General features: G+C 35.7%; 4 protein-coding genes across 7 annotated transcripts; all 4 read right to left on the bottom strand.

The window, feature by feature from the left end:
- Positions 1–23,933: 23,933 nt before the first annotated feature.
- Positions 23,934–78,730, bottom strand: LOC142337532 (uncharacterized). Its single transcript, XM_075386826.1, has 12 exons — positions 77,969–78,730; positions 68,096–68,316; positions 67,348–67,615; positions 66,737–66,956; positions 64,464–64,722; positions 44,964–45,150; positions 44,487–44,607; positions 28,953–29,242; positions 25,940–26,049; positions 25,264–25,467; positions 24,666–24,822; positions 23,934–24,283 (listed from the first exon to the last, which is right to left on the bottom strand). Exons 1-12 carry the CDS (start codon positions 78,504–78,506, stop codon positions 24,063–24,065), a joined length of 2,796 nt encoding a protein of 931 aa, XP_075242941.1. The 5' UTR covers positions 78,507–78,730; the 3' UTR covers positions 23,934–24,062.
- A 188-nt stretch (positions 78,731–78,918) lies between these two features.
- LOC142337531 (sorting nexin-29-like) lies at positions 78,919–122,871 on the bottom strand. 2 transcript variants are annotated; one of them, XM_075386825.1, is made up of 12 exons: positions 122,220–122,870; positions 117,680–117,806; positions 116,855–117,099; positions 116,379–116,530; positions 110,007–110,173; positions 100,480–100,598; positions 99,196–99,427; positions 95,443–95,661; positions 94,692–95,024; positions 86,292–86,430; positions 85,754–85,891; positions 78,919–79,724 (listed from the first exon to the last, which is right to left on the bottom strand). In XM_075386825.1, the coding sequence occupies exons 1-12, from the start codon at positions 122,790–122,792 to the stop codon at positions 79,592–79,594; spliced, it is 2,577 nt and encodes an 858-aa protein (XP_075242940.1). In that variant the 5' UTR covers positions 122,793–122,870; the 3' UTR covers positions 78,919–79,591. The 2 variants fall into 2 exon arrangements, 1 of the variants encoding a protein (XP_075242940.1); XR_012758951.1 differs by lacking the exon at positions 86,292–86,430 and having other exon boundaries at positions 79,587–79,724; positions 122,220–122,871.
- Positions 122,872–123,109: 238 nt separating this feature from the next.
- On the bottom strand, positions 123,110–138,041 carry LOC142337529 (uncharacterized). Of its 3 annotated transcripts, none has more exons than XM_075386823.1 (5): positions 137,482–138,018; positions 131,731–131,902; positions 128,169–128,397; positions 124,747–124,930; positions 123,110–123,517 (listed from the first exon to the last, which is right to left on the bottom strand). In XM_075386823.1, the coding sequence occupies exons 1-5, from the start codon at positions 137,746–137,748 to the stop codon at positions 123,257–123,259; spliced, it is 1,113 nt and encodes a 370-aa protein (XP_075242938.1). In that variant the 5' UTR covers positions 137,749–138,018; the 3' UTR covers positions 123,110–123,256. The 3 variants fall into 3 exon arrangements, with proteins under 3 accessions (XP_075242938.1, XP_075242935.1, XP_075242936.1); XM_075386820.1 differs by lacking the exons at positions 123,110–123,517; positions 124,747–124,930; positions 137,482–138,018 and adding exons at positions 127,588–127,850; positions 132,525–132,711; positions 136,231–137,475; XM_075386821.1 differs by lacking the exons at positions 123,110–123,517; positions 124,747–124,930 and adding an exon at positions 127,588–127,850 and having other exon boundaries at positions 137,482–138,041.
- Positions 138,042–138,095: 54 nt separating this feature from the next.
- On the bottom strand, positions 138,096–140,312 carry LOC142337530 (oligoribonuclease-like). The gene is made up of 2 exons (XM_075386824.1): positions 139,869–140,312; positions 138,096–138,738 (listed from the first exon to the last, which is right to left on the bottom strand). The coding sequence occupies exons 1-2, from the start codon at positions 140,245–140,247 to the stop codon at positions 138,299–138,301; spliced, it is 819 nt and encodes a 272-aa protein (XP_075242939.1). The 5' UTR covers positions 140,248–140,312; the 3' UTR covers positions 138,096–138,298.
- Between the last annotated feature and the right edge of the window lie 3,867 nt (positions 140,313–144,179).

Genomic DNA, 144,179 nt, shown 5'->3' with positions numbered 1-144,179 from the left:
AGATTGAAAAGAAATGATACCAATTGACGTGTAATATACCAAAATCTATTCGTAAAGAGAAAACCCCAGTAAATGAAAGGGATATGACAAAGGTTAAAATCAAAAAATATTCGATAGAATATTCTGTAACAAAATTCTCAAATACAATTAGCAATTTCCCTTCTTTGGAGAAAAAGAAAAAAATATTTAAATCCTCTCCTAGCTCAGTTAACCACTCAATACTTGACAAAAATATTCAACAACTAAAAATGGAATAGAAACTAGAAATTTTTAGACGGAAAATCAACTTGTCCGGCTTTCAAATGTCTTCCCGAAAACTAACCGGCAAAAAATTAGTGTCCTCCTCTAGCTCAGTCGGTCACTCAATTCTCGGCAGAAAAATTCAACAGCAATTAAAAAACCAACAAAATACCTGAAGATTTTTGTTCCATTTAATTCAGTGAGAACTTCCATGACCAGCTTTTGATGTTTTACTTCATAGTAGCAGCACTTGTGAAAAAGATCTCAATGAAAAATCGATGGAAAAAACTACAGCGAGAGGCACAAAGTCAGAAGAATTAGGAAAACACAAAAACGGCAACAACTTGCCCGAATTCATTCAAATTTCTTCAACAAAACAACTCGAAGTTAAAATCAAAATGAAAGACCGCCAAAGACTACCTGTTTCAAATACAATCCAACAAAATTAACGATAAAAAACGCTCCGCCATTACACCTCTTCGAGTCGTAAAAAAGGGAAGCGCAAAATAATAGCCGTTGAGAGGCTGACGTCGGGTATTAATAAAACAGCCTAACAAAAAATACGAAACTAGCAAACAAACTGTAGAAAAATAGCCGCGAAATGCAAATTTTATTGAGTTCAAATTAGTGGATTTTAAGGCAACTTTTTCAGGCTGAAAGTTTTTGGTTCTCTCCTTTTCGTTTAATTTGATTAGAAAAAGGAAGTCCACATTCGATTTGAGCCCAAAAATCAAGGTAAGTATCAATAATTTTTGAAAGTGATATAAATTGTGTAAAAGAAAAATGCTAAGATGCTTATTCTCAAAACTTTGTAGAATAAGCTGAGATGGGAAAAAGCATAATTTTGAATCGAGCGCAAAGATAAGTGCTTAACAACTTTGATTACAAAAACCAACTAATGTCGTCGGACTGCTCTTTAAAGACTAGCCAGGATCTGCTTTGTAATAGTTGACTTAGCCCTAGAGATGGGCTGTTGGTGAAAAATTTGGAACGGTAAACAGCTGGCGGAGGATCTAAGTAACAAAAAATTGTAAGTAATATCTAAAAAAAATAAGTAAATCCAAGCAATAAGTAACAAAATCTCAGTAGCAAAAACGAACAAACCATTTGAAAAACCGATCCTCAAATTTGTAAAAAAAAAACTATTTTAAAAGCATAAAAACTGATCGCAAGCTTAGCCAAGAAATAGAAGAGCTTCATTAGAGGTTTAAATTACAAACTTCCAATCAGACTGTCTGCTTAAGAAAACGGTGACCATACCTAACATTCAATTTTTGGGTAGGCCAAGTCATGTGTTATAAAAATAACTTCCCTCTCGTGAAAAACCCGATGAACAACCCTAGCAAAATACAGAAGTCACTAATCAGCCTACAATTTATATAAACCAAAGGAAGGCCAAAAACAACACCACTCAATTATCGCAGCAATTAAAAAAACATAAACCGACTAACATCGGATTAATTGCTCTCAAACGACAGGCGGAAGGCAATTTATTTTTTAGGTGTAGCTTAAAATTTTATTGGTGAAAAAACTCGCACCTCATAGGGGTTAAAAACCGCAACCTCCGGGATAACAGTCAGACATCTTAACCACTAAGCTACAACCGCGTTCTAACTCAGCCGCCAACAATCACTTTTATTTTAGCAACACACATTTCAGAATGAGAGCAATGGAAATCACTCAAATGAAGTAAAGCTTGAAAGTCACTAGAAAAGTCACAGAATGTTCTAGAACAAAACCACAAATGTGTTCATGTATAAATTCTGCATAAAAAGGCCAAAACGTTTGCAATTGTCGCTTCGAACTTCGTTCGAGAGAAATTAATAAGTACGTAAGTTGTATCATTCGATTCCAAATCAATATTAATTATCGTTTATGTAGAATGCGACATGAAAAAAATGTTGCTATTCGGTTGTGAACGCAAACAGCTTGTCCGACTTCTTAATAGTCTACGTAACTTACTGTACAGTTCAAAGATTCTAAACGCAACAACATAGCCGGCAGATTGCCGGAAAATAGCCGCCGTTGACGGGCTAAACGCACATCGGGATTGAAACAGAAAAAGAAAAAAAGAAGATAAAGAAATTCGCAAATTTTTTCCTAACTTTCAAAAAAAGTTCTAAGTCAGTGTGCAGTTTCAGTTAGATTCTAAATCCATACATACTTCAGCTTCTCAACTGAAAGGTATTGAGCTTAATACTAACATCAGCTAGCAATCGCTCTAATTAACTTTATAACCTAATTCAAGAAGACTTAATGACCGGGTTTTATCGGTTTATCCCGTTTCTTTTGATTTTGCTCCCTTGACAATGACCGTATTCACTATATTACGTAATTCAATGCTTGAAAGAATTTAAAATCCATTCAATTGAAACAGTGACTGCAGCAAGTCAGAATTCAAACGTCAATATCGTGACTTATGTAAAAAGAAAAACGTGATCAAAAGGTAAAGCGAAGTAAAAAAACATAGCAGGACAAGTCCTGGCGTACAATTCAAAGAATTTTCATTGATTGACTTAACAAACAACTACACCTCAAACGGACAATGAGTGAATTGAAACATTTCTAAAAAAAATCAGATGAAAAAACAAAAAGCAGAAAATCAATGTCAAAATGCTGCTAGGGAGAACAAAAAACCACTAGTGAGATATGTAATTTTGGTTTTAACAAAAAAACTAGGTCCAGAGTGAGCTGTGAATGGATTGGGAAAACTATTTAGAAAAAAATCCGATCCAAAAAATCGAAAAAACAGTTAAAAAACAGAGTGAAATTGTCACGTGATCAAAAAACCACTACCGTGAAACCGAATTTTTGTTCAAACACCGTTTTCTCACTCTACTTTAAAATTAGAGCGAAAACAATTCACGCCGCAAAACCACTCGCTTTTTCGCTCCAATTCCTGTTTCGGCGTGACCAAAATCACCACTCCAATTTGACTTCAAAAATCATGAAAATATGTGAACAGATCTTAAAAAAAGACAGCGCCCCAATACAATTCAAATTCTTTGAATTGTAAAAACATAGCAGGACAAGTCCTGAAGTACAATTCAAAGAATTTTCATTGACTAAATAATAAATAGACCTAGAATGAACTATGAATGGACTGGCAAAACTGCTTAAAAAACCGATCCAAAAAATCGAAAAAAAGTGAAATTGCCGCATCTGAACAAAAACCACAAACGAGAAAGCGAATTTTTGTTCAAACTCCGTTATCTTACTCACTCTACTTTAAAATTAGAGCGAAATTTAACGTCACAAAACCAATCGCTTTTTTCGCTCCATTTCCTGTTTCGGCGTGACCAACATCACTACTCCAATTTGACTTCAAAAATCATGAAAATGTGTGAACAGATCTTAAAAAAGTCAGCGCCCCAATACAATTCAAGATCTTTGAATTGTAAAAAGGAGAGCGCCTAAATAATAGCCGTTTGAGAGGCTGACGGCGGCTATTAAAAACACAAAATTGGTGTAAACGCACTGAAGATTGAACTTCGGGTGGGGGATCTCGAAAAAGACTCGCAAAGAACGCACAAAGATTACTATTCCTAGAACGACGTGGAAACATAATCAGATCACAATAAATAGCATAACGAAAATAACCGAAAAGCAAGTCGAAGTATTTAGTATTTCGGATCACTGTTATGTATTCTACATTATAAACATAGCCAGAAAATAGCCGCCGATGAAGCCACGTACCGTCGTTGGGACTGATACAAGAAGAAAACGGAGACAAACTTAAGACAGTCCATTTTGTTCAATAAATCAGAAATTGAATTTGGTCCAGTCTCATTAGATTCGATAAATATGATGACTTCATCCTCTAAATTGAAGCACAATAAAATTAATACTAGCAACAATTAGCAATAATAAGGAGCTCTTCTAAGGAGCTTCGATAACTTAATGCACAAAGCCTTTAGACATCAAAGTCCCCGTGCCCGGTCATTTTTGTTTACAACGTTTTGTTATTTCTGATATGCGGCTTAAATTTGGCGAAAAAAATTTTATTTTATTCAGTCGAAACAATTATTAAAGTATATACACCGTTTTACTACTCCACTAAAATTAGAGCGAAAAATTTTCACCACTCGTTTTTTTTCGCTTGCACCTCGGCGTGCGGCGTTGACTAAAAATAATCATGAAAATGGGCGAACAGATCTTTAAAATAGACTGCACCCCAATAAAATTCAAATTCTTTAAATCGTAAAAAGGAGAGCTCCTAAGTAATAGCTGACGGCGAAGATGAGTAAATAAAAATTCCAAAAATAGACAGAATAGCAGCAACCAAAAGTGAAATGTAAACAACATAAGCCAACCAACGTCGGACAAATGGCTCTTGAACGACAGCCGGGGCAATTTAATTCAGGGGCTGTAGACTACATATATCATTCTTTATGGGTACAAAAATGTCTACAATCAAAGGGAGCTTGCGGGGCTACGGGTGGAATGAGCGTAGACGACGGGAGAGGTGGTGGTGTGTGTGTGATGGAGGTGGTGGGTGGAGGGGCTTGGGTGATGAGCGGATCTCGGGGATCTCAAGGGGTCGAGCTTGAGAGGTCACGGGTTGAAGGGTGGACAAGGGGAGTGGAGAGGATCATGCTCTACGAACGCCATCTCCAAGAACCAAAAATCAAGAAGTCAATCGATAACAAAAGTCACCGGTAAATCCTAGAAATAATTTAAATGTTTTTCTGATTGTGTTTTCAGGGCTCAAATATATCAGTCAACGTTGACTTCAGCTTTAATATATAGATATCGAAGGAAATAATATTATGTGTACCATCATTAAAAACGGTCTAAGACAGAGTTACTGAAACACAAATGCACGTCATGCAAATTCTTCTGCAAAACTTGTCTTCAGTTAGAAGAAAAGGTGTAGTAGAAAATATGTATTCACCTTTTGTATAATTTAAATATACAATTTTGAAAAAGTCAGCATAATATCATTACACATTATACGCTATTTTAGGCAAAGGGAGAACACGAATCGAAATGGAATCTAAATTAACATGTATTATCATTATCTCCAAGCACCTAATTGTGATTAAGTGACGCTAGAAAAGCAGTTGAATGAGAGAAAAAACACCTGAGGCCAAACAAAAACCGTCTGTTTCTCTTTGCAGCTGCCGATCTAGAACTCATAACATTACGAGTCCAAAAGAGGGCATAACAGTTGTTCTGGCATTTCCCTTCCACTATTTTAGCTCCTATTAGCCTTAAAACTAGTTCTTCAAATTCTTTGGGGGTTGGGGACATATCGGATCTATTTTGTTCCCAATGCCATTTATTGATCTTTTCTTTGTTGTACTTCCGATACAGTGTAGATCCTATGAACAACCTCCGGAAAAAGATCATCCATTTCGACCTAATTGATATGAAGGCAAAACAGTGCCGTTTATGTTTGATTATGAATTTATTGTAGAAACACATTTCATTTTTCAGTTTAGCCTCCAGGATCAGAAACTAAAATTCTCATTATTAGTGGCTTTAGTAGCTAGCAGAATCAACAAATAAGTTGATAGAGGGTTCGGTCCCCGTTATATACCTTGGCCCCACCAGGTTTGCGGGATACCGAGAAAAAAATCCTATAAATTTACAGCTGAAAAGGAAACAAACATAAACTTCCAATTATTCATTTTCACATTGAGCAAAGAATCAAACAAAACACATAATTTATCAATAACTAGCCTCTGTCTGACTCTTGGCAGCAAACATTAATAATTTTTCTAACAACTACTCGAGTTTTGTCGATATATATACTACTTCAACTAAAATATTCTGCAATAAAGTGAATTAAATCTTTGTTCAAAAACTGTTAGCACCACAATACCGTTCCTAAGCTCTAGCCTGGCCCGGATAATACTTTTCAGTTCCGGCTCGTCATTTAGCGCGTATGGAACAAGTTTCTGGTTGTTCAGGTTAGAAAGTCGAAGTATTATAAATAGGCCATATCTATTAATTTCCTGAGCAGAGCTTCTTCTGAACATATTCCCAACTCTACGTCATGTGAAATCATTTCAATTCTTGGATCGCAAAAGATCTACAAATATAGACAAACAGACAAAGCGGACCGATAAATTCCATTATTTATTAGGAGAAAGTGTCTGCTTTAAATTGCCATAATTGGAAGCTTTGGGTTCGAATGCAGCCCCATAATACTTAAAACGCGATGGGCTAAGTTACAATTTCCGCGCTCAAAAGCCTAAGTAGTAAGTAAATACTGTCTCAAGAGAGGGGGGGTTATCCTACGATACTTAAACATGGGATAATAGGGGGTTATCCTAGACGGAAAGGGATTAAGGGGATTAGGCGGCCTTGAAACTCATTTTTCCGCCATGAAAACCCTAGCGACGGTTGATTTGAAAGCTATTCACGAAATTTACAAGGAATTGAAAAAGGATTATTTTCAATACGGTGAAAGGTTTCTTTATTTCTTGGCAACATGTCAGTACTTGGATCCTGATCTTGATTTGGATATTGCGATGAAAATGAGACCCTATGGTGGACTGATTGGTATTGATAATTCGTCTCTGGACAAGTATTTCAAGTCTTACAAAATTTTGAGGTTGCATGCTATACTTCACGACGCTTCAGGTTTTGTCTTTGAATATAGTGAAAAAGGGCCAGGCTATTCGTATGTCCTACCGTGTCCAGTGACAAACGAGTATCTTCGTCACGTGACAGGAGTTGCCTTCTGTCTATATGTAAAGACTTTTAAAAGCAATTTATTCAGTTTGCTGGAATGTTGAAATCAAGACCAGTTGTTCTTGATTTTGAAGGCTTTCGACATAAAAAGTCTGGTTTTATTATCAAAGAACTAGCTGTTTCGACAGAAAATTATTGCGATACTGTGTCATTTTTACCCCCAACTTCATTCAACATACTGTCTTCGAGTGAGAGACGATCATACAGTTGGGTGTCAAAATATCTCCATGGTTTGAATTGGGAGAGTGGAGATTATCCATATTGTTATTTGCAACAGATTTTTGATAGCATAGCACATCGATTTCCCTTGGCAACTTTTTATGCGAAGGGAACAGAAAAAACAGAAACTATTCAAAAACTTCTCAAAAAGGACGTTATCAATTTAGAGATTTTATCATGTCCAAAAATTGAAAATTTGAATTTTTTTCACGAGACACGAATTTGTACTTTACATGTTTTAAGCTGTCCTAAGCGGCAAAGAAATCAACACTGTGCAAGAAAAAAAGCTACACTTTTTTACCTGTGGCTAACGAATGAATCGACGGTCCGAGAAAGCAGCATCGTCTCTACTTCAAGTGAACTTGTCCCCAAATTTAGTGGTTTACAGTTGTATAGCGGATGAAAATCAATTAACAGCTACATTTGTCAAAGAGGAAAAAGTTGACAGTCGTGGTCAAACTGTACTGAGGAAACAGCAAATTGTCTGTACTGGAGCTGAAATAGAAGCCTTCAAGAAATACCTTTCACTTTTGGAGTACTTCCAATTGTACCATGTCTTTGGAAGAGAAAATGCGAAAGCTGAAACTAACCCCTTTACCTATGTCAAAGCGTGCAGAACCAGTTCTGATGTCACTGAAGGATAAGAGCCTTCCAGCTGAAATAAGACGAAGAATTGAAAAGAACAACGTACAGTCAATTGTTTTCAGAGAAAAAACTGACAGAGTAAATGCGAACTACACCATTACTTTTATCAATGATAATCAAAACTCACAATTTGTATCTTATGAAATTTATATAATGAAATAACCAAATTTACCTCTTTTTTAAAAAAACTTATTTTGAAATGAGTAAAGCAGAGGATCAGTTAGATACAGGCGGGGCAATAACTGACTTAGTGTTTGATGATAATCACCATGAAAGACGATCATGGAGGTTTTGTAATTCAAGGATACCACGATCAGAAGTTGTTTATTTTACACAAGTTTTTATTATAATTTTTCTCATAATAGTCTCTGGTAAAACTTGTGTTTTTCCAGCTTGAATGTGAAGGGTCTACATTTTGGTTTTCTCTTTCTTGTACAGTTGGATACGCTCTTCCCAACCCAAAATTATGAATAAAATCATTTCAACAACTGACCGGTTGTTTATGGCTGTTTGCGGTCCGTCATGTTGTGGAAAAACAGAGCTTATTTTCAGAATGTTACTCGAAAACACTTTTTCTCCAAAGTTCCTCTCGATTTTTTATTTCTAACAACATGAACAACCCAAATTTAGGTCACTAGAGGCAAAACAAAACATACAGTTTACCAAATTTTCAAGCTTCTATTTGATATCGGAGCTCGAAAACTGTCTGTTGGTGTTTGACGATTCATGTGAAGAGATTTTTAATGACAAAGAGTTTTCAAAATTGGCTACAGCAGGACGTCACAAAAACATTAGTGTAATTTACGTAAAACACAATTTATTTCAACAAAGTAAATGGTCACGAACTATTGATCTTAATACAACACACATCATTTTATTTAAATCACCCCGTGACATTCAACAGATTGGCTTAATTGGTCGACAGCTTAATAACACGCAATTTTTGAAAGATAGCTACGAGCTAGCAACCAGACAACCCTTTGGTCATTTACTGATCGATCTGGATCCAAAAACATCGGACGTTTTACGTTACTGCTCCAATATTGTTCCACCAGGACCATCCGTTTTTTACCTTCCCCCAGCTAAAGCTGTTATAACCAATTTGAGTAATGAGAGAGAAAGAGCTTTGTATGCTGCGGCGAATGTTAGAGACATCGGACATAAAGTCAAAAGAACTAATCAAGTCGGCACCAAATAGTTTTATTAACTTTCTTTGCAAGTGTTTGCTTAATGTTGTCAACGGTAACGTTCCCGTCAAGAAAACATTAATACAAGGTCATGAAAAATCATTTAAAAAACTTTTATCTAAACAAACAAGTTTAAAAAATAAAAGGCAGATTTTTGCTAAAAACACGGTTCTTTTGAAAGGTATTGCTCTCTCGTGTTACCTTCATCTGAGGAAGTGATAATGTATACTGAAGAATTTATCTTAATTCCCAAAAGAAAGTTCATGTCAACACAACCGGCAAAAAGTGAAATTTTTGACAATCCTGTCTACAAACAGAAAGCCACGCAATTGTCTCTCATTCAAAGAAACATGTTACAAAATCCGGAAAAAGTGAAAAAGAGGATGGAGCAGTCCAGACAGAACCCAGCATAAATGTTGAAACAGATCATGAGGAAAAAGAGGAGCCGATGAGTGATGACAGTGAAATTGAACCTATTGTCAAAAAAAGTACAACTACAACGTTTCAGTCAATAATGAGAGATTTGGGAGTGATGGAGAAAAATAAAATCGGAAGAGCAGAAACCATTCTCAACAAGATATTAGAATCCCCGACAATATCCATTGAAGATCCAGGTGGTATCAATCAAATTGATAACCAACCACTTGGCTTAAAAGCGTCAACTTTTTTGTATAACACACAGCAGTCAACAAAGAAAATTGACATTCAAAAATATTCTCGAGCATTATTAGCTCTCGATCTTCCACCTCATTTAGTTTCGAATACCTATGCCAAACAGATCTTGGAAGCATCCGAAAGCGAAGAAGAAATTTTTGCAAGCCCACGAGGACAATCAGGAAGCGGTTATCAAGTTACCAACCAAAGAAAAACGGGCACAAGAAAAAAGACGGCAGAAGGAGAGACCAAACAGCAAAAATGGTCTTACTTCTTCTGAGAAAAAAACGTTGGATCAACTGTATTTGAAGGGACCTGCATCGTTTGGAAACCCAAAGCGATTAAAAACCCAAAGCAAATTATCATTTGGTAAAGTTAAGACATACTTGGAAACCAAGTCAACTTTTACAAAATATCGCCCAATTCGTTTACGATTTCCAAGACTTAAAGTAATAGTAAAAGACATAAATGAAATTTGGTCCGTTGACTTGGCTTTTGTGGATAAACTAGCAAAATACAACAGAAATGTTAAATATTTATTGGTTGCGGTCGACTGTCTTTCCAGATACCTTCGTGTGGAGCCCTTAAAAACAAAGTATGCAACGGAAACTGCCTCGGCATTTAAAAAAATGATAAAAAACAAGCAACCACAAAAAGTGTGGGTTGATGATGGTACAGAGTTTCTTGGAGCCTTCAAAACCTTATGCAACACGAAAAATTCATTTATACAGCACTTTTAGTGAAAAAAAGTCTGCATTCGCAGAGCGGAACATTCGGTCACTAAAAAACATTATCTACAAGTACCTTGAAGAAAAGTGGACATACTCCTACATAGATAAACTGGATCAATTTGTGAAAACAACTAATTCACGAGTCAACCGAGTAACCAAACTTGCTCCAAATAAAGTCACTAAAAAGGATGTTTCACGACTTGTCTCGTTGAGCGCTCAAACAATCAAGTTTCAGAGACCCAAATTTTACGTTGGAGATTTTGTTAGAATTGTCAAAAAAGACGAAGCCTTCAGGAAAGGGTATAAACAATCTTTCACCGACGAAGTTTTTGAAGCAGAAAGCTTAGCAACCTTCAATCCGCCAACGTATTCACTTATTGATGCAAACGGTGAAAAAATTGATGGTAAATTTTATCAACCAGAGTTACAGCTTGTTCGTGTAGAGAAAAATGAGTGAAAACCGTTTCACCGATGAATTCACTGTGCATGTTATTTCATCTGCTTCAGTGGAAATTTTTGACTCTAACACCCTCAGTTCATTTCGAAACTTTTTCAATGATGAAATTCAACTCGCTGGTGACTGGAGAGTAGCTCTCAGTGAGATCATTTTCCCCACAAAAATTGAGCATATTGTAAATGGAGACATGGTAGTATAAAGCTTAAAAGGGTACGAAGACAGCCAGAAAAGGGCTACCGAAGCCAATGTGATTTCTCGTCCGTATAACGGTGAAAAATTGTCTATCATGACAGGAACTTATAATTCAGTTGTTGACATACTAACTACTATCAAAAGAACTGTTGGACTACCAAACTTCTCATTCAGAGAGATCAAGAAAACTGGAAAGTTTGAAATTTTGATGGGTAAAAATGAAGGAATTACTTTTCCCAGTAAAGAAATTCCCAGCATTATTGGTTTTTCGGGCATTCCAGATGGGAGTGGAGTACACATCGGGTACAAAATGAAAAGCGCAACATCAAACAGACTAATGAAAAGTGATGAAACGGCAGCATACTATGGAGAATTTCCCGTTGATCTTTGCTCGGGAAAGCACTTATTTTTTATATATACGAATATTATTGAGTACCAGTACGTCGGTGATACAAAAGCCCCCTTGCTTCGAGTCATTGATTCAAAACAACGTCTGAAAAACGGTAGTGTCTGCGAGCTTGAACCAACTCATCGAACTGTTTTTTCCAATATAGATTACAAAAAACTCTTATCAAACACCATACAATCAATATCGATTGAGCTTCGCACAGAAACGGGAGAATTGGTTCCCTTTTCGGGATCCGGTAAAGTCATTTTAACTCTTCAGTTCAAAAAATTTTCCAATTAGCATGGACTCTTACTACGCTAACCAAGCAACATCCTTACCACATTTCTCTGGCCACTACCGGCAAAGAGGCAGTGGTTTTGGTGCATTAGCTGCGGGAATTGGGCGGGTCGCTTTGCCCCTAGCTCGACGTTTCATTCTTCCTACTGCAAAACGTATGGGAAAAGAACTTTTAAAGCAAAGTGTTCCAGAGCTGCTAGACGTTGTCAGCAGTAAAAAATCACCCAAACAAGCACTCAAAAACACAATAAGCAACACTGTTAAAAAACAAACAGGGGGAGCAAGATTTCGGCAACAAAGAAAAACGATTAGGAGTCGCTCAAAAAAATCACCAAGAAAAACATTAACCAAACAAAAGTTGGTCATTTCAAAACAAAAAGTTCCAAAAAGAAGTCGGTCTGATTTCTTAAACGAAGCAACCCATAGCTCTTTGGATCTGTTTGAGAAGCCGGCGCTCTTGGTGACTTTCGATGGAAGTTTTTGTCAAAAATTGGGACCTGTTTATAGTCCTGATGGACCCATGTTAGAGTTCGAGGTAACTGGTGACCGTAACAACTTTATTGATTTACAAAAAATTTTTTTGGAAGTCAAATGCAAAATTGTTCAGTCTTCGGGAGCTGATCTCAAATATGACGGGGCAGCTAATGCTGACACTGCTAAAACCGATGCTCCATAATACTTTTGCAATAATGTGCTACATTCACTTTTCTCTGACTGCACAGTGTCAGCCAACGGGTTGAAAATCTCTAACGCAAATGGAAATTACGCACACAAGAGTTTTATAGAAACTGAGTTCTCACATAACAAAGACGCAAAAAACACTTGGTTGGCATGTCAAGGCTATTCTTACGAAGAAGATCCATCTGCAATAAAAGCAGGTGAAATTGCTCGAAGAAAAAACTCAGTCAGAGAGTCAGAATGCACTTTTTATGGTAAAGTAGCGGTAGACTTTTTCACATGTGATAAACATCTGCTCAGTGGTGTAACTCTTCGTATTGCATTCAGAAGATCTATTGATGATTTTGTTATCATTTCGGATGATGCTGCAAAACATTACAAGGTGAAAATTGTTGAAGCTAATTTGTACGTTCGCAAGATGACATTGAATGACGAGGTCGTGTCTGCCATTGAAAAAACCTTGCTTACTAGCCCTGCTGCCTATCCCTACTTTGAAACTTTGACAAAGACGTTTTTGGCTTCAACTGGTCTGCATAGTTGGAAGCAAGAGGACATTTTTGCACGAGAGCCAATCCGAAGACTAGCAATTTGTCTCAATACGAACGAAGCTTTTTTGGGCAACAACATGCAAAATCCATTTCATTTTCAAAAACTTGACTTGGAACAGATATATATTTATCGCAACGGGTTACCAGTGGCTGATAGCCCAATATCTACAAATGATAACAAACGCCTTTATTTTAATACAATATCCGATTTAGCCTATATTGATAATGGGCATGGAATAAGTCTGTCAGACTATCCCAACCATTTTATAATGGTATTTGATCTGACTAGCACCCAACAAGCTTCTCATGATTTTATACACCCGGAGCTAACAAACTGTTCCATATCTATCGAATTGAAGTTTTCAGCAGCGTTACCGACCAACATTGAAATTTTTATTATTGGAGAAAAAGCTAGTACAATTTTTGTTGATACTGCGCGACGAGTGTCAAAAAATCATATTCTAACAAACTGATGATGGACGAAGATGATATTAATGGTTTAATTCAGAGATGTCAAAAACTAAAGCACAAATTTCGAGGTGTATTTGCAGCAGACAACTTTCCTTCAAAATTGAAATCAAACACTTTTTTAATAGTAAACGCGTCAAAATCTCAAAGTCCTGGCACGCACTGGCTCCTCATTTGTAAAAAGAACGACCATCTTCTGTCTGCTGATCCCCTTGGACGATCCTTGTCTTCTTACAAGAATATCTATCAACGACTTGCAAAAAAAATGTACAGTTTCACCAATTACTTGAAAACCAACCAATTCAAGGTCAAAACTCAGAATTGTGTGGACTCTTTTGTATTTTTATTGCTCATTTAATATTTGATGATAGACAAATTGTAAATAGTAGTGATTTTCAATTGATTCGCTTTGCTCTTCACATGATGCTCTAACAAAACTAATATTGTGAAATAAATTTTTTTTTAAAACTGAATTTTTTCTTCATATACAAGACGAACAAATAGTAAATCAGAATCAATGTTTAGTTTTCCAAAACCACTCATAAATATATCCATAATCTGACAAAAAGCACCAGAATGAGGACCACCCAAAATTGATTCCACTCTTTTTAAAGTTTCACTACTAAATTGATCAGTTTGAGTTTTCGAAGAAATTGTAGAACATACAAAATTGTGAATTGTTTTCTGTGGTACAATTGATGTAGATCTCGCCAATGTTTTTGAGATTCCGCTAGTGACCGCTGTAGATTTTGATAGTTTGGTTGCCGCTGTTGCCAAGGGTGGAAGTCGCTTGCGTACATTTGCTGTATCCATTTTCTCTCCAGATTTGTTATTAAAGTCAACGGCAAGCTGTAATTTTGAAAATGTATCTCCTTTAAATTCCAGACTCGTTGAGGTTGAAAATAAGTGTCTGAAGGTAGTGAAGAGACAGGGAACTGCTAAAATTTTGATTGGTTTCATGGTCTCAACATCGATATCACTCTCAATCAGAACGTGAAAATGGTTAGTTGGTAACTGACAAAATTCAGACTCAAAATGAGGACACACAGCATAGTTATTCGAAGCTGTTAAGTTTGGCTTTTCATCAGCAATTAAAAACTTGAACTGCTTTTGAAATTGTTTGAAATAGTTGGGAGAGCGCTCAAACATTGCTTCCACCATCTCTACTACACTCATCAAATTTCTGCTTCTTTGCTGGGGGTGGTTTTGAATCTTGCGTTGCAGCAGCTTCACGTATTTTTTCTGCTTTTTTGACTAAAATTCCAAACTCTTCTAGAGTTAGAGAAATTCTCTGTTCAAACTCGTAATCCTCGGCCGCTTTCTTGAACAACTTTAGAAACACATATGTTCCGGTTCTTTCGTAAGTTTTTAAAGTTGCCCTGACCAAACGCTTTTCAGTTTGGGAAATGTCGAAATAGCAATCTCCAAACTGTGTGTCTTTTGAGTAAGTAAAAGGCATGGTAGGCAACTTGTTTTATCACTTGCTCTTAATGTAAATAACTACGAAGTTAGGAGGCGCGGCAAGTTGGGATCAAACCAGTGTCGTCATATTTTTAATTAAATCCAAGTGATTGGTAAATACAATCTCAAGTACGCCTCACGGCGTACTTGAGACTGTTCATTTTAGACTTTTATACGTATGTGACCTTAGATAATAGTTAATTAAAACCATACCTTTATAAACCACCAGAACCTACTTGCGAACAGAGATAACAAGTACATGTGTTTTGTATATAAAGCAATAAATTTATCAACACAACCCCACACTTCTGTGTTGGAGAGAGTTAAACATTAATAGTGTAGGGACCCATGTATTTTACAAGTTGATTTAGAACAGATATGACCCTAGATAAAATAGTGTAGAGACCACACAAAATTTACATAAAACCAAAACAAAACAGATGTGACCCCAAATTCCTCTGTAAAGGAACCACCGTGCGGCTAACCACATGCTATAAACAAAGAGCTGTATTATGAAAGTAGGCGTGTCCATGCTCCAATCTTTTGTTTGGTCTTAGATAAGGCGAACCTTGTGAAACACATGTTGGGAAAGAATTTTGTACTTGTGTTCATTTTTAGATAATAGTTAATAAAGACCATACCTCCACCAGAACCTACTTGCGAACAAAGATAACAAGTACATGTGTTTTGTATATAAAGCAATAAATTTATCAGCACAACCCACACTTCTGTGTGGGAGATAGTTAACCATTAATAGTGTAGGCACCCATGTATTTTACATACAAGTTGATTTAGAACAGATGTGACCCTAGATAGTATAGTGCAGAGACCACACGCAATTTACATAAAACCAATACAAAACAGATGTGACCCCAAATTCCTCTGTAAAGGAACAACAGTGTGGCTAACCACATGTTATATACAATATATTAGGCAACTAGGTGTGATTATGCTCCAATCATTTGTTTGGTCTTAGATAAGGCGAACCTTGCGAAACACATGTTGGGAAAGAATTTTGTACTTGTGTTCATTTCTTTCTTTTGCTCTTACTTAACAGTTAACTATTGAATCGAACTTGAACTTGAAAACAATGTCCGTGAAAATTCTTTCGGAGTCTGCTATCTCTTTTGAGAGAACTCTTGTTCACCAAACCGTGTTTGAAAATTTTGTCGTTCTGATACAACAGAAAAGAAAAAACGATTTGTGGTACACATACCAGCATTGTTTGATACCGAAGCTATTTATTAACGCTATTGCTGCCCTACCGGAAAAAACGGAGCCGGCTGAATCCAGTATCATTACTTCTGGAGGACACTTACCACCAAAAACTATACCACAAATGCATTCGACTGAAGAAACTTTGCCGGAGGAAGTGAGACGTATCTTGTACAGATACGACTGCGATTGTGTGCCCTTATTCGAGAATCAACTTGGTACATATCAAGCCCACGAAAATTTGGGTAATATGTGGGGTGTCAAATCATCACCATCCTCACCGGACAGTCAGCCGCCGAAAGTTTCAGTCAGTGTTCCAACAACTCCTGCTGTGAATCCAAGCCCAACATTTACTCCAACCCCAAGTCCGTCACTCTTTGAGGATTTCCAGAGGAAGAACAAGATCTCTGACAATTTTGCAAGTCAGTTTGATGTCAACATTTTATCTGGTTCAAACTTTCAGACACCACAACCCCAAACAAATTCAGCCGGTGTCAAGACACCCAATTGCTCGGAAACTCCAGTAGTGTGCGCAGCACCAAAAAAACGAAAACAAGAAAACTCTCTAATGGACTTTTTTGACCTCTAACAACTTATTTAATATTGAATTGTTTTTCCTTTGCACTTTGGTGTGTTGTGTTACTATCTTTTGTGAATAGCTCGCTAATTGACACTCTTCTTTTAATGTTTTTACATAGCTAGCAGACTTTAGAATCAGAATTTTACAAAAATGGACATGTTCAAACATGTTCACAAAAACAGTACTGTTTAGTGAGACAAAGTTGGGAGAAAATTTCCAAAATGGACATGTTCAAACGTGTTCGAATATATAGCAGGAAGCAAACAAGCTTCTGATTGGTTGAGAGAAAATTTGTTGAGAAAGCTATTGAAATGTAAAATTAGGTTTGAACAAAAGCTTCAAAAAATGCATAAAGTCCTTATCAAACAAAAACTTCATTTAGCAAATCGTTCTTCGTATGCTGATATAATATCAGCGCTCCTGTTGGGTATACCTTCAGGTGTTAGTTAAACTAGTAAAACATCATTTTTTCAGCAAAAAGGAGGAAAAAAAGAAAGGATTTTTCTTTAAAATGAGATTTTTCCGGTTTTTTTGCTTAATAAATTTTTTTCGACGGAACGAAAACTCAAAACCCGAACGCCATTACCAACTGTTTTTTGTGGGCTACCGATATGAATAAAAAATTGACCACATTTCTTCTAAAAAAGTTGAAAAAAAACGAAAAAAAAATTTTTTTTTGTTTTTCATGGTGACCTTTGACCCCAAAAAAGTCGGCTCCAACAGATAGTTGGGATGAAACTGACTATTGGGTTGACACTATCAGACACTGTACTACAAAAAAGCTCATAACGCTCGTCAAAATAAACTCAATCCTTCATGAGATAATTAACCATTAATTAACAGCTAATTAGCAACTAATTAGTCTAATTAGTAAACATACCCGGCAGATTGCCGGAAAATAGCCGCCGTTGATTCCAATAAGCATGATTGGGATTGAAAGAATAGAAGATATTGAAAAAAAAACAGATTTTTGTACAAAAACATTTTTAAGTCCGATTTATTTTGATGGCATTTCGTAGTTGAACATAACGTATTTCTGTTTCTTAGAGAGAGGCTACAGGGGCTACGATCAATACCAATAAGCATTAGAGATGGTAACTAAGACTTATAGGAACGACGTTCAAATAGCGGTCATCTAAAATTGGGCTTTATGGGTTTATCCCGTTTCTACTTCTGACTTCAATTTTTTATACTGACTCTGTTCATTTTGAATTGCTTTGCTGAGCAACTGATGTTCAAAATCACTTTTAGCAGAATGAGAGAAGAGAGAAACTAGCCTAGAGAAGTCAAAAAGATATCACGCAAAATGTTGAAAAAGCGGCAAAATGAGGTGAAGCGAAAAATTTTTTTATTCGACGAAGTAAAAAAAAAATACGAGCGCTATAATAGCCGGCTGAGAAGATGAGGGCGGCTATTAATTAACAAAAAAAAATTCCCATTTTTTTTAAACGGATTTGTAATCAGTGGTACATGCTTGTCACTTTTGGTCATAAGGGTCAGGGTCGAAAAACGGCTCCTTCACCGATTTTCAAAACATCTGGACATTAACGTCTCATTAACATCTGGCATTAATTAGCAATTGAAGTACCCGAAATAATAATGATACACCAGGTTTTTTCCAAAAAACCGATTTTTTGGGGGCTGGAGACAAAATTATCTCATAACAGCTGTCATCGAAAAATGCTTGCAACAGGGGGCTTGTCATTGGCTGTCATGTGATGACATTGATTGATCATGATTGACAGAAAATCTAACTTTTTTCCGGATAAAGATGAGGGATTTTTTCTTGTCGGTTCCTACATTTTAGTGCCCAGGGAGCATTTTCGGGTATGATGACCAACATCGTCAGACGCACCCATCGGCATCTACAGTAAAAAAACTACAAAAATCGCTTTTTTTTGCAACATTAAGCGAAAACAATCGAACATTTCATTTGCTTTTAGTAGATTTTTTAGCTGTTCAAACACCGTGACAGTAATAAAACTGTGCATGATAACCGTCCAAAGCATCCCTTGTACTTAAAATTTAACAAAGTGTACAAAAAAGCGATGTTTTTGCAATATTATTAAAAAAATGTGGAAATCAAATCAAAACTTTCTTTTTATGTAGGCTACTGGAGTGTAATATTACATCTAACGGATTCAAACACAAATGTTTCCTCTACCCTTATGTCATTGGAGCATTTTATCTATGAAAATGAAGAAAAAAGATTAAAATATTTGATTGAAAGATCATTAAAAATTCATAAAAGTTTACTTTGACTAAACCTAAAAGTTAGCAAATCAAAAAATTGCAATTGATATGCTTTCTTACATCACATATAACTAATAACTAAAAGTAACTACCCCTGGTTTTAAAAAAATCTTTTTATATATTGTACTAATAATTCGAAAATAACAAACAAGTTTTATCATGTCAGTGTTGTTCAGTGAGAAACGTAAAGTCAAGCGCTACTTTACGTTAAACGCAACTTGATATGTTCATAGTAGTTGACTAAAGCGGGGACGCGCTCTTATTATCCAATGAAATTCGAAAATTTTGAAAGTTTGAATTGCGCGCGTCTTATATGAACCTCGTGTGGAATAGAAATAAATTCGCCATTTGAAGTTGAGTTACATGTTTACGAAAGTTGTCATTATCTCTGTTAACTTTTGAATCTTGAATTTTTCAACTATGGTTTTCAATTGCAAATATTGTTCGGCAACTTTTGCAAACAGAGGAAATCAATCTCGCCATGAGCATCGCTACCATCCCGACGAAGTAGGTTTACCAGTCTTTACCTGTTGTATTTGTACATTCACTTGTAGAAAACTTTCTGAACTGGAACAACACATGAGGACTTGTCATCAAAAATTTACAAATTGTTGTCGGTCCTGCTATATGGGCTTTAACGACACCAGATTATTTGCTCAGCATATGAGTTCATTGCATTCTTTACCTGTCTTTGGCGATCAATTCCAACCAACTCAAGCGCCGGCCGAAACTGCCTTTAATGGTACCCTTCAAAGCTACCATCTGCCGCCATCACCAACCCAAGCCAACACAGACCTTGCTCAATTCATGCTCCAGCATAAACCACAAATCGATTCGCTTATAGAACAAAAACTCTCACAAGGATCACAAAAAGTTCAATTTAGTGCTCATCTTCAACTCCGAAAGCCGAGTCAAAACAAAGATCAGGAAGATGAGCTTATTGAAATTTATGCCAATTCGCTCATGACACCGGTGTATAGTCAGGGACTTAGCAGTGAGACCTTCTGGACTATGGTCGAGAAGATGATGATAGTGCTAACGACATTTGCCTCTAATGGTAGTGGTTGGGTGCTTGAGAAAGTTATCAAAATAATTGTGAACTTTGCCCGTTACCGACCTATAACTGGCTCGTCTTACATTGCATTACCATCAAAGTTACAAAATTGCCGCGTTTTACTTAATATTCGTAACCATGAGGACGCAAATTGCTTCCTTTACTGCTATATTGCTGCATATCATATGCACAACAATATTAGCTTAGATCGACCAGGAAGGAACTACAACACAGACAAAACTTCACCCGAAACTTACAAGCAAGCCAACCTTCATCAACCAACTGGACACTTCGATATGCCCATGGGGCTAGAAGACATCAATCAGTTCGAAAAACTAAATGAAGTTCGAATCAACGTTTTTGGTTATGATGGTAGAGACTTATTTCCACTCAGAGTGTCAAAGTTTGTCGCAAACTTCGCAATGGATCTATTGCTTTTATACGAAGCAGACTGTTACCATTATGTGTTGATTACCAACTTGGTTAAGGTAGTCTGTCAACTCCGAAATACCAAATTTCGCTTTGCGTTTCATATTTGCCGGAATTGTTTCTGGTTGTGTGAAGAAGGCCTTGCAAAGCTTACCGCACATATTGAAACCTGCTGTGAAAAATGCGCCGGCTGTTGTTCGATTACCAGCTCCGGGAAAAAATTTATATACATTCAAAAACTTGGCCGCTACCTGGTTTGTTCCATTAGTCATTTACTTTGACTTCGAATCCTTCTTGTGTCCAGTAGCAGGATGCACGCCCCACGGTAACAACTCATACACCAGAGTTATTGAAAAACACGAGCCCTGTGGGTTTTCACTTGCGGTAATTGATCACTACTCAACAAAACCCATCTTCTTCCACGTGGACAGCTCTGAAGATTGCATTACTAAATATGTAAACATGTTACACACACTAGCCAAGGATATATACAAGCGCAAACGAGCTTTTCCTTTCTTCAGAGGTGACCGTAGCCAGTATCCGAAAAGTGCAGCTAGCGAATGTTGGATATGTAACGAAGCCTTTGACGATAATGATGAACAATCATCAATTGATCTGGATCACTGCCACTACAGCGGACAATTTCTTGGCTGGGCTCATGAAAAATGCAATCGAGCACGAAGGAACGTCAACTTTACCCCTGTGGTGAGTCATAATATACAAAATTATGACCTTCATCACATTTGTTTAGCCCTCCAATCTTGTGAGCCAACGACCACTGTAAGTGTAATTCCATCTACTGATGAAAAATACATTTCCATGAATTTTGGAGTACTCGTGGAGACCATAACCCTAGATGATGGAAAAGTGATCAAAAAGTATGAAAATCTGAGGTTCATTGATTCATTCAAAATGATGAATTCGTCTCTCGAAAAGTTGGTTGACATTTTACCAAGAGATCGTTTTGGAATACTTGCTTCTGTCTTTCCTAACCTATCCTCAACAGAATTGAAGCTCCTGCAGCAAAAAAGATATTACCCCTATTCATATGTTAGCGGTCGAGAAAAGTTCAGCCAAAAATCCTTACCGCCTCTTAATGAATGGCGTAACACTTTAGAAGGAAACGCAGTAACAATAACTCAAGAAAACTTGAACCACGCCAAGACGATGTGGAACACTCTGAATTGCCAAACTCTACAAGACTACCACGATGCATACCTGAAAATCGATTGCGCTCTCTCGCATGCGTTTGTGAATTCCACAGAGAGCTCAGTTTCTCCACCTACAAACTCGATTACATGCACTTTTACACACTGCCAAATATGGCTAAGGAAGCATCCTTGAGAATATGCAAGGCGGAGGTCGAATTGCTTACAGAACGCGAGCACCTCGATATGATAGAAGGAGCAGTACGTGGGGGAGTATGTTCAGTCTACGAGATGAGAAAGTTTACAGCAAATAATAAATATTTACCAGATTACGACTCTTCACAACCCTCGACATTTGGCTTCTGCGTGGACGCCAATAACCTATACGGTGGCGTCATGCAAAATGAAAAACTCCCTCAGTCAGATTTTACGCTTAACTCTGATATTACACTGGCTGAGATACTAAACTGTCCTGATGATAACCCTGTCGGTTACTTCGTGGAAGTCGACTTGCATTATCCAGCAAGTCTACACGATTACCATCAGGACTTCCCCCTCGCACCATCGAAAAATATTGTTGAGGATGACTGGCTCAGTGACTACCAAGTGAATTTGCGAGAGAGTCATAACTTACCCCCCTCAAAAGTTCCAAAACTGTTGCAGACTTTCTTCGACAAAGAACATTATGTGCTGCATTACAAGCTGTTGAAACTGTATGTTAACTTGGGATTAGTCGTGAGGAAAATGCATCGTGTGCTACAGTTTACTCAAAATAATTGGTTAACACCCTATATAACCCTGAACAGTGAGAAGAGACAAGCGGCTTCGAATAAATTTGAGGAGAGTTTCTATAAACTAATGAACAACGCCGTTTATGGGAAAAACTGCGAATCGAAACGTCGACGGATGAAAATCGAGCTTACGAGAGACGCAAGACGAACCCTAACCATAGTAAGCAAGTTTGAGTTTGAAAAATTCAAAGTGTTTGGCGAGAACATGGCAGCTCTCTCCTCCCGCCCAAGAAAGATCTATTGGGATACACCAACTATAGTAGGGGCCACAATACTTGATCTAGCGAAATACTACATGTATCAGTTTCACTATGGAACAATGCGATCTTCATTTGACTGTCGATTACTTTATAGTGATACTGATAGCTTGCTATACCGGATCAATTGTGAAGATCTCTACCGTGAACTGAAGGAGAGCAATGTTCTTGATCAATTCGACTTCTCAAATTACCCAGAAGATCACGAACTGTACAGCGAAGAAAATAAGCGCGTCGTCTTAAAACTCAAAGACGAATTTGCTGGGGATTATATAAAAGAGTTTATATGCCTGAAGCCAAAGCTGTACAGCATTACTTCCACTAGTGAGTATTTTACGTTTAAAGATTCGAGAAAAAACTAACAAAGTACCAACTAACCTTGTATGATTGTCATAATTTGACTGCTTTTTTCTGTTCATAGGTAACCAAAAAATGTCCGCCAAAGGAATAACAAGAGCAGCCCAAAATTTGCTTCGACATGCAGACTACAAAAATACACTTGTGACTGGTAGTACACTGAGCGCTGAAAAGACAAGGATTGTTTCGGAAAAGCATGTTTTACAAACGGTTTCAACGAATAAAATATGTCTCTCTGCTTTTGATAATAAACGCCACATTTTGAACGAGGGAATTAAAACACTACCATTCGGCCACTATAAAATTGATCATTGCCGAGTCGAAGATTTTTCTTGGGATAGCGATGAAGTAGAGTGGGACTACGAAAATGTAGAAAATTATGCTCACCTTCTCCTAGATTCGAGTCCAAACTGGGACCATAATAATAGTTTTGTTGTACCGGATACAACAATAAGTGAAAGCCCGGAAGAATGGGAAACACCTGACCCGGGATTTGCAATGACAAGTATTATTAACGAGGACGATATTGATAGCGATGATATCGTAGATTTCGATGCTACCACCAGCTCCAGCTCTTCCTCCCCTAACCCATTCATTAATTATGAAGCTAATGAGTGCAGTGAAAGTAGTAGTAGCGATTCTGAAGAAGAACCAGCATTTAAAGTTGCACGCAGACAATAAACTCATTGTACTTAACTACGTAAATTGCGCCTTTTGAATTCCTAACCGTGTAAATTTTGTGTTTATGAGTGCTAAAATACATTTCAATAAATTGTTCACTTGCAGCTCTTATCGGAACGAAATTTAGAACAAAGTTGGCTGTTTGACCGAAAACAAGTTTGCCGCCTTGGAAATAGTCACATCTGGTAAAGAATGAAAGTTAATCCCTTTCCGTCTAGGATAACCCCTTATTATCCCATGTTTAAGTATCGTAGGATAACCCCCCCCCCTCTTGAGACAGTATTTACTTACTACTAGCCTAACCTATTGGGATCCACTGTTCATTTCATATGATTTCATTACTGTTCAGTTTAAACGATTCGCTGTTCAGCCCATTTGATTTACTGTACATGAAAGTAAACACTGTCCTAAATAAATACATGATTCATAATCAAGAGGAAGCGGACGCGGCAGAGTGTTTTCCGACAGTGTTTGGGTTTGACTTGTTGACCTCTAAGAAGACGAAGTCCTCACAGGCACTGGTGGCATTACCGTCTTGGTCTAAATGGTGCACTCTCAGAATTTTCTCCTTCTTCTGTGGCTTATCCAGAGCTATAGTTTTCATCACTGCTTCGTAACTCGAGGAACTGATCACGAACATTGGGTATACACCTTGAACAGAGAAGAGTTTGAGGGACTATTTCTGAACAGGGTTGATATGTGCATCAGTTTTGCTTTTTGTGAGTTAATGCCAAGTTGTATCTTTCATAGATTATGATTAACACAATGAACAATGAACACCACTATCTGCGTTAGAAATCCCTGATAAATCCAGAATTCAAATTTCAATATACTTGCAAGATTTTGAGTCCTGAGACATTGTCATTATGGTTGACGCGGATTGCTTAAGGATCTCAAAATTCAGCTCTCTAGCTCCCACTAATTAGAAATTACGACATTATCTTCCTAGTAAATTCAAAATCTCGCATGGAGAGAGGGAACTCAAAAGCCAAAGGGGAATTTCATGTACAATCATTCTGCAATTCAAACTCACCTCTTTGCAGACTAGTTGGGGTCATTTGGAAGCAAAACTTCATGAACTCATTTCGGTTCCGACAGTAGAAACCCAGAGTGCAGCTAGGGTCCATTTTTTGCACGGCCATCTTGCGAGGGTACTCACATCGAAACGTGTCTGTCGGGAAATACTCACCCTGCAACCATTCAAACTGCAAAAGGGGACTAAGCTGCTCAAATCTGCTCATGCCGCATAAACATCGGTTTGTATTGCCTAAGTACCAGCAAGGCTGAATAGCCAACGCTTATTTACAAATGTTCTAATCAAATCATGAATCTCAGTTAAGAGAAAAACAGATCAGTTAAAAATTGCAGGAATGATTAGCAAAACTCTAATTAGCAATATTGATGATTCTTTTATTTGTAAAATTACCAATCAAAATTACCCTAAGAAAGAACATGGTTATCATAAATACATGTAACAAAAACTATCTAGTGCTGTTTACACGAAGCCGCTGAGAGAAGAGAAAAGAGTTGTTTAATTTTATATGTCTTACAACATGAAACTATGTTTGAGTTTTTTAAATTATCAGGTCAAACGAGATCATCGGAAACAACCAACGTTAAATAAATTCAACCTTAGTTGTGACAGTTTGCTGGCAGTAGTGCGGGTCCAAGTAGAGTAGCTTCTCCTTCTGGTATCCCACGAAGTAGAGCGAGTGTCTGGGTTTCCCTCCGATGATACCCAGACAGTTCTCCAAGTGGAATAGTTCCTGCACGAGTGCCGAGTAGGAGGTGTTGAAGTAGTCGCCCCCAAGTCGAACTGGCACCAAAATGATCACCTGTTCAACAGGAATTTTTACTCGACGATAATGGCAAATATCGAAATCAAAGATGCAGGAACGCAAACATAAACGATCAACGTCGAAAGAATTGCTCTCGAACCACTAGTAGAAGGTATAATCTATACGTCCTTAAGAGGTCATTATATACCACTATTAAGGTTTTAAAGTGAAAAACGACACCCATTTTGGCAGACTTTTCAGTTGACTTTTAGTAGTAAACTGCCGCCACTTGTGTTCAGCTGCTGAAACCAGTGAATGTGAGAGCAATTTAGATCACGCAAGACGGAAAAGTAAAGGGCGTAAAAGTCAAAACAGTCAAGAAAAAACCGTCGTTCGACAGCAATTAAAATTCACAATAAGTGGAAATAAAAATGGGACATGGTTCTGTACAAAGCGTCCGAGGAGTAAAAAGTTCATTCTTGCTTTTAAAGAATTCTACTCAACTATGTTATGGTGGCATAAAACTTACTGCTTTGTCCTCTTCACCAGACAGGCATTGATTGATGACATCATTCTTGTAAATCGTACAGTCCTGTGCCACGTAGATTGAGATCTTCGACAACTCTTTCTCCAAGGCAACTTAAAATATATATAACTTTCAATTTACGCAGAGACGACGTCCAAATTAATTGCTACGTGTTGCATTTAGGCTAATAGTATAGTCACATGAAGTGTGCATCAGCGGTTTCTGCCAAATTATCTTAGTTTTCTCTATCGAAGTTTTTATTAGAAAACCTAATATTTGGGTGCATTTCTACAGGGCCACTGGGCATTTGTAATATTCAACTGCAACGCAGTGACTTGTATACAAAGTTTCGTGACTCAACACAATTGACCGAAAAAGACGGGCTGGGATAACAGCATTTCTCAAACACTGAACTTTCGGTTCACTTTTCATTTTTTCTCTTATTTACATGGCAGACCTCACCTTGGTCTAAGCAAAACATTTCAAGCTGTGCTCGCGTTGAACTTCCTTTTAGTTCTTCCGGTTCATTCAAAAATTAAATGAGCATTCTACATCTAAGCATGAAGAACTCGTGTAGCTTTCATAACCTAATGCACTAAGTCATTAAAAGTCATGTGTCAGTACCCGGCCTATTAGTTTACCCCCACTTCTTTTGCTTTTCCACTTTGGCCTTGAAAGTTTTCGCGCAAACTTGAATGAATTTTAAATTCTATTCAGTTGAAACTGTGGGTGAGGTCAGTCAGCAATCAAATATCAAAGTCGTGACTCACGTAAAACGAAAAAAAAATTTTGAAAGTTTTAACGAATTTAACTGGGAGAGCGCCTCACTAATAGTCTTTGAGAGGCTGACGGCGGCTACTATAGACTTTAGATAACTGGAATTGGCATATTTAGAGGCAATCGTTACATTTAATAGAAAAAGAGTGAAACAGAAGTCAAATTGCACGTTAAGAAATTCTCTCGCAAAACGGAAAAACTTATCGACAAAAAAGCGTCAACAAAGAGCCGAATACTCGGGAACCGACTCGAAGTAAAACATACCATTGCAAAAAAGAAATAATCTCTTGAGTAAATTAAATAAGTCTAATTAAATTTAATAGTCAATTCGAACAAAAACATTTACATTCTTAGTTCTTAACGTGTGAACCGCCACACGTTACGACTTCAAATCAATTATTATCAATTGACCCTGCACAAACTGATTGATTCCCACCAAATAGTAGGTTATTATTTTTGACAAAACATCAAACCTTTATATGACAACAAACGAGAAAAGGAAAAAACTCGCAACCAAAACCAAAATCTAATTTCAATTTTGTTTTAAAAAACTTAGTACATTTTTGACATCCCGATATTTGTCTTCAGGAAGATTTGCGCTGCAGTCTGCGCACAATAAGAGGCAAACAAAATGTCTGAAGCAAGCTATCTAACAATAAACAAACAGAAAAAGCAAAAAAAAAAACTATAACAGCCAGCAGATTGCTGTAACAGATGCACAATAGACTTGCGTGAAGCAAAACACAGATAGAAACAGATAGAAATGAGTCGAAAAAATATTGGAGTTTCTTAAAAAACTATGTAATTAAAGTTGTTAAGTAAACATGGCATCAAAAACCATCTTTTTGAATGAGGCACGTCACGCATGATCAAAATCTATTAATGACAGGCGAGGAAAATTAATTCAGAGGCAGGGTATCCAAGGGATTTATTTTTGGTGCAAAAACTTTTTACTTTGAAAACGCGGTCTGCCGGGAAACAGTCCGAGGCCATAACCAATGAGCGATACTGCCTTCAAATGCTCCAATTTTAATTACGCAAAAATCAAGAAATCAAGCGTGGAAAATTACTCAAAAAGTCTAGCACAGGAATGTTCTAAAACAACTGTAAAACGAAAAATGACCACAAGACCACGAAACAAAAAACAGCCGATAGAGTACTGGAAATGGCTCTATCAGCGTCGGAACTTCACAATAAAAAGTGTTAATGCAACAAAAACTCCTAACTAACCTTACCTATTTGAGAAACATCAAAAACGAAATAGAAACAAAGCTATAAATAGTTAGAAACCACCAATTTCAGATGGGAATGTGGTTAAGCGTAGAGGGCGTATGTGGGTGTGGATTAGTAGCTTACTGGGGGTGATATGGTAGATACAGGGGTGTAGGTAGGTGCTAGATAGGTACCCAAGGCGTAGGGATGCGGCGGGTTATGTGGGTGTGGGTGTACGGGTGGACGGGGAAGGTTTTTTTGGGTGGGGGAGGGTGTTAGAGGGGCAGGTGGTAGGCAGGATGGTTGATGTGTAGCTGGTTAGTCTGCAGTTTAGATAGGTAGGATGGACTTACATGAGATCATTTCACCTTGAATATTACCAGAACTCCGTAAAAAGTAAACGTTACGGACTAAATTTCTTGTTAAAGTCCAACGCTCGAGAACAGAAGTCAACGTCCAAAAACAGAGGAAAAAAAGAAAGTCAAAATTCATGCCACGAACAAACTTGCTTCAGCTAACAAGAACCTAAGTAATACCAATACTCATCTTCGAGTCGTCATAACCAAGAGCAGCGAAACATAGTTACACTCAGCTTACAGCCTCGCAGCTATAAACAAAAAAAAACAAAAATACTTCATTAATTTGAAGTACCTTACTGTCAGGAATTATTCCTTTTAAACACCCTAACTTTCCCTTTTTCCTATAGCCTATAGAACTCAACATAAATGTCGAAGAAGCCGAGCAAGAAGATAAATTAAACCAATTTTTATCAACGAAAAAAAACAGCCTGAAGACTAAGGAATCGTCTCGAAGCAAAACATGACTTAAACCACAGGCAACTACCTACTCGTGCCAACTATTTACTCAATTGAAGTATTCAATCTGAAAGACGTTTTTGATTGCTCTGGCAGAAGGATAAAAATTGAATGAGACCTACAACAACGCCAATTTCCAAATCCAATTCGCTTTAAACAAGGCAGTTCAAAAACGTATGTTGTTAAAATCAACACAACATAGACCAACCAACCTGACAACGGAATTCCACTGGTCACATCTTTCATAAACAGTCCATCACTGAAGCCTCCATTAGCACCACTTGCAGCATCAGCATTTGAAGCAGCTGGCGAACTTGCAGAATTAACTCTGGTTTTGACTCTTTCAAGTGCATCTCTCAACACATAGGCCACAGAAGATGGTCCATACCAATCCCCCACACTCTTCCCACTTTCCCTTCCGATGTTAACCAGAGTATGAAGAGAGAAGGGAGCTTCCAGACCAGCAGCATCGTCAAACAGCCGAAGGATGTCCAGGTACTTCCTGTAAACAATAGACGATTTTCACACGTTTTGCCAGCTAAAATGGTCAACTTTTTCCTTTGACTAGTAAATTATATATAGCGTTAAAAATTTTCTGGATTGTCCCGTCAATAAATTAGGTAGCTGAAACTTTATCAATCGATAAGAAACCACATTTCCAACATACGAGAAAATGTTGAAAGAGCAAAAACAGTTTGACGTTTAACACGAGGAAAGAAATCTATATATGGTAGACTGTAGTCTTTTCAACAACCGTCTTTTTTTAGCATTGATATTTGGAATGCAATTGCTTCAAGTTTCATCAACGCTAAGTTTAATTTAAAGACCCTAGAAAAAAATGAAACTTTTGATTACAAGACTTTGATTGAGTCTTTCGGAACATCACAGTTAATCAAAAGAAAAGAAAACAGTTCTCGGAAAAGAACTCGCACTCACAAACAAACACGAACTTTGGTTCAACTGATGGTACTGACACTAATCACGTACACTTATACAAAATAAGAGTAGAATATATGAGCATGTCGCACACTTTTAGATGAATTCTATTTTACTAATAATTATGGACCGAATAAAATCATTTTAATTGCTATCAGTCATTAAAGAAACCTTAAATATAGTAAATACGCCCGACTGTGACATCGATCATCGTTTCAGAACAAATTCGTTTTCATTATTTTGCGAATATGTAGATAACGGAAAGGATTACTGTATTAACTTGCCTTCAGTTTCATAATACAGTAACAAAACAATGATAGATTTATGTGGATTAAAGCATAAACCGACAAATGTTGCTCTCGAACAACAAGTGATGCAATTTAATTCAGGGGCTGTAGCCTAGACTATTTTGGGTGCAAAAATAGTCAACCACGCCGGGATTGGAACCATGGAACTCCCGATCTCTCACCAGAAGTACTGCCTATTCGGCTATCCTTCCCTTCGTTTTGCTATGCTGCAATCGATTTTATATGAGCGTGAAAAGTCTCTTGAGAAGTGAAAGAATGTTCTAGAAGAAAAGCGCAAAACAGTCAAGGGAAAAATTTGCATTAAAAAGACCAACACGTTTACAATAATTGCTACGAACTTCGTTCGAGAGCAATTAATAATGGCATATTTGTTAACTCCGGGTACAATTGAAAAAGAGTATCTAAATGATCTTATTTTTCCTCGTTGTTGTTATAATTGCATTAACAAACACAATTAATTTTTAATTAAAAGAATAAAATATTACAATCCAAAGAAGCAATAGAATGTTTGCTATATGCTAATGCGCGAAGCAAGGTTATTAAAAACAAAACGCCATTTCGCAAATTGGTTTCTCAATACCATGTTCAAATTCAAACGTTCGGTTTTCTCAAAATAGGTGAAGGTCTCACACTAATATTATATTGTGCTTATAATTAGTGACATGATGTTTTTTATTATAAAGCTTAGTATAAATAATCTCCCTTTCTTTCTTGCTTTCTTTCTTTCTCTCTCTCTCTCTCACACACACACAAACACTCTTTTTTTCTCTCACACTCTCCCTCTCGTCTCCATCATCTCTCTCTCTCTCTCTCTCACACACACACACATACTATCCCTCTCTTTCTCTCTCTCCTCTCTCTCTCTCTATTTCTTTCGCTCTCTCCTCTCTCTCTCTATTTCTTTCTCTCTCTCTCTCTGTCCAAACAATATACACAAGTTTTCATAACATACGCCTCTACATCAAAGTTTTACACTTCAAATAATTTATCACCAAATGCCATACAACTGTTTCCTTTCCAAACCTAGCAACGAGGGAAGGGGAGGTTCATGCCTTAATATTATTTCACTTCGACAAAACATGTCCTTCATAAGGCACAATAAAATTTATTGTTCCAATACTTTTAAAGATAACCGACTAACGTCGCGCGAATTAATCCCGAACGACCGGCGCGCGAATGGGTTGGGCAGCAACTAGCCACGCTTTAGAGAGGCTAGCTTTAGCTCAACTGAAGGGACGTAAGGTGAGCGCAGCGGGGTGTACCGCAGGGGAGTGCAAAAGTAGATTGAGGTGACTGATGTGGAGGCGGTGGGTGTGGGATCAATTTCTAAGAAACCCCCTTCACACCGTATAAGTCTCCAAAACAGTTTCTAAGAATCGCATACTTGTAGACCAATGGACTAAAAGGCTCTAAGAGAACTTAATACCCACAGGGCGCTACCTCTTCAACAGGTTTCTGAAGAGGAAAAACCAAATGGGTCAGAAAAAAAATCGGTCGTGAACGAGAAAGAAGGAAAGAAACCCTAACCGACAGAGAGAGAAAGAGAGAGAGAGAGAGAGAGAGAGAAAGAGAGAGAGAGAGAGAAAGAGAGAAAGAGAGAGAGAGAGAGAGAGAGAGAGAGAGAGAGAGAGAAAGAGACCTATGAATATTTTCCGTGATGGGATTCGACTCTGCAACTTCTAGTTTTCTAGCCTTGTTAGTAAACAAATCGTAAAAAAAACTGAAAAAGGCAAAAGTAACAACTTCCAGATTGCGCAGTTAAAAAGTTCAAAACCATTTTTGGTCACTGGAGGTCTGTCAAGTAACCCATCTGCAAGACTTAAAAAGTTTCGTTGGCCAGAAATGATCGTTACACTCAGAAAAGGACAAAGAAAACAATCGCAAATTTTATCAAAACTTGCTCAAACTTAAACATATTATTATCTTCAAAACCTTTTCATTGCCTCAAGAGAATATCAAGTATCCTTGTTTCAAGCCTGACTAGCTCAAAAATCCATAAACTTGGAACAGAATAATTTTCCGAAAATTCTAAAAAATTAAATGTCATCCAAAAATTAGAATAACTGGAGTCATATAAATTTTAATCCGAATTCCATCAACTCTCGAAACTATGCAGCAGCTTATTATCAAACCTTGAAGCAGGTTTCAGGGCCCTGGCGCCGGGAAAAAAATTAGAAAAAATCAAAAAATTAAAAAATTGCAAATATTCGTGGTACAAAATTCTTGAAAAAACACTCCATTACATCTAGAAACTATAAAGTAACCTATTGTCAAACCCTGGAGGTTCCATGGCTCTTAACGTTCGTGAAACCTAAAAAAAGTTTTCAAAAACCTAGAACAAAATGCAAGTTTTATCAAAAACTTGCTAAAATTTGCGATACTAAAAAATTGAAAACTAATCCATGACCAAAAACTTTCCATAAGTTATCATAAAACCCTAACGGAGGTTTTCTGACCTCTCTGAGGCTCAAAAAAGTCTTGAATAAGGATTATAATATAAAAAAACAAAGTGCAAGTTTAGTAAAAAAAAAAATGCTAAAATTTGTGATGTTATCCCATTACATCTAGAAACTATAGAGTAACCTATTGTCAAACACCAGAGGATGTTCCTTGACAGCTAAGACTAAATAACTCAAACAATAACAAAAATTTTTAAAATTTCATTGTGAAAATTAGCATAAATTTGCATGTTTTTTTTTGGAGAACCAAAAAATTTAGCTCCTAAAATGGTCGTGAAAAGTACTTTTGTCTTGCAAAATAACTTAATCAATTTTGATCAGCCTCAATTTCAGACTGCTCAAACCGAAAACTCAAAATAACGAAGAAAACAAGAAAAATTGCAACACTTTGAGCTCAAAAACTATTAAAAATGACCTTTTAACCTTAAACTGAGGCCTTCGCAGTAGCTTCACTACACCAAGCACTTGAAGGACTACTGAACGGCCAAGGGCCTCTAATGAAACTTAATGCCCGCTGAGCGCTACCTGTGTATCTCTTTTTTATGGACGAAACGTCAAAAGCCTCCTACGAAAAATCAGTCAAGTGAAAAATCGCAAAAAAAGACCAACAGGACAATTGCTACAAGCTTCGTTTGAGAGCCATTGAAACTGAAGAGCAGCAAACCTCATTGAGTTCAAAGTAATTGATATTCTGTCAACCTTTTCAGTCTGAGAGTTTTTGGTTCGCTCCTTTTCGTTTCCTTTGATTAGGAAGAAAACTAAAATGACAAAAATTGCAAGTTTTATCAAAAAAATTGCAAAAATTTGAAATATTAAAAGGTTGAAAACTATTCCATGGCAAAGAAAAATTTTTCAACATATTATTATCAAACCCTTAGGGATGTTTTCTGACCCCTGAGGCTGAAATTCCCTGAGAAATGACAGTCAAAAAATAATTGTTTGTTTAAAAAAATGCTAAATTTCGTGGCGGTTACAATCTTGGAAAACATTCCATTAAATCTGGAAACTATGCAATAACATGATATCAAACCCTACAGGAGGTTCTTGGGTTCTTGAGGCTGGCTGGAAAACCTAAAAAACAACCAAAATTTTCAAAAAAATTAAAGCAAGTTTTATCAAAAAACTGCCTAAATTTGTGATATTTAAATTTAACTTGTGATCTTTAATTTGTGATTTAAGTTGAAAGCTATAACAACGCCATTAAAAATTTGTCAGTAACTTAAAATCAAACCCCAAAGGAGACTTGCTGGCCCCTGGGTCGAGAAAGATCTAAAAAACGGAAAAAAAAATGTCAAAAAATTACTAAAATTTGTGATGTTAAAATGTTGAAACCATTCCGTTAACACTAGAAACTATGCATAAACTATTATTAAACCCTAGATGAGTTTCCTTGACACCTACGGCTGACAAAAACCCGAAAAACTTTTAAAAACTACAAACATTTTGGACTGTACAAATTAGTAAAAATTCTCGTATTTTCAACGAGCTGTTGTTCGTCGGCAGCTCGACACAGGGGGAGAAGGGGGCGAGGTTGCAAAAATCGCATAAAAAATGCAAATTTTATCAAAAAATTACTAAAACTTGTGATAATAAAAAGTTGAGAACTAATCCATGACCAACAAAAATTTTCCAGTAACTTATCATTCAACGCTAACGGAGGTTTTCTGACCTCTCTGAGGCTCAAAAAATTCACGAAAAAGGACTAATTAAAAAAAAAGTTTTGTCAAAAAAATGCCAGAATTTGTGATGTTAAAAACGTGAAAGACATCCCATTACATCTAGAAAATTTAGAGTAACCTATTGTCAAATCCTAGAGGAGGTTCGTTGACAGCTAGGACTAAATAACTCAAAAAATAACAAAATTTCATTGCAAAAATTAGCATAAATTTGCATGTTTTTTTGGAGTACCAAAAAATTTAGCTCCTAAAAAGGTCGTGAAAAGTACTTTTGTCTTGCAAAATAACTTAATCAATTTTGATCAGCCTCAATTTCAGACTGCTCAAACAAAAAACTCAAAATAACGAAGAAAACAAGAAAAATTGCAACACTTTGGGCTCAAAAACTATTAAAAATGACCTTTTAACCTTTTAAACTGAGGCCTTCGCAGTAGCTTCACTACACCAAGCACTTGAAGGACTACTGAACGGACAAGGGCCTCCAATGAAACTTAATGCCCACTGGGCGCTAACTGTTTATCCCGTTTTAAGGACGAAAAAACAAATAGGTCAGATGAGAAAACGATCAGGTGAAAAATCGCAAAGAAAGACCAACAAGACTAACATAACTGCTACAAACATCGTTTGAGAGTCATTGAAAATGATGCCTAAAAAACTGAAGAGCAGCAAACCTCATTGAGTTCAAAGTAATTGATTTTCTGACAAATTTTTCAGTCAGACTTTTTGGTTTGCTCCTTTTCGTTTCCTTGGATTAGGAAGAAAACTAAAATGACAAAATTGCAAGCTTTATCAAAAAATTGCAAGAAATTGTTATATTAAATTTGAAAACTATTTCATGGCAAAGAAAAATTTTTCAGTACATTATGATGAAACCCTTAAGGATGTTTTCTGACCCCTGATGCTGAAAAAACCATGAAAAATGACATGTCAAAAAAATTGCAAGTTTTGTTTAAAATATGCTAAATTTCGTGGCGGTTACAAACTTGGAAAACATTTCATTAAATCTGGAAACTATGCAATAACATAATATCAAACCCTAGAGGAGGTTCTCGGGTTCTTGAGGCTGGCTGGAAAACCTAAAAAACAACAAGAATTCTCAAAAAATTAAAAGAGCAAGTTTTATCAAAAAAACTGCCTAGATTTGTGATATTTAAATTTAATTTGTGATATTTAATTTGTGATTTAAGTTGAAAATTATTACAACGCCAATAAAAATTTGTCAGTAACTTAAAATCAATCCCTTAAGGAGACTTTCTGGTCCCTGGGTCTGGAAAGATCTGAATAACGAAAACTAAATGTCAAAAAATTGCACAATTTGTCAAAAAAAGGTAGAATTCGTGAAGTTAAAAAGTTGAAACCATTCCATTACCACTGGAAACTATGCAGTAACCTATTATTAAATCCTAGATGAGTTTTCTTGACACCTACGGCTGATAAAACCCGAAAAATCTTTAAAAATCACAAATATCTTGAACTGTACAAATTAGTACAAATTTGCGTATTTTTAGCGAGCAGTTGCACGTCGGTAGCTAGACAAAGGGGAAGAGTGGGGGGGGGGTTTGCAAAAATCGCATGAAAAATGCAAGTTTTATCAAAAACATACTAAAATTTGTGATACTAAAAAATTGAAAACTAATCCATGACCAACAAAAATTTTCCAGTAACTTATCATTGAACACTAACGGAGTTTTTCTGACCTCTGAGGCTCAAAAAATTCCTGAACAAGGACTAATTTAAAAAAAAATAGCAAGCTTTGTAAAAAAAAAATCGCTAAAATTTGTGATGCTAAAATCTTGAAAGACATTCTATTACATCTAGAAACTATAAAGTAACCTATTGTCAAAACCTAGAGAAGGTTCCTTGACATCTAGGACCAAAAAAACTCAAAAAATGTTGAAAATTTTCAAAAAAATTCATTGTGAAAATTAGTATAAATTTGCGTGTTTTGTTTGGAGTACAAAAACCAATAGCTCTTAAAATGGTCACAAAAAGTACTTTTGTCTTGCAAAATAACTTAATCAATTTTGACCAACCTCAATTTCAGACTGCTCAAACAAAAAAACTCAAATTAACGAAGAAAACACGAAAAATTACAAAATTTTGGGCTCAAAATGACCTTTTAACCATAAACTGAGGCCTTCCCTGTAGCTTCACTACAATAAGCACTTGAAGGACTACTAAACGCGGCTAAGAGCCTCCAATGAAACTTAATGCCCGCTGGGCGCTAACTGTTTATCCCGTTTTAAGGACGAAAAAACAAATAGGTCAGACGAAAAAACGATCAAGTGAAAAATCGCAAAGAAAGAACAACAAGACTAACATAACTGCTACAATCGTTTGAGAGTCATTGAAAATGATGCCTAAAAAACTGAAGAGCAGCAAACCTCATTTAGTTCAAAGTAATTGATTTTCAGACAATTTTTTCAGTCAGACTTTTTGGTTTGCTCCTTTTCGTCTCCTTGGATTAAGAAGAAAACTAAAATGACAAAATTGCAAGTTTTATCAAAAAATTGCGAACATTTGTGATATTAAATTTGAAAATTATTCCATGGCAAAGAAAAATTTTCCCGTACATTATGATGAAACCCTTAAGGATGTTTTCTGACCCCTGACACTGAAAAAACCAAGAAAAATGACAAAAATGTCAAAAAAATAGCAAGTTTTGTTAAAAATATGCTAAATTTCGTGGCGGTTACAATCTTGGAAAACATTCCATTAAATCTGGAAACTATGCAATAACAAAATATCAAACCCTAGAGGAGATTCTCGGGTGCTTGAGGCTGGCTGGAAAACCTAAAAAACAACCAAAATTTTCAAAAAAATTAAAAAAGCAAGTTTTATCAAAAAACTGCTTAAATTTGTGATATTTAAATTTAACTTGTGATCTTTAATTTGTGATTTAAGTTGAAAACTATAACAACGCCATTAAAAATTTGTCAGTAACTTAAAATCAAACCCTTAAGGAGACTTTCTGGTCCCTGGGTCTGGAAAGATCTGAATAACGAAAACTAAATGTCAAAAAATTGCACAACTTGTCAAAAAAAAAGTAGAATTCGTGAAGTTAAAAAGTTGAAACCATTCCATTACCACTAGAAACTATGCAGTAACCTATTATTAAATCCTAGATTAGTTTCCTTGACACCTACGGCTGATGCTACCCGAAAAATCTTTAAAATTAACAAATATCTTGAACTGTACAAATTAGTATAAATTTGCGTATTTTTAGCGAGCAGTTGTACGCCGGTAGCTAGACACAGGGGGAGAGTGGGGGGGGGGGGGGGTTGCAAAAATCGCATGAAAATGCAAGTTTTATCAAAAACTTACTAAAATTTGTGATACTAAAAAGTTGAAAACTAATCCATGACCAACAAAAACTTTCCAGTAAGTTATCATTAAACCCTAACGGAGGTTTTCTGACCTCTCTGAGGCTCAAAAAGTTCTTGAATAAGGACTATAATATAAAAAAAATTGCAAGTTTTGTAAAAAAAAATGCTAAAATTCGTGATGTCAAAATCTTGAAAGACATTCCATTACATCTAGAAACTATAAAGTAACCTATTGTCAAAACCTAGTGTAGGTTCCTTGACTAAAACAACTAAAAAAAATAAAAATTTTCGAACTGCCAAAATTTGTGATATTTAAAAGTTGAAAACTATTACAAGGCCACTAAAAATTTCTCAGTAACTTAAAATCAATCCCCTAAGGAGACTTTCTGGCCCCTGGGTCTGGAAAGATCTGAATCACGAAAAAAAAATGTCAAAAAATTTGCTAAAATTCGTGATGTTAAAAAGTTGAAACCATTCTATTACCACTAGAAACTATGCAGTAACCTATTATTAAACCCTAGATGAGTTTTCTTGACACCTAGGACTGATAAAACCCGAAAAAACTTGAAAATTTACAAAAATCGTGAAAAAATTGTACAAATTAGTATAAATTTGCGTATTTTCAGCGAACAGTTGTCCGCCAGTAGCTAAACACAGGGGGAGAGGGGGAGGTTGCAAAAATCTCATGAAAAGACCGACAGGATTAATATAATTGCTACAAAGTTCGTCTGAGAGAAATTAAAAAATAGGGGGATATATATGCGAGGCCGGCCTTCTCTTTATTCAGTAGCCAAATTTTAATTTTTGTCTACCCATCTTAGAGAAAAAGAAAAACGTGATTTCGTACCAATTAGAGGCTAATTTTGATCTTTATTAACAAAGTATAATTTTTCATGCAGCAGAAAGGGAAACGTGAGAAAATCTGAAATAGAAGTGTAAAAAGATAAGTGTCTCTATTGTTTGAGTGGCGGGGAATCTTTAGTTGCTTTATTATTTAACTATATTATTATACATAAATAACTAAAGTCGCGCGATTTGTTTTCAAACGACTGGCGAGGTTGGCTTTGTCAGTACCTAGCTTCGGCTAAGGGAGGCTATGGGAGTATTATGTACCGCCCTTCACACAAAAAATTTCGACAAATCAGTTGCTTAGAGAAGACTAATAATGCTTCAAGCTCTCAGAGGGCTGCTCAATCCCTTAATGCCGTCCACGCTCTAACGGTTCATCCCGTTTCTGAGGGCGAAAAAATTGTTAGACGCGAGCAGCGATCAGACGAAGAGTTGGTAGGAACGATTAAAAAAACTACCCGCATGATAAATATAGCTGCTTCACATTTCGTTTGAAAGTAATTGAAAGCTTGGATTATACAAATTTGTTGAAAAGCAGAAAAAGATATATTCAAACTTGAGACAAGAAATCAAAAGAAAGAATTCAAAGCTTAAAAAGCTTATGTTAACCAATTCTTCAAATTTTCTCGGGTTCATGTTCTTCCTCGTAATACGCAATGTAGCTTTCTTGTGCCTCAAAAGATTCCGGATATAGTAAAAATAGAAAAAAATGACAAGATTAAAAACCAAAAAAAAAAACACGGACGCCTAAATTTCAGGAAAAAAGTTGAGCGACTAACGCTCAAATACGGATAACTTGTGAAAATGCCAATGAAGACGTCACAGAATGTTCTAGACCCGAAAGCGCAAAAACGGCCAAGCTAAAACTTTGCATTGAGATCAACGTTTATAATTGATTCAAACTTAATTCGTATTATATTCGTATTAAACTTAAAGCAATTATAAATCTGTTCATTTCTTTTCACTTTGAACCCTCGAGAGAACGAGTTAACTTCATTGGCTTGAATTGTCAGAAAACGCACCCAAATGATTCAATGAAAAGCACTTGAAGAAAAATCCACAGAAAAACTTTTTAGAGCGAGAAAGACAAAAAACTGACGGACTAATTAAATTTTCTGGCGGTACTACTTTCCTGATCATACTAATGAAAAATGGCCTCTAAAAAACTGCTTGATTCAATGAAAACAGTATGACTTTATTATATACCATTTGCAATAAAGATTATCAAAGATTCTTTTGATTAAAAATTGAGCACGTACGTTTAGCCCGAAACCTTTCCCATAGTTAATTCGAGAATTTGCTTGACTTATCTTCTGTTGTGCTCAGACTTGATCATGCCGAAAAAGTACAGAAACTACCAGCATGATTTTTTACTGAGCCAGAAAAAGACAAAAATTTGACAGACGATTTAAAAACTTTTCCGGTGCCACTGCATTCTTGAATATATTAATGTGACAAAACGGCCTCGAAAAAGCTGCTTGATTCAACGAAAGCAGTATAGGACTTTGTTACACACCATTTACAACAAAAGAATAAAATCAAAGATTCTGTGTGATTAAAAATTCTTTGAGCACTTGCGCTTAGCCTGAAACGACAGTTGATCCGAAACTTTACTTGACATATTAATTCTTGTTGTGCTCAATTTTGAACGATTTGAGCGATTTGATAATACAAATATCATTCAGAAATTATTAACCTTTTTGAAAAATGTGGAAAAATTTAAGTTCACTTATTTTCTACGGTTCATCACAAACATTCAAAACATAGCCGACAGATTGCAAAATAGATTTGCGTGCCGTATAATACAGATAGAAATAGATACAGATATAAGTTGAAAAAGTTATCGGCACAGCTAAAAACTACGTAAAATCAGCGATAAATTAATAAGGCTCGATAAAATTCACGCCGCAGAAGCCCTTTATCAGGGAACTATATCACACGACCCAGGTCCTTTGACTTTAAACTAAATCAAATTCAACTTAAGTTTTACAGCGCAAAGGTGAGGTATAAAATTTTGGACTAATTTCAATTTTTTGTCTACTCATTTAAGCAGAAAATGTTGATCTGCCAAAATTGCCATGCCAATAAAATCGAGTAGCTGATGGGAACAATAACACCTAATTAGAGTTCAATCTGCCATTTCTCGCTAAGCTTCACGAAACAAGCCATGTCTCAAAAAGATTTTAATTCTGCTTTGATTGAATCTAATTCCGGGCAGATTTTCAACATAAAGCAATTAATCAATCATGAAATAACTGCTCAGCAAACAGAAAACTCAAATGTCTGAAGATCCACATAACATTGATAATCAATAGCTCATTTAAAACAACACTGAAATAAGACACAAGACAAATATAGCTACAGTCAGTCAGTATTAAAAGGGCAGATATCAATTTGAGTCACAACTCTTACCTCTGGTCAATGCTGAACACATAAATTAGCTCATCTACTGCGCATTTTTGCTTTCCAAAGGTTTTTTTTAAAGGAATATCATTCTATATTTACAAATTTATTACCCCAAAACCAAATTGGCTAGCTACCGAAGCAGATCCAGGAAACCAAGACAAGGATTCCCCCAGACCTGCTATGATCACCATCAATTTACAGTTCCTTTTTGGAAGCATATTACGTTAAAGAACAGACAGATAGCCGTGCAAAAGCTGCAAAGTTGCCAGTTTATATCTGCAATTATCGAACACGGTAGATTACCCAATAAAAGTCACAAATGCCGCTCAACAGTTTTAAAACGAGTGTTCGATAACGACAAAATACGAGAATCTGTGTCACTTCAAAGATTTTTCAGTGACACAGATTCTCGCAGGTTTTTAATCTCATTTGATCAATTAAAACTGAGCCAATAGATCTATTAACTGCAACCATCTATTTTTGTTCACAATTAGCTTACTTTTGAGTGAGGTAAGATATGTATCATAGACAATTTGTCACTCAAATGACCTCACGCCTCACGCAATGAATTGGCACATATAATACGTCTCGACGCGATAGAAGTTGCTATGTGGTATCCTAATTTAAAAAAGATTTTGATATTTTGAAGGCTGCAAGATTTTTAATAACAAGAGGGAGAATGGGCAATCTGCGTTCGCACAATGTTCCAACCTTCATATTATAAACATTAAATTTAAAATAAATTTAACCTCTACTTTATCCTGAGCAATCAGGAGCCTGAGCTATCCTAAACTATCGTGTCTAAACATAATCAAACCATGATACATGGGCCAGTCAACCACAAACTGTATACAAATTCGCTTTTAGTAGTCTGCTTGAAAAAAAACATGCGGAAATGTGAGAAAGTTACAACAACCAATTGCTTTATGAAAATGATACAGTAAAAATTATGCTGTTCGAAAAAGAAACTTATACAAAAGTGCTGTTGATGAAATTTTGTTTGTATTTTATTCTGTGCCATATTTTTCAGACAATCTTGATAACATACTGATATTAATGTTTGATGTTAGTTGATTGCAGAAATCAAATGCAAAATAACAGGACTTCTACAGCTTCATATCAAAACTATTGGGAAGTGATTAAAAAATAAAGATAAGATTTCCCATAAGTGGTGTTTTTCGGTAATTTTAGGTTTATCCCATACAGTTCTTAACGAGCGAAAAGGCTAAAGAAAAGCTTTACATAGCAACATTGATTTCCAGTTTAACTTTAAAAAATTGAAGTCTTAAAAATAATAGCTAAAAAATTACTTAAGTTAAAAATTTGCAAGGTTGTAGAAAGTTTCTCTTATTAGTTTTCTTTTTGCTAGATCACAGAACAAAAGATCCTCTGTCTTAATGCAATAATGCAAACTTTTGTGATATCAACATTGTGAGGCTTGTCAGCAGACACCGTGAAAAACAATTCTTGTACAGCATTTCATTGTTAAGACTGACGTCAGGCGAATTGCTCTCAAACGAATAGCGAGCGGTTGGCTTCTTCAGTAGCTAGCTACAGCTTAAGGATGCTAGCTTTAGCTTAATTGAAAAGGCGTGAGGCTAGTGCTGCGAGGGGGCGCACGGGGATGGGATAGCGCACGGGGGATTGGGCTGGGGGTTGAGTGTGCTGGGTTGCGGGTTGAACGATGTGCAGGTGTGAGGATTGGGAGATGGTTTAAGCGGGGTTAGGGGCAAAGTGGGGAGGGCTGAAATCAGAGGAGGTCGAACCACCTTTTAGGCAATAAATTTATGTCAAAACAGTTTCGGTGAATCGCATACTTGGGATTTTTGTAAGCCGACAGGCTATAAGAGAGCTTAATCTTCACCGGATGTCACTTGTTCACCCAATTTTTAAGGACAAAAAGTCAAAATGATCAGACGGAAAACCCGGTCAAGCAACAAATCGCTTGAAAACAAACTGATGTCGGAAGAATTGCTCTCGTACGACTGGCGAGGAAAGAAAAACTTCTATGGTGCAAAAACCTAGTGAGGGGTTCAAAACCGCGAACTCGAGGTTAGGAGTCGGGTCAGTAACATCACCCAGTGCGCTACACAGGCTATGCACTGGCTTCGCTCACAATTTGCTTCATTTCAATGACAACTTGATTTCTGAATGCTCGCAAATCAAATCACTCCAAAAATCAAGCTTAAAAAGTCACTCCGAGTGAAATCGAAAAAACCGTCTAGAAGAAAGAGGTCAAGCGAAATTTTGCATTAAAAAGATACACATGTTTACAATATATGCATGAAACTTTGTTTGAGAGCAAATAAAAAGACCACAAGACTGATACAGTTGCGACAAAATTTATTTGAGAGCAATTAAATCAAACATCGTCTTCTTAATGTCAACAAAAAATGAATGGTTCACAACAAAAAATAAGACATTGAAATACAGCACGTTCTCAATTATTTTTGCAATGCTTAGATTACACAAGGAAACAAATCTGCAAAAACAACTGGCCTGAAATTGTGCAAATTTCATTAAATCGTTTTGTCAACCACTTCTTTCATGTCAGCAATAAAATAAAACAGCCGGCAGACTGCCAGAATAGCTGCGAAATACACTTGCGTGCGTAAAATACAGATTAAAACATATATAAATGAGTTAGAAAAAGTTTTCGCCGCCACTCAAAAGCTTTGCTGATACAGAGGTTGGAAACCCAACTCCCAGCGTAAGAATCCGAAGTATTAACCACTCGGTTATCAGACCCTTGTAACCTTTTATTTCACAATCTGTTTTGTTTTAGTGACATATGATTGCAGAAATCTCGCGGTTCTAGGTCATGCAAAAACCAAGAAATCAAGCATAAAAAGTCAAGCTGAAAAAGTCAAGCAAAAGTGTGTTAGAACAAAAGTAAAACGAAAAAGAGCTTCAGTCGACGAAACAAAAAAACCAAGAGCACCTCAATATAGCTACGGTCAGCTTACGGTGGCTAGAATAAACTAACACTTCATCATTCACTTCATCAATCTAATACTTCATCATTTTAATAGCAGATTTCCACAAATTTTGTTCAAATCAAGAAAAGAAACGTTTGTACAAATACAGATTAATTTTTTCGCTCAAATTTGTTATCCTTGAATGATTGAAAGCGTCCTGGAAGATATTTGATGAAACATGACATCACCTCTAATTTAACAATCAGATGCGCTTTGCAACATTAGGCACGTCTGTAGAAAATAAGCACTGTGATTGTTTTTGATGAAATCTTAGAAATGTAAACATGAATTTTTCTTAACGCAATTGTTCTGTATCCGCAATCAGTTTTATTATCATGCCAGTTGAAAGCTATTAAATCTATTCTATCACAGGAAATTTTTCAAACAGATTCTCATAATATCAAGTTTTCATGTTTTAAGTTATCATGTTTTAAAGCATATCCCACGAGATGTGTATAAAAGATACATCTTCCAGAGCATTTGAAGAGTGCAAGTGCAAAATCAAATTTTGACAAAATTTTCTATCTTTCATCATTCCATGATTGCTTTAAATTCAATCACTGTATCCTTCAAATTACGTGTCAATGAAACAAATATTTTTTTTACTTTAGAACTATACATCATTTCGGTGCACTAAAAACTACCTTTTTTAATATATAGTTTCTGAAAAAATACTTAAATGTATAATTTAGAATAATGCAGCTGACAACGAGAAAACATACCAGATCCAAATAATGTTCAAAATTTTGTACATCTGAATGTCGACTTATGAAATTCCATTAGTTAAGTTTGTTCAACGGATACTCACTTTTGGGTACTAAGAGGTCCTTCAAATCTCCAGTCCCTTCTCAACAAATGCAGCACAAGTGCCTGGCCTAGCATCATCTGTCCACTTCTCAGCATACAGCCCCAGCCAGTGTCAGAAGTTCCTGAGCAAACGTAACTAGGGGTCTTCTTTGATAATGGTCCGGATATGTTCAATGGACTACATGTTATAGTAACATAGAAAGTTCTACCTGGTTTCGCAATGACAATCCGTAAAAGGAAGTGCAATACAAGTTGGTGTATTGTTATTATATCTGTTATTATACTGTAATTAAAGGTCTACAAAATGTCTCACAGATTTGATCGCTCATTTGCAGAATAGTCTCAAAATTGACATTAACTACGCCAATTTCGAAGGAAACTGAAATTCAAACATTCTTTTATGCTCTCTAATGTAAAGATATAGTCAATTCTTCCTCATTATACGTACCATGACTCTAAATTGCAATGAGCAACTCACCCTTAGTTTCTGGAAGAGGAGGGAAATCTTTCCTGTATGTGAACCATATTCTAGACTGAAAGTCATGTTTGAAGGCAGGGAAGTTTTGCAACACACTTGTCTGCTCCGTGACTTCCTCACCCAAACTGCTCGAACGACGACGTCCAGCATAAGCACCAATTCCGCTAGGACCCAGAGGTGATTTAACCTAGAAATTGAATTTCAGAAGTGCTTTTGCTTCGAAAGAATGAAAATAGTGAAAATTCTAACAAAATAAAACTATAAAAACTAACGATTAGTTATTCAAATCAATGCTAGTTTATGAACAAAAAACACAGGATCAGAAACTGTAATATCGCAATTAGCATGAATTCGATAATTCAGTAAAATTAGTTTGTAAACATAGATTGTAGGAAAATAGCCCCAGTTGACGTACCTGCTGCACATCGGGATTGAAACAGACAAGCCAAAGAGATAAATTGACCAAAATTTTTCTAATTTCAGTGTGAAAATGTGTTCTAATTTGGCGCGCAGTTTCAGTTAGATTCTCGAACTATACTTAATTCTGTTTCAAAACTGAAAGCCAATAAGCTTAATACCAATGTCAGCTAGCAAATACTCGAATGAACCTTGATAACCTAATTGTCAATGACTTAATAACAGTGCTTCATCGATCTATCCCGTCTCTTTTGTATTTGATCTTTTAACATTAACAGTTTTCACCACATTGCGTAATTGAATGCGCGAAATAATTTAAGATCCATTCAGTTGAAACAGTGAATAATTAAGTCAGAAGTCGAACGTGAAAATCGTGACTTATGTAAAACGAAAAACGTAATCAAAAGGTTAGCGAATTTAAAAACATAGCAGGACAAGTCCTGACGTACAATTCAAGGAATTTTCATTGACTGCAGAAAAACTAGACCTAGAACCTAGAGTGAGTTGGAAAAACCTATTCCAAAAAAATCAGATCAAAAAACTAAAAAACAGAAAATCAATGTCAAAATGCCGCATGTGTACAAAAAACCACTAGCGAGAAATGCAAATTTGGTTCAACAAAAAAAAACTGGATCTAAAATGAACTATGAAAGGCTTAAGAACACCATTTAGAAAAAATCTCATCCAAAAAATCGAAAAAACAGTAAAAAGCGAAGTGAAATTGCCGCATGTGAACAAAAAATCACTAGCGAGAAAGCGAATTTTTGTTCAAACACCGTTTTCTCACTCTACTTTAAAATTAGAGGGAAACAATTCACACCGCAAAGCCACTCGCTCCATTTCCTGTTTCGGCGTGACCATTATCACTACTCCAATTTGACTTCATTAATCATGAAAATGTGTGAACATATCTAAAAAAAAACAGCGCTCCAATACAAATCAAATTCTTTGAATTGAAAAAAGGAGGTCGACTAAATAACAGCTTTCTTTGAGAGGCTGACAGCGGTTATTATCAACATTTATTGAAAAATGGCAGAGCTTACTATACTGAAATGTAATAAACTTAAATTAAAAAACAAATAGCCGTTAAATTGCCGATTAAAAGCCACATATTGAATCCACTCCTAAGGCATACTATACCAAAATTCGATCACTATCGATAAGAAAACGCGAGTCTTATTGTCTCAAAAATTTTCGGCGGTCAGATTGATGCTTGATTTGCAACAAAAAATAGCATCTTATTTTCAAAACATAAGCCTTCCGTTTTGTATGCTGCTCTCCCTAGGTTGAATAATAATTAGACCCTCCTCTATGATCTCACTGTCAACGCAGAATTGACAGAAGAAAATGTAGCGGGATAAACAAAAAACTTAACTGGATAAAGGCCAGAAAATAGCTGCGATAGCTTCGTTGAAAAATACCGATAAAGAAATAAGATCCAAGCAACTAAAAAAGAGAAAATTTTTATGACTCAACTTTGCTCTGACGAGTTAACCTTTTATAGCATCGTGTTATTCCTAGAAGCTGTCCTAAATTAATCTTCAATTAGAGTGATAGATTGTTATTTGACCTCAACTCCTCAGTATTAATCTAGTATAATCCTCGAGAGGCATGAAAATTCGCTTCGAAAAGGAGATGTTTAACAAAGTCATGTTTAACAAAGAAGTATTCAGTCGCATGAACGTAAGCCTAACTCAAAGATTGAATATTGACGTCCAGCACAAAATTCAGTAAGTAATTGAATGAATGAACAAGCTGCTGGAACGCAGACGTCCAGCATAAGCACCAATTCCGCTAGGACCAGAGGTGATTTAACCTAGAAATTGAACTTCAAAAGGGGCTTTGGCTGTGAAAGAGTGAAAATACTGAAAAATCTAACAAAATCAAACCATAGAAAATGACAATTAGTTATTGAAATCAATGCTCGTTTATGAACAACTAACACAGAATCAGAAAAAACATCGCAATTAGCAGGAGTTCGAAAACTCAGTAGAATTAGATTATAAGCATAGGTTGTAGGAAAATAGCCGCCGTTAACGCGCCTGCTGCACATCGGGATTGAAACTGAAAAGGAAAAGAGATAAATTGACAAAAAATTTTCCAATCTCTACAGTGAGTGTCAAAAAGTGCTCTAAATTGTCGCTCAGTTTCAGTTGGATTCTAGAACTATACTTAATTCAGTTTCAAAACTGAAAGCCAATAAGCTTAATACCAATGTCAGCTAGCAAACACTCTAATGAACATTAATAACCTAATTGTAAAAACTTATTAACATGGCTTCATCAGTTTATCCCGTCTCTTTTGATTTTTATCTTTCACCATTTACAATTTTCACCACATTGCGTAATTGAATGCGCGAAAGAATTTAAGATCCATTCAGTTGAAACAGTGAATGATGTAAGTCAGAAGTCAATCGCGAAAATTGAGACTTAGGTAAAAACAAAACGTAATCAAAAGGTAAAGCGAATTTTTTTAAAAAAAAGAAGAGCGACTAAACAAAAGCCGTTGAGAGGCTGAGAGCGAGCGGCTATTAATAATACTTATTGAAAAAAGGCTGAGCTTACTATACTTAAATGTCACAGCTGAATTAAAAAACAAACAGCCGTTAAATTGCCGATTAAAAGCCACATATTGACTCCACTCTTGAGTCATACTCTACCAAAATTCGACCACTACCGATTGGAAAACGCGAGTCCTATTGGCTCAAAAAGTTTCCGCCGGTCAGATTGATGTTACATTTGCAGCAAAAAAAGTTTCTGATTTTCAAAACAAATAAACCTACCTTTTTGTATGCTGCACTCCCTAGGTTGAATAATAATTAGACCCTCCTCAATGATCTCACTTTCAACGCAGAATTGACAAAAGAATGTAGCTGGATAAAGGCCAGAAAATAGCTGCGATAGCTTTGTAGACAAATACCGATAGAGAAGTAAGATCTAAGCAACTAAGAAAGAGAAAAATTTTAAGTCTCAATTTTTCTGTGATGTGTTAACCTTATTTAGTATCGTGTTATTTCTTAAAGCTGCCCTCAAATAACCTTCAATTAGAGTGGTATATTGTTGTTTGACCTCAACTCCTCAATATGAATCTAGTTTAATTTTTGAGAGGCAGGAAAATTGGCTTCGAGAAGATTAGTCATGTTTAATAAAGAAGTAATCAGTTGCATGAACGTAGGCCTAACACAATTTTCATGATATGTCACGAAATCTCGATGAAAAATCACGAAATGAACAAAGCAGAACAAGTCCTGAAAACCAATTTAAATAAAAGAGCCCGAAGTTACTTAAACTTTCAAATCACTGGACCCGAGACATTCTGTGTATAAAACAAATGAGAGCCACCGTAGAAGGATAACAGAAACAATTAGCAAAAGCTCTATTTTTGTTCAACTTTTAGTGAAATTTTTACAACTATTTTTTCTCGATTTACAGAGATATTAGTGAAAACAATGTCTCTGTAAATCGAGAAATAATTTTAAAAAAATTTCACTAAAAGTTGAACTCTAATATTATCGAATAGATAGATAGATAGATAGATTTATTTAGCTTTTTCGTATAAAAAAAAGAATGGATGACCAACAGAACATCAAGTTCCTCTTTTCAGATCACCCTCTAATATTGGTAGCACAAGACAAAAATAAACTTTGCACAACACAAGATAGTAGTAAACATGGCTGAACATAACACAAAATTAAGGAAGATCGATTGTTTGGAGAGTGCCATTAACAAAGTCAACAAGTTCAGAATGTCAGAAAAATGTCAGAAAAGTTGTTCCTAGAGACATTTTTTACATTATCAGGTTACACTCCTATTAATCTAAGCTTATTATATAGAACAGAAGCTCTAAATTAAACTGAATTTCTCACAATTTTAATTTTTTTAAAACGGAATATTAAGCAACTTCAATGTACTATTTCGTATATTAAAATCCTCATTTGTTTTCGAACCAAAACAACTAAATACAATGATGATTTCCAATTGAAGCTTGAGCAATTAAAATAAATGCAATTCTTAAACAGAGTATTGTATTGTTTAAACAAGTCAATGCAACTGTCCCGCTTTTTTCGGAACTGTATTATTTTCAAAGTTTTCTTTTGTAATTGGGAAAAATGGGAAAGAGCGAAGAGTAACTGCAACACTCGTAGACAAGTATGTCATATTGAATTATTTAATTTACATTTGTATTGTAAAAGTTTAAAAATTTACTTCAAGGAACATGCTGTCTGAGCTTTGAAATAATTCCACACAGCTTGCTAAGATTTTTTTACGACATGGGAGATGTTAGTTTTAAAAGTTAGCTTTGATTCCAAACGAATGCCAAGATATTTGCATGTATTATCAACTTTCACATATTGGTTATTTAAAAGCGTGGGTTCACATTATCCGTTTTAATGTTCAATTGAATGGTTTTTCAAGATTTAAAACAGTAAAAAGAACACAAAAATCTTCAAATATACAACCAGGGACCACTTCACGCAAATAAAGATTGCCGGATAGCAACTACGATAAACCTTCGTGATTTTCACATGAAATGAAAAATGGGAAACTCAAAATAAGATATCTTGCCCGCCTGTTTTAAATTCGAGTTTGACAACCTATTGTATATTATTCTAAAATTGGACGTCATAGAAGCTCCATCAAAAGTGAAAAATGACATCACATACAAATCTGTCAAATTTGGTTGAATGTATGAAAGAAAAACAGATTTGAAGTGAGCATGACATCACTTGGTCACAACAAAAACCTTGCGAAATTTGAAAAACGTTGAAAGAATTTGTGAAGTGATTCGAAGTGTCGAGAGAAGTGCCGAGAACAAACTATCAAAACCAGCGGGAAAATCCCCAGATAAACTGAGCACTAATTTCGGATCTATATTTTTGTTGAGCAAAAGAAGGAAAACCTGAGCAACAAAATGAGTTTCAGTAACACCAAAATAAACACTACTGAAGCCAGAAGCAAAGAAAAAATCAAGGCGAAACAATTTTTTGCCCCACCATAGCGATCTAAAGAATTTGATGTCTAAAACTTTGCATCAAAAGCAAAAATGCAGCCTGGGCATTATCGAGACAAAAAAGTGAATAAAAACAGAAAGCATAGACAAATCACAAACAGAAGTAAACCTTAAATCTTTAGAACACAAAATTTAAACCCTCCATGTAACCAAAGCAAGTTAACTGGGAAAATTTGATCCGCAAAGTATTGTATGATTGGAAATATACTATAAGTTAACATTCCAAAACTGGCCCAACTGTCTGGTCCAAAAATTCACCAAAAGTGTGTGCTCAAAAATAGAGGTCACCGTTATCCCCCACGTATCCAAGAGACTTTAGGAAAGCAAAAGGCGGATAATCATCAAACAATAATTGGATTTCGAAAATTGTATGTCCAAAACAGCAAATAACCAGAAAAATATAAGGCAGATTGCCAGAAAAGAGTTAGCTATGTAGATCTGCAGTCTCAGAAAGTAAAAAAAATACGACGAAAAAGAAAATGATTCTTTTCATTAAGCACTGAGATGTTAAATTTCATGAGCGAATCAACAAAGAGCAGGACTGAAGTACTTGTGACGTCATATTGTCATAACAAAAATCTTGACGAAGAAATAAAAAACCAAGAGAAGGCCAATAATAGCTTCGAGGTTATAAAAAAACACTTTCTCAGCTGTGGTATCATAGCATTTCAAAAACTTATCTGATTGTATAAAACACTGGTTGGATAAACGTTTGATGAAAAAAACACCCACCGGCAAAAATTAATATTATCAGGAAAAAGACAAATGATACAGATTGAAACTCAAATTCAAAACTTAATTTAAACCAAAGACAGGCCTGGCCCCATTTTATTTCTAACATTAAATTTTGATAAATAGATCAAATTTATTCCTGCACATTCTACGAAATGAAATCAAGAGTAAAACAAACAATCTGAAATAAAGAGCTCAAACGGCAGATGAGAAGAGAGCAGGTGCTACCAAAAATGCGGCTATAAACGAGTCTAAACTCTGTAAAGAACCAAAACATAACCGACAAATTGCCGGCCAATAGCTACCGTTAACCCGCTTGACGCACATGGAGATTGAAACAGATACATGAACAGATACCGGCGGATGACTTGCTCTCGAACGACAGACGGGGGTAATTTAATTTAGAGGGGGCGTAGCTTAGAAATGTTTTATGTGTGCAAAAAACTTCCCAGCGGGGGTTCAATCCCGGACCTCAAGGTAGGCGGCCTATTAGATTTAGCACTCGCTTCAACTAACAAACTTTATTTCTGAAAAACAGCAACTTAGATCACTCAGAAATGAAGAACTTAGGTGTAAAAAGGTCACTAAAGAAGTCAGAATATTCAAGCACAAAAATTTTGAATGGAAGACACGCATGTTTACAATAATTGCTTCAAACATCGTTAGGAAGCAATTAAAAACATACCCAATTAATTTTAACATGCCTCAAAAGAGCCATTGATACCTATCATTTACAAGACAAAATAAAAAATAACAAAAAACTACAAAAACAGGCAAAATCCAAAACATACCCGGCATATTGCCGGAAAATAGCCGCCGTTGATTCCCATAACTCTATTGGGATTGAAAGAAAAGAAAATATCAAAAAATTGATTTTTGTATAAAAACATGTTAAGTGCGATTAATTTTGATGTCATTTCGTAATTGAACATACTCCTGTCTCTCAGTGAGAGGCTACAGGTTCTAGTATCAATACCAATAAGCATTATAGGTAGTAACTGAAACTTATGAGAACAAAGTTCAATTACCGTTTCTATTTCTGACTTTGATTTTTTTTATACTGACTCTCTTCAATTTGAATTACTTTGCTGAGCAGCTGCTGTTTAAAAGCACTTTGAGCAGAATGACAGAAGAGTAAAACTAGCCTGGAGAAGTCTAAAAGATTTCACGCAAAATGTCGAAAAAGCGGCAAAATGGTAAAGCGAAAAAAAGTTCGACGAAGTAAAAAAAAAATAGGAGCGCAATAATGGCCGGCTGAGAAGATGAGGGCGGCTATTAAAAAGACAAGTTGACAGAGTGAAAAAGTGTTCTAATTTGTTCCGCTATTGCTGTTAGATTTTAAAAAAACAGGTCATACAACTCAAACTGAACGCTAACAAGCTTAATACTAAAGCCAGCTAGCATTCATTTTAATGAAGGTTGAAAACCTAATACACTTTGACTCAACGTTTCATCCCTATTTCTTCTGATTTTGCTCTTTCAACCTCCACTATATTAACTATACTGCGTAATTCAATGAGCGAAATTAAAACCTGTACAGTAGAATTGAGCGAGGTGAAATAACGCGTGAAAGTTGTCTGATGTACAAAAAAAAATGTGATCGTACCGTAAAGCGTAAAAAAGGCAAGCTTAAATAATGGCCAATGAGAGGCTGACAGCGGCTACTAAAAGCTAAAAACAAAAATAAAGCGGCTATACGCAATTGCAAAAAAAAATATGAAAAATTATCTTCCTAAATTTTGCAAATACTTAAAACTTTAAAATTAGAGTAGAAAACAACTCAGCTTCACTATACAGTCTTTGCCGTTTAGGCAAAAACTGAGCCAACACGCAATGAAAAAATCTGAAAACTAAATTTACGTATTCAAAACATTGAAATCCGTTCACTGCAAATAATTAATCAATTAATTATCAATTATCAGAAATTAATCAATTAATTAATTAACTCAATTATCAGAAACAGAAAAAAAATTTATAGTGCGCAAAAAAACAATAAAATAAGCCAAACCAGAGCAGGAAAATATATTTTTTTATAAATTCAACAAAAAAATCGAGCAAATTAAATTAGTGTATTTACAACAGCTATCTAAATTATTTGAAACTGTATATGGAAAGAAAAGGTTGTATTTATAGTACCGAGACAATCAAAAATGAAAAACAGAGCCCGCAGATTACCGGAAAATAGCCGTTCTTGAGGCGCTTGATGCACATCGGAATTGAAACAAAACAAAAAAAAGAGAAAATTTGACCGAAATTTTTTCTGTGACAAAGGGTTAATTTGGTGTGAATTTCAGTTGGATTCTAAAACCATACTTCATTCTGCTTATAGACTGAAATCTGATAAGCTTAATACCAATGTTAGCAAGCAAACACACTACGTAATTCAATGAGTAATAGAATTTAAAATCCATTTAATTGAAACAGCGAGTGAACTATATACAAAATCGTGACTTATGTAAAACGATAAACGTGACCAAAAGGGAAATCGAATTAAGAAAGGAAAGCGCCTAGATAAAAGCCGTTTAGAGGCTATCGGCGGCTATTATTAAGAGCAAATAAATTAAATATTGTACCTTAATCTGAATTCTGCAACTCAGCGTGATTGAAAATTGAAAAGACGAGAAAAGTCACGAACTCGTGACACTTCAATATTTCCAACAGAAAAAAAAACAGAATTATCAAGGTAAAGCGATGGGGAAGGTAGGGCTGGACGAGAGAGGGGGTTCTAAATTGCCCGAGGGTGGACGTGCGGAGGGTGGACGTGCGGAGTGTGTTGTGGGGATGAATCGGGTGGAGTTTCGATTAATCGGATATTTAGAAACAAAAAACCGTAGGTCTCTAAGAGAACTGCGCAGCCACTCAAAGCCCTCCGGGCATTACCTTTTTATTAAAATTAAGAACAGCCCTTCAAATCATTGAAGTGTCTCCTCAAAGCAGTTTTAGTGAAACGCCTTATTAGAGTATATTTAGGCATAGGGCTCTAAATTTCCGTGCTCAAAATGGGATAAACAGGTAGCGCAAGGAAGGCATTAAATTATCTTAGAGCCCTATCACTAACTATACTCTAGTCAGGCGTTTCACTAAAACTGCTTTGAGGAGACACTTATGATTTGAAGGGCTGTTCTTAATCTTAATAAAAATGTAATGCCCGGAGGGCATTGAGTGGCTGCGCAGTTCTCTTAGAGACCTACGGTTCTTTAGTTTCTAAATATCCGATTAATCAAAACTGTTTGTGGAGGACGATTTTAAATTCAGTCAACCACCCCACTCATCCCCACAACACTCCGCACGTCCTCTCCAGTGGGCGATTTGGAACCCCGTCTCTCGTCCAGCCCTACTTAATGCCTTCCGTGCGCTAACCGTTTATCCCATTTTGAGCACGGAAATTTAACAGCGTCAGACAAAAAATCGGTCAGGCGAAAACTCGCATAAAACGACCACGGGACTATTATAATTAACATAAAGAACTAATTTCAAGCGAATTGCTCTCAAACGACCGGCGAGCGGTTGGCTTCGTCAGTGTGAGGCTAGCTTTAATTCAATTTAAGATCACAGACGACAAATTTTTTGATATTTCTCTAGGTGATTTCTCTAAAGAATATTACAGTTCACCTAAAAGCAGTTATTTATAAAGCGAAAAATCAAAGTTTTGATTAAATTATAATTGTAGGGAAGAAAAATGATTCCATTTCGGTTCTTTAGAATCGGGCAGCTTGAATGACGTCAAACAACATTATAACTTGCATTCACCTCATTTACAATAAAACCCGAATATCTGTGCTTCAATATTCCAACTGCTTCCGTATTATGACAACCGACTTCTGAGAACTCGCGAATGTAGCAATCTATGGCACATTGAGTTTCCAATTTCCTAGCAGACAAATCTGTACTCACAAAATGCAATTTTTCAGACGTCTTTACAACTTCAGACGAAAAAAAAATGTGCGTTCCTGCGAGGTATAAAATCCTAGTAACAAACAAACCAAAGCAAGAGAACGGCTATAAGCTTCACAGGCCAGCCAAAGTTGACTTTCTGGATATGAAAAACATTTACAGAAAAAAATGCAAACCTGGTAGAACAATCAGCCCAAAGAACTCTGATGACATAAATTTCTAAGGAAAAGGTCTAGTTTAAACATAAACGGCAGATTGCCGGAAAATAGCGGCCATTGACGATGACATCGATGCACATCCGGATTGAAACAAAAAAGAAAATAACACGCATTGACTGAATTGTTTTCCGAGAGCGCCTAAAAAATAGCCTTTGAGAGGCTAACGGTGGCTATTAATAAGTGAACATAATTGAACTATCATACATTAATCTTAATTCTGCAACACAGCGTATCTGGAAAATGAAAAGAGAAAAGTGACGCACTCGTGAAACTTCTATATTTCCACCAGAAAAAAAATAGAAATATCAAGGTCAAGCGATGGGGAAGGTAGGGCTGGACGAGAGAGGGGGGTCCAAATTGCCCGGCAGAGAGGAGAGTGGACGTGCGGAGTGTGGTGTGGGAATGAGTGGGGTGGTTGACTGAGGGGGAGTCAGACTTTTAAATTTAAAATAGTCCTCCAAAAACCGTTCTGATGAATCAGTTATATAGAAAATTAAAAAGCGTAGATAATCTAGGAGAGCTGCGCAGCCACTAAATGCCCTCCGGGTTTTACCTTTTTATTCAGATTAGGAACAGCCCTTAACATCATGAAATTGTCTCCTGAAAGCAGTTGCAGTGAATTGCCCTCTTAGAATATACTTAGGCATAGGGCTCTAAGAAAACTTGATGCCTTCCGAGCGCCAGCCAAAAAATCTTAAAGCATCAGACAAAAGTTCAGTCAAGCGAAAAATTGCATAAAAAGACCATGGGACTAATATAATCAACGTAAACAACTAACGTCGATCGAATTGCTCTCAAACGACCAGCGAGCGGTTGACTTCGTCAGTGTGAGGCTCGCTTTCATTTAATTTAAGATCACAGATAGGACAGTTTTTGAAATTACATTTTTACAGCCTACCAATACTGTGTACTTTCTGAAGTGAATTTTCTTTACTTTCAAAGCTAACAAATTTGAGTGGTGCTTTCTCTGAAGAAAATTACAGTTCACCCAACAGCAGCCACTTAAAAAGCAAAAACTCAATAGTTTTGATTAAATTAAAATTGTAAGGAAGAAAACAAATTCATTCCATTTCGGTTCTTTGGAATCGGGCACTTTGAATGACATCAAACGAATAACATTATAATTTGCATCCACCTCATTCACAATCAAATCCAAATATCTGTGCTTCAATAGTCCATCAATTGCTTCCAAATTATGAAAACGGACTTCTGAGAACTCGCAAACGTAGCATTCTATGCCAAATTGAGTTTCCAATTTCGTAGCAGACAAATCTGTATTCACAACATACAATTTTTCAGACGTCTTTGCAACATTAGATGAAAATAAAACTGCGCGTTCCTTCGAGGTGTAGAAACCTAGTAGCAAACAAACTAAAGCAAGAGAACAGCTATTAGCTTGACAGGCCAGCCAAAGTTATTTTTCTGTAAATGAAAAACATTTAAAGAAAAAAATGCAAACTTCCTGGTACAACAATCAGCCAACAAAAGAACTCTGATGACATAAATTTCTAAGGAATAGGTCTAGTTTAAACATAAACGGCAGATTGCCGGAAAATAGCCGCCGTTGACGCGTTTGATGGACTTCGGTATTGAAATAGAAAAAGAAAAAAGGAGACAATTTGACTGAATTTTTTTCTGTTTTTTTTCAGTGTCGAAAAGTGTTCTAATTGGGCGTGCAGTTTTAGTTAGATACTAAAACTATACTTAATTCAGCTTCTAAACAGAAATGTAAAAAGCTTAATACCGATATCAGCTAGCAAACTTTCATAACCTAATGACCGGGCTTTATCGGTCCATTCCGTCTCTTTTGATTTTGCTCTTTTGACTTTAACCGTACTCGCTATATTGCGTAATTGAATACATGAAAGAATTTAAAATCCATTCAATTGAAACAGTGAGTGAAGTAAGTCAGAAGTCAAAAGTGAAAATTGTGACTTAAGTAAAACGAAAAACGTGATCAAAAGGTAAAGCGAATTATAAAAGAGAGCGCCTGAATAATAGCCGTTGAGAGGCTGTCGGGGGCTATTAAAAAACATACCCGGCAGATTGCCGGAAAATAGCCGCCGTTGATTCCAATAAGCATTATTGGGATTGAACGAATAGAATATACTGAAAAAAAAAAGATTTTTGTACAAAAATATTTTTTAAGTCCGATTTATTTTGATGGCATTTCGTAGTTGAACATACTTCTGTTTCTTAGAGAGAGGCTACAGGGGCTACTATCAACACCAATAAGCATTAGAGGTGATAACTAAGACTTATAGGAACGACATTCAAATAGCGGGCATCTAAAATTGGGCTTTATGGGTTTATCCCGTTTCTATTTCTGACTTCAATTTTTTATACCGACTCTGTTCATTTTGAATTGCTTTGCTTAGCAACTGATGTTCAAATTCACTTTTAGCAGAATGAGAGAAGAGAGAAACTAGCCTAGAGAAGTCAAAAAAATTTCACGCAAAATGTCGAAAAAGCGGTAAAATGGTAAAGCGAAAAAAAGTTTGACGAAGTAAAAAAAAAAATACGAGCGCAATAATAGCCGGCTGAGAAGATGAGGGCGGCTATTAATAAAAAAATCTATTAAAAATTATAAATCGTGAGATAGAGTCCATTTGCCCTTCAAATGCATGGTTGAGCTCTCCAAACACTGTATTAGCTGCCGCGGGCTACAAAACCTCAAAGCACCTATTAAAAAACATTCCACAAAAATTTGACAAACAGCCTGCAGACTACAGGAATAGCTGCGAAATAGGCCTGCGTGTCGTAAAAAACAGATAGAAACAAAAATGAGTAGGAAAAAGTTAGTGCAGACATCTTAACTTTAACTCAAAGAGGGTGCATCAACTAAGAAAATTTGTAGTTGCAAAAAGATTTGACAACGGAGAGGTTCAAACCCAATCCACGGTGTACGACTCATTAGCGTTAACCACTTGGGTACCTCTACATTGTCTATCAAAAAATTATTCCAAGTTAAATTGAAAAAAAAATGTCTCGCTCAGGAAAAATCAGTTCAAAAAGTTTTTAGGCCAAAATCCTGCCTGAACAAAAAGTACAATAATAACAAAACAAAATTCCTCTTCGAGTCGCAAAAACTAATAAAAGGCCAGCAACAGCTCAAAATCTCAGCTAATAAAAATCACTGATATTGTTGTAGAACAGCCGCTAAAGCTGAGAAACATATGCAGCAGGAAGAATACAGATGGTAACAAATTCAAGCGATGGAGTTAGGGTTGGGAGAACTGGTCAAGAGGGTTGCAGAAATCGCCAGGTGAAGGAGGATGGATGGGGGAGTTTTGGGGTGGGGGTGACTGAGGCGATCACACTTTTGAGAATGGGAACCGTCCTTCGCACCGTGAAATTGACCCCAAAAAATAGGTTAGGTGAATCGCATACTCAGAGGCTAGCTAGCATGGCGCAAGGCTCAAAAAGAGCTGCTTAGCCACTTAAATGTCCTCCGGGTTTTGCCCATTTTTGAGGACGAAAAAGTCAAGCTACAAAAATTGGTCAAGCGACAAACCGCATTAGAAATGAGCACAGGAATATTATAATTACTACAAACTTCGGTTGAGAGCAATTAATGACGTTAGCACATTAGAGGAAACTAAGGAGTGACATGACAAAATTGATGTTAACGTGTGCCGGGCGTACAAAAAATGAAGGCGAGGCTAAAATAAACACCACGAGTGCCTCAATTTAGCTAGGCTCAACTTACAGCCTCTAATTCACAAGAAAGATTTCAGGTACATTAACTATATGCAATCACTTCGATTTGCAGAAAATCATTTCTCCTGCGCAATAATAGCCGGCTGAGAAGATGAGGGCGGCTATTAATAAAAAAAAATCTATTAAAAATTATAAATCGTGAGATAGAGTCCATTTGCCCTTCAAATGCATGGTTGAGCTCTCCAAACACTGTTTTAGCTGCCGCGGGCTACAAAACCTCAAAGCACCTATTAAAAAACATTCCACAAAAATGTGACAAACAGCCTGCAGACTACAGGAATAGCTGCGAAATAGGCCTGCGTGTCGTAAAATACAGATAGAAACAAAAATGAGTAGGAAAAAGTTAGTGCAGACATCTTAACTTTAACTCAAAGAGGGTGCATCAGCTAAGAAAATTTGTAGTTGCAAAAAGATTTGACAACGGAGAGGTTCAAACCCAATCCACGGTGTACGACTCATTAGCGTTAACCACTTGGGTACCTCTACATAATTGTCTATCAAAAAATTATTCCAAGTTAAATTAAAAAAATTGTCTCGCTCAGGAAAAATCAGTTCAAAAAGTTTTTAGGCCAAAATCCTGCCTGAACAAAAAGTACAATAATAACAAAAAAATATTCCTCTTCGAGTCGCAAAAACTAATAAAAGGCCAGCAACAGCTCAAAATCTCAGCTATTAAAAATCACTGATATTGTTGTAGAACAGCCGCTAAAGCTGAGAAACATATGCAGCAGGAAGAATACAGATGGTAACAAATTCAAGCGATGGAGTTACGGTTGGGAGAACTGGTCAAGAGGGTTGCAGAAATCGCCAGGTGGAGGAGGATGGATGGGGGAGTTTTGGGGTGGGGGTGACTGAGGCGATCACACTTTTGAGAATGGGAACCGTCCTTCGCACCGTGAAATTGACCCCAAAAAATAGGTTAGGTGAATCGCATACTCAGAGGCTAGCTAGCATGGCGTAAGGCTCAAAAAGAGCTGCTTAGCCACTTAAATGTCCTCCGGGTTTTGCCCATTTTTGAGGACGAAAAAGTCAAGCTACAAAAATTGGTCAAGCGACAAACCGCATTAGAAATGAGCACAGGAATATTATAATTACTACAAACTTCGGTTGAGAGCAATTAATGACGTTAGCACATTAGAGGAAACTAAGGAGTGACATGACAAAATTGATGTTTACGTGTGCCGGGCGTACAAAAAATGAAGGCGAGGCTAAAATAAACACCACGAGTGCCTCAATTTAGCTAGGCTCAACTTACAGCCTCTAATTCACAAGAAAGATTTCAGGTACATTAACTATATGCAATCACTTCGATTTGCAGAAAATCATTTCTCCAGAAGGACATCATCAACAGACTTCGGTACAGTCTTGATTGCAGACTATTGCAAACACGGACTGAATCGTGGACAAGTTAGGTGCGAGTCAATTGAAGGAATGAATTTGGCAGCTTTGTCGGACCAATTGATGTTATAGGACTGATGCAAGGCTAGTTTTGGTTGTTAGGCAGGTTGAATACCCTGCATTGGGTTTCTCTAAAAGAGCTTAACAGCAACCTGATGACCATGGGCCTTATGGGAAAAGTCAAATGAAACATAGCCGGCAGATTGCCGGAATAGCTGTGAAAGAATAGACCTGCGTGCCATATAATAGAGATAGAAACAGATACAGATCTAAACTGAAAAAAAAATCGACGCCGCTCAAAAAACTAGGTGAAAACATTCAGCGATAAATTAAAAAAGCTTGCTAAATTTCATTCCGCAGAAGCCTCTTATTAGGGACCTTTACTGCACATATGAGTTCCTTTGACCTTAAACAAATTCAAATTAAACTTATGTTTTAAAGTGCAAAAGTCATTTTTTTGAGTGAGGTAAGTCACGAATGATCAAAAATCTAATCACGCAAATAACCTAAAAACTTTTGCTAAAGCGAGTGAGAAATGACGTCACGCGCGCAAAAGCCGTTAGTGAGAGGAAGAAGTCATTCAGAAAATTTGACTTTTTCAGCTTTGCTGTGTGAACAAATGTAAAACGAAAAAAGAGCGTCAGACGACGAAACAAAAAAAAACCAAGAGCACCGCAATAGAGCTTCGCTCAGCTTACAGCTTCGCAGCGATAAAAAGACCAAGCGAAAAAATGTATGAACATAGCCGGCAGATTGCCGGAAAATAGCCACGATAGTCGCTTGTGGCCTTCCATGAAATTGAAACAACTGAACAAATAAGATAGACAGATAGACAACCAGTCCCTTAATAGACCACTAGACTTTTTGAGTTAGATTTGGACTGCCATTTTTCTGAGACGCATACGCTCTATAAGGAAAAAACTTTTTCAAAATTAATATTCGAAATCAAAAACTCAAGACTCTAAAACTCAAGAACTAGTGCATATACGTCAAGCAATACTTAGATGAACACTATTGATCTTTAACTAGTAAATGTTCATAAAGATTGAAGTTCATTAAGTGAGTTCAGAAGCCATTTTCTGGAAGGGTAAGTCACGCAATTGCCATAAAAGCATAACAAACGGCGTTACGAACACAAATTTTAACTGCAAAGCAGTAGAAGTCACTGAAATTGAAAAAATCATTGGTTGTAAGAATCATCGATGGAGACAAAATAAAAAACAGAGCCGGAAGAATTCCTGAAACAACTGGAAGTGTCGTCTTCGTGAAAGAATTACTTTTTAAATCAACTAGTTCCTACTAAAGTGACCATTATAACAAAACAAAATCAGTCAAACAATGAAGATAGCCCACAAACAAAACTGAAAAAAAATTACGTTACTCCTATATAAAACAAGTCGAATATTTTGTACGCAATTGACAACATCAAAGTACGCAAGCAGAAAAAATCAATCCATGTTAGGCTCCCAAAACTCCATTTCTGAAGAAAAAATTGAAAAATAGAAGAAATGGCTAAAATTGTTACAAAATTAATCAATTTCCATAAATTCTCTCAATCGAAACACTATTTTTCAATATAATAACAGTTATCAATTGGGAATTAAATAAAATTTTTTGCTGTAATTAAAAAAATAAGTTGCGGCTTTAAATCAAAATGAACGCGATAAAACTATACAATGACAAATAAGTCAAATCGAAATTGACCATAAAAAGACTAAAGAGGCAGAGCAATATTGAAACGCGAAAAAATAGTATGTCAGCAAAACCAAGCCCTATGTATATTCGCGGAGAAAAGTTTTTTTCAAAAACTCTAAAAGTGAAGCTAGCGCAGCCTCGATGCCATATTACGTTTAAAAAATTATTTACCAACAAGAAAAACGTTAAAAAAATTCAAAGGTAAAAACAACAATTATTAGTTGAAATTGATAATTTTCAATTTAACAAAGGCAGGGCAAAAAACCATAAGTCTAAGGACACTATTAGCGAGAAACATACTAGATTGTGGAGAATACATAAATTGTGAAGAAGATACAAAAAACTAATTCGCAATTACTGAAAATTCAAAAACTACAGTGAAAATCAAAACGATAATTGAAGTAAAAAACATTGATTTTTTATATTGAGCAATCGATGTTTAACCACATTACATAGCCATCTTCTTGTCTCAGAAAGAAGTGAAAACATCAATTGCGAAATAGTAAAACATTTTTAAAAAAAGGTCAAAATAATGTAAAAATTTTCACTGACTTTTATAAAGAGTTATCGCCAAGAATAATTCCGTTAGCAACAAAAGGAAACCAAAAACACCAACGGTGCACTAAAAAACTTATAGTAAATAAATTCAACGTACAAAGAATAAACTTAACCGCCAAAATTTGTTTAGCATGTGTGCAACTTTAGAGAATTGAAAACACCTCACGTCAAAAAGAGACATCCAATTGAGGAATTATCAAAAAGACATTAACTTTTTTACTAATTTGGTATTTAAAAGTCCGCCCAAAGAGCCAAAAAAACGCAAAAACAATGAAAAAAAGCCAAAATTTGACCAAAAACTGAGAAATATAGGCCAATTTTGCACTTGAAACGCATTATTAAGCTCTCAGAAACATTGTGGTATCGATTTCAGATGGTTGCATATCCATGTGGCATCGATAAAATTTTACTTCGACAATTAAATCAAGTTAAAAAACATACCTGGCAGATTGCCGGAAAATACTCGCAATAGCTTTGTAGCTCTGCAGTCTAAAACAGTAAAAAAGACAGATAAAAAAATTCGTCTTTTCATTGAAAGCTGATACGTTATATTTTGATTTGAAAAATCTGTATAAGATTTTGCTGCCTCTATTAGCTGCTCTCTAATACCCTTCAGTTACAGCGAAACACACCCATTTGACTTTACCTCTTTGAATTAAATTTAAAAAAAGTCAATTTCAAAGTGAAGTCATCTTTGTGAGGTGAGTCAAGTTTGACCAAATATCATCACACAAATGAACAAAACAACTCTCTCCACTACCAGCGAAAAATGACGTCACGCACGCACTTCAGTTGAAATTGCATGAACGAATGAACAAAAAGCAGTTTTGAAGTGGTTGTGACACCATATGGTCGTAACAAAAATCGCGACGAAATTCAGAACATAGCAGGACAAGTCTTGAGGTACAATTCAAACTAAACAAAAAAGTAGACCTAGAACGGACTATGTGTGAATTGTTAAAACCATTTCTAAAGAAAAACAGATTAAAAAAATAAAAGAAAATCAATGTCAAAATGCCGCATGCGAACAAAAAACCACTAGCGAGAAATGGAAACTTGGTTCAAGCAAAAAACTAGGCCTAGAAGGAACTGTCAATGAATAGGGAAAACGCTTTAGAAAAAACCAATCCAAAAAATTGAAAAAAAAACATTAAAAATCAGAGTGAAATTGCCGCATGTGAACAAAAAACCACTAGCGAACTTCACGCCGCAAAAGCACTCGTTTTTTCGCTCCACTTCCTGTTTCGGCGTGACCAAAATTACTACTCCAATTTGACTTCGAAAATCGTGAAAATGTGAGAAGATCTTAAAAAAAGACACTGCCCCAATACAATTCAAATTCTTTGAATTGTAAAAAAAAACCAAGAGAAGGACAATAATAGCCCCAGCTACCGCTGTGTGGCTATTAAAAAGAATGTAGGCCAAATGGTCGAAAACACGGTTTAAAACTGTCATCTATATGCGCCAATCTCTCAAAAACTCTTTTCAAAGTCAAAAAGTCATTCGCTGTACGCAGCGCATAAACAAAAACCTTCTCTCGCTCAGAAAAAGTTGCTTCACACGGCAATTTTACTCACTTTCACTATTAAGTCAAAACGCCGCCTGAACAAATAGTACTTCCGTCTTTAAAAAAACCCTTAAAACCAATACTCGTCTTCGGGTCGTAAAAAACCACGATGTCCACAATAATAGCCGGTATCGCTTCGCGGCTATTAAAAGAGACCAACAAGACTCAACTTATTGCTCAACTCTGCTTGATCATAATTAAACAATCCCTAACACGATTTCCAAACACTTAACAAATTACATACGGTAAAATTTGTTAAAATTATCCGAGATACTTTTCTTTCATTCTCACTTCTAAATTTCCATTCTGGGATACGTTATTAGCCAACGCAGCCGCTACATTGTTTGAGGTGATGTTAGCACTGCTTCCGCTCAGAACCCTCTTTCCTGGATTCAGGTGGGTGTTTGAGGAGCCCAGCAGTAATGGCTCATCAGTGAAGGCATTATCTGAAATGTTGACCAGTTCAGCACTTCCTTGGGTATCCCGGTGATCCTGCCCATCTAAGCTTTCCGCACTGCTTCCTTTTGAGTCATACTTTACACCAAGTAGCCTGAAAATATTTGTGCAACTGTCACAAAATCACTCTTCTGTGAAATCAAGTTGCAATTTTGACAAAGATTTGAGAAACTGCTGCTTCCCTTTTGGAACTTGAAAATTCAGAAGTCCTTAATAAAATTGGTAAAACCCCACATTTTCAAATACCTATCGGTAATATCAGCATATCTTTAGCTTGTAAAATACCTGGATTATATAACACTATAAAGACTCGTTTTCGAGGAAAAACATACCCGGCAGATTGCCGGAAAATAGCCGCCGTTATTGATTCCAATAAGCATGATTGCGATTGAAAGAATAGAAGATATTGAAAAACAAAAGATTTTTGTTCAAAAACATTTTTTAAGTCCGATTTATTTTGACGGCATTTCTTCGTAGTTGAACATTCTTCTGTTGCTTAGAGAGAGGCTACAGGGGCTACTATCAATACCAATAAGCAAAAGAGATGGTAACTAAAACTTATAGGAACGACGTTCAAATAGCGGGCATCTAAAATTGGGCTTTATGGGTTTATCCCGTTTCTATTTCTGACTTCAATTTTTTATACTGACTCTGTTCATTCTGAATTGCCTTGCTGAGCAACTGATGTTCAAATTCACTTTTAGCAGAATGAGAGAAGAGAGAAACTAGCCTAAAGAAGTCAAAAAGATTTCACGCAAAATGTCGAAAAAGCGGCAAAATGGTAAAGCGAAAAAAGTTCGACGAATTAAAAAAAACATAGCCGGAAGAATTCCGGAAACGACTCGAAGTTCAAATCCACTTATGGGTCAATCAACTACTCATCAGACAAAACGTGCCTTCACTAATTTAGGATTATCTTGAAACAAAACCATAAAACAAAAAAGTTAAGCCAAAAAAATCAAGCCTATTAAAATATGATAAAAAATCTGATCAAAATTTGTCATCAATCGAGACCCCGAAAAAACTATCTCTGTCAAAAATTACTTCATCAACACAGCTAGTACCTACTAAAACCCCTTATGAGAAGTTAAAAACACTTGATGCCAAATCATGAAAAAATAAGCTCTTCCAAACAACTTTGACTAAAAAACTGGAAAAAGTTAATAAATTTTCTAATATTACAGAAGCACATAAATCCAAAGAAAAATTCTTTTCGGCCAATAGGGTATCCAGATGATCGCATAACAGTAGGCAAGTCATAATAGGCTAAGACATGTATCCAAAGAACAGAAAAAAAATCGAAAAACTGAAAAAAAAATAAGAAAAATAGTTCCAATTTTTGCTCTTTTTCGTCGTAATTCTCAACAAAAAATTGCTTCATATTCACAAAACTGCAACTATTTGTTAACTAAAAATTGCTCAAGTAGTAGGGGTCTTTTAAATACCCATTTGAAGCAGTAAAACAGAACAAAAGTCAAAAAATAGCAAAAATTAGCCCAAAAATCAAAATACATGAAAATCCATCGAATTAGCATAAAATTCATATAAATTTCCAGAAACCTTCAAACCACTACCAACACCAGCCTAAAATTAAAAAACAATCATAACCAAACCTCTTAACCAAAAAAATTGGAAAAAACCGGTTTAAAATGCCGCACGTGAACAAAAAAATTCCACTCGCTCACAGAATTTTTTTTTCACACCTCAATTTCTCGCTCTCTCGAAAACAGCGATATGAACAAAAAACCACTCTCTTTTCGCTCTACTCTTCATTTTGTTCATCAACAAAATCACTCCAAATTTTTTCACGTGTTTCATTCCCCGCTTCAAAATTCACTCCAATAAAATTGATTTAGAAAAAAGGACTTCTACAATACTCCTCTTCGCGTCTAAAAAATAGGAGCGCTATAATAGCCGGCTGAGAAGATGAGGGCGGCTATTAATAAATACACTTTTGTTGCAACATTAAAATATTAAAATGACTGAATTGCTTCAAAGAGCTTCATGCTCAGTACTCTTACGCTAAAAAAAACCAACTGACCTAAATCACTAATATAGCAACATGTGAAAACTTATTCTCGGTAGGAGTATACAAAGCAATTTCTTACCATATGGGATGAGGTGATGAAAAGGACGCCTTTCGTTTTCCAAAAGCCCATCCATTCTTGACATTGTTCCAGGCGGACAAAAAGCGCACTTTGAGCTTTTCCGAGTCCATGGAAAAGGCCTCGTCAACGTCTGGGAATGGATGTGAGTTGGGGTCGGCAGATTGATGATCTGTTGATATGTTTTCCGAGAGTGACCTCGTAAGCAGGATATTATTGTATTCTAGAACATTCTGAGTTCCATCGACTGAGAAATGAATGAGGATATCTTTACAACGGTAGACCAAATATATCGGAACAAGAAATCTTCCAAGAGAGATGTGTCTCCCGAAAATTTAACTGGTGCGGATACTAATTTAATTCGGCTCTCTCAGCCATAACGTAACAAGTCGGATATTTTCTTGCGATTAAAAAAGAGCAGGCATAACTCTCAATCTCTTCTTCGAGACGCGCAAACAAGTGAAGTAACATTACTCTCCGAGGAATCGTACAACCGATAAGAGCAAGTTAAGAAAAATGATTCAAATAGCCAATCCTGCCAGTAATGACTGAAAAGGGTTCTCTTATTCAGCTCCTACTAAGGCCCAAACCTATTACATCATCGCCCAACTCACCTGAGAGCTGATTGGCAGAGAGAAGTTGTGCTGGGTTGACAGTGACTGTGGAAGCAGTAACAACTGGAGGGCGTAGAGGCTGTATTCTGTAAGGCTGCTGTTGTCGGCTATTTTGTCCACTATTACTGATTCCCCGGTCGCTACCCGAAATCACCCCGGATGAAGAGACCGACTGATGCAGGTTAGTTTTCCCCTGCTCCCCTAGATGACGTTGGTTTGATGAATTAATACCATTCAGGGGCTGCTCTAGGGGCTTCAGATTGTTGCTCTGCAAAAATATAGATTAACAGTTCACAAAAATTTCGTAAGTAATTTTGACAAAGCGAGCGAAACGTAACGATTCTTTTTAAATAAGCGAGACTAAGGGGAGATTTTAGGTAAACTCAAATGGTCTATATGATGATTAAACTCAGATTGTGACAAATCGATGTCGCACAATAGCCACCTTTGAAAGCAAACGAATCTCTATTGTTTTTGACGCAATGGGCTGAAGATGAATTTCAGATGGCGACAAATAAAGGAACAACCCCTCCCCCCACCCCCTAAAGCTCCGTAGAATCCGACATTTTATAATGATATATTACGTTCTAATAATGGCTTACTTACATTGTAATGCATAGTCATACCCTTTACGAAGCACAAGAAACAAAGTAAAAAAACACGGAATACACTGTTGACACAGGCCAATGAACACTGGTCAAAAAGAAACTTCCGGCAAAAAATCCAAGAGAACCATAAAAAAACTTACTGCACTGTAACTCTGCTGGTTCCAATAACTCTGCTCTGCCGAAGCGCTTAACGGTGCAGCAGGAACAGCGGATACTCGGCTACTATTACTGCTGACGTCACCAATGTCAGCGTTGACACTTGACTGAGGAAATGCAGAAGAGGAAGATGATGACGATGAATACTTGTAGCTCCTTGACACCAGTACAGACGAATGACTGCTACTAACTGATTTTTGATCACCTAGAAAAGAGCAAATCATTTATTTATTTAATATCAGAACAGCACCATTTTTTTCAGGATTTACGGAAACACTCCATACTAGATGTTCAAACCATTTTAGAGAACTTTGAAAGTTTTAAAAACCAAAATGTATGTGGCCGGTACACAAAAATCTGCCGAGAACTCATATTTACCTAGCAATAAGATCAGGATGTTTTCCACCGTAAAAGTATCAAAATATGCCGACAAAACACTATTTTTATTGTTGAGTTAACATTTTTTGGGAAAGACAATCAAAACGCAAAACCTCTCAAAAACGTGAAGCACATTAAGTTCCAATCAACCTTAAATTATATTTTACAAGGAAGCTGTTTATTAAAATGATTCACATACGCTAAGATGTATAACAGCCTAAATTTTTATCATAATTACTTGAAACGCGCGAAAGTCTGAACATGAACGCTCGAAAGTCTGAACATGAACGAAAGTATACTTCCTGCCTCAAATTGAACAATAAACAATTTATTGAAACAAAAAGGATAGTAAATAATTGAGTAATAAATTCAGCTCTCCGCTTACAAAACAGCTAGTACAACAAAATATAGCCGGCAAATTGCCGGAAAATAGCCACCGTTAACGCGCTTGATGCACATCGGAATTGAAACAGAAAAAAAAAACAAAACATACCCGGCAGATTGCCGGAAAATAGACATTTTTTTAAGTCCGATTTATGATGGCATTTCGTAGTTGAACATACTTCTGTTTCTTAGAGAGAGGCTACAGGGGCTACTATCAATAACAATAAGCATTAGAGATGATAAATAAGGCTTATAGGAACGACGTTCAAATAGCGGGCATCAAAAATTGGGCTTTATGGGTTTATCCCGTTTCTATTTCTGACATCCATTTTTGTACTAACTCTGTTCATTTTGAATTGCTTTGCTGAGCAACTGATGTTCAAAATCACTTTTAGCAGAATGAGAGAAGAGAGAAACTAGCCTAGAGAAGTCAAAAAGATTTCACGCAAAATGTTGAAAAGGCGGCAAAATGAGGTAAAGCGAAACATTTTTTTATTCGACGAAGTAAAAAAAAATAGGAGCGCTATAATAGCCGGCTGAGAAGATGAGGGCGGCTATTAAAAAAGCAGAGATAAAGTGACAAATTTTTTTAAAAAAATTTGTTTCAGTGTCAAAAAGTGTTCTAATTCGGCGTGCAGTTTCAGTTGGATTCTAAGACTATACTTGATTCAGCTTCTAAACTGAAAGCTAATAAGCTTAATACCAATTTCAGCTAGCAAACGCTCTAATGAACTTTGATAACCTAATTCTCAATGACCTAATGACCGGGCTTTATCGGTTTATCCCGTCTATTTTGTAACTTTTTTATGACTTATTTGTAATTTTTTGTTAATTATGCAGTTCCAAAGCAACTTTCATAAAACATTCATTAGATTTTAATAATTGCAAGTAACCGGCGAGTTTTAATTTTTGAAAACTTGCATTAGAAATATTCAGCTTGTGAAATGACCATAACTAATCTTCGTTTTACTGACTCAACAGTTCTCTTTTCCATTCAAATCAAAGGAGTAAAAACTGAATTAAATATTTGTTGTCAATCGACACAAAAAATTAACAGTTCGCGTATTTTGGTATTTTAATAACCCAAAAGCATTATATTGAAGATCAAATTCCTAGTTAGACTTTAGAATAAGGAAAAACGAGTAAGCTTTTTCTGAAAACCACATTTGTGCGGATTCAGCTATCTATCGCTCTTTGACCAAATCAAGATCAACGAAGGGCAGCTGTAATACTGACACCTCTTGTAACAATACAATTAACAATAGTAAAAAAACAAACAAAAACAAAAAAAATTGTCGAAGTATTTATCAACGTTCAAAAAGAAATGATGTTTTCTTCGATAAAGCTAAAAGTGAAAGCATACTTTTGTGTAAATGATTTCTCAGGTGCGTTTTCATTACATCAAGTACTAAAATAATCAAAAGAATTCAAATTAATCGCAAAAAATTTATCAACAAAAATTACCTTTTAGCAGGATCTTTTACTTTTCTGGCTGGCAAAATTTTCAACACAAACATGTAATCATACATGTTTCAGTTGAATATTTTGACTGTCTCTCTCAGAACTGATAGAAGATCCCGAAAATTGTATATAGTTAATGAAAACAGAAAATGGGCGCTAAAATATTTAAATTTGGTATAGCGCCGTGAAAAGACAACAAAGATTTCGAAAACTTGATTCATCACTTTGTCCTCGGGTATATCAAAATAGAAAAAGTCTCCTCGATAATCAGTTGAATTGTTCGACAGTTTTCGGCATCCTTTTAGTCCTCTTCTAACTCCGCAATAAGATCGATAGCCCAAAATTGATTTAAAAGGCCAGATAAGCACGAGTGGCTAATAACCACAAAATAAAATTGGGCAATAGCAGCAATTACTCTATCTGCTAGGGATCTGTTATATGAAAAATGCCCTGTTATATGAAAAAACAATTTTAATAATTTACGTAAAATTACTAATTTAGATACCCGAAATGCTTTGAAACGTAAAAAAGAAAAACGTAAATTTCAAACAATTGATTCAGTTTTTTAAAAACTTTTCAATGGTACCAAAGTTTTATCTCTCCGCGAAAGATAACAGTCGTCCAAAATTTAAATTGACTGAACGAAGAAAAAGATTCAAAAAGAACAAGAAGTGTGAAAATCGACGTTACGCATGCAGCTCTGTCGCCAAAATTGCATGAACGAATGAAGGAAATCTATTTGATGTGAGAGTGACGTCACAGGTCTCAACAAAATTTTGACAAAATAAAAAACGACCAGAGGGCCGACTAATTGCTTCGCTGTCGAGATTGCAGCTATTAATCAGAGCTAATTTTACAACACAAGATTTGAATTTAAAAACCAATCTAGATGTGGTACAGAAAAAGTTGCAGTAGAGTTCTTGTATAAAACAACCCCAAATGGGTTTAACAGATTTTAACTTTGAATGAGAGCAATTTAGCACGCAAAAATCAAGAGGTCAGGAGTGAAACAACTGACTAACGTCGGGCGAATTGCTCTCAAACGACCGGCGAGCGTTTGGCTTCGGCAGTACCCGACTGGAGCTCAGAGATGAAAGCATTGGGAGGGGGGTCAACTGATGGTGGGGGGTTGAGAGACCTGGACGAGAGGGGAGTCCAAACCGCCAGGTGTCGGAGGGTGGACTGGGGAGGGGGAGTGGGGCGGGGGTCGAACTCTCAACATCAGGAACCGCCCTTCACACCATGAAATTTTCGCCTCACAACATTTCTGACGAATCGCATTCTTAGAGACTGGTTAGGCGTACGAGAACTTAGTGCCCTCCCAGCGTTACCTGCTTGTCCCATTTTTGAGGACAAATTCAAATTGATCAGACGAAAAATTGGTTAAGCGAAAAACGGTCAAGCATAAAAAATATCGCAGGAGTATTAAAATTGCTACAAACTTCGTTTAAGAGCAATTTAAAATTCACTTGAAACCGTTCAGTCAAAAAAAGTAGAAAAAATTGCGTTGATTTCAGCCGGAGCGAAATAATTGCTACAAGCTTCGTTTGAGAGCAACTAGAACACCAAAACATAGCCGGAAGATTGCCGGAAAATAGCCGCGATAGACGCTTGTGGCCTTCCATGAATTGAAACAACTAAAGAAATAAGATAGGCAAGCAAATTGACCAAAATTCTTTTAGTAGACCACTAATTTTTTGGGTTAGATACGTACTGTCATTTCATGTTACACATAGGGTCTATAATGAAAAAGCCTTAAAAGAGCTTTTTCAAAATTGACTTTCGAAATCAAAAACTTAAGACTAATACCCAAGAATTAGGGCATATAAGATTGGCACTACTTAGATGCACGCTCTTGATCTTTAACTAGTAAATGTTCATAAAATAATATTTCATAAGTGAGTTCAGAAGTCTTTTTTGAGTGGGGTAAGTCACGCAATCGACTTAAAAGCAGCAATGACGTCACGCAGACAAATTTTAACTGCAAAGTAGTAGAAGTCACTGAAGTCATTGAAAAAGTCAGGGTAAGACGAAACAAAAATCTGTTAGACGAAGTAAAAACATAGCAGGACAAGTCCTGAAATACAATTCAAAGAATTGAATGAAAAACTTACAATTACTCTACCGGACCAGCAGATCAATTCAACGATGCCAAACAAAAACACAAACAAAATCATCTAAAAAATTGAGAAACAAACAATCAAACAAACTAAACAAAAATATAATCATTGATAAAACTTTGAAGCTTTTACCTCTAAGGCAAAATTTGATCCCTTTAAATGTAACTATTTCCAAAATTATGTTCAAAACCAAATTTTGTTTCTGAAATTGGTGCAGTATTATGTCTGCGAGGCCTGAAAAAAAATCATTGGCCCTTGAAGATTGATTAACTCGAAAATTTTTAAAAATTAAAAAAATGATATCAATTGAAATTTTAATGAAATGTTGCTGAAAATCGTTATATTTAAGTCTTAAGAATCAATTCTTAAGAAATGTCTCTAGAGGCTATCCAGTGAACCAATGGCAAGCCTTAAAAAATTAATTGGTTCAAAGATCGATAGGCAATAATTTTTATAAATGTCTACTTCGGATATTTCTTAAAATGTCTACTTTTTCCTCTTTTGTCGTCCCAAATATGTATTCACCAAATATGAACGTTCCATTTCAATGGAGAAATTTCATAAAACAGAAATTCGTTGTATTAAAATGTTGAAAACCATCCAATTACCCCTTAGCAACTATTTATTAACAAACTATCAAACCCTGTATGAGGTTATCTGGCTAGAAAAACTGAATAAAAGAATTGTTTTGAAAAAAACTTAAAAACTTGAAAGTTTTATCAGAAAATTTTCAAAATTCGAAAAGTTGAATTGTTGAAAACAAAACCATTGAAACCAGCAACTATACAGTAACTTTTTTCAGACCGTGGAATAGATTTCCTGGCACTTGAGAATGAACAAATATCAAAAATTGACAAAACTTTAGCAGATTTTTTCAAAAAAAAAATTTAAAATTCGAGACATTAAAATGTTGAAACCACTCCATTATTACTGTCATCTATACAGTGCCCTATTATCAAACCTTAAGGAGATTCCTTGGCCCCTGAAGCTGGAAAAACGCAAAAAAAAACAACAATTTTCAAAAAACTTGAAAATACAAATACTAAAATCATTTTGTGTGTTTGTTTTTGTAGAACCAAAACATATAGCTCATAAAATGGTCATAACAAGTACTTTTGTCTCAGAAAAGGCCTTCATCAACTTTTAAAAAACTTCAAACTAAGACTAATCAAGCAAACAAACTTCAAAAAAAATCGCAAAAAACATGAAAAATCGCACCATTTTGAGCCAAAAACTCCTAAAAATGACCTGTTAACCTTGAATTGAGGCAATCCCAGCAGCTGCAACACTCCAAGCACTTGAAGGACTACTAACGTCCACTTTGGGCCTCTAATGAATCTTAATTCCCGCTGGGTTTTACCTGTTTATCCCGTTTTGAAAGATCAAAGTCATTGAAAAATGTGTGAACACATCTTAAAAACAGCGCCCCAATACAATTCAAATTCTTTGAATTGTAAAAACAAAGTAGGACTAGTCCTGATGAACAATTCAAAATTTTTTTTCATTGACTAAACAAAAAACTAGACCTAGAACGAACTATGAGTGAATTGGGAAAATCATTTCTAAAAAAAACATCAAGTAAAAAAAACAGAAAATCAATGTCGAAATGCCGCATGTGGGCAAAAAAAACACTAGTAAGAAATAAAAATTTGGTTCAAACAAAAAAAAAACTAGGCGTAGAATGAACTATGAAAAGATTGGGAAAACAATTTTGAAAAAATCTGATCAAAAAAATTGAAAAAACAGTGAAAATCAAAGTGAAACTGCCGCATGTGAAAAAAAACCACCAGCGAGAAAGCGAATTTTTGTTCAAACACCGTTTTCTCACTCTACAATAAATTTACAGCGAAAAAAATTTCACGCCGCAAAACCACTAGCTTTTTCGCTCCATTTCCTGTTTCGGCGTGACCAAAATCACTACTCCAAATTGACTTCAAAAATCATTAAAATGTGTGAACAGATCTTAAAAAAACATAGCGCGAAGAACTCTTTGTTAGTTGAATTTTAATAGTTCAAGATGTGTTTAGTGAGTGCCTCAGGAAATGTGTACCTTCCGATCAACACAGCGTGCAATACGACGATACATTCTTGCAATTATGTAATACCAGCCCAGCAAGGATATTAATATGAATATTGATATGATTATTCCTTACTGAACTCACCTATTAGCATTAGTTATTCTTTTGTTATCACCAATTCAATTTAGACCGTCAGTCTGTTCAAATAACCACTGCGCAAAACATTCTCGTTTAGAATTTTTATCTACTCTATGCGAATATTGACAATAAATACAAATAATATAGCCAGCAGATTGCCGGAATAGCAGCGAAAGAATAGACCTGCGTGCCATATAATAGAGATAGAAACAGATACAGATCTAAATTGAAAAAAAAATCGACGCCGCTCAAAATCTAGGTAAAAAAACATTCAGCGATAAATTAATAAAGCTTGTTAAAATTCATTCCGCAGACGCCTCTTATTAAGGACCTTTACTGCACATATGAGTTCCTTTGACCTTGAACAAATTCAAATTAAACTTAAGTTTTAAAGTGCAAAAGTTATATTATTGAGTGAGGTAAGCCACATATGATCAAAATCTAATCACGCAAATAACCTAAAAACTTTTGCTAATGCGAGTGAGAAATGACGTCACGCGCGCAAATGCCGTTAGTGGGAGGAAGAAGTCATTCAGAAAATTTGACTTTTTCAGCTTTGCTGTGTGAACAAATGTAATACTAAAAAAGAGCGCCAGACGGCGAAACAAAAACAGAGCCTGAAGAATTCCGGAAGCAACTCGAAGCGTCAAAACTTCACAAAAAAATCCGTAATTGCAGCTGAAACCATTACCTTTTGTATTAAACCATTAATTCAATACCTCTGCAGGCCTGATCTAAAAAATGATGAAATTTAAACCACTGCCACCAAGAGAAACAAAATGCAGCAAAATTTTATATAATTGAAAACGTTTCGTAACGTGAAAAAAGTCAGATATAATTAGGATAGTTAAAATACTGATAGGCTGAAAAACCTAACAAGGCTATCAATTGCCCTAAAATAATTCTTGATTCTAATCTCAAAAAGATCTCGCAACCAAACGGCAGATAATAATCTTAGAAACTAAGTTGAATTTTTCAAAAAAGAATTCTCAAATTCAAGAATCAGAAAACCACCGACCATTTTGACCTACTTTTGACCATTTTTTGCAAAATTTCTTTGGCAAAAGACTGCATTTATGAAAAAGTTTTAACTGTTTTTCAAAGACTTACCAAAAAATGATTGAATTTTTATTGAAATGAAATTAAAGTCCCCATGTTGCACAAAAAGACTATTTCTAGTACTTGAAACCAAAATACAAACAAAAACTGACAAAAATTGGAAAAAAGCTGCCAAAATCGGATTAGCATATGCACAATTGTATAAAACAAAACTACATCGAGGTAGACAGAGCCGTTAAGTATATGAATTATCAAAGTGAACTTGCCATATTAACTGACTTTTGACAAAAAAGACGGCTGAAAGATCCATAAATGAAGAAATTAATAGAAAAAGACAAAAAATTAACTACAAATCCAAGAAAAATGTGCCAAATTTGAACTTGAAACGCATTTTCCGGCTCTCCAAAATACTGTGTTATCATTTTTCGAGGTTTAAATTTCCATATAGCATCGCATAAAAATAGTTTCTACAAAAAATCAGATTACAACCAAAAAAACTGGGCCACTTAGACCAAAAAACGGTTATCTTCTTTATGTACCGTTCAGTCAAAAACTAATTTTCAAACTCAAAAAGTCATTCACTAAACGCAGCGCATGATCAAAAACTTCTCTCGCTCAGAAAAAATCAGTTCACATGGCAATTTTACTCACTTTCGCTTTTAGGTCAAAACAGCGTCTGAACGAATAGTACTTCCTTATTCAAAAAACCTTAAGAAAACCAATACTTCTCTTCGAGTCGTAAAAAGACAGCGCCCCAATACAATTCAAATTCTTTGAATTGTAAAAATAGGAGCGCAATAATAGCCGCCTGGAATTGCTGACGCGGCTATTAATAGGGATCAATTCAGATCAGTCAAAGAAGCATTTCCAACAGACAGACCAGCAAGACTAATATAATTGCAACAAAGTGGTTACGAGTGAAATTAATAATTCACCGCTTGACAAAAATTTCTTTTTAGGGTTTTTCATGATTGGTGTTGGCTAATTTTTTGTTGGTGTTGGCTAATTTTTTTTCTGTTGAATTTGCTTTGTAATTGTTTTGTTGAATATTGTTCTGTAATTTTTTTTCTGTTGGTGTTGGCTAATTTTCAACGATCTCGCTATTTGCCAAAGGGTATTCAAAAGTTGAAAAGTAACGTACTGATGAACATATGTAACTCTTGTTACCCAATAACCAACACCGAAAAACATAGCCGGCAGATTGCCGGAAAATAGTCGCGATAGAGGCTTGTGGCCTTCCATGAATTGAAACAACTAAAGAAATAAGATAGACCAACAGTTCTTTAATAGACCACTAGACTTTTTAGGTTAGATTCGGACTGTCAATTTTATGACAAATACGGTCTATAAGGGGAGCTTTTTCAAAATTGATAGTCGAAATCAAAAACTCAAGACTAATATTAAAGAATTAGGGCATATAAGTTTGCAAATACTTAGATGCACACTATTGATTTTTAATTAAAATGTTCATAAAATTTAAAGTTTCATAAGTGAGTTCAGAAGTCATTTTTTCGAGTGAGGTAAGTCACGCAATTGGCCTAAAAGCAGAAATGACGTCACGTACACAAATTTTAATTGCAAAGGAACAGAAGTCAATCAAGTCAATTCCAAGAAGTCAGGTCGTAAGAATCATCGATGGAGACGACGAATTAAAAAAAACATAACAGGACAAGTCCTGACGTACAATTCGAAGAATTTTCATTGACTAAACAGAAAAACTAGACCTAGGATGGACTATGAGTGAATTGAGAAAACCATTTTAAAAAAACAACTAGCGAGAAATGAAAATTTAATTCAAATTAAAAACTAGGCCTAGAATGAGCTGTGAATGCATTGGGAAAACCATTTAGAAAAACCGATCCGAAAAATCGAAAAAAAAACAGTACAAATCAGTGTGAAATTGCCGCATGTGAACAAAAAACCACTACAGAGAAACCGAATTTTTGTTCAAACACCGTTTTCTCACTCTACTTTAAAATTTGAGCAAAAAAAATTCACGCCGCAAAACCACTCGCTTTTTCGCTGCACTTCCTGTTTCGGCGTGACCAAAATCACTACTCCAATCTGACTTCAAAAATCATGAAAATGTGTGAACAGATCTTAAAAAAAAGACAGCGCCCCAATACAATTCAAATTCTTTGAATTGTAAAAAACCACGATTTCCCCAATAATAGCCGCTATCGCTTCGCGGCTATTAATCAATAACTCTTTTCAGGTAGCCTTGCTATAGTTTCATGTACACTAAAACGACAAAATCTCGAGAGCGATAGTTGCTGATATAGAACATTTCGAGATTTACCTGAAACTGACGTCGTCGAGTGATTCCGTCTCTGAACCGCAGATTGTCTGTTTCTAGATGGACTAAGATTTGAATTCGCACTCTGTTCACTGCTCCAGCTTTCCACTTTGCTCCTGACACTTCGACCTCCGTTATGGTTAGAGTCTAAACTAGCAGCGTTTGTCGAACTACGATTGCTGTCACGTAACTGCCGACTTTCTGGTACATTTTCAAGTTGAGGATTGGCTAAGAAGTTAACAGAATCGCCCTGAGAGATCAGATTTGAGGTTTCGGTCACACCGCAAACTCCGCTATCGTTACTATTATCACTCCGGTTTAACGCCGAGCTTTGAACATCATGCTCATTCAATCCCTGTTGACCAAGTTGAACTTCTTGAAAGCTCCCATGCGATGGAGGTGAGGGTCGTTGGTAATGATTAACCCTGATTTGGGGTACCTGCCGTTGATGAACTGGAATCTCGATCGGTGCTTGGGGTGTGATAATTGCCGAGGTTCTGGGGGGCGAGTTGGATGATCTATTTAGAACTACTTGGTTCATTTGAGAGCATGCACTTCTGTTTGTTACATTGGTTGAGATCTATTGGTTTGGATTTGGTCCAACAATTTAGGGGAAACGAATCGCTGGCTAATCAGACAACGTTCACAATCAAACATTGAGTTGTGGCCAGCATTACGAGCAATCTCTGTGAAAGGTAGCCATCATGTCATACGTCAACTGTTGGTCATCAAAAATCTGAAGCAACAATGTCTGAATCCTTGAAGTGCCACTGATACCTTGAAAAACCAGGCTTTAGCTCTGAATATCAGCACAAAAATTGATACAAATTTATAGCTTTATAAAAAAAAAGAAACTATACCTGTTCATGCTGCTTTTGAACGCTCATTTAATATTTAGAATGACTTGTTTACTACTGTGACCTCCGCGCTCATATTTGTTTTTATGGAAAAAATTTTCAAACATATAATTTATTCTAATTTTAGGAATCAGTAAACCAAATAACTAATAATTACAACAATTTTTCATAAATTACTTGTGTAAAAGCGATCGGGCGAAAAATATCGATATAATAAAAAGCATCAGACAAATTGGCTATTTCTTTCTCACTTTAGCAAAACTAGAGCCAGGAATACATACAGATATGCACAAGTAAGCACGGCGAAGAAATCAAATTCGAATTAGTGAAGTACTGAAAGGAGCCGAGGCAAGTATTCCTGCAAATCTGGTCACTTGAAGAACGCTACGATACATTCGTTTAAGGTCGAAACTCACAAAAACTAAATTGTGATAATCAATTTCTGAGCATACATTGCAGGAACAATCATTAAGGAAAAAAGGGACAAAATTAAATGCAGATATTGAGATTAAAGCGGATTGTTTTATTCGAAGGAACAAATCCATCAGTTACCAAAATGGGTTACTTCAATCATTTTACAATCAAAATAGTTCCTATGTTACTTTATCTTTAAGTTTCTTTTCATCAATTGATGTCTCATTTGTCTCGAAAACAAACGTTTACTTTGGGTCAAAAATCAATAAGCGTCATCTGACCGATCAGTATCGTCCGTCAAAATATTCAACTGTCGGATCAATAGTTTTAATGCTGTTAGGCTAGCATCATATCTTCATCTGTTAACGGTGAACGCATTGTGAACAGGGCTGAAGAAAGGCAGAAAGTTGATCAGCGTGTCCTTGGACAGCTGGGTGCGGATTCTTGAATGTTGTCTCACCAAATGATTTGTAGTCTTTTGCAGGTATCTAAATGAAAAATAAATGAAAAAACAGCTGGCAGATTGCCAGAAAATAGCCGCGACAGTTTCTTATATCTGCAGTTTCAAAAGGATAAAAAACATACCGGTCAGATTGCCGAAATAACTGCGAAACAGACTTGCGTGATGTAGAATATAGATAGCAACATCGAATTGATTGTCGCCAACATTTCAGTTGCCGGAAGATTAAAACGTTCTCCAAACAAAGAGTTCTTTTCAAAAAAAATTAAAATTCGTTATTGCATTTTTCGTTACATAGGAGTCATATATTGATCTTATAGGGGTTTCAAGTAATAGATCTTATAGGAGTGGTCTCAAGTAAACATTGAAAAAATAAGAAGTCATTTACAGAATGAGGAATGTCGGTTATGAAAACTCACCGCCACTAAGTTTCAGAAATAATGTCACGCACATTAGAAAAAAAGTAAAGAGCAACATGACAAATGGAAGAAATTGATGTCTTTCTGTATGGTGTGCAATAAGTAAACATACCCGGCAGATTGCCGGAAAATAGCCGCCGTTGATTCCAATAAGCATGATTGGGATTGAAATAACAGAAGATATTGAAAAAAAAGATTTTTGTACAAAAACCAAAAACATTTTTTTAAGTCCGATTTATTTTGATGGCATTTCGTAGTTGAACATACTTCTGTTTCTTAGAGAGAGGCTACAGGGGCTACTATCAATAACAATAAGCATTAGAGAGAGGTAACTAATACTTATAGGACCGACGTTCAAATAGCGGGCATCTAAAATTGGGCTTTATGGGTTTATCCCGTTTCTATTTCTGACTTCAATTTTTTATACTGACTCTGTTCATTTTGAATTGCTTTGCTGAGCAACTGATGTTCAAAATCACTTTTAGCAGAATGAGAGAGGAGAAGGCAAAATGAGGTAAAGCGAAACATTTTTTTATTCGACGAAGTAAAAAAAAATAGGAGCGCTATAATCGCCGGCTGAGAAGATGAGGGCGGCTATTAAATAGAAAAATCAGCCTCAGACGGCGAGGCAAAACCAAAAACCATGAGGACCTCAATATAACTGCGGTCAAATTACAGTGTCTAGTCCATAAACATATCCAGCCGGCAGATTGCCGGAACAGCTGCGAAATAGCCTTTCGTGGTGTAGAATAAAAAAAGGCAACAGATACAGAATTGAATTGCTGTTGCTGACCTTCTACAGACTAAAAATTCGAAATCGTTATTTCATTTTGGTTGTCTAGCTGTAATATTAAAATTGATCATCATATAGGAGTACTGTATTGACCATTTAAAAAGTTAGAGTGATCTCAATTGGCGTGACCATAATAAAAAAATTGAGGCCATTTAGAGATCGAGGTAATTCAGTTACGATCAAAAAATTTAGCACACAAATCAGTATAATGAGCTTAAGAAATAACGTCGCGGAGATAAAAGTAGCAACAGAACAGTGATGCAGCGGCATCAAAAGATCAAAAAGATAGCGCTTCCGAAGTTTGATGCGTGGAAAAAAGTAAAACGAAAAAGAGCATCAGAAGACTAAACAAAAACATAGCAACATAAGTCCTGACCTACAATTCGAAGAACTTCCTTTGACTAGACATCAAAATAGACGTAGAATGGACTATAAATGAATTGAGAAAAGCATCTGGAAAAAAATCCAATAAAAAATAAAAACTGAAAATCGATGACAAGATACCGGATATGCACAAAAAACAACTAGAGAAACCAAATTTTTGTTGAAATACAGTTTTCTTAATCTTCTTTAAAATCGAAGTAATAAAACCACGCCGAAAAAAACACTCTCTTTTTCGCTCCACTTTGTTTCGGCGTGACCAGGTTTGTCACTGCAATTTGACATCGAAAATTATGAAAATTTGCGAGCAGAACTTGAAGAAGAAGACAACACCCAAATAGAATTCAAATTCTTTGAATAGTAAAAACGAGATTACCGCAATATGCTCAGCCTACGGCTATAAAAACAGAGAGACATTTTTTCTTAATGGCTGAGATGTTAAATTTTGAGTAAAAACCGTATAGTTTATTGCTGCTTCTATTAGCTGCTCTTAAATGACCCTCAATTCGAGTGCCACACACAGTTGACGTTATCGCTTTGAAAAAAAGTGAAGTCTTTTGAAAGTGAGGATAGTAAATTTTGAGTGAGGTTAGTGAGGTAATTCAAGCCCTTGCCAGTTTCGTTAAACTCTATACGTAGATCAGGGACTTAACGACCCCGGGAAGTACGAGTTATGTTTTTCAAGACGAAAAATTTAATCGTAAGACGAAAAGTCAGAAATCTCATTAAAACAGCAGGCAAACTACAAATTATAGCCACCACAAAGACTTACAGCCATAGCATATAGCTAGAAATAGATCTAATTGATGGAATTTTATGTTCAAATAGTAAAACCTATATCAAAAATTCTTGAAATTAAAACCTAAAAATAAACGTACGACATAATAAGTGACCATTTAACGAGAGTCTAAAAGCATGTTAACAAACCGAAAAATGCACGTTTAAGGAGGCCTCTGAACGCCATGTTTAAGAGCTACCAAAAAACATGCTTAAGAAGCATCGAGGAGCATGTCTAAAGGGAACACGGTATCAACAGAAAATCCGAATTAGTCTTCAGTAAATTCTGTATCCTATTGCAAATTCACAGTTGATCTTATCAATAAATAGGGAACAGTAGTGCAGTGGTTTGTTCGCTTGCTTGGATTCTGAGGTTGGGGCCTCGCAACAGGAATGAAGGCAGTTGTAATTTGGTGTAAGCTTGCAGGTAACTGGTTTGGTGGATTCTAACCTTTTTTTTTTGTTTCCGAACGTAGTGCACGCATTAAGAAGACCAGGTCAATTAATCAAAAAAAAATTCTGCTTTCTGAGTTTAATCTATATATTGATTATAACTCGAATGCTATCCCACCATGTACAAGCTCGTAGCTTGTACATGGTGGGATAGCTCGTAGCTTGTACAATCTTCTTAGCGCTCCTTAAACATGAAACACAGCAAAGCCAAAAAAGTTGAAAAAAAATTGCTGGTTCATAGGGCAATAGACGCAAAAATTAAGCATCGCTAGCGTAAGCGGTAAGACTTATGGCTGTTGAACGAGGGGTACGTTTTCAAGCCCCCAAAACAGAACTCTAAATTCATTATTATTATTAACAGCCTTCATATAGTCTTTCTTTAATCTTGAAAAGCTTTAGAGTAACGTTATATGACCTTAACTTAAGTGTGTTAGAAGTCATTAAGAGTGCGAGGTTAGCCAATTATGATAGACTCACTGCCTATTTATTCAAGAAGTCATGCTACACACAACACAAAAGCTGTTGCGCCAACTATAAAGTCAAGTCAATAAGACATGTCACACAAAATATGCCAGCGAAAGAGAGGCATGAAAAGATCAAAAAACCTGATTTGAGGATTGCAGCGCAAAAATGTTAAACCAAAAAAGCATCAGACGATGAAACAAAAAGCAAGATACCGCAACCGAGCTTCGCTTCAACGTGACCCAAATAGCTATAATTTTTAGAAGCTATTAAAAAAATTCACTTTAAGACTCATATCAACTCAATAGGAAACAACATAGCCGGCAGATTGCCGGAATAGCTGCGAAAGAAGACCTGCGTGCCATATAATAGAGATAGAAACAGATACAGATCTAAATTGAAAAAAAAAATCGACGCCGCTCAAAAAACTAGGCTAAAAAACATTCAGCGATAAATCAATAAAAGTTGTTAAAATTCATTCCACAGAAGCCTCTAATTAGGGACCTTTACTGCACATATGAGTTCCTTTGACCTTGAACAAACTCAAATTAAACCTAAGTTTTAAAGTGCAAAAGTCATTTTATTGAGTGAGGTAAGTCACGTATGATCAAAATCTAATCACGCAAATAACCTAAAAACTTTCGCTAAAGCGAGTGAGAAATGACGTCACGCGCGCAAATGCCGTTAGTGAGAGAAAGAAGTCATTCGGAAAATTTGACCTTTTCAGCTTTGCTGTGTGAACAAATGTAAAACGAAAAAAGAGCGTCAGAAGACGAAACAAAAAACATAGCCGGAAGAATTCCGGAAGCGACTCGAAGCACCAAAACTTCACAAAAAGCTGAAGCCATTACCCTTTGTATTAAACCATTAACTCATTACCTCCGCGGGTCTGATCTAAGAATCGGTGAAATTTAAACCACTGTCACCAAGAGAAAGAAAATGCAGCAAAATTTTATTATTGAAAACGTTTGGTAACGTTAAAAAAGTCTGAAATTTTTAGGATGGTCAAACAAACTGATAGCCTGACACAGCTGACAGGGCAATCACTTGCCCTCAGATAATTAATGAATCTAATCTCAAAAAGATCGCGGAAGCAAACGGCAGATGAAAACTTTTCAAAAAAGACAGGAAAGTCAAAATTATTCAAAAAAGAGTGCTCAAACTTAAGAATCAGAAAACCACTACAATTAGATTTCTAATCACGGCAATTAAGAAAAAAATAATACATGATTCTTCCTTTTATATATGCTAGACAACATGATTTCATACTAATTCAAAAATTAAATTAATCATAGAAAAACAAAAGCAACAGAATAATAATCAAAGGCAAACAATCGTCTAAAAACAATACCAAGCCCGGAAAAAAATGCAATGAAAGGTAAAAAGTCGAAATGTTGGAAAAGACTTTCTAGCAAACTCCCAGTACTGCCTTATTTTGAATTAAATCAATTGCAAACCGAAGAAACCAAGATCTAAGAAAAAGCTGAATTCATTCATTTTTTTAACAACTGAAAAAATCAATATAACGAATACAAAAGTAGGTGCCAGGACAAAACTAGAAAGATACAAACGAGAATGTGAAGAATATGGACACAATGTTAGGAACACCGTAACAAAAAGACCAATTCTTGATTTTTGAAAGTTAAAAATCAAATTTAAAAAAACCAAGAAAAACGAGTACATTTCATTGATCAGCATTCGAGACATAGAAAAGACAACGAGTCATTCGAGACAAAAATCCAACTTGCTGAACAGAATAAAACAAGAAAAAGCTGAATTCAGACATACGAAACAATGAAACATTTTGCAAAAAAGTGGTCAAAAAATATTTAAGACTGCATTTATGAAAAAAATTTATCTGTTTTTTCAAAAACTTAACACCAAAAAACGATTGAATTTTCATTGAAACGAAATTAAAATCCCTCATGTTCCTCAAAACACTATTTCTAGTAATTAAAAGCAAAATACAAACAAAAAACTAAAAAAATTTGCAAAAAACTACGAAAATCGGATTAGCAAATGTACAATTTTATGAAACAAAATTACATCGAGGTAGAAAGAGGCATTGAGTATATGAATTATCAAAGGGAAGTTGCCATATTAACTGATTTTTGACAAAAAACAGCTAAAAGATCCAAAATGAAGAGATTAATAGAAAAAAAAGCCAAAAAAATTAACTAAAAAATCAAGAAATATGTGCCAATTTCGCATTTGAAACGCAATTTCAGGCTATGCAAAATACTGTGCTATCAATTTCTGGGGTTTACATTTCAACATAGCATCGATTAAAAATTATTTCTACAAAAAACTAAATTACAAGCAAAAAAACAAGGCCACTTAGACGAAAAAACGGCTAAAAACGGTTATCTATATGTGCCATTCAGTCAAAAACTACTTTTCAATGTCAAAAAGTCATTCACTAAACGCAGCGCATGATCAAAAAACTTCTCTCGCTCAGAAAAAATTAGTTCACACTGCAATTTTACTCACTTTCGCTTTTAGGTCAAAACATCGTCTGAACGAATAGTACTTCCGGTAAAAAAAAAAAAAACCTTAAGAAAACCAATACTCCTCTTCGAGTCGTAAAAAAAACCAAGAGCACCGCAATATAGCTACGCTCAGCTTACAGCTTCGCAGCTATAATCAGTAAACAAGACATTAGCTTATTAGTTACGTGCTATTAAATGCGTAAAATATTGTATCTCGAAGCTCCTATCTCCGCTCAGCTAAAATGAGCAGCTGAGATATTGAAGCAAAATTGAGCCACCTCACCTCTGCAACGATTGTTTCCTTTCCTCAATGAACTTGGCGTCTTTGTTGCCCATGGTCCTCTTAGGCGGGAAATCAAAAGTGTCAACCACAGGATATTCCTTCCTTAGAGAGTTGTGGAAGTCGTAGAATTGTTGATATCTAAACAAGATATGGTTTATTGCCGACGGTAACAATTCCAACACAGAGCCATAAAAACTTAAAGACATGAATAGACATTTTAACCCCTTCTTATCTTAATCTGCCGCTGGTAGAGTTATCTATATCAGCATGACCTTCTGTTAATAATATAAGCAATAAACTCATACTTACAATTTACTGTCGACTATTTTCAAAATTGTATTTGAGTCCCGTGGTTCTTGAGATTAAAGGATTTAAAATGCCTATACGTCCCGTCAAGCTTGCATTAGAAACGGGGCTGATTTCATTTTCTGATATCATTTTGAACCTCGAAACATTTTTTTTCATTAGACGCGGGAAGCTAAAACCTATAGTGACCTCAATACCGGGAGAACGTCAACAACCGCGATTACTTACAGACCTTTTAAATATTCTCCACTCTTCGTGTTTTACCCTGATGTGCACGTGGTAAATGTGATGGGAGTGACGTAAGAAGCAGGAAGGAATCCAAACATTCACAAACATAGCTGCCAATTCCTCAACAGTCAGAAATTCACTTCCTAAAAAGTATAGCTTTCACTCTCTAACGCAAAAAAAAAAACAATCATAGAGAAATAATTCACCCCTACAAAAAACAATAATGATTCAATTTTTCAACACTCGTTATGTCTGCAAACATGTTTCGAAACGCTTACAGTCAACTGAAGTTGCTGAGAAGTTAGAAATTCACTGTGCTGAGGTGAAATGAATTTTACGTAAACTAAACCCCTCAACGCCTTTCCAATCCACCTCCTCCCCCTCAGCTTTAATTCAGCGGGTGCATATTAATTACATCCACAAAATGGGAAAGAACCACCCAATAAAATTTTAAAATTTTCTTATTGCTGGTGTTTATGAATGAACATACTAGTTCAAGTAGGAATCTGTTCATTCAAACTACCACAGTTGTTATCGCCATCGAGAAATTTTCAATCTGAAATCGATTAGATTTTCTTTTTCCATCAGTTTTCATATAGCAACAGTGAAAAAGAGTGGCAGAAACGGGAAATCAAATCGCAAAGCAAAATTCCGCTGATGTTTCGGATTTACGTAATATTCATAGGGAGGGCGCTAAAAAGTTGTTTAATCGGTTAACTTGTGCTGCTATCACGAACTTGTGCTGTAAACTGCTGCTATCACGAGAGTTGATTCAAGTTATTTAATCAACACCTGTTGCGATAATAGCAGTTGAATAAACTGCCAGTGTAATAAATTTTAATGCCCGATCGACACCGGAAAAACACTTCAGCATTAGACTACGAGTTTATCACACTCATTCATCGCCACTGTTACTAAGTAAACAGTGGTGATAAAAGAGTGGTGATATTATCGTAGTCCAAGGATGGAAACAGTTTGATAAACTTGTAGTCGAAAAAAACTTGCGTGGTGTGTTATATGTGTTGTGGGTAGTGTGTGCGGTGTGTGTGTGTGGTGTGTGTGTGTGTGTGTGTGTGTGTGTGTGTGTGTGGCGTGTAAGTGGTGTGTGTGCGTGTGTTTGGTGTGTGGTGTGTATGTGTGGTGTGCGTGCTTGCGTTTGGGTGTGTGTGTGGGTTGTGTCTGTGGTGTGTGTGTGTGTGTGGGGTGTGTCTTGTGTCTGGTTTGTGGGCGTGTGTGCGTGCGTGTGTGTGTGTGTGTGTGTGTGTGTGTGTGTGTGTGTGTGCGTGTGTGTATGTCTGCGTGTGAGCGTGAATGTGTAGGTGTACGTGTGTGTAAGTGTGTGTGTGTGTGTGTGTAAGTGTGCGTGTGGATGTGTGTAAGTGTGTCTGTGTGCGTGCGTGTGTGTGCGTGGGTCCGTGTGTGCCTGCGAGTGTGTACGTGCGTGTTAGTTTGTGTGTGTAAGTGTGTGTGTGTCTGTGTGTGTGTTGGGTGTTTGTGTGTGTGTGTGTGTGTGTGTGTGTGTGTGTGGCTGTATGTGTGTGTCTGTGTGGGGGGGGGGCGCATGAGGACAAAACGAAGAACAGATCCGAAGAAATATCAATTACCTTTGAAAAGGTAACTGTCCACAAAATAAAAATGAAAAACCAATAAAACGGTGTTCAATTTTGAAATTTGAAATGATCGCAACAGGTGTTAAAAAAATTTCCACACGGTTGTTATCGCCCTGGAAGTTATCATAACACCTCGGCTTCGCCTCGGAGTTTGATAACTTCTCGGTGGTGATAACAACATGCACACTATTGATCTTCAACTTGTATGTTCATTAAATTTAAAGTTAAACAAGTGAGTTCAGAAGTCATTTTTTAAGTGAGGTAAGTCTCGCAAATGACCTGAAAGCACAAATGATGTCACACACACAAATTTTAACTGCAAAGCAGTAGAAGTAACTGAAGTCATTGAAAAAGTCACTTCCAAGAAGTCCGGTCGTAAGAACCATCGATGGAGACGACAAATTAAAAAACATAGCAGGACAAGTCCTGAAGTACAATTCAAACAATTGTCATTGACTAAACAAAAAAACTAGATCTAGAACGGACTATGAGTTAATTGGGAGCACCATTTAGAAAAAAATCAGATAAAAAAAATCGAAACAGTAAAAATCAAAATGAAGTTCCCATATGTGAACCGAAAACCGCTAACGAGAAATGGGAATTCGGTTCAAACAAAAATTTAGGCCGAGAAGGAACTAAGAATGAATTGAGAAAACCAATCAGAAAAAAAATCAGATCCAACAAATCGAAAAACAGTAAACATCAAAGTGAAATTGCCGCACGTGAACAAAACCACTAGCGAGAAAACGAATTTTTGTTCAAACACCGTTTTCACAATCTACTTCAAAAACAGAGCAAACAAATTTCACGCCGCAAAAACTTTTCCTTTTTCGCTCGACTTCCTGTTTCGGCGTGACCAAAATCACTACTCCAATTTCACTTCAAAAATCATGAAAGCGTATGAACAGATCTTAAAAAATCTAGCCGGAAGAATTCCGGAAGCGACGCCAAGCGTCAAAAATTTACAAAAAACCATAATTGCAACTGAAGCCATTATCTTTTGTATTAAACCGTTAACTCATTACCTCCCCAGGTCTCATCTAAAAATCGGCGAAATTTAAAAAACTAACACCAAGAGAAACAAAATGCAGCCAAATTTTATATTATTGAAAACGTTTGGTAACGTTTAAAGTCTCAAATAATTAGGATAGTCAAAATATTGATAGGCTGACAAAAGTGACAGGGCTATCAATTGCACTAACATAATTCATGATTTCAATTTCAAAAAGATTGCGAAAGCAAACGGCAGGTAAATCTTAGAAACTAAGTTGAATTTTTCAAAAAAGAATGCTCAAATTTAAGAAACAGAAAACCACTACAAAAAGATTACTAAACACTGCAATTACTAAAAAAACAACCCATGCTTCTTCCTTGTTGTATATACGCTAGACAACATGCTTTCATACTAATTCAAAAATTAAATTTATCATAGAAAAGACAGAAGCAACAGAATAAAATTCAGAGCCGTTTAAAAACAATATCAAGGCCAAAAAATGGGAAAGAAAAATCAGCGGAAGCTTTGGAAAAAGCTTTCTTGGAAACTATCAGTACTGCCTTATGTTGAAGGAAATCAATTCCAAAGAAATGACAAAAATCTAAGAAAAAGCTGAAAGCATTCTACTTTTAACTGAAAAAATCAATATAACTCACATAAATGTAGTCGCCGGGAAAAAGCTAGAATGATACAAACGAAGATATGAAGAATTTGGTCCAAATGCAAGGAACACCGTAACAAAAAGTTGAACTCTTGATTTTTGAAAGTTAAAAATCAAATTAAAAAAAAACATAGCCGGAAGAAATCCGGAAGCGACTCGAAGCGTCAAAACTTCACTAACACAACCGTAATTGCAGCGGAAGGCACTACCTTTTGTATAAAACCATTACCTCACTACCTCTCCAGGTCTGTTCTAAAATTTGTGAAACTTAAACCACTGTAACCAAGAGAATTAAAATGCAGAAAAATTTTATATTATTGAAAACGTTTGGTAACGTTAAAAAATAGGAAATAATTAAGGTGGCCAGAAAACGGATAGTCTGTAAAAACTGACAAGGTTATCAATTTCCCTCAAATAATTCATGATTCTAACCTGAAAAAGGTTGCGAAAGCAAACGGCAGATAATTATCTTAAAAACTAAGTTAAATCTTTTCAAAAAAGAAAGCTCAAATTTAAGGATCAGAAAACACCTATAATGACACTTATAACAGCTATAATGACACTTCTAACCACTGCAAGTAAGACAAAAAACAACACACACTTGACCTTGTTGTACATATGCTAGAAAACATGATTTCATACTAAATCAAAATTTAAATTGATCATAGAAAAGACATAAGCAGCAGAATAATCAAAGAAAAAAACGTTTAAATTAATACAAAGACCGGAAGAAAGTTGCAGTAAATAGTCATAAGTAGAAATTTTGGAAAAAGCTTGCTATCAAACTTTCAGTCCTGCCTTATGTTGAATGAAATCAATTGAAAACCAAAGAAATGACGAAAATCTAAGAAAAAGCTGAAATCATTCATTCTTAACAACTGAAAAAAATCAATAAACCGAAAATAAATGTAGGTGCCAGGGCAAAGCTAGATTGATACTAACTTAAATGTGAAGAACATTGGCACAATGTAAGGAACACCGTAACATTTAAAAAATTCAAGAAAAAAGAATACATTTCATTGTTCAGCATTCAAGACATTGAAAAGGTAACTAGTCATCCGATACAAAGATCTATCCTCCTGAAAAGAACAAAAAACATAGGAAAAAGCAGAGCTAATACATACGAAACATTGAAACATTTTGCAAAAAAATAGTCAAAGAACTTTTAAGTTAAGACTGCATTTAGGAAAAAGTTTTACCTGTTTTTTTCAAAACTTAACGCCAAATGATTGATTTCTTATTGAAATGAAATTAAAGCCCCTCATGTTGCACAAAAAAAAACTTTCTAGCATATACAACCAAAATACAAACAAAAAACTCATGAAAATCGGAAAAAAAAAACTACCAAAATCGGATTAGCATATGTACAATTTTATGAAACAAAATTAAATCGAGGTAGAAAGAGGCGTTGAGTATATGAATTATCAAAGACACGTTGCCATATTACCTGATTTTTGACAAAAAGACGGATAAGCGATCCAAAAACGAAGAATTTATTAGAAAAAAAGCCAAAAATTAACAAGAAAATCAAGAATTATGTACCAATTTTCAACTTGAAACGCAGTTTCAGGCTCTGCAAAACACAGTGGCATCAATTTCCGAGGTTGACATTTCAAAAATGCATAGAACAAAAATTTGTTCTACAAGAAACCAAATTAAAAGCAAAAAAATTGGGCCACTTAGACGAAAAACGGCTAAAAATGGCTATCTAAATGTGCAATTCAATCAAAAACTACTTTTCAAAGTCAAAAAGTCATTCACTAAAGGCAGCGCATGATCAAAACACTTCTCTCGCTTAGCGAAAATCTGTTCACCAAGAAAGCTTTTCTCACTTTTGCTTTTGGGTCAAAATGCCGCGTGAATAAATCTAATTCCTGTAAAAAAAAAACCGAGAGAAAACCAATACTCCTCTTCGAGTCGCAATTACAGAACAAAAAAAGAAAAAGCAGAATTCAACATACGAAACATTGAATTGTTTTTCAAAAACTTAACGCCAAATGATTGAATTTTTATAGAAACGAAATTAAAGTCCCTCATGTTGCACAAAAAAACTATTTCTAGCATATACAACCAAAATACAAACAAAAAACTCACGAAAATCGAAAAAAACTACCAAAATCGGATTAGCATATGTACAATTTTATGAAACAAAATTAAATTGAGGTAGAAAGAGGCGTTGAGTATATGAATAATCAAAGACACGTTGCCATATTAACTGATTTTTGACAAAAAGACGGTTAAAAGATCCAAAAATGAAGAATTTAATAGAAAAAAAAGCCAAAAATTAACAAAAAAATCAAGAATTATGTACCAATTTTCAACTTGAAACGCATTTTCAGGCTCTGCAAAACACAGCTGCATCAATTTCCGAGTTTGACATTTCAATATTGTATGGAATAAACATTTGTAGCATATACAACCAAAATACAAACAAAAAACTCACGAAAATCGAAAAAAAACTACCAAAATCGGATTAGCATATGTACAATTTTATGAAACAAAATTAAATTGAGGTAGAAAGAGGCGTTGAGTATATGAATAATCAAAGACACGTTGCCATATTAACTGATTTTTGACAAAAAGACGGTTAAAAGATCCAAAAATGAAGAATTTAATAGAAAAAAAAGCCAAAAATTAACAAAAAAATCAAGAATTATGTACCAATTTTCAACTTGAAACGCATTTTAAGGCTCTGCAAAACACAGCTGCATCAATTTCCGAGTTTGACATTTCAATATTGTATGGAATAAACATTTGTTCTACAAGAAACCAAATTAAAAGCAAAAAAATTGGGCCACTTAGACGAGAAAACGGCTAAAAACGGCTATCTAAATGTGCAATTCAATCAAAAACTACTTTTCAAAGTCAAAAAGTCATTCACTAAAAGCAGCGCATGATCAAAACACTTCTCTCGCTTAGCGAAAATCTGTTCACCAAGAAAGCTTTTCTCACTTTTGCTTTTGGGTCAAAATGCCGCGTGAATAAATCAAATTCCTGTAAAAAAAACCGAGAGAAAACCAATACTCCTCTTCGAGTCGCAATTACAGAACAAAAAAAGAAAAAGCAGAATTCAACATACGAAACATTGAATTGTTTTTCAAAAACTTAACGCCAAATGATTGAATTTTTATTGAAACGAAATTAAACTCCCTCATGTTGCACAAAAAAACTATTTCTAGCATATACAACCAAAATACAAACAAAAAACTCACGAAAATCGAAAAAAACTACCAAAATCGGATTAGCATATGTACAATTTTATGAAACAAAATTAAATTGAGGTAGAAAGAGGCGTTGAGTATATGAATAATCAAAGACACGTTGCCATATTAACGGATTTTTGACAAAAAGACGGTTAAAAGATCCAAAAATGAAGAATTTAATAGAAAAAAAAGCCAAAAATTAACAAAAAATTAAAAATTATGTACCAATTTTCAACTTGAAACGCATTTTCAGGCTCTGCAAAACACAGCGGCATCAATTTCCGAGGTTGACATTTCAATATTGTATGGAATAAACATTTGTTCCACAAGAAACCAAATTAAAAGCAAAAAAATTGGGCCACTTAGACGAAAAACGGCTAAAAACGGCTATCTAAATGTGCAATTCAATCAAAAACTACTTTTCAAAGTCAAAAAGTCATTCACTAAAAGCAGCGCATGATCAAAAAACTTCTCTCGCTTAGCAAAAATCTGTTCACCAAGACAGCTTTTCTCACTTTTGCTTTTAGGTCAAAATGCCGCGTGAATAAATCTACTTCCCGTAAAAAAAAACCGAGAGAAAACCAATACTCCTCTTCGACTCGTAATTACAGAACAGAAAAAGAAAAAGCAGAATTCAACATACGAAACATTGAATTGTTTTTCAAAAACTTAACGCCAAAAAATTATTGAATTTTTATTGAAACAAAACTAACGTCCCACATTTTGCACAAAAAGACTTTCTAGTAGCTAAAACCAAAATACAAACAACAAAACAGACAAGACTTGAAAACTATCTTAATCGGATTAGCATATGTACAATTTTATAAAACAAAATTACACCGAGATAGAAAGAGGCGTTGAGTATATGAATTATCAAAGAGAAGTTGCCATATTAACATATTTTTGACAAATGGAAGGCTGAAAGATCCAAGAACATATTAGAAAAAACAAACCAAAAATTAACTTAAAAAATCAAGCAATACGAGCCAAATTTGAACTTGAAACGCGTTTTCTGGCTCCGCAAATTACTGTGGTATCAATTTTCGAGATTAAAGTTCAATATAGCATCGAATAAAAATGATTTCGACAAGAAACCAAATTACAAGCAAAAAAACTGGGCCACTTAGACAAAAAAACGGCTAAAAACGGTTATCTATATGTGCCGTTCAGTCAAACACTACTTTTCATAGTCAAAAAGTCATTCATTAAACACAGCGCATGATCAAAAGACTTCTCTAGCTCAGAAAAATAAGTTCACACGGCAATTATACTTACTTTCGCTTTTAGGTCAAAACATCGTCTGAACGAATAGTACTTCCGGTAAAAAAAAACCTTAAGAAAACCATAACTTCTCGTCGAGTCGTAAAAAGACAGCTCCGCAATACAATTCAAATTCTTTGAATTGTAAAAACCACGATGTCCCCAATAATAGCCGCTATCGCTTCGCGGCTATTAAACATAACCCACTAACGTCGGGGTAATTGCTTCTCATATAACTGGCGAGCGGTTGTCTTCGTCAAGTCTGGAGTCTAGTAGGCCAAAAGTTTCTAATAGACTTAATGCCCTCCGGGTACTGTCTGTTTATCCCATTTTTGAATACGAAAAGTCACAAGGGTCAGACGAAAAATCGGTCAAGCGAAAAATCACATAAAAAAGACCACAGGACTAATATATTTATTCTAAACTTTGTTTGAGAGCAATTAACAATGCTTCAGTTATTTCTTAGTTGTATAAAAATTGCAATTAAATGCTACAGGTTCCAACAATATTGGAAGACTTTAGCATTGTTTATCCTTTCCGCTAAAGAAAACGAAGACTTATAATTGACATTTTACAACTTATGATCGTATACGTAAAATTACAAGAACCAGAACTTTGTTAATAAGCGAAGAAAACGAAAGAGGTTTACGAATTGAGTGAAAGAATTCTTTCTTACCTGGTAAAGGTCCTCTCAAAACATTGATCTCGTTTCTTAAATGATGGATAGTTCGCTCTTTGTTCAAATTGTCAGTGTGCAATTGCTCATTCAATTCAAGTAACTCAGCATGCAATCCACTCATTGCCACCAGCTTCGCATCGTACGATGTTCCCGAGGAATTCTCGGTAGGAGTCTCTAAATCATTCAAGGCAGCAACAGTGTCAGTGTAAGCGGTCTCCGCCTCCAGGTCCTCGAGGTCAATTGACAAGGATCCACTGGTGCTCACAACGTCCAAGCCGTCCAGAGGGGAGCTGTCGATATCGACACCAGCACCAGAGCCCAACTCTCGTTCTAAAAACGCTGCACATATGCATAAATTTGAATATTGTTGCACCTTTTCGATAATTACAGACAACAAAGCATGTCATGTTTTGATAGAGCAAAGACGGCAATGAGGTGTTAACAAAAATGTCGAGCTCTCACTACTGATTTTTTATTTTGCAGCACTCTTGTAAGTTAGAATCCAAAACTATCCAAAATTTCACAATCCAAACTATTACGCAACTGTTTGAAAATCCTCAGCCTCAGATTCCCTAAGATACGCGTTAAAGAACCGATAGAAAGGATACGCACTGAAAAAGAATTATAAAATCCGATTTAAAAACTTCACAAGTCAAATTTATCTTTTAATGCTCGTTGTTTCTAAATCCATTAACATTCTTTGCTGTTTGCAAACATTCTTATGTAATATTATCCAACAGACAATAACCTTGTTCCGAACTTTCAGTTTTAGCACTGTTCTCAGAAGAGCCCTCCTTCTCCACTTGTGATTGATGATCCTGCTGTTGTTGTCTGAGAATGTTGACTGCACTGACATATCTCTTCAACTGACCTTTCAGCACTTCAATTTCCCTCTTCATTCTGCTGATTTCACTCTCATCTGATGTATGATTGCCGCTTCCACTAGACGACAGTTTGCTCATTTCAGCTGAAAGAGGTGTAAACAGTATTTTGATTAGAGCAATACACACTCAAGTCAAAACGCTAATACTCATATGCGAGATCAGCTTCATCACGTTAGACGAGTATATAATTGTAATCTCGTTTGGTTTCTCCCATAAGGAATTCCATTTTTCGCATGGGCAAGGAGGCTAATGTGCAGATATAAAATCAACTTGTGCCAGGTAGAAAAAAAGTTTTTATCAAGTAAACAACTCAATTTACTAAACAACGTAAAATGAGAAGCAATGCGAATTGCTCTCAAACGACAGGTGAGCGGTTGTCTTCGTCAGTAGCTAGCCACGGTTTAGTGAGGCTAGCATTAATTAATTGAAGGGGCGTAAGGTGACCGCGGCGGGGTTGCAAAAATGAATTGGGGGAACTGATGTGGTGGCGGTGTGTGGTTCGGAGTGTGGGATCAATTTCTAAGAACCGCCCTTCACACCATAAGTATAAGTCTCCAAAGCAGTTTCTGTTAAAAACATACCTGAAGACTAGTGGGCTGAACGGCTCTAAGAGAACTTAATGCCAAACTGGCGCCACCTTATTATCCCGTTTCTGAAAACGAAAGTCAAATGGGTCAGACGAAAAATCGGCCAAGCGAAAAATTGCATAACAGAGACAAACAAGATTAATATATGTGCTACAAATTGCTTTTGAGAGCAACTTATAATGCTTTCCCAAAAAATGCCCTTTAACTCAATTATGATGAAAACATTTATACTATAAATCATTGTTAATGAGGATCAGAGATGATGACATTACACATAACAGCAGCTGAAGTCCGGCATCAACAAAGAGAGGGAGAGAGAGAGAGAGATAAAACGAGAACGATGAAGAGAAACCCTACCCGACAGAGAGATATAGGAATATTTTCCATGGCGGGATTTGACTCTGCAACTTCAAGTTTTCTAGCCTTGTCAGTGAATAAACCATAGAAAAAAACTGAAAAGGCACAATTTAAACTTCGCAGTTTTGAACTTCGCAGTAAAAAAGCATTTTTTTCCTCGAGAGTTCAGTCGATTAATCCATTTCCAAGACTTTCAATGTTTCGTTGCCCAGTAATGGTCGTTAAACTCAGAAAAGGACCAAAAATAATGAAAAATTCAGGAGAAAAATATCTTAAGAACCATTTCAATGTTTCCAGAAAATATCAAATATCGCCGTTTCAAGCCTGAAATAGTTTCACTGGCTCATGAAGATCTATTTACTTGGAACATGAAAATTTACTGAAAATTTGGAAATTTAAATTTTATCCAAAACTACTAAAACTGGAGTCATGAGAATTATTGATCACCATTCCATTCACTCTAAAAACTATAGAGCAGTTTATTGTCAAACCTTGAGGAGGTCTCAGGGCCCCTGGTGCCAAAAAATTTCAAAGACAAAAAATTTCAAAAAATATAAAAAAAAATTTGAAGTTTTATTAAAAATTGCAAAAACTTGTGATATTAAAGAGTTGAAAGTTAATCTTTGACCAACAGAAATTTTCCAGTAACTTACTTTCGAACCCTAACGTTGACTTTCTGATCCGTTAGGTTCAAAAAACCTGAATAATGACTGTCAAAAATTGAAAAAATGACAAAAATTGTCAAAAAAATGCCAAAATTCGTGATGTTAAAATCTTGAAAGACATTCCATTACATGGAAATTATACAGCAACTTATTTTCAAACCCTAGAGGAGGTTCCTTGTCTCTTGAGCGTGAAGAAATTTTAAAAAAACCGACAAAACCTGAAAAAAGGTTATCAAAAAAATGCTAAAATTTGTAACATTAAAAAATTGAAAAACTAATCCATGGCCGGTAAAAATTTGTTAGTAACTTATTATCGAACCCTTTTAGAGGTTTTCTGATGGTACTGTCACTAACGGCGAACACCTATACAAAATAAGAGGAAAATATATGAGCATGTCGCACACTTTTAGATGAATTCTATTTTACCAATAATTATGGACCGAATAAAATCATTTTAATTGCTATCAGATACAAAAAAACTCAAAAACCACTGAAAAGGACGATCGCCAGTTTGTAGAACAAAATAACCTTCCAAAAAATCGAAATACTCGTTGTTGGAAAAAAGGAAGGGTAGAAAAGAACAATCGAAAAGTTAGCCACTTCCTAAGGGTAATGTTTAAAAACAGCGATCATCAATTCACAAATTCGATCAGCAAAAAAGTGAAAAATCAATGCAAGTACACATCAGCAAACTTAAGGCGAGATTCAGACAAACAAAAGCTGCTCGAAAACATAAGGCCATTCTGTTATCAAACTTAGCAACAAATTTCTGTCTTTAATAAATCGCAGCATGTCTTTTAAGAAGAGCTCCCCTTCACACCTTGAAATTGTCACCTCAAAACAAGTTTCGGTGAATCGCATACTTAGAGACTAGTAAGTAAGGCGTGAGGCTCTAGGAGAGCTGCTCGGCCACTTAATGCCCTCCGAGCGCAACCTGTTTATCCCATTTTTGAGTACGAAAAGTGAAATGGATCAGACGAAAAATTGGTCCGGCGAAAAATCGCATAAAAAGCGCATAGGACTAATACAATTTCTACAAACTTTGTTTGAGCGTAATTAAATGGCCTGAGAAGTCAATAAGATTTCATCAAGCAAAATGACAAAAAAGCGGCGAAATCAGGTGAAACGAAACAAATTTTCGTTTGACGAAGTAAGAGAAATTAGGAACGCAATAATAGGTGACTGAGAAGCTGCGACAGGCTCAAAGAAATTCAATAAATTTGAACGAAAACTAGACGTTTCATAGTAATCAATATCATAAACTATTAACTGGAAACATTATATAGCTTCCTCTTGACCTCGTTAAAGAGACTCTGTCTATAACAGCAATACAACATGAAGAACGAAAAACGGAAAAAAATTACAAAATTTTATGAAAATTATCAACGTAAAAAATTCGTAAGTTGACTACAGACCAATTCAGCCAACAGTATCTATGCACAACTAAAACGCAGAGAATGCTTTTAGTTTACTTAATAGAAGACTAATGTCCACACATGCAAAAAATTAATCTAAAAACCAAAAAAATCTATTCAAATAGAAGACTTTTTGATTTAAGAAAACCACGAAAGACCAAAAATAGCCCGTTAACATTTCATGGACGAACCTGTTCATAAACGCTTTAATCATCTAATCTACGCTTGACGCGCTTTCTAGTGATACTTACAACTCCCTACAATAAATATAAAGACCGGCCAAAATTGACCCCATGTTCCCCCACCACACTTAAAGTGCAGTCGGTACAATTATGTAAACTCTAAAACAGTTTCTGAAATTTTATTGATGAGACAATTTCAAATGTTTCATTTTACGCGATATAAATATCTAGGAAAGAATGAAAGAACTGATTGAATAACCTGCTTCGAAACCGCATTTATTCCTAAGAGGATAAAGTTGAAAAAAGGATCGGAATCATAGATTTATCTTAACACGTAAAAAAACTGAAATAGGAGTTTAGCTGAAGACACTTCATAGGTACAGGTCAGCGGTGCGAATCTTAATTTCTTACCTTGAGTCTTGTCTAATTCCATTTGTAACTTCTCCGACTTCTCTTTCTCTTGTCTGAGTAGTTCACGCAGCGAGTGGTTCTCCCTTTCGAATACATCCTTTCGTCTCATCATGTCCAAGAGGGCTTGTCGCATATCTTCCACTGACAGACCAGAGTTACCGCTGTTTGAGTTCGCTGGATTATAACTGCCGTTGTTGTTCGAGCCAGACGAAGTTGTATATAACTCATTTTTCTCAAACATGTAGAACATGCAATACTTACGAATCCGGAAGATTGTATAACATATGTGGTTATTCCGAGTAAAAATAGAACATGTGCTTAGGGGTACAGCATCATTTTGGCCGTTGCATTTCCATTTAATCTCGTTTTTTACGGTTCCAGCACAGACTATTGCGTGTCCATATATAATCAACTTTACTGTACATAAAATGACCGCGCCTATTAATCGACATTCCGTTAATCAATCCTGCTTATTTAAAAAGACTAAACGCAAACTTTTTTTTCCTCGAATATTATTAACTGGCTTAAAAAAACATTTTATCAATTGTTCACTGCTAGCAACTTTTGACCACTCTAATGAAATTGGAAATTTTCCCCCTCGAAATACATAACCGGCAAAAGAAATAAGCTCATTGGTCAAAACTCGCTCACAATAAACTTCAATTGAAAATTCCAATAAACCACAGAACCAACAAAAGTTACAGAATAACATACAACCTTCGACACACAACTGAATATCTAAAATCAATGAAAGTTTATCAAGATCAGACTCGAAGAGTAAATTTACGTTGCATATAATAATTTTAAAATCGACAATTCACTCTAGTTTGGGTTCGAAAAAAATTTAAGCTCAATTTTACAGTGAAACAAAACTAAAATTGAAATAGCCTTTGAAATACGGCATCCAAATGAAAGTGGTGCCGCAAGATGACTGTTCAGTAATCACTTTACAATCTTTTGGTACGCCAAAAGGTGATAATCTTCTTGGGTACAAGACTTGAACCAAAAATGTCTAACCGCAAATACAGTCCACAACGTCTCTCCATGCAAAAAAAGGCTTCCGGGAAATCCTAATTAAGATTTTCTTAATCTAAATTCTCTTTGATAAAAGCCACTATCACCTCTCTACATAATCCAGCAAAATTTTCCGTTTGCAAAATCAGATCATTTTTTTATATAGTTTACTATACATTGCGCTACCATTGATCAAGATCCGTTATATGAAAAAAGACTTATGGGCCATGTGGGTAATTAGAATTGCGTATATACAGCAAAAGAACTCACAATGGCTTGAAGTTTAGCGGTATTGTCAGACTGACTCCGATGGTGACCAAATTTGCGTCTTAGTTCAGCACTCATTGAATACACGCCAGAATAGTCAACTGAGCCACTGCCTCCAGCACCTAAACCACATTCTTCAGAGTAACAAAAATTGGATCGGTTGCTTTTTCAAAAGCTTTACTGGGCTCATAAATTTTGCATACCGCAACCTCAACTCACTTGCTTTATCTAACACAGTAGCCACGTGCAAGACAATCACGAAATAGGGGTCTCAAACTGCAGGGTAGGAGTTAAATCAGAATTAAGACATCCTATATCTACATTTCTTCTAAACTAAAATGCAAAAAAAAAATCCTGAACGCCCTCTCCTTAAGGAGAGTATCATATACGATTCTCTTAAAAAAACGTGCTGTTGAATCAGATATTGAAGTGCATGTGAGATCCAACCAATCCACCCTACAAGCCTTTTCTTGGTGTTTTTACTTATTTTTTTCTGGCCCTTTTTGAAGAATCATTTTGAAAGAAATTATGGAATTGTCCTTTTATTGTGCATCTCAGCAGAACTATGAGAGCAACGATAACGCAAAAAAAAAAATCCACTTCAGATTTGAGCAAAGGCATGATAGTAGCTACAACGCCATATTCTCGCTGGTCGTTAAAAATAAATTTCAGACTCCACTAAGCGCATCACCATTTGCAACGGTGCCAAAGGACTCACAGTTCAAACACACGAATACGGAAAACAATTTTAATATTTCATCTGGCTCTTTTGTTTGAACCAGATATTGCTGATAAACTGCTCAAGAAAAAAGTAGCAGAACATATTGCGATGAAACAAATACCAGATATATGCGTTTGAGGTCTGAAGAAGACTCTTGATACAATGCCAGGTCCTTATAGACCCTATTGCGCTTTTAAAAATCCGAATTGAGATTTCAAGATAAATCACACCAAATTAACGACCTCTTCAACAACGCAGACAGAACAGATTACGTCAACAACGATCTCATAAATCGGTACTCAGCAAGCACTTCTATTCAGGGGCAGCTAAGATATTTCGATCAGATATTCATGGCAACAGTTCCCAGATATTCGTACGTTCGGGTTAAAATTTCAGCCTAGACATCAATGGTCTAAAGTATTCACGGATACAATGATTGCCTTGATGATCTGAATCACAAAGTAACAGTAAAAAACTTTCATTTTTCAAAATGCATTCAGAGAATCAATAACAGGGGTGCAAAGAAACAAAGAAATAAAACAAAAAAAGATTGTTACACATAAGTATAAAAAGCAAATGGTAAAAGAGGCAATGTAAAGTTAAGAATATAACATTATGTAAAATTATAAAATCATTAAATTACTTAACTAAAAATTTGACCTTACATAATTTAAAAAAAATGGCCTAAAATGCGAGCATAAAATGTTCTCACAATTTAATATGTACATCATGAAGATGAAAAAATAAAATTAAAATCTAATGCTCTCAATGTCATCTTTTATATCAGTTACTTTTGGATCCTTCAAAAATTCTTTCCAAAAATATTCTTTCAGTTCTTTTTTTTAGGGAAGCTTTCGATGCTGTTTTCAGTCTAATATTAGAAGGCAGACTATTATAAATTGGAATGGCTTGTGCAATAAAAGAATCAGTTAAAAACTTATTGTTCTTTCTGATATCGAACGTTACTTTTTTGACCTGTCATGTTGTTTTATTCTCATGGTAGAGAGAGGTTCAATTTTATATGCTGGAAGATCGTTGCTGAGTAAGCGAAAAAATAATATTTTGAGCAATGGTATTTCAAGAGAAAAGAAACTGGTAGTATTTTGTTGCGAAGTTTGAGATCTGTAGACCGACCGTATTTTCTCCTATTAAAAATGGATTTTATTCCCCAATTCAGTTGTTTTTCTAAAGTTGTGAGTAATGACTTTTGCAATCCTATCAGAATTAGAGCGGAATAATGTAGATGACTTATTACTATTGCATTAAGTAATAAGACTTTCGTTTCCTCTGGTAAACTTTTACTTAGTGTTTTCAAAACTTTTATTCCACAAGCCATTCTCTGAAGAATCTTTTTCACTTCTCCATCAAATTTTAGTTTGCTGTCAATAATTACGCCAAGATACTTCACACTATTGGATTCTGCTATTCTTTCATTGTCGACATTCAAAACAGTATTTGTTAACCTCTTCCTGGTGCTGAACACAATATATTCTGTTTTTTGTTTGTTCACTACTAACTGGGACTTTGCAAAAAAAGTCAATAATTTTTGAGATGTTATGTTCAAGTTTTGTTTTTGACGATATTTCATCAGTGTCCGATGTAAAAAGAAAAGTGTCGTCTGCGTACTGGACGACCGTTGCAATCCTTTTCTACAATCTTTGCTAAATCGTTGACGTAAATGTTGAATAATAGAGGTCCTAAAATAGTACCTTGAGGAACTCCTCTTTTCAAATTTATCCAGTCTGATTCAATTCCATTCAGAACAACTCTTTGCGTTCTTTCACTCAAATAATTCTCTATTAAATTGGTAGCATGTTCGTCAAAACCTATATTTTCAAGTCTCCGTAACAGTATTTTGTGGTTTATAGAATCAAAAGCCTTTGAAAGATCTAAAAATGCCCCTGTAACATTTTTTTTTCTTGTTGGGTTCTAATCTTATTTGTTCTGTCCATTTCAGGATAGCATCAATTGTTGAAATTATTTTCAATAACCAAATTGACTAGCAGACAATAAATGCTCCCTTTCTAGGAAACTTGTGATTTGTGAACTGAACGCCTTTTCAAAAATTTTTGACAAAGCAAAAGTGACAGAAATAGGTCTATAATTGAGTGGGTCTTCGGGATTCCCTTTTTTGAAGAGTGGAGTTACACAAGCTTTTTTAAGATCTTCTGGAAATTTTCCTTCTGTAATGAACCGATTAATGAGATAACATAGTGATTTCGCTAGCGCCGCTTTAGCATCTTTTATTGCCCAAGCTGGTATTTTTGAAGGGCCGACTGGTTTACTTGTATTCAATGAATCTATGAGCACATTTGTTTCCTTGGTTGTTATATATCGGAACTTGAAACACTTTCTCGGAGCAGTTTTAGGGGGAATGTCGTTTGTTTGTTGCAAGCCAGTGAACTCTCCCAGAGTGGAAAATCTGTAATTTAGAAGATTTGCAATTTCCATGGGCTTTGTTATCTTATCAGCAAAACTGTTTAATAAAGATTGAATTCTTGCTTGAGTCTTTTCTTTATTACAAAGATCTTGAATGAATTTCCATCTGGCTTTTTCACTGTTTAACTCCATAAAACTTGAAAGAAGTTGTTTTTCTTTTTGGCGAATTAAATCGTTTTTACTTTCATCATCGCTAGTTCTTGAAAACTGTCTTTTTGTTTCCTCACATAGCCATTTTTCTTGAAGCAAAAATTTTGGTTTATATGTTCTAATATAACAGGCTTTAATTGGAGCATGTAGTGCTAATGCTCTTTCAATAATTCTTTGAAATTCTAATAACATCATATCTCCTGTCACTGCACCGTAAAAGTGTCTCCAGTCTGAATTTTCAATAAAACTTGCTATGGCTGAATAGTTTTTTTGTCAAAAAATTTTTTCTTTGTTGTTTTTGATTTTAGCATCACAGATTTAAGAACTGTGATTGTTGCAAAATGATCAGTTTTCAAAATCGTATCCGCTACTATGCCTGTTTCGTAATCGTCTGTTATGATATAATCGATAAGTGTTGAAGCAGAGTTAGTGATTCTTGTAGCTGTATCATTATTCGTTGGTTTAAGATCATATGGAGAAATTAGATTGTAGCAGACTTCTGTCGCCCTTTGCAAAATAGTTTAAGTTGTAGTCTCCAGCAAGTATGACAGATTTTCCTTCAGCCATAGCAAGATCAATTCCCAGGACCAATTTTTCTAAATACATCTTTACAAGTTTTTTTTCGGGACAGTATGATAAATTCAAAACGCATTTCTTTTTTTTGTATGCTCACCTCAACCCATAAACTTTCAAAATTTGTATCCGGAAAGCAGTTGAGATCATCGCGGAGACGAGGTTTCAATATTTTCGGAATGTACATAATACCACCACCTTTTGTTTTTGTTGTTTGGATGCGATATTTTTGAAAACAGTCAAAGTTTTGCTTATCTACATGCCAAAATTCTTCCGGATGGTTTTGTGACAACCATGTTTCACTAAACGCATATATGCAGTTGTAACCAATGTCCTGAATGAGTTCTTCCAACAGCAGATGTTGTCCTGCTAAACTTCTGGCGTTTTGATGTAGAATTTTTATTCTGGAATCAAATAATTTTAACTGTTTCATCATAAGTGCAAATGGCAAAACTGGTCCAGGGTTTATTTCGATATCACCACTTTTTAGTAGAAGGTACCATATAACTTTGAATGTTGAAGCACATTGTTTGCTGTTACAGATTCCTTTGAATGAAGGTATTCGAGATGCATAAGGAAAACTGTAAAAAAATTCTGAATACTATCGGAGGATACGAGTAGTACACATAGTATAACTATGAGTCGAATACCTGACATTTTTGGCTATATCTGATTATAAATCACTACACGTTGCAAAATAGCTTAAAAACAACAGAAACTGCAGCCAAAATCCATTTGTATAACGATATGTTTGCCTCCATGGTGAACAAGATAAGAAGTTAAAAGAAAATGAATTAAAACTGCATTTTTTAATGAACGGAATTCCCTACTGAAAATTAAAATGTATATCATCGCAAAAGAGAGCGTTGTAATTTGCCATTTGACTCAACATGTTGCAGACGGGAAGTATTTTGATTTTTTCAATTTTTTCAGTGTTTTCTTGTGTAATATACTCTCGCAGCTTTTCATTGAATTCGTAAATTTTGTTGTTTGTCTGTTCGTTTTTCGGCAACTTTTTTAAGGGAGGCACTTCCATCAATACCAATGTTTCCGGGCTGAACATTTCCTTTATTGCAGAGACAAGATCTTTGTAATCTGAGAATAATGTTTCTAAATGATCACTTTTTTGTTTTAGAATAGCATTGGTCCCATCCTGTAAACTGACTGTTTTCATATTTTTTTGATCGTAACCCTGTAATAATTGCAGTTTTTCCTTTGTCGTCGAGCCTGGGTAAGCATGTATACTGCAGTCCTGAGGAAATTTCCGATCTCTTGCCAGGTGTTTGATGATACTACTACCAATTAAAAAATTTTCTGTTTTCTCCTCGATCTTTAATGTTTCAAACTTTCGAATAAAAACGTCATTTTTTGCACTCGTGTTAATCGTTGGTGTTATTATAGCTGAAGTAGTTGTTACCTGTGCCGATTTTTTAAGGAATTCACTCACGGTTACCACATGCTCGGCGATGAGACTGTCCTTCACTTCTAATTTTTGATAAAGTTCGCAATAAATTTTATAAAGATCTGCTTTCGAATAACTATTAAACTTTTCTGCAGTCATCATCATGATTGGAATATATTACAGGAGGATATTTACAGGAGTAATTTTACAATTCTTGATATTTACAATTAGAACTTTGTTACAGAATCTGTTGCTTAAAAAGAACTATTGTGCTAACGTTGAAAACTAGCAATGCATAAGAAAGTGCTTCAAACGTTTAAAAAATGAAGGTCAAGAAGCAATTGAATAGAAAAAAAAACAGGGCCAAAGAAGACTACGAATTGTAAAACGAAGCTGCTTCATTGAAAGTGAAAAGAAAATGAATGACATTGCAATTGGTATTCAGCGCCTCATTTCCTAGGACAAAATGCCGGTGCACCAACACTTGGAACTCGAGGGTTACACCAGTTGCGAAAACAACTTTTGAAGCATTGCCAGTAACATCAAAAGAACAGCAGGCATGCTGAGCGGAATATTTCCCCATGTACAAAGCAGCAGTACCAACAACATTTCTCCACAGGCGTTTACTACATGCAGTTCAAGGCAGTGCAAACGAAGAATCCGAAGCCGCACTGGAATCAATTAGTTTCCGAATACAGGCTTTAGAAGCTAATTCCCTCAGTCTTCTCATGCGCTCCGTAGAGCTTAATTCGTAGAGCTGATGAAAAAAATGGGCGCGAGGTCCACACCTTTTGCTGTTTTCGCTTGCGTTCCGGCCTGTAGAGAAAAAGATATAGCAGTCAGTGCATGATCTACTCCAGCATAAATGAAATCTGAATGATGGGCTCCAAGTAAGTTCTGAAGAAGAGCTTGTTAAAAAATACTGTGCAACAGAGGGTCAGCTTTTTTCTGATCTAAAAATGCAACCTCTGACTATCAGTAAAGTTATACAGCATAGCCGACAGACTTAACTTGAAATTACCCGTCACAGGATTGGAGATTAGGAGCAACCATGAAGCCGATAGAAAAAATTCTAAGAGCCTGGATACACTTGACTACCTCAACGACCTACAAGGCTCCTTAGGCATCCTACACCATTGTATAGATGCTCCGACTTTGACACATTTGCTTCGTTGCCGAAGTCCGACAGCAATGTTGTCAAAAACTAAGAAACTTGATCACACGCAGATGGAAGTTCTCGAAAACATTGAGGCAATTTTCCTTAGTCCCAATTCTCATGGCTCCAGGATGTTTTCATGTTTCAATAGCAGTATTATTCTAATGCTGTTGTCTCTGTAATATCTCTGGAAGAGTTCATGTCAGGCAAAACAAGCAGATCTTTCTCTATCTCATGTTGGAGTTAAACTTTTATCACCATCCATACACAATTTTGGTCTCTACTTGAATGAAAATAAATTTTGAATAAGTGCAAAACACAAGATTAGATGCGCCTGTCTATTCAGAGAGGAAGTATCAATATTGTAAAACAGGGATTCTGGATAATCACGGTGACCACTCTGTCTCATGTCACGGGCGTTGCTATGAATGATAGAATTCGCGATAAACTTTTATCAGCTTGCTCTGCAACAAATTTAGTCCCTTTAGTAGAACCATGTACAGAACAGTGACTCACGGCCGTGAGACACCTATGTTCCATCTTTGCAAGCAGGCAGGCGAGCTCTCCTTGATGTGACGACGACTTCACCATTGCAGCCCAAATCGATTACAAATGCATTATAGAAGGCTGGTGACGCTCTTAAAGCAACAAGGAGTGCACGTATACATAGCTCACATGAAAGCAACTATTCAGAAGAGGGAATCTTGTTCCCCTTGCTACTGAAGTGCGCGGGGTTTTCTCACAGAGATTCAAGACGCTGAAGAGAATTGTTGATATTGCTGACAATAGATTTTCTTGGAGTTTCTGTCATCACCCTTAACAAATTCATCCGTTCAATTTTTGTTCTAGCTATCCGAGGAACTGCAATCATGACACTTGATATATCCACAAGAAATCTAATTGCGTGAACGGAAACTCACTGAATGTGAGGGGAGCATTGCGAGAAAAAAACATACCCGGCAGATCGCCGGAAAATAGCCGCCGTTGATTCCAATAAGCATGATTGGGATTGAAAGAATAGATATTGAAAAAAAAGATCTTTGTACGCAAACATTTTTTAAGTCCGATTTATTTTGATGGCATTTCGTAGTTCAACATACTTCTGTTTCTTAGAGAGGGGCTAGAGGGGCTACTATCAATACCAATAAGCATAAGAGATGGTAACTAAGACTTATAGGAACGACGTTCAAATAGCGGGCATCTAAAATTGGGCTTTATGGGTTTATCCCGTTTCTATTTCTGACTTCAATTTTTTATACTGACTCTGTTCATTTTGAATTGCTTCGCTGAGCAACTGATGTTCAAATTCACTTTTAGCAGAATGAGAGGAGAGAAACTAGCCTAGAGAAGTCAAAAAGATTTCACGCAAAATGTCGAAAAAGCGGCAAAATGGTAAAGCGAAAAAAAGTTTGACGAAGTATAAAAACATAGCAGGACAAGTCCTGACATACAATTCAAAGAATTTTCATTGACTAAACAGAAAACTAGACCAAGAACTGAAATTGAATGGATTGGGAAAACCATTTAGAAAAAAATCCGATTCAAAAAATTGAAAAAAACTGTAAAAATCAAAGTGAAATTGCCGCATGTGAACAAAAAACCACTAGCGAGAATACGAATTTTTCTACTTAAAATTTAGAGCGAAAAAATTTCACGTCACAAAATCACTCGCTTTTTCGCTCCACTTCCTGTTCCGGCGTGGCCAAAATCACCACTCCAATTTGACTTCAAAAATCATGAAAATGTGTGAACAGATCTTAAAAAAAACATAGCAGGACAAGTCCTGACGTACAATTCAAAGAATTTTCATTGACTAAACAGAAAAACTAGACCAAGAAAGGACTATGAGTGAATTGAGAAAACCATTTTAAAAAAATCAGATAAAAAAATAAGAAAAAAAAAACAGAAAATCAATGTCAAAATGCCGCATGTGAACAAAAAACCACTAGCGAGAAATGAAAATTCAATTCAAACAAAAAACAAGGCCTAGAATGAGCTGTGAATGGATTGGGAAAACCATTTAGAAAAAAATTCGATCCAAAAAATCGAAAAAACAGTAAAAAACAGAGTGGAATTGCCGCATGTGAACAAAAAAACCCACTACCAAGAAATCGAATTTTTGTTCAAACACCATTTTCTCACTCTACTTTAAAATTAGAGCGAAAAAAAAATTCACGCCGCAAAACCACTCACTTTTTCGCTCCATTTCCTGTTTCGGCGTGACCAAAATCACCACTCAAATTTGACTTCAAAATCATGAAAATGTGTGAACAGATCTTAAAAAAAAAGACAGCGCCCCAATACAATTCAAATTCTTTGAATTGTAAAAATTCTTTGAATTGTAAAAAAAGACAGCGCCCCAATACAATTCAAATTCTTTGAATTGTAAAAAATAGGAGCGCTATAATAGCCGGCTGAGAAGATGAAGGCGGCTATTAACAACAATCTCATCACGTCTTCGTTTCACCCAATGAGCGGGCAGACCTGAAACAATCTACTAAACTACATAATGACGCTCGTCATGAGGATTATACGCAAAACAGAAAGCCAGTTGAGTGGGTTGTATTTCAAAATGAGTCTCTAAGTACTGTGTGATTTGTTCATGATTTGAACCTGATAAGAAGTTTGCAATTAACTAATAACCTATCAAGAGATCTCTAAGGAATTCAAATATTATAACTGAGAAAAAATTGTATTGTTCGCATAACTAAACCCCTTCGAAACTCAAAAATAGTATTGGCTGTTTGTCTCGAAATTTGCGGGGTTTTCTTTATTTTTTACCCTATACAGCTTGGCTTTCAAAAATTAACTTCAGCACTTCTATTCCTCGGTCACTCTGGTTGGAAACCTCAAGTGTTTCAGTTTTATAAAAATTTAAAAATATTCAAAGTTCATAAAACTGGAAACAGCTTCTCAGAGTCCATACGCGCTTCAAACTGATGCTCTTCAGGTTATGATGCTTATGATGAATAAATGTTTTAACACAGGTGGACTCTATTGTATGTGAAAACGGCCACTTTTAGATACGAAAATAGGTACCTCCGAACCAATTTGTATTAAACAGTTGTCGAGAGCATTAATAAGCCTACCATATTCTGTTGATGCCGTTAAGAAGTCCCCGCTATCCTCTAATAGTTCCAAGCTGCCAGCCGATGCTCCAGTGGCAACAGAGCCCCCATCCCCATCTCCTCCGGCACCAGCTAACCCCCCTCCACCGAGAGACGAGGCGTCTTCGGAGTTGTGCGAAGACGAGACCCTATTAAAACAGGATTATAATGATCGAGTAACGTCGGAAGAAAAAGGGGCGGTGGACTAAAGCTTTCAGCATCTTGATGCCTTCACTATAGACCACACTGCTTATATTTCAACGTTGTACTGTTTTCGGAACTAACAACAAGTCAACTTCATCAGAATATCCCGCTTCCATATAAGCGAAAACAAAGATTAACGTTATGCATTTAAATATAAGGTCACTTAAACCTCACTTTGAACAATTGGAAGCACTAACACTTAGTCTAGAGTCTCCACCAGATTTTGTTTGCTTGACTGAAATATGGTTGAAAGATAATGATAACTGCGCAGGCTATCTAATAGTTCGCTATAATCAGTATTGCATAAAAAATAGACAGAACGCTAAAGGTCGTAGAGTTATGATACAAATGAGGAATACCTGCAACTTCTTGAGAGTACTGAAGTCGGTCTTTGAAGAGAGCTTAACGGCAGATTTAGCATTAAACGTTTACCATAAAATTACTTAGTTTTCAATAAGTGCGTTAAAAGTTTGAAATATGCGTGATTTATAATAAACCAAAAACGAATAAGAGAAAATTTGTAGAACAAGTGAATAAATCTCTGGAAAATATCATAATCTCTTCGACTCTTTTTATTTGATGTGGTGATTTTAACATCAACAATTTGGAAAACAATTTGCCGATTAAGAACTATGAAAACGCAGTTTTACCAAAAAATTTTGAACTAGCAACAAAATTACCACACGCGTAGAAAACAAAACTTCGGGCACCCGTATCGACCAATTTTTGTACCAAAATATTTTTGAGCCCCAGATGAGGGTTCCTGAGCAGGAAAATGTATCGGATCATTTTCCAATTGTATCAGAGTGGAAAGTAAATTGCAATAATTCTTCAAATTAAATTTCACAGATACATCTTATCTTAAAAAACCTGCGCAAGTAGATAAATTTTTAAATACCTCGAAAACGTCTCTTTATGAAAACTTCGACGAAATGGTAGACTGCGAGGATGTCAAAACTGCTTTTATTCAGTTTAATAATGTTTCAACAACACGTAAATTATTTTGCTCCGATCAAGATTGTCCCTGAAAATTCCTAATTTACAAAACCTAAAAGGTTTGTGAATTAGTTAACAAACCTGAAGGCTAAACGAAAAAAAGTTTAAAGGGAATGGAAGCGTGATCAGAATAAAAAGGAAAAGCCTGCCTTACTCCTAAATATCTGTAAATCTTTTGAAGACCAGCTTAAGAAATCAATCAAGCAATTCTATTGGAATAAGTTGAAATCATGTATAAGAGACTCAAGACAAACTTATAAACTTCTGAAAATAGCAGAACAAATAAAACTAAAATGCAGATACCACTTCTGTTAAATTGCCCTGTTAAGTACTGACCAAAATACAAATAGCTGAAGCATTGAATCATCGTTTTACCAGCATCGGAAAACCGACTAATGAGTCAATCCGTCAGAAAAAGTTGCAGTTTTCCCTGATACAGCAAGCCAATCTGCGTTTTTAGTGTTACTGCGATAGAGGTTAGAAGAATAATTGCTAATTTGTCTCTTAAATCATCTAGTGGAGATGACTTAAAATGCAATAGTATTATTGACGATTCGAGAGATGCTATCGTGCCCACTTTGTCACATAAAACTAATAGTTCATTTGAGGAAGGTATTTTTCCAGAGCGACTAAAGAGGGCAAAAATTATTCCACTTTATAAAAAGGGATCAAAGATTGATAACAATAACTATCGACCTCTCTGACTTAAATGTCTGGAGCAAAAAATTTGAGCGTGTGACGTTACAATCGAATGTACTATTATCTTAAACATTTCTTGCTTTTATACGAAAAGCAGTTCGGTTTCCGTTCTAAGCTTAGTACAATTGATGCTTTGGTATAAAAGAGAGAATAAGAACTTCAAGCAATATATCGATCAGTTTTTTCGTTGTTTTCAGAAAAACTTTTGACACAATAAACAATGAGATTTTGTTACACAAATTAGAGAAGTATGGTTTTAGATGAAATTTCTAAAAGTAGTTGAAATTGTATCTGATAAACAGACTGTAGCGTGTGGAGGCAAAGGCCTCTTCTTCTGACCGGAAAAAGATAATTTATGGTGTCCCGCAATGCTCCATACTAAGTTCTTTCCCATTCCTTATTTAATTTAATGACTTGCCTCGTGTATGTAGCAACTTGGACGTTCCTCTTTTCGCTGATGATACAAATCTTACGCCTTCCAATTGTGAAGTCAGTAAAGTCCAAAAAGATCTGGCTGCCATCAATACTTGGCTTAATGCTAATAAACTTAATCTTAATATGAAGAAAACAGCCATGATGAATATCGGAAAACGTGCTTCCAATTCTAATTCAAGTTTACTGACAATGATATTGAAATTCAACGTGTGCAAGTATCCCGGTATCCTTACTTACAGAAACTTTCAGATCAACCACTAGTCAATTCTGTTAAAATGAGATTCAGAAAGCAGTGCTGTATAATATCCAAGTTGAGACACTACGTACCACGAAGCCAACTCCTTACGTATTATTTCAGTAAAATTAGAACTTTTATTCCGTATGGGCGTCTTGTTTACGGCTTTTGTAGCTATTCTTCTCTAGAACCGAACTTTTTTGCAGAAAAAATCTGGAATTTAATTTTTCGTAAAAGGCGGGATAGTTGTTGGGACATTCAAGACAATCAAGTTGGGATATTCAAGACAATTCAAGACCTTCAAGTACTATCTGTTTTTGAGTTACATATTTATGAATTGCTCAAGTTTTGACTACGATCAATTCTCAGAGTACACAAACAAGATTATGTAAATGAGATGATTGTTTTCAAGGATACTAGAGAAACCCGGCAGCAGAGAACCCAGAACGTTTTTCAAACACCTGCCAGACGCAAAATTGAACACAATTCGATTGAGTATCGTGCAGCTAGACTTTAGCATGCTGAGCAGAAATAATATCCAATTTGTGCCAGTGAAAGAGAATTTACCATAGTGTTAGGTATTTCTATATAATGCAAAACGTTAATTTAGTTAAGCACAAATTTGGATTTCAAATTTACAACTGTTTGTTCTTTATTTGGTTTGTGTCTATTGAAGTTTCTCTTAGTAAGTTGGAGCAGCTATAAAGTTTTTCCTGTAATTTCGAGGAAAGATGTTTACATTTGCCTCGTCCAAGAAAATCTCATTCCCTCAATAAACCTCTATTTTCTTCTGGTTCCCCCTGTTGAATCTGTCGCTCGGTTGTACAGTTATGTATCCTTCAACCTCGAACGGTCAATTGCCGTTTCTGTTGCGATAATTAGGTGCATGCTGTCGTCAGTAGCCGCAGAGGGCGATACCAGAACTTTTTTAATTGAAATTTATAAAAAGCGCCAGAATGTTTTTAATAATTTTCCTGAGTCTTTTGAGCTTGTACGCTTATCAGGTTAATACAATTTTCTTGAGCGCCTAGGCGACTACCAGTAATGCAATTTAGGTCAAATGTCACTTAATTTCAGTGCTACGGCTCTTCAATTTACCAGCGTTTTTACTATTCAGCTGCAGGAATTTAATCTCAATTCTGTATCTCGGGCAAAATGTTTTTTTTTTGACAAAAACTTATTTGAAAATATTCAATAAATGAATATGTCAGGTGCAGTGAGGGCCAAAGGGGCCCATTGCCTGTCCTTTCCGATTGTCAATTTTATTTGTTTCCTGTCTTACTGTCAGTTAGTGTTTATGATAAAAAGTATAAATTAATTCTTCTTCAATTGAAAAAATGAAACGATCTCAAGCTCACTTCTCGAACTGATTCTAGCATTGAACTAGCCCCACCTGATATCAGCTTCTTAAAATTTCGAATGGCCGAACTGTGGAGTCAGGGACAACTCACGGAGCCAATACCGAACAGTCAAATCAGTCCGCCAAAAATTGCTCATTTTGTGCCCTATTATAGCTCTCCATTAACGTATATAATTATGGGGGCTAAGTCGAAATACCGAAATGTCCAACAAAAAACATACACCTAATATCAGCTTCTTAAAATTTCGAATAGTGAAACTTTGGAGTCAGGGACAATTCACGGAGCCAATACCGAACAGTCAAATCAGTCCGGCGAAAATTGATCATTTTGTTCCCTATTATAGCTCTCCATTAACGTATATCATTATCGGGGCTAAGGCGAAATACCAAAATGCCTAACAAAAAATATACACCAATATACAACGAGCAAAAATCCCGACGACCTGAAGACCAATGCATAAGCCCAAAAACAGAAAACGGTCAAAAAAGCTAAAATATTGCCGTCAAAATAAACCCCCAAATTAAACCATCCTCGACTAACTTTGCCCGAAATGCTCTCATACGAACGGCGAGCGGTTGGCTTAGGTAGTAGCCAGAGGGGGCTTAGGGAGGCTAGCATGGCGAAAGGGGAGTCAAGCGATGGAGGGGGTGAGGCTGGGAGGGCTGGACGAGAGGGGGTTCAAACTGCCACATGGAGAAGGGAGGAAAAGGGGAGTTTTCCGGGGGAGGGGGTAGGTGGGGCCGATTGACTGATGGGGGGCAAACTTTCAAGACTAAGAACCGCCCTACACATGAAACTGTCTCCTCAACATTTTTGCTAGATAGCAGACTAGCAAGGCTGTAAGAGAACTGCTCACTGTCGTAATGACCTCTGGGCTTTACCTGTATATTCCATTCTTGAGAACGAAAATATTAAAGAGTAACACGAAAACTCGGTCAAAAGAAAAATCGCATTAAAAACCAGAATACCAGAAACGACTCCTTTCGTGCAAAAAAACTTACCTATTTCAGAAATATTAAAAAGAACAAAGAACAGCAATATAGTAAGAAACAACCAAGTTTTAGTTAGGAAAGTTAGGAGGTAGGTATTTGGAGGGGGTAGGTTGGCCGAAGGAGGGGGTAGATACGTAAAGAGAGGGGTTGGTGGGGGTATGTTGGTGGTTGAGGGAGGTGTAAGCAGTGGCTGAATAGTTGCCCAGTGATCGGTATGCAGGGGGTAGGGCTTGGAGGAGTTAGGTTGGTCGGGGAGAGGGTGGGGATGAGGTAGGAAGATGGTGGGGAGGTGTGGGCGGGTTTGATAGGTAGGAGGACTTAAATGGGATGAAAAATTCTCAAAATGACCTTTTTACAATGCATATTACCAGTAGTTCATAACTACTGAACATTCCAAACTAAGCTACTGCTGAAGTATAATAATTGGAAACAGAAATCAATGTTCATAAGCAGAAATGTTCGAAAGTCAAAAATCAAATCATGAAGGAACTTGATTGAGCTAAACAAAAACTTGTGATACCAATTCTCTTCCAGTCGTAAAAAGACCACAGGACTAATATAATAGCTACAAACTTCGTTTAAGAGCAATTGAAAATTTTAGAGTGTAGAAAAAACATTTTGTTGCGCTAAAATTCAATTGAGACAAAACATTCTGTACATTAAATACGTTTCTCTTCCACGTTCCAGCTGACTCCACTCGAGAAACTTTCTTCATCTTTGAGAGACAATTCCCTCGTACAGTTGAGATTTCTTCAAATTAATGTTGTGGGTGTTTTTTTTTCAGAAACCTCTTGATACTGAGACTCTGATTTGACAATTCTAGCAGACCGAAAGAAGATCGCACGCTCACCACTTTCTACTCTAACAGTCTGTGTGCATTCGTCAATTAGACCTTCAATCAATTTCTTGATGATCACTTAGCCCTTGTCCAGTACAGTATCCTCACTGTCATTCTGTTCTTTATCTTCCTTCTTTATCTAACTTCAGCTGGAGATATCGGTGCGACATTACAACGTTCTTCTTAATAACCTATCCTAGATTTTGTTTATAGTTCGATCTTGAACTGCACTACAACTTGTATCACTGCGCTTGGGATAGCCGCCTAGAGTTTTGACTTGTTGGCTTTGCTGCTTTCCGATTTGGGTGCTAGCTTATCATGAGCTCGTTGATCTGTCTTTCACATATCGGAAATTTTTAGTCAGGATGCTTTTCTCATTCAAACTGTCTGACTGCGCCTAGACTTGAGACAGATTTGGACATCTCTTGTTTGATGCAAAATAAGTTTTATCCAAAATTCTTTAATTGGGCAGTTTATTGACCACAGTCTTATCCCAAATCTCTGAAACTGTTTAATAAGATTATCACAACAATTAGGCCATAGACTCAGGAATTTTGACTACAAGAGTCCAAAGTGAATTCGGGTGGTACGGACCTGTGTTCACGCGAATGGCCAGATCTGAGGAGGCTTGCGGGATAGTTGATGTCCAGTTTCTCAAATATGGGAATGAGGTCCGGAGGTGCAGCCGAGGAAGAGCCACTCTCTAACTGATGCTGTAGAGCAGTCATGTCAGATGGGTCGAAAACCTACAACAGCAAATTTTGATCTCTCAATGGTTTCGTTTCAACCAAATGTTTAATCTTGATATTACAAAATTGTTTAACACAATTGGGAACTGAAACTTTTGTCTTCATAACCACGTATGAACAACTTAATGCAACTCTTGAACTAATAATAGTTACATAGCACAAAATGTCTGGATTAGCTATTACAATGTGCATACATGGAAAATGTTGTGCACAGTCCAACAATGGGAGAGTAAACAGTTCCGACTATTAATAAAGTTGCCCCGCATATATATAGTATAATTGTATCAATCAAGAATGGATCCAAAAAACAACCCATTTAACCTCATTAGAGGATAGAGATGATGACGTGATTCCTGAGACATTGTTATGACCAGCTGAGGATGCTCCCGAAGCAAGGGCAGATGCGAACAAACTTCCCCCGTCCTTAAGTCGACTCATTTCTTCAATCTTAGCCAACTTCCTGCTGCTCTTTTTATGGCGCCTTTTTGGTGTCTTCCTTTCAGAGCTACTTGTCGAATCGGATCGGAGCAGCAGAGCTTCCTGGCGTGAAGGTATTCGACCACTTTCTAAATATCATTTTACTTTCACTATTTTGTTATTATTTGATCAGCTGAGCATTTGGCGCTCACTTGTATGCATTTATGAGAAATTTTGTAGCTAAACAGAATTAATCAGAAGGCGATGAATCTAAACATTTTACATACTCTTTTGTAATTGACCTATTGGAAGATAAAAACACCTCCAGGTGACGCTCCTTTTTATATACACAAGTTGAACGACAGCTTCTTGCTTTGTATCTAATACACAGAGAAGCAAGATATCCATTAGTATTCCAATACCTTCAAGTAATCATAAAACAGTACTACCAATTATATGATCATGGTTATTGCTGACGCAAATTCTGACGTCATATGTTTTGACGTAAGCTTCACCATATGTTGGCTTTTTTGCCACAGGAAAAACGATCACGGGGATCGATTTGTGACATCACCCCAAAACAACACAGACACCAGCTCGAAATTGATAAGTTATCTAATTAAAAATGATGATTTCAATGTTTACATTTGATACCTCAAAATTTTAAATACCTTGCGGCATAAAGCACCGGAAAAGTTTTTGAATCGATCTATAGATATAACGACTAACCAATAGGGTCCAGTTGATGAGGACCAGAAGTTGTGACGTCAGAGGATGTCGCCATTTTCTTGCCGAGCTCCAATTCAGAACTATCGATTTTCAGTGCAAAATAGATGTTGCGAAGACTTGAGATGACCTAAATCAATTTACTAAATCAATTTATTGATGTACTTAAATAGTCAAAATACCTAAATTTTGTGATTTCAAGCAAATTTTTTGGTCTCGATTTTTAAAAATCCCACTTATTCATAAAAATTTCCCTAATTATCCTTCACTACACTCGATGAAATTTACGGTACATTGTAACAAAACAAAAACAAAGAGGGGGATCGATTATGTACGTCCGCATATAAAGTTGAGCCTATGTTCTAAAGTGTACTCGAGCGCAACATTGCAACACTGAAAAGAAAGCCTTTGACATAAATTTACTTAAAAACAGTCTTTCAAACGTTACTGACAGATAACAGATTATTAATTAAATAAAAAAACATACCAGGCAGATTGCCGGAAAATAGCCGCCGTTGATTCCCATAACTCTATTGGGATTGAAAGAAAAGAAAATATCAACAAAAATTGATTTTTGTATTAAAACATTTTTAAGTGCGATTTATTTTGATGTCATTTCGTAATTGAACATACTCCTGTCTCTCAGTGAGAAGCTACAGGGTCTAGTATCAATACCAATAAGCATTATAGATAGTAACTAAAACTTATGAGAACAAAGTTCAAGAACCGGGCATCTAAAAATGGGCTTTATGGGTTTATCCCGTTTCTAACATTCTGACTTTGATTTTTTTATACTGACTCTCTTCATTTTGAATTGTTTTGCTTAGCAGCTGCTGTTTAAAAGCACTTTGAGCAGAATGACAGAAGAGTGAAACTAGCCTAGAGAAGTCAAAAAGATTTTACGCAAAATGTCGAAAAAGCGGCAAAATGGGTAAAGCGAAAAAAAGTTCGACGAAGTAAAAAAAATAGGAGCGCTTAATAGCCGGCTAAGAAGATGAGGGCGGCTATTAATGAATATATTTTTTTCATTTTTAATAGCAGGTCTCAACTTGATCAAAAAAGGAGGCTCGGTATTGTGCGATCGCACATAAGGTTCCGACCCCGCTCATCCACAATTTTGGCATAATTGTCTACCAAATGAGGAACAGATAGAAAAACCCATAAATTATTTTTGGGATTCCCCAAAAAACCCAAGTATTTATCAAAAAAATAATGTATGAACGAAAAGATAGCCTCCAAAGCAAATAACTCAGTGGAGAAAAAAAAAGATGCACTAGATTGATGAGATATGCCAATATAAAGCGATTGAAGACGAACAGCAAAATCGAACAACAACAAACATTAATTACATCAAAAGCTTTATGTCTGTTTTAAAAAACAAAACTTAATAACAACATCAACATACCGTCAGATAAAACTGAAACCAAACAAAATAACTTAAAAATCACCAGAAAACATATGGGACCAGTCCATAAAAACGTTGATAACAATTAGAGAAAAAGAACAAAACCAGTAAAAAGTAAATTCGCTTATTCTTTTAAACAATTAATTTCAAAAAATTGAAAACCATTAGAAATCAAGTAAAATATCTCAAATGTTTACGATTACCAATGCTTCTATAGAAGGGCATTAAGACCTGTCCTTATTCCTTTTTCAATGCGTCTAAAGACCAACAAAAAGACCACAAACAAAAATTCAATTAAACTTGCCAGAAAAAGCTGTCGAAGCCGTAAAGCCGTATGTTGGTCCTCAAAATACGTTCGATTGCGCCTTATTCAGACGCCGATAAAGTAGGATGTGGCCTTTCATTAAGGAGACTATTTAACAAGTAGACAAAAAAGAAAGGACAAAAGTAAAACTTCTGATTTTTTTCGAAACAAAATTACTTCCAAAGTCATGAAAGCCATTAATTACAAAATGAAATAATTAAAAAAGTGCGCTTATTCGTCCAAAAGAAGCCCCTGGGACCTGCATTTATCCAGAATATGTCTTGCGTCTACAAACAATTATGACAAAACTGAAATTAAATTACTTTTCTTTGTGAAAAACCGGTGTCGAAGCCAGTACGGTCATAACGATTTTGTGACACCAATTCCTTTTGACACCTTCCTTTACCACCAATACGGCCATATTTGACCTGAAATTAAAGAGACTAGGTAACAAAAACAAAAAAAAGAACAAAATTGCGAACTTGAGTTTTTTTTATTTTGGAAAACAATTGATTTCAAAGTCATGAAAGCCATTAGCTATCTACTAATATCAGAATATCGGCTATCTATTCTTCCTTGAAAAGTCAATGAAACCTGTCATTATACAGGAAATTTCATACGACTAAAAAGAAAGAAAAAACAACAGTTAAAGACAAGATTAAAAAACTCAATTAAACTCTTCAAGAGTGTCGAAGCCGTTAAAACTATAAATTATATCTTTCAGAATTTTAATATGTTCAATTTTGCTTTATTTTGAAGGCCAATAATGAGATATGAGAACCGTCAATAATGTGACAATTTGACAAAACTAGAAAACGTGAAAAACTGGTAAATATATAAAAATAAAAAAATCTAAAATCCAGTAGTATCAAAGCCCGAAAACAATAACTTAAGGTTTAAAAAAGCAGTAATGATTTTAAATCAGTAAAAAGGAGAAGCATTCTTTCTTTGCTGACATTAAGCTACAAAATCACCAAATTAAGAAAAAAAAATTGAAAAGTTCATTAAGCCATTATCCAATCAAATATTTTTAAAAGTCAAAACAACCATAAGCTTTCAAGTAAAAAACTGAACGCATTAGCTTGGAGCTGCTGAGGAAGCTAATTGTACCTATCAATCCTGAGCTTTGATTTGATATGTTCTGTTCTTTAATTAATACAAAAAAAATCATTTTTTTTAAAAGACGGACTGATTCAAATCCGAACTCTTTTTGGATTGTAACAGTCCAAGATTGATTCAAAACTAGCCCTGCTAATGATTATCGTCCATTAGGAACACTTAAATTTATTATTGTTATAAATATAGATAATTTGTTAGTTAAAACATCAAAAAATAAATTCTGCGTTTTTGATAGTCAACAAGTTAGCAAAAAACGGCAAAGTTCTAATTACAGAGCACTCTCAACAGAAGTTGAAGTAGGAATAGCCCCCCTTTGAGTCTAAGAAGATGGTATTAGTGTTGTTTGGGGGTGTACTTCCGGCAAATTTAATCAAAGTGGACTAAAGAAGCTTATTACGTGCTGTTTTTGATTAAAACAATTTGATGAAAACACTGTTTTGATGATTCAGTTAATAATTTCGATCTGACAGATATTTGTGTCACAAAATTTGTCGACATCCAATCACATTTTAAAAAGGGCAGTTTTAATTCTTCACTTGTCACTAATATGTATATTATTGCATTAAGAACCCATTTCGAACAATTTGTAACGAGAAACAACAAACCGTAATAAACATAACCGACTGGCGTCGGGCGAATGGTTCTCAAACTACTGACAAGCGGTGGGATTCGGTAGTATCCAGCTGGGGATCAAGTAATGCGCGCGGAGTGGGGGGTCACGTGGTGGGGTTAGGGCTGTGGGAGAGCTGGACTAGAGGGGGTCCAAACCACCGCATTGGAGGAGGGTGCCCGGGCCGTTTGGGGAGGGGGTGATAGAGGAGGCCAAACTTTTAAGACTAAGAACCGCCCTTCACGCCTTGAAATATGCTCCTCAAAACAGTATTAGTGAATCGCATACTTAGAGGCCAGTAAGGCGAAAGGCTCTAAGAGAGCTGCTCGGCTATTTAATGCCCTCTGCCTCTTTATCCCTTTTTTGAGGACGAAAAGTCAAATGGGTCAGACGAAAAATCGGTTAAGCGAAAAATCACTTACAAAGACCACAAGACTAATATAACTGCTACAAACGTTTGACAGCAATTAAACAGAAACAAAAAAGTTTATATGGAAAGTTTTACTAACCTATTCCTATCTGCAAACTTTTTGAATTTCAAAGACTTGGCCAAAAAGAACTCCAGCAAATGGTTTTACACAAAATTTTCATCAATAAGCAGAACGCGAATTAAAAAAACACACATAAAAAAAACTCAAATGGTCAAGTCGCATCCTTTTGAGTAGTATCTAAAGCTTTGTGAGCTCTTAAAATGGCAATATTTTCAGCAACCATGTTACTACTACAAAATTCGTTTCTCAGAACAATAAATTTTTACTTTATGTGGTTGTCAGACAAGACATGTCTCTTGGACAGCGTAAGCTTTGTTTCCAAATTGAGTAAAGTTTCTTTGGATTATATTAAGTTGTGAAAAACAGTTGTCTAAACAAAAACTTCGCCCTTGACAGAACATAATTAGGAAGGCTTACATGCTAGAGTCACCAAAAGGCTTAATGCTCAATAATGATTCAAAGAACGAATGTTTCTCGTGTCGGAAAAGCTCAGACTATTTTCCCAGCTAATAAAAATTCTCAATAAAATAGGGATTACAGAAATAAAGCGAACAATTTTTCCCCTTTGCAGACAAAAATTTCAATCGAAATAAAGGTTGACATTGAATTTAAACCTGAGGTAGGCTAGCTGCTTTCTCTGTGTCCAACAGAAATGCATAAGGCTCATAAAACTGCCTGGCAAGTTGTGGATCAGCCAATATCATCAAAACTGTCCGGTCCAAATTGTGTTCATTCAACGCAGCGCGTAACCATGCCCTTCCACGTGCAAAATCCGAGGTCACATTCTTGAGATCCATAAATCTAGATAACTCATCTTTGTTCAGAAAATTTTTAACAAAACTCCAAAAAACAACATCTTCACCCAGTTCAGGTTTCATGTGGTTCAGATTGAAACCACTCAATTCAGTCAGTTGTCGAAAAGCACCATCAATTACAGCTTTTGTGAGTTTCTGTTTCAAACCATGTTGAAATATTCGTTCGAACCTCAAGAGCAGAATAGATACTGCCGTGTCTGTATCGGTTGCAAGTTGAGACTTGCCTCCAAACGTGTCCTGACATTGCTTGACTGCGTCAACTACATTGCTGTAGATCTTTTCACGTTCCTGTTCGTGGCAGTCGTAACTGTTCGAAGGTGAGGTAGAAAGTGGGCTTCTGCTGATGTCATTAGAATCGACAGTTGTCGCCATTAGTAATGTTAATTATGAATATAAGTGAAACTCCTACATTATTACAACTGAAATTAATATGCAAAGGTTTCGTTAGTTCAAGATAAGTTCGGTTCCTCTGGAAAAGTGTACTTTCCAATCGAAACAGCGAGTAAGGCGACGATAGATTCTTGCAATTATTTAATAGATAGCAGCCCTGTAAGGATAGTATTATAACTATTGATAATTTTGATGATTATTGACAAATTATTACTTACTGAACTGACCTATTTGCATTATCGTTCTCCTTTTTAAGATACTTCCTCAATTCAGACTACCAATCGGTCCAAAAAAACCACTGCGCAAAACATTATCGTTCAGAATTTTTATTTACTCGATGCGAATATCCAACAATAATTACAAATATCAACATATTTACAAATTATTGCCAAGAAATATCTAAGTTAACTTTACTACAATCTAATTAACCGACTTGAAATAAATTTTCATCTCCCTTGTGACGTAAGACTGTGACTACTTTTATTTACAACATGTCCTCTCACTTCCGACATGAGCAATGCCTCGTCCAATAAGGATGTATGATAATTGTCCACTTTGTAATCGTAGTACACTATGTACTCTTCAGAATTGTGCTGTTGGTCAGCTCCTTCTAAGCCCAAGTCACGGAGGGAAAGGTTGTATTGCAGTGGGGGAGGTGTGGCAGCATCTTTGTCTTTTGAGAAAAAAATTGTTTCTGAGGAATCCGTCTAAGCAAGAAAGAAAACGTTCATTCATCCGAATCAAATGATAAACGAAGTAATATAAACCATAAAAAACAATTACGGCGGCCCGGAAAGGAAAAAGAGCTACAATATATTTATATACATTATATACCCATTCCTGTGCAACAAAACGCGATATCGTTCGCAAACCAAGCCGAGTTCAAAATTGAGTTACACCAATTATCTCTATATGGTATTGCTTTTTATTCCAAAACATTCTATTTATTTTTCCGTTGTGAAATAGATCTCATTTATTTTCCTGGAAATAAAACAAGTCACTGCCACAAATGCTTAGTAATTTGTTTTCACAAGCTAATGAAAACAAATATTTTGTGCACCGTATGGGGTTATAAAAAGCCAAAAAGCCTTTATTTAATTTGCCTTCCCATCTTAGTGTGGGCATGTTGTCATCAAAACTCTTCTTCGCATGAAATACCCAAAATTGCGATGCGAGTAGAGGTTAGAAATGCACTGAAGGCAAATTCAATTACCATCAGGTAAACCTTTCCAAATTATATAAAGGCAGTTATTTATTGTTCAATCCAGTACGTTCAAATCGAATTCATTTTCAAAGACTTTCATCAAAAATAAGTTGAATGACCTATGGAGGATATTTTGGGATATAACCCAAAAATAAGGCTATCTGCAGTTTCTTTCGAATGGCTGAAATCTAACTCTAGGCTACCTGTAAGACATGAATTCATTTAATTTTGAATTTCTTAGTCTTTCTAGTCCCATAACCGAACCGAAGGGCGGGTAGAGTTCAGACGTTAGATGAATATAACTTGCTTACCCTTCCAATGGTTTTCATTGACCACTTGCGCAATTTAAACGGACTCAAAGAAACTACTTTTTGAGAACTTTCGATTTTGTAGGAGAAAAATGCCATAAAGCACCAAATTTTGGGAGGGAACGTGAATGTACATCACGAGGAACAAACTTTTCAACCGAATTTTTCTCACATTATCTTGTACCTGAAACAATCGAAAAAATATGGACGCATGAAAACAAGCGTGAAGCGAAGTCTCATTGTCCTTTCAAACAAAACTAGCATACTGCGAGTTAATAACCGACATAAAGATCATTCTCATGTCACGCAAGTACTGTGGGTCAAAAAAAGCAACTATGCTTTTGTGGCTGTTGGCATCATAAAATGAGAGCCCTTAAATAACAGCATTTGCAGTAAAAGTAGCAGCTAATTGTACATTTCTTACAGGCATTGTATCTCTGTCCTCTTCTGAGTAAAACTCAATTCTGTAGTTTGGCAGTCTAGCTCTCCGTCTCACTTCTGTGGCCACTACGTCTAGAGTGACGTCATCTGTTGTGTTGACAGTCACGTGACTGGCACACTTCGGAGTGTCCCGAAAGAGGAGGAATCGAAGGTGAAGAGTAACATACCTTAAAATAGTTTTTCGATAACTTCTTAAAGACAAAAGAAGCGCTGCAGTAACCGTATTTCTTACCACTGAAATAAGGGCTTCAGGTTCCAAGGCCAATTCAAACTTTTAAACTTTACGTAACAATTTTAAATACAGCTATGATTACTAAATTTCGACTTCCATCAATTTTCAGGGAACGATTTGAAGTACAAAATTGGAGAAAAATCACACCTCTAGAAACTCTTATAGGCCCGATAAGAGTTTCGACTGAGGACACAAAAACCTCTAACATTAGCCAACTTGTCATAAGCACGAATTTCAACAAAGAGCATTTAAACTATCAAGGCCTTTTTTGATTTAAAACAAATTTTAAAATTCCCCAATTACCTCGGATACAGAGTGTGCTGATAGAAAGTCTTGTCTGACAAGGTCTTGAACGATGTTAAGTCCTGTACTTCTTGAGATGGCAGAACAGCAACAATAGGTTGTGCAAAATCCTCATAGTCAATGTAACCAGATGGGAGGTCGCAAGTGTCTGCGTCATCGCCGGTGTCAACCAACCGACATACTATCTCCAGTTCCAGAGTGTTGCATGGTATGTCGAGATCAATCAATACTAAATATACCAGTTCCAAAATACAGGCGACAAATCAACTATTCGTTACGACTCCCACTTTAGAGGTGGGAGGAACTATATACTATAATGGGTTTTTTTGTTCAGTCAATTTTGGCCGATCGATATATTCATCGTCAAGATTTGTGAGTGGTATCATTAAAAAACACTGCATCCTAGAATATGGAATTTAAAAGATTTTTCGAATTTCGTTTCTTACAGGGATATATCGAGGTTTAAAGTTTTGTGAATATTTGAGAGTTTTTATTCACAAACTTTAATTATATTTCCGTAACTTTTGCTAAAATTTGCCTCAAATTTGCTAATACAATCTAAATTAAGTTACTATTTTTAACGGCAGAGTGTTATTTTACCGTTAAGTATTACCGTAAGAGATAGAGGAGCGTTGCTGAATTGTTTGATTGGAGATTTTTTTGGCAAAAGAGTTTTAAACATTTTCAAAATTCAGACATGTTTCAACAAAAATTGCACTAAATATGTTTTTTTGTCCACTTTGTTTGAGTTTGCCGAAATTGGAGACCTAGAAACCGCTAACACAATCTCCGTAAACTCCAAAAGAGACCTAGTTGAAATCTGGTGCCCTATAAAAGGACTTCTGGAATTAAATTTCACGGTTTTTTCAAATTTAACTTGACAATTAAACAAAATGTATGTCTTTTTACTTTTAAAATAATTTCACTGAACAATTGGTCTAATTCGCAACAAATTGAAAAACTTAGGCGATTTGTTGAACGTGCGCCAAAATCAGGGATATGTTTAATATCATCATGGATTCTTATGGGAAAACTAACTTAATTTTTATGTTGGTGCTGACTTTTTCCAAAAATAATTTGCTTATTGTTTTTTTGAAGTTGATTACTGACAAAATTTTTCAATTCATGGCTCCATTAATGACAGCTTCTTTTATGTCAAAGTGAGGCCAAATATAGATATAGAATGTTTTCAGAGAACTTAATGGTTTTTATGGCTTTGATTAAGAGTTTTAGTGAACTTCAACTGAATTCTTGTGTTTTGATTTCAATTGTTTTTCTTTTGCAGTCTGATTACTAATTCGAACCAATCAAAGATCCAAATGGCTTCTAAACGAGGTGTAGGTGATAAAACTCTGCAATGCATTTGAATGCTTTCCGACGTCTCAATGACATCCTTGTTTTCAGAAAACTTCAGTAATTTTTTGAACTTGTCATTTTTTAAATCTTATTTCTGCCCACTTTTAGCTTGTTCTTAGTAAATACAGGTCAAATTTCGTGCACCGTATGGGGTTATAAAAAGCTTTTATTTAATTTGTCTTCCCATCTTAGTGTGGGCATGTTGTCATCAAAACTCTTCGCATGAAATACCCAAAAATTGCGATGCGAGTAGAGGTTAGAAATGCACTGAAGGCAAATTCAATTACCATCAGCTAAACCTTTCCAAATTATATAAAGGCAATTATTTATTGATCAATCAAGTACGTTCAAATCGAATTCATTTTCAATAACTTTCATCAAAAATAAGTTGAATGACCTATGGAGGATATTTTGGGATATAACCCAAAAATAAGGTTATCTGCAGTTTCTTTCGAATGGCTGAAATCTAACTCTAGGCTACCTGTAAGACATGAATTTATTTAATTTTGAATTTCTTAGTCTTTCTAGTCCCATAACCGAACCGAAGGGCGGGTAGAGTTCAGACGTTAGATGAATATAACTTGCTTACCCTTCCAATGGTTTTCATTGACCACTTGCGCAATTTAAACGGATTCAAAGAAACTACTTTTTGAGAACTTTCGATTTTGTAGGAGAAAAATGCAATAAAGCACCAAATTTTGGGAGGGAACGTGAACGTACATCACGAGGAACAAACTTTTCAACCGAATTTTTCTCACATTATCTTGTACCTGAAACAATTGAAAAAAATATGGACGCATGAAAACAAGCATGAAGCGAAGTCTCATTGTCCTTTCAAACAAAACTAGAATAATGCGAGTTAATAACCGATACAAAGACCATTCTCATCTCACGCAAGTACTGTGGGTCAAAAAAAGCAACTATGCTTTTGTGGCTGTTGGCATCATAAAAATGAGAGCCCTTAAATAACAGCATTTGCAGAAAAAGTAGCAGCTAATTGTACATTTCTTACAGGCATTGTATCTCTGTCCTCTTCTGAGTAAAACTCAATTATGTAGTTCGGCAGTCTAGCTCTCAGTTTTATTTCTGTGGCCACTACGTCTAGAGTGACGTCATCTGTTGTGTTGACAGTCACGTGACTGGCACACTTCGGCGTGTCCCGAAAGAGGAGGAATCGAAGGTGAAGAGTAACATACCTTAAAAGTTTTTCAATAACTTCTTAAAGACAAAAGAAGCGCTGCAGTAACCGTATTTCTTACCACTGAAATAAGGGCTTCAGGTTCCAAGGCCAATTCAAACTTTTAAACTTTACGTAACAATTTTCAATACAGCTATGATTACTAAATTTCGACTTCCATCAATTTTCAGGGAACGATTTGAAGTACAAAATTGGAGAAAAATCACACCTCTAGAAACTTATATAGGCCCGATTAGAGTTTCGACTGAGGACACAAAAACCTCTAACATTAGCCAACTTGTCATAAACACGAATTTCAACAAAATTCCCCAATTACCTCGGATACAGAGTGTGCTGATAGAAGGTCTTGTCTGACAAGGTCTTGAACGATGTTAAGTCCTGTACTTCTTGAGATGGCAGAACAGCAACAATAGGTTGTGCAAAATCCTCATAGTCAATGTAACCAGATGGGAGGTCGCAAGTGTCTGCGTCATCGCCGGTGTCAACCAACCGACATACTATCTCCAGTTCCAGAGTGTTGCATGGTATGTCGAGATCAATCAATACTAAATATACCAGTTCCAAAATACAGGCGACAAGTCAACTATTCGTTACGACTCCCACTTTAGAGGTGGGAGGAACTATATACTATAATGGGTTTTTTTGTTCAGTCAATTTTGGCCGATCGATATATTCATCGTCAAGATTTGTGAGTGGTATCATTAAAAAACACTGCATCCTAGAATATGGAATTTAAAAGATTTTTCGAATTTCGTTTCTTAAAGGGATATATCGAGGTTTAAAGTTTTGTGAATATTTGAGAGTTTTTATTCACAAACTTTATTTATATTTCCGTAACTTTTGCTAAAATTTGCCTCAAATTCGCTAATACAATTTAAATTAACTTAAAATTTTTAACGGCAGAGTGTTATTTTACCGTTAAGTATTACCGTAAGAGATAGAAGAGCGTTGCTGAATTGTTTGATTGGAGATTTTTTTGGCAAAAAAGTTTTAAACATTTTCAAAATTCAGACATGTTCCAACAAAAATTGCACTAAATATGTTTTTTGTCCACTTTGTTTGAGTTTGCCGAAATTGGAGACCTAGAAACCGCTAACACAATCTCCGTAAACTCCAAAAGAGACCTAGTTGAAATCTGGTGCCCTATAAAAGGACTTCTTCTGGAATTAAATTTTGCGGTTTTTTTTCAAATTTAACTCGATAATTAAACAAAATGTATGTCTTTTTACTTTTAAAATAATTTGACTGAACAATTGGTCTAAATCGCAACAAATTGAAAAACTTAGGCGATTTGTTGAACGTTCGCCAAAATCAGGGATATGTTTAATATCATCATGGATTCTTATGGGAAAACTAACTTAATTTTTATGTTGGTGCTGACTTTTTCCAAAAATAATTTGCTTATTGTTTTGAAGTTGATTACTGACAAAATTTTTCAATTCAAGGCTCCATTAATGACAGCTTCTTTTATGTCAAAGTGAGGCCAAATATAGATATAGAATGTTTTCAGAGAACTTAATGGTTTTTATGGCTTTGATTAAGAGTTTTAGTGAACTTCAACTGAATTCTTGTGTTTTGATTTCAATTGTTTTTCTTTTGCAGTCTGATTACTAATTCGAACCAATCAAAGATCCAAATGGCTTCTAAACGAGGTGTAGGTGATAAAACTCTGCAATGCATTTGAATGCTTTCCGACGTCTCAATGACATCCTTATTTCTGCCCACTTTTAGTTTATTCTTAGTAAATACAGGTCAAATTTTTCACATAACATTAACTAAACTTTATGACTAAATTTTTAAAAAAATATATCTGCTTCTTGGTTTTCGTACTACGAGTTTTCATACAAAAATTTGTGATTTTTGTGAATAATTGACTATTTTAGCTGCTCTTTTTGTTAATTGTCACATTACTTAAGAAAGTAACTTAAAAAAGCTTTGCAAAGTTTGCAATTGGAAATAATTATTGTTTTCATAATTCTTGGTTTTAAGGGCTGCGACAACGTTCTCTTGAAGAAACTGGTAATTTTTTAAAATTTTTTGTCCCGTATTATTTGTTAGCTTTTGTTGTATACAAAATACTGGGTCTCAAAGGCCAACTATAGGTATAGATATGTATAAGAACTTAATAACTGATATCAGTATATAGCTAATGCTTATACTGGCCTTCAAATTATTTTTCAAAAAAAGTAAAAGTATTCTTCAACTTCTCCCTTTTTGTTCTGATTTTCATCTTTTTTTTGCATTTTACAATTTTGTATCACTTTCACAATTTAGCGTCAATGTTGAGAGATCTAAATTATTTATTCGTTACACCAAATAATAATTATTCTGTCGATTAAACGTTTTGAATAACGTCTTTAGGGATTAGACAATTTGTTTCCAAAGAACTTTGTGAATTTTATATTTTTTTTTGAAATTTTGTGGTTCTTTATTGTCAATTTGAGATAGTCAATTTACAAAAAGACTTTATGATGTTCAAAGGAGGCGTACGTAAAGATTAATTTTTCCCGCGGTTTAAAGGCCTCAACAATGTGGTTTTGTAAAGTTGTTTGAGAAATTTTTGTTCTGCTTGTATTTAACGTTACTTTCTAATCTTATGATTCAGTCTCACTAAAAACAGGTGAAATTAGCTTTCAAAAAAGTAGCAAAATCAACTGTCTACTCTAAGTCGAAAGCTTATGTTGGCCATGAACTTTGAAAAAATTAGTTTTTATAAAAGACAACGGATTTCTGAGCTTTCGCAATCTTATTTCTGTTGAATTGTAGCTTAGTATCTCTTTAGACAAGTCACATCCCTTATCCATTGAATTAAAAACTGCTCTTTACAACAAATTTTGTTTTCCTCAAATGGTCTTTGTACTGGTACAACGGGTTTTAATAAAATATTACTGATTTTGTCTACTCCCCCATTTTTATAGGTTTGTCTTCTTTCCACGGTATCACAATAATGGGAGGTCCTCTGACCAATTAAAAAACAACGCAATCAAAAATTGTAAATGTCCGTAGTGAACAACTTAATGTTTAGTTGTCTGTGACACCGTTTTTGTGCAAATTTTGAATTTTTTCTTTTTGCCTGTATTTATCGTATGTTCTTTTTGTAGTCGTATGACATATCCTGGATAATGAAAGATCTCACTTACTCTCTATGTAGGAATAAATAAATCTCTCGATGATTCCAGTTGATGCATGATGTTTTTAATCAGTTTGACATTAATTCTTTTCAAAAAGCAACGTTTTATTAAAGGTTGCCCTTTTGCTCATTACTTGTCGACTTGTCATCAAGTCGCATTGGGTAAAAGTCCTATATTTTCTCTAATGCAATACAGGTTAATCTTCGTTAGTATAAGATTTCTCTGACGCCATTATGATTTGGTTATTAACGGTTTTTAAAAAAAATGGACATTGAGTTTTGGCCATCTTTTCTGTTGACCGTCATATTAGTGACAGGTCTCACTGGCCCTCTAAGGTAGACCGTTTTATTCATTTAGTAGTCTGGTGAACGATATGTTAATTTTTTTAATCTTCCTCATTTCGCTGTGCGAAATGAGGAACTTTATGTGCGAACCGCACATTACCGAGCCTCCTGGTTTATAACTGGGGTCAAACTCAATCCAAATCCAGTGTGACGACCTAAGGAGCGTTGGCGTCATGAATTGCTTAATTGTCACTCAAATCGAGTAATGAATATTTAGAACAAAATTCATTCAGCACACTTCCGATTTTCAATAAGCTTAGCTGCCAAAAATTGAAAGATCGTGAATTTGATCAAGCAAAACGAAACTTTTGGGGTGACTTTTGGTGCGCTGAAAAAGACTTAGATGAACATTTTGGAGAAACGAACGACTAGAGCGATATAAAGGTTAAAACTTATCACTAACTTAATTTGACAGTGTCGTATTCTAATGATCCTGATGAGTCCTTGTCCGCTTTGCGACACTGTTCCATCACCTCTGAGAAATGACGTTCTCTCCAGTGATTTATTCTTTCCACAAATGAGAGGAACTCCGCCCTGTTCGACTTGAAGCTTGTAATCTTTTTCTCCATTTTAAGCTGTAAAAACCAGTTCTACCATTATCTATCACAAGGAACACTACCAATCAACGAAAGTTACCATTCTTGATAGAATGTATTAATTGCGGTTTGGAGACCGCACATTGTTGCATTTCAGACGTTTTTAAGTTATAATAATGGATCTTCAATGACAACATAACTCTACAATGATCGTTGCTCTCTACTCGCAGCCCAATACAATGTTTTTCATAATCTCAACGACAACGGAAGACGCAGGCAGTAAGCATCATGCAAAAGAATATTTTCACTCAAGCACAGCATCGGGTCTAAATCATTCATCGCTGGTCAGAGTACGTGTTTCATGATCAAAGAAAAGCTGAAATGAAATGATTGCAAACTGAAGACACCAAAATAGCACCAATATGAACAAAGAATTCGGAACCATTTCTGCTTCACCCGAAATATAATTATCGCGGTTTGAAAAATCTATATAAAAATTACACTCACTTTCTGTATTGATTACCGTTACAGTATTTACTGCATGCCGTGATCCAAACTATGGCAATTTTGAAATGAATAAAAGTGATACTCAAGACTTATTTGCATTATTGTTCTCATTTTCAAGGTGAAATGGGAAAGATCCGAATATGGCAATACATACCTTTTTTATGCGCTGTTTGAAGGCTAAAAAACGCTGTTTGCGTAAGTACATACTTTCTGCATGTAACAATTTCTTCTTAAAATCTTCCGAGTCTCTTTCGAGTAACTCAATGTGTGCTTGGTTCATACTCAGAACTGTTTCTGCTTCGCTCAGTTGAGGCGTGAGTGATAATTGCTGCGGTCGGCTGCTAATTTTTAAAAACCAATAGCACATATCGACAAATACTCAAATATTAAGTTCCTAACATTGCAAGACTCTTCTACTCTTGTGGCTGGCAAAAAGACCATATTAATTATTCAAGCCTAATAATTCAAAAGAGCAAATATTCTGGAACAAATTGATGTAGCTCGATTTAATGGGGGGATAGCATCAAAAAAGGGTTTCGTACAACGAAGACTCCCATTTTTGTCCATTCAATTTCCATTTTAATCTTAGCAGTTAACTGCCACTATTTGGTTTTGTTATTTGAAATTGTTAATGAGATTAATTTAAGATCAATCGCCAAATACGACAAGTGGCCAAGATGACGAATTCAAACCTTGAATTACCTACTATACATTAGAAACCAAGAGTTCTCTTAAATTGCCTCTAAATGTTTAAACAAAAACCGACTAAAGTCGGAAGAACTGCTCTCGAACGACAGGCGATGCAGGGGCTGAAGGATAGATCAATTTTTCTTTATGGCTGCAAAAACTGTTCACCGCGCCGGGATTCGAACCATGGACCTCCCAACCCCTCACCAGAAGCACTGCCCACTCCGCTATCAGGCCATTCTTGCTGCTATGCTGCAATCAATTTTATTTTAGCAACAAGCTTTTCTTCGGAGTGAGAGCAATAGAGATCACTCAAAAATGAAGAACGAAAGCGTGAAAAAATTACCTGAGAAGTCAAAGAATGTTCTAGAAGAAAAGCGCAAATAAGGTCAAGCGAAAAAAGACCAACTCGTTTACAATAATTGCTATGCACTTCGTTGAAGAGCAATTAATAAAGCAGAGTAGAATTTAAAGCATTAAAACGACGTTAACTTCAATTTGTAAAAAAATTCTGCAGCTCATAACTCATTATAAAATCGCAGTATTTGACGAGGATGTTTTATCGATTAGGCGCGAAACTTTTGTTTTTCACTTTTCTATGGCAATAGTTATGGCCTTGGATACCTTTGAAAAGTTTCAAACTTTCCGAATGAAATTGCTTTTACAATATTGTTCAGAACTCAGTATGTACCATGTCAGAAAAACTTATGGTCTTGCAAATGATGTCTTAAGAATCAGTAAATGACAGAATATTAAAAACATATATAAATTTTAGGTCATCTTAACAAAAATGCTAATCATAATTGGCGTATCAATAACCTCAATGAGTTCACAAATTGAATGTTTAATTTGACACAAAAACATAGCGGGCAGATTGCCAGAATAGCTGCGAAAGAATAGACCTGCGTGTCATATAAGAGATAGAAACAGATACAGATCTAATTGAAAAAAAAAAATCGACGCCGCTCAAAAAAACTAGGTAAAAAACATTCAGCGATAATAAAGCTTGTTAAAATTCATTGCGCAGAAGCCCCTTATTAGGGACCTTTACTGCACAAGTGAGTTCCTTTGACCTTAAACAAATTCAAACTAAACTTAACTTTTAAAGTGCAAAAGTCATTGTATTGAGTGAGGTAAGTCACGTATGATAAAACTAATCACGAAAATAACCTAAAAACTTTTGCTAAAGCGAGTGAGAAATGACTTCACGCGCGCAAATGCCGTTAGTGAGAGGAAGAAGTAATTCAGAAAATTTGACTTTTTCAATTTTGCTGTGTGAACAAATGTAAAACGAAAAAAGAGCGTCAGACGACGTAACAAAAAAACATAACAGGACAAGTCCTGACACACAAAGAATTTTCATTGACTAAACAGAAAACTAGACCAAGAACGGGATATGAATGGATTGGGAAAACCATTTCGAAAAAATCCTATCCAAAAATCGAAAACACTGTAAAAATCAAAGTAAAATTGCCGCATGTGAACAAAAAACCACTAGCGAGAAAGCGAATTTTTGTTCAAACACCGTTCAATCACTCTACTTTAAATTTAGAGCGAAAAATTTTCACGCCACAAAACCAATCGCTTCTTCGCTCCACTTCCTGTTTCGGCGTGACCAAAATCACTACTCCAATTTGACTTCAAAAATCATGAAAATGTGTGAACAGATCTTAAAGAAAAGACAGCGCCCCAATACAATTCAAATTCTTTGAATTGTAAAAAACCAAGAGCACCGCAATATAGCTTCGCTCAGCTTACAGCTATATTAAAAACTTAATATTTACCCCCAAAAAATTCGGAAGGTAGTTTTATAACTAAAATTTTTTTATACTAATTCGCTAAATTTGGCTTTATTTTTAATATCTCATTGAAGAAGAGGAATATTGAAGGAAGATGAGTATAATTGATATTTAAAGGCTTCACAAAACGTAAAGAGCCTATAAACTAGTATTGAAATCAAAACAACGCTACTCGAAAAGGTAAACAATAAAGCTTCTCGCTCAGACAAAAATTCTTCTCGCTCTCCTCAGAACATAATTTGATCAAAAAGCACTCTTTTCTTTGTTTTTGACTAGCTCAGCAGATTAACCCAAACTCTTGCTCTCACGTGCGGGACTAACATTTACGACATGTTTCACTGTTACACGAACGATCAGATTACGATCATACCCAACCCAGCAGAGTGCCGCCTAAGAGCTGCAGTTAATTTCCATGACTCTGATTGCGATCGAAACAGGCAAAAAGCAAATTGATTCGTTCTACCAAAATCATCACCGTGTTATTTTTGGTAATAAGACTTACTGTTATTTCTTATGGAGAGGATAAACGACACACCTGGTTAAAAAACGCTAATAATTGGACTTCCAAACCAAAACTGGGCTCTAAAATTCCCCCGTTTCTGATTTCGATTTTTCTCTTGACATCGACTCCGTTTAATTCAAATGGCTTTGCTGATCAACAGATGCTTAAAGCAGAGTAAGCGAAGAAGGAAACTGGCCGAGAGAAGTCGAAAACAATGCATGCAAAATTTTGATTAAGTGGCAAATTAGGTAAACAGACACGTAGTTTAAAAAACATCAACTGACAAATATCGGAAAACTTCCTCTCGATAAACAGGCGTTGCGTGCATTTGATCTCAGGCTTCTCTAAACTAGATAATTTTCATGGGTGCAAATTCCGACAAAGGAATGATTCGATCCCCCAACCTTCGGCGTAGTTGACTCAAGCATTATCCAATCTCTACCAGGGCCTTACACTACCTTAACTTAGAGTCGCTTTTATTTTAGCAACAGACTTAATTTCTGAATAAGAGCAATTTAGGTCAGCGCATAAGTCAAACGTGAATAAATAAATCAAAAAATTGAAATCGAAAGAACGGTCAAGCAAAAATTGTGCATTAAAAAAGACACTTTTACATTGTGCATCAACAACAAAAGGAGCGAAATCAAAAACAAAATAGCCCACAGAGAAGATGACGTGGCTTTAAAAAAAAGGCCAATAAGACTCGAGTCATATGAAAACATGAAATTAATTTCGTCGCACTCACCATTTCGGCACTTCTCATTTAAAAATGCTTCCAACTTTATTCAAGAACAGTGAAATAAATGCTCTATATTGTATTTCACCCCCTTAAATATATTTTGTTAAAATCTTTGATTTTTAAAAATGCAAACGTTGACGGGAGTTCGCCACTACTTCTTCGTCCAGTTGAAATGTCGATCGAGGTATCCAAATACGCCGACGCAACATTGCCTTTGTTGATCGTTGCATCTAAGAACGAAAAATCAATATTATTATCCCGGTTCGCAAGATCTGCACTGACGTCATCATTTGGAGGCTTATCATCGTCTTCATCTTGTATAATAATAGGAGTGAAGTCAAGATCTTTCGTAAAATCATCCATATCAGTTTGAGTTTGTCTTGTTAGTCGATTAGTTGAGAACATTTTGGAGAAAATTTAGCTCTGTTGAACGCCGGAATATATCAATTGCGAAAGAAGTGACGAAAAGTAATCTAATTAACAGGTGTTTTTTGATTTTATGAAAAGACCAGCTGCCGTGAAAGGTTTCAGTTCAAATTGATGCTAATCTTGTATAATACAGAATAGGAAAAAGTAAATAGTAAAACCCAATCAAGCAAATCGGACAATAATTTGCGGTAATAAAGGTAAAAACTGTGTTTAAAATGACAAAATACAATGAATCGACTATTGTTCAACCACCTTTTTGAAACTGCCTCCAAAATTGCAAACGGACTGAATAGATAGGAAACTAAAAAATCGGTTCAGTCATCAGGTTAAAAATGGCGCTATTTTCACCGAAGTTCGAAACAAGACGGAAGGCAAACTTTTGCAGTGAAACTAATGACGGTAACCGCATCAACATAGCCACAGAACTAACATACAAAATTGTACCGATACTGAAGGGGTAATTAAAACCCCAAACTTTGAAACTATCATTGAGTTTTTTTGCTTTTACAGCGACAAACTTCTCATATCACAATAAGTACAATAACTAGTAAACACTATACAAGGTAGGATAATGGTTTTTTACGAAAAGCTTTTCAAATAAAGCAGACTTCAGAAAAGCAGAGCTGTTTTGCTACCAGTTGTTCCGAAAGCGAGAAAAAACTGCTGAAACTGGCAAAAAGCATATACAGAAGACAAACATTCGCCCTCAAATCAAATTTCTGAAAATCTCAACTAAAAAAGCAGCCCTCAAAGTACAATGATTTAGTCTCTACTAAGAGGTTCAAAAAAACTTCAGTCCTCGAATCTTGTCAAAATTTATCCTTGCATTTTTTAGTGGGATCAGCAAGGATTAACGATAATGAGCAGGTCAAGAGAGAGGCGAGCGGTAAACAGTTGATCTAACAGGGCAATCTTTAGAGCTAGAAAACTCGGAAATTGAACTTATAGTAACAACCTGTCGTCGTTCGGCCAAAGTCAATTTGGGTTTCTTCTTCTTTCCTTTCTTCCCTTTACCTTTCGCCCCTTTTCCTCCTTTCTTGGCCTTCTTTCCTTTCTTTTTGCCTCCCCCTCCTGGTTCCAGCTCAGCTTCTCCTTTACCAGTTTCCTCGATTACAACGCCCGTTTCGCCAGATCTAATTCCATCAATTTGGGCTCCCGGTGGCTCTGCTAACGTTGCTTTGCTAACTTCCGCATCTTTAACACTCAAAACAGAAGCACACATTTTTGATACCTGAAACAATGTCAATTTGTTTATCAATATATCTTAAAATATGTAATAAAAATTTTGCTCGCTCATGGAAAATTTTTCAACACCAATTTTGCGTTCTCTCGAAAAAGGGGCTTGAACAAAAACCACTCTCTTTTCGCTCCACTTACCAGTTTTCAACACTTAAACCACAAGTTTTTTCAAGCCATTCATTTCCTGCTTCAAAATTTGTTCCAATAAAATTACCACCTCTCCAATACTCGACTTCACGTCAGTGCATCAATCCGATTCAAATTCTGTGGGTGGAAAAAACTAAGAGAATCGTCCCAGCTATCACTCTGCGTCTATTAAAAAAGAGCACACGACTTCATTGTTTAATTCTGATTTCAGGAGCACACGAACACATAGCATTTAGATTGACGGCTAGAGAAGCATTTCTAGAAGACGATACGTTTGCTAGAGAAGCATTTCTAGAAGATCTCAATACGTTTTGACTAGAAAAGAGTATCAAAGTACACAATTACAAATATTAAGATCAAATCAGTTTTGCCACAAAATATGAAAATCATTTAAATACATTCGCTCTATAATAAACCAGTTCATTAATACTCTCTCTGATATCATCAAGCGCTCTGTGAGTCAATTTTTTCTTAGGAGCTCGAGAAAACACGCTAGGGTACCACCGCCTGCACAACTCTTTAATCGAACTGACATCAATGATTCGGTAATGCAAAACTTGCGCTAATTTTGGCATTTGAGCGCGCAAGAAGGCAACGTCCGTACCGACTGAATTTCCAGCAACTGGACATTTGTTTGGAGGACAATAAAGAGACACAAAGTCAACAACCCGTTGCTCGGCCTCTTCGAGGGTAACAGTGCTTTCTAGTGACTTTTGAGTAAGACCCGAGAGACCGTGTTGCGTGACACACCATTCGTTCATGTTGTCTAAAATCTCTTTTGGTTGATGCAGAACTATTGTTTCCATTTCGTCCAGTATCTCGAGCTCTGCAATACAAATTACAACTTGAAAAGCACTATGAATTTTTGAGCAGGCTATGTGCAAAACAAAACATTTGAAAGCGTGACAGCTAATATACAAAACCCCCAAAAAAAACTCCCAAAAGACTCGTGCATTTTCTCAAAATTAGGACGTCAAATCAACCCTAAGATATGGAGTCGAATTGGCTGCCTGGTCACACAATGAATTGGCTATCGGCACATGGCTAGGCCATCGATTTTTTCGAGAATGATTTTTTGAAATTTATTCAACAACTTTGGGTTTACTGAGCAGTCACGTTTGGAACAACAGTGTCTTAATCTGCATTACTGCTCCTGGGATCAATTATAGATAGTGATTTTAAAAAACTGAGGAGACCGATTAAATATAGATCACTAATAATTTTCGGTAATGTTTTATTCCTTTTCAAAACCGAAATAGAAATATTGATCTATATTTTATAGTACATTTATTGCCGGAATAACTTGCAATAAAAAGACAAAATTTTTATTGCCAAAGATTAATTTCTTAGGCGTAACTCAATAAACATGACCTCAATATCCTACTTTCAAGATTATTTCCTTGATTTTTCCCTGCAATTTTCTGATCAGAGGATAATACTTCCTTCTAAATAAAACTAAGAGAAGTCTGACAAAATATGTTTTTGAACGTTATGAGGAGAACGGTTGGTTTGATGCAAACTTAGAGCAGAATTCTGATTCGAAAGCTGCTTCGTTTTTTGGATGCAAAAAGACAAACCAAAAGTAAAATAGAAGAAATAGCCTCTTCAGTCGCGTTCTTTTAGTTTTCGTTCTTGTTATGAGTTCAGTCAATGAATTAAATCTAATCTCCGAAACTTTTGCAAGGCTAGGTTCGGTCTAATCGTCATTTTGTACAATACAAAACGGAACCGGATCGCAATCAGTCAGTCTTTTCCAAAAAAGGTTTTATTTTTTTTTTCATGTTAATTACAGAACAGAACAATTCAAATCAATGCTTACTAATGTCCGGTCCAAACAATTATCAAAACAATTCTCTGTTATTCAATTATTCCTAGGAATCGCTGACCAGCATAGAGAGCTAAATTACCTCGATTTTAAAATTTTGGCATCAGTTGTTATTTTAAACAATAACTCACCATCGGTAGTGACGATACACGCTATTTCCATAATGTAGTCTTTGTTTGGATCCAAACCAGTCATCTCCATGTCCACCCACAAAATGTTCTCATGGTGGCACTTACTTCTCTTCTGCTGTTTCGGCATTCTCGACTTCTTTTCAGTCACTGAGCTCGTTTCTGTGCTAAATCTCCTCCGATACCTTAATTTGTCAAAACTTTCGGTGTAAGAGCGGCAATAGTTACAATTTCTTGAGCGCAGAAAACCCGAAGCTGTTGGGATGGATAGGATATAGCTCTCAAAGCGATCTGCTATGAAACTAAGAGATTGGTTTCTGAGCAACGTGTTCAAAGTTGGCGAAAAACGTTCTATCTGTGATATTAGAGCATTTCTGAGCATAGTCAAAAGTAATGAAGACTAAGCATTGGCCATCTAAAAAAGAGGATACATGAATATTGGACAAATGATTTTCAGTTGACAGCTGATCTCGGCTAAAAACAGATGTAATGAAAGAAACGACGGCTTCCTCAATAAACGCCAAGGAGAAAAACGCCAAGAATTTGACTCAACTAGATATTAGAAGTACGAAGAATCAGGTTTAAAAAGAGCAATTACAAAATTCTACTTCACAGGATTCTTAATTGCAACGACCAAGGGAGCATTAAATAGTTCACAAATCGATAAATCGTTTCGCTAAGCTCAATTTGTCTTTTAAAATGATCATAAGCACTGTAAATTATTCAACAATTTTTTTATCATTGAATTAGGCATTTTTCAAACGAAAAGTTAAAAGGGCCGGCCGACAAATCGGTCCAGCGGAAAGTCGCATAAAAAACACAGTACTAATATAATTGCTACAATCTTCGACTGATAGCAATTAAAAAATTATAAATTAGAAAAAGAAGTCAGTACTCTCCAGACCAAAAATACAGTGTTAAAATTGAAGCATAAACGCACCAGCGAGCTCAAAAATTTTTATTGACAAAAATTGAAACAAAAACAATCCGAAAACTAAAAATTCCGAAAATCTTAAATTCTGCATCCTTATGCCTTCAAAACCAACTTAAAAAATTTACAGAACAAGAAACATGCAGGCTAGCAGAAATCAGAGAGCACACAACAAACAAACAGCAGTGAGAACTCGAAAAAAGTGAAAATGCAAAAACTAAAGAAAACTAACTCAAGTTCCTGAGGGTTTTGTCCTCCGCAGCTTACTGCAATCGAAAATAGCTTATGTATAAGCTTTGAAACAACTTCGTTGGCCCCTACAGATAACAAAACTGCAAAATGACAAAACTGCAAAATAAAAAAATGCAAATTTTATCCAAAAAAACGCAGAAGATCTTGATTTTAATATCTTAAAAACAACTTCGTCAAAGTTACAAACTAATCAGTACCTCATAAAAAAGCCCTAAAAGTTTCAGTACAAGGGTTTGTAAAAATTGAAAAGTTGAAAAGCTTTTACAAGTCATGATAAATTAGAAAACTTCAGTTTGAATTACCAAAAAGGATAGCCATCAGAAAAAAAAAACAAAACTTGCTAGAGGAAGTCAAATTATTCTACGTGAAAAAAAAATCGCAATCAAATGAGGGAATTTATGTTCATCCATTTCTTTTCTATTTAAAAAATTCAGCAACAAAATTTCACGACAAAAAGAATGAGTGAGGTAATTCGTAAACCGAACGTGAAAGTTGTGACCCGTGTAAAAAGAAACGTGAGAAAAAGGTAACACGAAATTTAAAACAGGAGAGTGCCTGAATAATAGCTTTAGAGAGGCTGCAGGCAGCTATGAACAACAATAACAAAGACACAAATCATGAATTATAATCCAAAGAACTCAATAAAATAAAAATACCCGGTATATTGCCAGAAAATAGCCATTGACTCTCAGAACACCCATTGAGATTGAAGGAACAGAAAAACAATGAAAAAAAATTGATTGTTTTATAGAAACAATTTTAAAGTTCGAACTGTTTCTAATGGAGTTTGACACACTCTTTGTTTTTTAATGAGAGCATACAGGGGCTACAATCAACGTCAAAAAGCATGTAAGAAGCTAGCTGGACTTATCATAAAAAAAGAGTGCACATCAAAAATTAGGCTTCATGGGTTTATACCGTTTCATTTTAGAATTTCTTTTTAGATACTAAACTGTTCATTTTTGATTGCGTAGTTGAGCAACTGCTGTTTAGAAGCAACTTTAGCAGAATGAGCGAAAAATTATACTAGCCTAGAGAAGTCAAAAAGATTTCATGCTAAATGTTGAAAACTCTGTGAACTAAGGTAAAGCAAAACACATTTTAATTCGACGAAGCAAAAAAAAGGATCGCCATATTAGCCGGCTGAAAAGATGAGGGCGGCTATAACAAACAAAGTTCAAGTAGCGTGCTTCTAAAGACCGAGTACATAATACAAAAACTCAGTGGGAATCATTGGCAGAAAATTCAAAATTGAGGAAAAAATTAAAGAAAATGGAAGAAATTAGAAAATTCAAACAAATTCGACAACAAACATAAGCAATAATTTGACCAAAATTACGCCTCATTAAAAGTTAATGAGAAAAGTCATTTTTTGAGTCAGCGAAAAGACTACAAGAAAAACAACAAAAATCCAAGACTAAAAAATCAACTTCAGTTTTTTAAAAAGCGTCAAAATCAAAAAATCGACTCCTGTGATTCATGCAATTCTTTACACGAATTTTTTTTATTAGCAATCAATGAAACCTGTCATAAATGAGACCAGATATTCAGATAACAAAATTACAACTAACTTTCGCAAAAACCAAAGAACTGGCAACTACTGTTTGATCATAAGTACAACAGTCACTGAAAGGATTAGCTAAGCATTGAAAGAATTTTTGCGTTTGAATAAATCCTAGTTAGCAACCAAAGAGATCTGTCATTATCGAGAATAGGCGATTAAACAGCAACAGGAACAAAAAAGATATAAGAAACTCGCAAATTCACCAATGTTTTTGAAGTTTATAATTCATTGAAGGCAAGAACTTTCACCACTAAAGATTACTTGATTCATTTTTTTCACACTTAGCAGCCGATGAGACCTGACATTAATGAATTTGAGAGATAAGTAAACAAAGTAACAAAGAAATCTCGCAAAGTAAAAATTGTGAATAAATCTTGAAAACAAATAGTGTCAAAGTTAGAGCAATCAATAGGAAAGAACTAAATCGATACTGTACAATACTATATTGCAAACCTATGAGGCAAAATTCAAACACTCAAAATTTTAGGACTACAAACAGTGCCAAAATCATGAAAAGCTATAACTGTTCATTGACAAATTCAGGCAATTGCAAACAGCCATAGATCACATGTGTATCATTTTTATAGCAATTAAGAGAAGAAATACAGAAAACAGAAGTAAAAATGACGCACGTGAAAAATTTTTGAAAAGTGCAAATTTGTTTGAAAATTAATTTCTCACTCAACTTTAAAGCGAATTTAAAAATCAGACCTACTCCATTTGTCAATCCCCTTACTACTTCAGCGTGACTAAAATCACCACTCTAAATTGACTTCTCAAGGACTTGAAAAAGCCGAAAAAAAAGAATGAAATCTTGAAGACAGCAACGCCAATGCAATCCAAATATTTCGGATTGTGATAAAAAAAAGGAGCACTATAATAGCCGACTGGGGAGATGAGGGCAGTGCGACTATTAAATAAACATAACAAACTAGTGTTGAAAAAAGTTCAAAAGCTCTCGAGATAATGATGGAGGCGCTATTCTATTATAGATTTTCAGCCGGGTGCGGGGTAGTAGCACTACAATAGGTTTACTAAGGGACTTCAAATGATGTAATTAGAGGTTATATAGGCTACTATTATAGGTTTGGCGCACTTTTCAAAAGCCTTATAAAGGGGAGGGGGGTAAGCTGCAATTGGTTGCTTAATTCTGAATAAGAGATAGCAATTATTATCACGAAAAATCATGGAGACAAGCGTGCTAACTTTCACTCCTAAGACAAAATTGCTAATACTATAGTAACAAAGACACGAATAAAATAGCTGCTTCAAACATTGTCCAAAAGCAATTAATTACATGACTATCAAAGCTTTCACTGATACAGCCTCATTCTGTCAACAGAGCGAAAATTTAGAACACAAATAAACAAGAAAAATTGATCGCATATATAGAACTTCTACTCATTGTAAAAATAGAAACCAGTGGCGGTCGGGATCACCTATAAGATAAAGGTTCAAACTACCCGTGGTTCAAAAACGTACACCACGTTTGAATAAAACCAATAAAAGACAGACAGGAAAAAGAACATTAAGTGAGAAATTCGGCAAAAATGAAACTTAACAGAAA

This window comes from Convolutriloba macropyga, chromosome 4, assembly GCF_964194025.1.
Source record: "Convolutriloba macropyga chromosome 4, txConMacr16.3, whole genome shotgun sequence".
NCBI classification, from domain to species: Eukaryota; Metazoa; Xenacoelomorpha; order Acoela; family Convolutidae; genus Convolutriloba; species Convolutriloba macropyga.
This window is presented reverse-complemented; position numbering and strand designations above follow the sequence as displayed.

Excerpts from the sequence above, each read along its gene's own strand:
- LOC142337530 (XM_075386824.1), bottom strand. The coding sequence starts at position 140,247 with ATGCTCAGAAATGCTCTAATATCACAGATAGAACGTTTTTCGCCAACT. Across the intron at positions 138,739-139,868 it reads GTGTATCGTCACTACCGATG|AGCTCGAGATACTGGACGAA; the intron begins GTGAGTTATTGT and ends TTTGTATTGCAG.
- LOC142337531 (XM_075386825.1), bottom strand. The coding sequence starts at position 122,792 with ATGGCGACAACTGTCGATTCTAATGACATCAGCAGAAGCCCACTTTCT. Across the intron at positions 99,428-100,479 it reads CCGCTAAACTTCAAGCCATT|AAAAATGAGTTATATACAAC; the intron begins GTGAGTTCTTTT and ends TACATGTTTGAG. Across the intron at positions 85,892-86,291 it reads GAGTGGAGAATATTTAAAAG|ATATCAACAATTCTACGACT; the intron begins GTCTGTAAGTAA and ends TATCTTGTTTAG.
- LOC142337532 (XM_075386826.1), bottom strand. The coding sequence starts at position 78,506 with ATGAACCAAGTAGTTCTAAATAGATCATCCAACTCGCCCCCCAGAACC. Across the intron at positions 45,151-64,463 it reads CCCAGAATGGAAATTTAGAA|GTTAAATCACCTCTGGGTCC; the intron begins GTGAGAATGAAA and ends TTCAATTTCTAG. Across the intron at positions 25,468-25,939 it reads CTGGTGAAGAGGACAAAGCA|GTGATCATTTTGGTGCCAGT; the intron begins GTAAGTTTTATG and ends CCTGTTGAACAG.
- LOC142337529 (XM_075386823.1), bottom strand. The coding sequence starts at position 137,748 with ATGTGTGCTTCTGTTTTGAGTGTTAAAGATGCGGAAGTTAGCAAAGCA. Across the intron at positions 128,398-131,730 it reads ATACGACACTGTCAAATTAA|TATTGATTGATCTCGACATA; the intron begins GTTAGTGATAAG and ends TGGTATATTTAG. Across the intron at positions 123,518-124,746 it reads AGGACAGAGATACAATGCCT|ACGGATTCCTCAGAAACAAT; the intron begins GTAAGAAATGTA and ends TTTCTTGCTTAG.